At 44.5% G+C, this 121,896-nt stretch overlaps 1 protein-coding gene, 2 long non-coding RNA genes and 1 pseudogene across 11 annotated transcripts; 2 read left to right on the top strand and 2 right to left on the bottom strand.

Annotated features, from left to right (window-relative positions):
* The first annotated feature begins 4,538 nt into the window (after positions 1–4,538).
* Positions 4,539–94,766, top strand: LOC140611764 (uncharacterized). 4 transcript variants are annotated; one of them, XR_012012934.1, is made up of 5 exons: positions 4,540–4,616; positions 24,932–24,952; positions 64,433–64,509; positions 67,439–67,515; positions 77,748–78,604. It is a non-coding gene; the product is annotated as an uncharacterized lncRNA (long non-coding RNA). The 4 variants fall into 4 exon arrangements; XR_012012935.1 differs by lacking the exon at positions 4,540–4,616 and adding an exon at positions 18,029–18,385; XR_012012933.1 differs by lacking the exons at positions 24,932–24,952; positions 77,748–78,604 and adding an exon at positions 94,690–94,766 and having other exon boundaries at positions 4,539–4,616.
* Positions 6,585–10,239, top strand: LOC140611762 (integrator complex subunit 4 pseudogene; annotated as a pseudogene).
* Positions 42,695–51,670, bottom strand: LOC140611557 (uncharacterized). Its single transcript, XM_072788227.1, has 8 exons — positions 51,664–51,670; positions 51,221–51,305; positions 50,785–50,893; positions 50,276–50,392; positions 48,540–48,733; positions 47,892–47,948; positions 46,982–47,175; positions 42,695–46,749 (listed from the first exon to the last, which is right to left on the bottom strand). The coding sequence occupies exons 1-8, from the start codon at positions 51,668–51,670 to the stop codon at positions 46,382–46,384; spliced, it is 1,131 nt and encodes a 376-aa protein (XP_072644328.1). The 3' UTR covers positions 42,695–46,381.
* LOC140611763 (uncharacterized) lies at positions 75,779–116,936 on the bottom strand. 6 transcript variants are annotated; one of them, XR_012012929.1, is made up of 6 exons: positions 116,851–116,936; positions 102,518–102,690; positions 85,241–85,333; positions 80,651–80,799; positions 77,709–77,840; positions 75,779–76,291 (listed from the first exon to the last, which is right to left on the bottom strand). It is a non-coding gene; the product is annotated as an uncharacterized lncRNA (long non-coding RNA). The 6 variants fall into 6 exon arrangements; XR_012012931.1 differs by having other exon boundaries at positions 75,779–77,139; XR_012012925.1 differs by lacking the exon at positions 75,779–76,291 and having other exon boundaries at positions 77,582–77,840.
* Positions 116,937–121,896: the final 4,960 nt, after the last annotated feature.

The following is a 121,896-nucleotide window of genomic DNA, read 5'->3' on the forward strand; positions in this document are numbered from 1 at the left end:
TATTCTGCCGAACGAGAGTGTTGAGGGTGGACACCCTGTCGTGTTCCTGACCTTAAGGGAAAAGCTCCAGGTTTTTCCCAATGAAGAGCACGTTCCCTCTCTGGGTCGTTTGTACATGGGTTTTATGATAATTGAGGTTTTTTTCCCAGTATGCGTACCCAGCAGAAGGTTTTCATCATGAAAGGATGGTCTATTTGGTCAAATGCTTTTTCTGCATCTATTGAGAGAATCCTACGGTTCTCATCCTTTGTTTCATTAACGTGGAGAGGGAAGGAGAGACAGAACTGGAGGGATGGACAGACACAGGGAGGGGGACACAGACAGGGAGGGAGAGATAGGGATGGGGAGGGAGAGACAGCGAGATGGTGAGGGAGAGACCGAGACAAGGAGGAAGAATGAGGAAGGGAGGGAGAGAGCCAGACATGGAAGGAGAGTCAGAGAGACAGGGAGGGAGAGACAGAGACAGAGAGACACCGAGAGCCCGGGAGGGATACACTGAGAGACAGGGAGGAAGAGTCAGAGAGAAAGGGAGGGAGACTGAGACACAGAGAGGGGAACACAGAGACAGGATGTAGAGAACGAGACGGAGTGAGAGACTGGGAGACACGAAGGGAGACACACAGAGACTGGCAGAGAGACAGAGACGCGAAGAGAGACAGAGACACAGGAAGGGAGAGTCGGCGAGACAGGGAGCGAGAGTCAGAGAGAGGGCGGGAGAGGAGACGGGGTGGGGGGCAGGGCGGGGACAGACTGAGATGGGGCAGCGGGGAGAGACAGACACAGACACAGGGAAGGAGAGTCAGAGAGACAGGGATGGAGAGACAGAGACAGCGAGGGAGATACAGAAAGACAGGCAGGGAGAGGCAGGGAAACAGGTAGGGAGACACCGAGAGCCTGGGAGGGAGAGACCGAGACACAGAGAGAAGGAGGGTGAGATCTAGACACCGTGGTAGAGACAGAGAGGGAGGGAGACCGAGAGACAGGGAGGGACAGACCCAGAGACAGGGAGGGAGAGACCGAGAGACCGGGAGGGACAGACCGAGAGACAGGCAGGGGGAGACAGAGAGACAGGGAGTGAGAGCCAGAGCCATGGAGGGAGACCGAGATACAGTGAGGGAGAGGCCGAGAGACAGGATGAGAGAGACAGGGATGGAGACACACAGACAGGGAGGGACAGATGGAGACGGGTGGCGAGAGACAGGGATGGAGAGACCGAGGCAGGGAAGGAGAGACAGAAGTGGAGGGATGGACAGAGACAGGGAGGGAGAGATAGATATAGGTGGGCAGGGAGACGGAGAGAAAGCGAGGGGGAGACCGAGAGACAGGGAGGGAGAGAGAGATGGGAGATGGAGACAGGGAGGAGTGACTGAGACGACGGGGGTGAGAGATCGAGATGGGGGAGAGACACAGGACAGGGAAGGAAGGATCCAGAGACAGGGAGGGACAGACAGACCAAGAGACAGAGAGGGAGAGATGAGACAGAGGGGAGAGACCAAGGTGCAGGGAGGGAGACGGAGAGACAGGAGGGGAGAGTCAGAGACAGGGAGGGAGGAGACAGCGAGACAGAGACAGGATGGAGAGAATGAGACAGGGAGGGAGACAAGTGAGAGTCCGAGAGACAAGAAGGTAGGCACAGAGACAGGGAGAGAGAGACAGCGAGGGACAGGCCATGATAGGCAGTAAGAGAAGAAAGACTGGGAGGGACACAGAGACTGGGAGGGCGAGGGAGAGAGAGAGAGATGGGGGTGGGGGCAGAGGCAGAGAGACTGGGAGGGAGACAGGGCCAGACCGGGAGGGAGAGCGAGGGAGACAGTGAGGGAGAGACAGAGACCGGGACGGAGGGACAGGGATGGAGACACAGAGCCAGAGAGAGGCTCCGTGCCTCCGTGAGCAGGTGTCCCTCGGGACTGAGCCGGGGCGCAAGGCCTCGGCCCCGGCGCCCCGACTAGACTAGCGGGGGGAGGCAGAGGCGGTCTCGGGTCCCCTGTAGGCTCCGCGGAGGGCGGGCCTCTGTGTGGCAGGTCTGCGGGGGGCGTGGCGGGGGCGGGGCGGGAGCTTGCCCAGGCGCCTGAGCCCGAGCGTGACCTGAAGGGGGCCGGGGCGTGGCCGCAGGAGGAGCTGTGCGCAGATGCGGCGACCTGGGCACGGCAGGAGGTTGCGCGGCCGCGCCCCCAGTCCAGGCCCGCGGTTCCCCGCGGTTCCCCGCGGTTCCCCGCGGTTCCCCGCGCTCCGGGCTCGCGGCAGCGGCTCTGCAGGCCTCGGCCCCCGGCGCGCAGGTCAGCGTGGGCCCCGGGAGGCGTGACGGGCCCCGGGGTGGCTGTGCGAGAGGCATCTGGCCCTCGCTGGTGGCGCGGCGGGTGCCTGGGAGGGACCGGAGGGGGACAGTGAGTCTTGGGGGCCGCATGGAGGCGCCCCCGTGGCGAGCCCGGCGGACACCCTTTGGGCCGCCAGGGTGCCGGGCAGAGGGCTGCGCGGGGGAGGAGTGGTGGCACCTGTTCTCGGAGGGGGGCGGCGGCGGGGCCTCCTACGTGTCAGGTCAGGTCTCACAGGAGCGGCTCAGGGAGGGTGTGGGGCCCCTCCACCGGGGCTCGGGGAGGTGCCGCCGAACCCATCCGCGGCTGCTCAGAGGGGTTAGGATGCAGGCACCTTGCGATGTCAGGGCAGGGCCTTGGGGCGGTGGCTTGAGGGCCTGGGCTGCTGGGCCCCCCCAGGCCCCCCAAGGCCCTTGGCTGTTCCTCCTCCCCCCACCCCCTCCCCGCTCTCAGGTCCCTCCCTAAGCTCCCCAGCCTGGCCGGCAGCATGCCCCCCTCCCCCTTGGTCCCTTTCAGGTGAATATGGCTACCTCTGAAATTGTTGAATTTTGAAATCGTTCCCCTTTCTGCACATCCTGTCCAGTATTTGTGGTTTCCTGTCTGGCCAATGTTCCCCATTCTCACCGGTGTAAGGTGGGATTTCGTTGTGCTTTTGACGTGTGTTTCCCTGATGGAAATAACAGTGATGCGGCGCATTTTCTCATGGGCTTGTCGGCCACGTCGACGTCTTGCTCTGTGCCATTTCGGTTCGTGTCTTTTGCCCATTTCCGGATTGGATGGTTGGTTTCTCTGCTGTTGAGTTGAATGGGTTCTTTAGAGATCGTGGATGCTGGCCCTTTATTTGACGGGTCATTTGCACGTAGCTTCTCCCATTCTGGAGGTTGTCTGTTGGTTTTGTTGAGTGTCTCTTTGGCTGTGCGGAAGCTTCTCATCCCGATGAAGTCCCAATAGTTCATCTTTGCTTTTGTTTCTCTGGCCTTTGTGGGTGTATCTTGCATGAAGTTGCTGTGGCCAAGTTCGGGAAGGGTGTTGCCTGTGTTCTCCCCTAGGGTTTTGATGGAATCTCATCTCACATTTACATCTTTCATCCATTTTGAGTTTATCTTTGTGTCTGGTGTGAGACAGTGGTCCAGGTTCACTCCTCTGCATGTGGCTGTCCAGCATTCCCAGTGGCATTTATGGAAGAGACTTGTCTTTTTTTCCAGTGGATGGTCTCTCCTGCTTGGTCGAATATGTGGTCTTGACCACTGAGTGGAGGGTCCACTTCTGGATTCCTCTTCTGTTCCATTGATGGATGTGTCTGTTTTTGTGCCTGTACCACACTGTCTTGGTGAGCACAGCTTTGCAGTGCAACCTGAAATCCGGCATTGTACTGCCCCCCGCTGTGGTTTTCTTGGCTACTCTTCCTGTGGCCATTCGGGGTCCTTTCTGATTCCACACAAATCTTCAGATGATCTGTTCCAGCTCTCTGAAGAGAGTCCATGGTATTTTGATAGGGATTGCATTGTGTAAATTGCCCTGAGTCACGTTGACGTTTTCCGAATATTCATTCTTCGGATCCATGAGCATGGAATAGTTTGCCATCTCTTTGTGTCTTCCTCAGTCTCTTTCAGACGTGTTCTGTCATTTTTCGGATAGAGATCCTTGACCTCTTTGGTTAGGTTTATTCCTAGGTAGCGCATGCTTTCGGGTGCCATCCCAAATGGGGTTGACTCCTTAATTTCTCTTTCTTCAGTCTCATCGTTAGCGTCTAGAAAGGCCACTGGTTTCTGGGCATTGATTTCGTACCCTGCCACACTGCCGAATTTGCTGTATGAGTTCTAGCAGTCTTGGGGTCGAGTCTTTTGGGTTTTCCAGGTGTATGGTATCATGTCATCTGTGAACAGGGAGAGTTTGACTTCTTCTAGGCCGATTTGAATGCCTTTTATTTCTTTTTGTTGCCTGATTGCTGAGGCTATGACGTCTAGTGTTATGTTGAATTGCAGTGATGAGAGTGGACATCCCTGTCTCGTTCCTGATCTTCTTCGGGGAAAGGCTCCCAGCGTTTCCCCCTTGGGAATGATAATTTGCCGCGGGCTTTTCATAGATGGCTTTGAAGATGCTGAGGAATGTTCTCTCTATCCCTATACTCTGAAGCGTTTGGATCAGGAATGGATGCCGTATTTTGTCAAATGCTTTCTCTGCATCTATTGAGAGGATCATCTGGTTCTCGTTTTTTCTCTTGCAGATCTGATCAGTCACATGGAGTGTTTGACAAGTGTTGAACCAGCCTTGCATCCCGGGGATAAATGCTACCTGGTCACGGTGAGTAACTTCTCAATGTACCGTTGGATCCTATTGGCTCGTATATTGTTGAGAACGTTTGCATCCGTGTTCATCGGAGACATTGGTCTATAACTCTCCTTTTTGGTCGGGTGGGGTCTTTGTCTGCTTTTGGACTTAAGGTGATGCTGGCCTCATAGAACGAGTTTGGAAGTATTCCATCTCCAGAAGCTTCAGCTGGCCTCACTGTAGTCTCTTTGGCAGGCTCTTGATTTGGTTCAGGATGTTGCTCAGTGGCAAAAGTCATTTGCTCCACTGAGGCAGGTGGCGGCTCCGGCATGTGCGGGAACCCAATAGCATGCACCTGGGCGTGCTCTTCCTCCAGGGTGGCCACGGGTACAGGTAGCTCTTGCATGTCGGAACAGTGAGTCAGAGGTGTTACCACCACATGCATTGGTTTGGTCTGAGCAGCTGGCTTCTCGGCTCGAGCCATGACCAGCTCAATCACCTCTGGCCCTGAAGCTTTAGCAGGCCCCAAGGTAGGAGCTGGGGCCAGTTGTTGAGGTGGTTCAGGATATTGCACAGGGGTGGACACTATTTGCTCCACTGAGACGAGTGGCTGCTCCGGCATGTGGCAGACCCTGATAGCATGCGCTGGGACATGATCTACTGCGAGGGTGGCCAAGATTGCAGGTGGGTCCTCCTTTTTGGGAGAGTGAATCAGAGATTTGACCACCTCATGCATTGGCTTCAACTCAGCAGCTGGTATCTCTACTCTGGCCAAGCACTCAGCACCGACAGCCCTGCCCAGCTCGATCACCTCAGGCCCAGAAGCTTCATCAGGCCCCACCTTCAGAGCTGGGGTGGGCTGCTGACATGATGTTGCTCAGGGGCCAAAGCTGGTTGCTGCACTGAGGCAGGTGATTCCTTTGGCATGGCATGCCGGGGACATTGATAGTGGGCACCTGGGGGAGCTCTTGTTGCAGGGTGGCCAAGTGTGTAGGTGGCTCCTCCAGGTCGGGACAGTGAATCAGAGGTGTGACTGCCTTGTAAATTGACTTGGCCTCAGCAGCTAGCATCTCGGCTCGGGCCATGCACTCAGCACCAACTGCCATGCCCGGCTCAAACTGCTCAGGCCCATAAGTTTCAGCTTGCCCCAGTGTAGTAGCTCTGGCGGGCTCTTGATTTCGTTTAGGATGTTGCTCAGTGGCCGAAGTCGGTTGCTTCACTGAGGCAGGTGGCTGCTCTGTCATGTGGGGGATCCCGATAGCATGCCCCTTGGCATGCTCTTCCTCCAGGGTGGCCATGGGTATAGGTACTTTTTCACATTTGAAATACATTATTGCATATTTGCTTATGTTAAAAAAAAAAACTGTGTCCAAAACTTAAAGATTCTTATTTACTGATGCATTTAAATCTTTCTCATGATGATCTACGGCATTTAACATAGTAGTGAAATTGTTCGTATCTGTGCCTTCAGCAGCTTTTACTTCTGTACTTGTGGTCCTGTTTATATCACTCGGATATCTTTTGAAAAACAATGACATACTTTAGAACCCTGAAGATTTCCCTGGTGTTTTTTTTTTTTTAGTGTCATACATTTCCATTTATTGGACCTACTGAATACATCAGTTAAATGTTTGCTTATTTTACATAAAGGGCCCATTTTCTTTTTTTTTTGAATTTTTAATTTTTTTTTAAAATTTTTATTTATTTATGATAGTCACAGAGAGAGAGAGAGAGAGAGAGAGAGAGGCAGAGACACAGGCAGAGGGAGAAGCAGGCTCCATGCACCGGGAGCCCGATGTGGGATTCGATCCCGGGTCTCCAGGATCGCGCCCTGGGCCAAAGGCAGGCGCCAAACCGCTGCGCCACCCAGGGATCCCCAGAATTTTTAATTTTTTATTGGAGTTCAATTTGTCCACATATAGCACAACACCCAGTGCTCATCCCGCCAAGTGCCCCCCTCATTGCCCATCACCCAGTCACCCACCCCCACCCACTTCCCCTTCCACTACCCCTTGTTTGTTTCCCAGAGTTAGGTGTCTCCTGTTTTGTCACCCTCACTGATACTTTCACTCATTTTCTCTCCTTTGCCTTTATTCCCTTTCACTAATTTTTATATTTCCCAAATGAATGAGACCATATAATGTCTGTCCTTTTCCGATTGACTGTTTTCACTCAGCATAATACCCGGGACAGCTGCACCCCAATGTTTATAGCAGCAATGTCCACAATAGCCAAACTGTGGAAGGAACCTCGGTGTCCATCGAAAGATGATGGATCAAGAAGCTGTGGTCTGGCGGGAAGTCATGGCGGCTCACCTAAAGAAACGAGTGTACGACGAATTCACTAAGGAGGTCCAGCAACAACAGGAGGAAATTGCAACCAAGAAACTGCGATTGACAAAACCAAGTAAATCTGCAGCACTCCACGTAGATCTGTGTAAAGCTCCCTTCCCAGCGGATGCTTTGCAGTATCTACTCCAGTTTGCCAGAAAGCCTGTTGAAGCAGAAAGTGTGGAAGGAGTAGTTAGGATTCTCTTGGAACATTATTATGGAGAATGATCCATCTGTGAGACTGAAAATTGCATCATTGTTGGGTTTATTATCAAAGACTGCAGGATTTTCACCAGACTGCATTATGGATGATGCCATTAACATCCTGCAGAATGAAAAGTCTCATCAAGTCCTTGCTCAACTGTTGGACAGCTTGCTTGCAACTGGCACCAGACTCCCAGAGAATCAAGCTATCCAGATGGGATTAGTTGATGTAGACTGCAAGCACCTCACAGATACGTCTCATGGTGTAAGAAATAAGTGCCTGCAATTACTTGGCAATCTTGGCTCTTTGGAGAAAAGTGTCACAAAAGATGGAGAAGGCCTAGCTGTCAGAGATGTCCAGAAGATGATAGGGGATTACTTCAGTGACCAAGACCCACGTGTCAGAACAGCAGCTAGAAAAGCCATGTTGCAGCTTCATGAGAGAGGACTGAAATTACACCAAGCAATTTATAATCAGGCCTGTAAATTGTTGTCTGATGACTATGAACAAGGGCGCAGTGCTGCAGTCCAACTTATCTGGGTTGTCAGTCAGCTCTATCCTGAAAGCGTTGTCCCCATTCCTTCTTCTAATGAAGAAATTCGCTTAGTTGGTGATGCATTTGGAAAAATTTGCCCCATGGTCAATGATGGCTCCTGGGTGGTTCGAGTTCAGGCTGCAAAGCTGTTGGGCTCAATGGAACAAGTCAGTTCTCATTTCCTGGAGCAAACACTCGACAAGAAGCTCATGTCCGATCTCAGGAGAAAATGCACTGCACATGAACATGCCAAGGAACTTTACAGGTCAGGAGAGTTTTCCAGTGGCAGAAAGTGAGGAGGTGATGCTCCCAAAGAAGAAATAGATACAGGAGCTGTGAACTTGATTGAGTCAGGAGCTTGTGGAGCCTTTGTTCAGGGATTGGAAGATGAGATGTATGAGGTCCTCATTGCTGCTGTGGAGGCTCTCTGCGTGCTGGCCCAATCTTCACCTTCTTTTGCAGAGAAGTGCCGCCCTGATTTCCTGGTTGACATGTTTAATGATGAAATTGAGGAAGTACATCTGCAGCCCATACACAGCATGAGAAAAATTTCTAATAATATCACTCTCCGAGAGGATCAGCTTGACACTGTCCTGGCTGTGTTAGAGGATTCATCCAGAGATATTCGAGAGGCTCTTCATGAACTTTTATGCTGTACTAATGTTTCGACTAAAGAAGGGATTCATCTTGCACTGGCGGAACTGCTGAAAAATTTAACCAAGTACCCTACTGATAGGGACTCTATATGGAAGTGCTTGAAGTTTCTGGGAAGTCGGCATCCAACCCTGGTGCTTCCCTTGGTGCCAGAGCTCCTGAGCACCCATCCATTTTTTGACACAGCTGAACCAGACATGGATGAACCAGCTTACATTGCAGTTTTGGTTCTTATTTTTAATGCTGCTAAAACCTGTTCAACAATGCCAGCACTGTTCTCAGATCATACCTTCAGGCATTATGCCTACCTCTGAGACAGTCTTTCTCATCTTGTTCCTGCCTTAAGGTTACCAGGTAGAAAACTAGTGTCATCGGCCATTTCTCCCGGTATTGCGCCCCATGAGGACCCGTCCCATCAGTTCCTGCAGCAGAGCTCTGAAAGGGTGTACAGTCTTCAGAGCACCGGAACCCTCAGGGAACCCAGAAGCTGCTGGAGTTCACCATCCAGGATCTTCAAAAACTTGGAGAACTTCAGTCTGAACTAGCAGGAGTCGCTGCTAGGAGTTCTCGGCTACCTATCTTTGGTGTCAGCTTCTTCTCCTCAAGGCCTTGCAAGAAAAGCTCTGGAATGTGGCTGCCCCTTTATATTTGAAGCAGAGTGACTTGGCCTCCACAGCAGCAAAACAGATCATGGAAGAGACCTACCAAATGGAGTTCATGTACAGTGGTGTGGAGAATAAACAGGTGGTGATTATACATCACCTGAGGCTGCAGGCCAAAGCCTTGCAACTTATAGTAACAGCACGGACTACTCGAGGAGTTGACCCCTTATTTGGGATGTGTCAAAACTTTTTACAGGAAGTGGACTTTTTTCAGAGGTGTTTTATTGCGGATTTGCCCCACCTAAAGGACAGCTTTGTGGACAAACTTCTTGACCTTATGCCCCGACTCATGACATCCAAACCTGTGGAAGTGGTCAAAATTCTACGGACCATGCTGAGGCAGAGTACCTTCTTGCACCTCCCCCTTCCAGAGCAGATCCACACACTTCAGCCAGCATCATTGAGCCAGCAGGTGAGTCAGACAACCCCTTGCAGTTTACATCTGGATTGGTTGTGGCCCTGCATGTCGATGTGACCCTGGAAAATGTCCAGGACCCTCAGAGTGCTGTGAAGGTCCAGGTCTTCTATCCAGATGGCCAGGCTCAGATGATTCATCCTAAGCCGGCAGACTTGCAGAATCCTGGCCCAGGGCGCCACCGGCTTATCACTCAGGTGTACCCCTCCCATACTGCCTGGACAGAACCATGCCAGGTGGATGTGAGGCTGCTGCTGGCCTACAACTCCAATTCCCGCATTCCCAAATCCCCCTGGATTGACGGTGGCGAAGTGTCACCCCAGGTGGAAACCAGCATCGAGGGCACCATCCCCTTCAGCAAGTCTGTGAAAGTTTCCATAATGCCCAAACCTGCAAGGCGCTGAGTCACAAGCATTGTGTAGAGCTAAAGCTGAGAAAGACCTTCTTAGGTAGCAGAGTGAGCCCGAAGCCTAGAGCACTTCACCTGGAGCCGGCGTATGGGCATGAGCACCATCACCCTTATCGTCTCATCTGGTATCAAACACAAAATAAATTATTTTGCATTAAAAAAACAAAAACCTTCAAGTCCACACCTCTTCCTTCCCTGACTCCCCCCACCACCTCAATAAAGTTGAGAAAACAACAACAACAACAACAAGAATCTGTGGTCTATGATACAATGGAATATTACTCAGCCATTAGAAACGACAAATGCCGTGAAAGGAGAGTGATGTTTGTCTACTTGTTGGGTTCATGTTGTTGTACGTGTGTGTGCAGCCAACCAGCAGTGCTCATTATGTACCAGATCATCTACTAAGAATAGTCTTTTACCCAAAACCAGGAAAGAGGAGAGAGAAAGAACTAGTTTTGAGAGCTTTTTGATTTGGAAAAAGCATTACAAAAATCACGATTTTCATTATACAGTAAGGGAGTAGCTTCCTTCATTCTCGTGAGGATTAACGATAGAGGGAGTCCTGTGAAATGAAGACCACTTTGTATTCCAATTTAATTTCTTGAATTTCTTAATTGTTTCCTTTTCTTTTTGGTTTTTACTGACATTCAAAAACTGAAAAACTTCTAGCTCATAACTTTGTTGCATTTCTAGGTCCTTGCAGCAACAAAAGGAGATTGTCATATTAGGACTAGAACTTTAAGTGAGTCCTAAAGTATTGGAAGAAAATTCTAAAATATACATTGAGGTTCTACAAGGAAAAGATTGAGTTTAAACAAAAGAGCCTGAGCTAATTCTTCCAGAAGGTTTGTTACTTTGAATTCAGAGCCCTTTTACAAGTATATTAGAAAAATAAGTAGTCCCACAGTATCAGTCGATTCATGTATAAATGAGAAGAGGGCTAACATTAATGAAACTACCTCTAAAGTAGTTGACTGCCAAGCTGATTGTTAAATTGGTTATTATGGAAACAGGAGAACCAACTCACACACTTAGAAATGAGGTCCCAGACTGGAAGCACTGGTAAATGTAGCTGCTCATAATCTAAGTTAAATAATTCCTTGACAATCTGAGTAGATCTATATCATCATGGTGGTCTTATATGTAATTTAGGGTGTTTAGTAGGAAATTATTGAATGGACTTCATGATTCTCTAGAGCTTATTTTTGAGAGGTGCTAGTGAATCAGGAGGGAAAAAAATAAATGCTCAAAAAAGTCCTATTGCCATCTTACACATTTGGGGAAACTGTAAGAATATGTCCAAAGAATCTTGGTCTTCAATACTTTTATATACAGTAATAACTAACACCATAAAATAGCACTTATTTAGATAGAATTGATGGTAGACGTGGCAGTACTACATCCTTTTCTACAATGTCTGAGTGTTTGTAGTACTTAAGACCTTTCCATCAGGCATCAACATTAAATATTGAATACCTCTAGAAAGTGTGAAAATAATTTTGTCTTTGGAAGTAGTTAACGTGCAGTTTTTCCGTGTGTCCCATTGGACTTTTCTAGTGATGATTCTCCTAGGATGCTTTATCAGTAGGTGTCTGGATTTTATGGACTAAAAAGCTGATATTTTCTTTTATAATTGAAATCTGTAAATTATCTTTATACTTAATTTTCTATGTCCATTCATAGCAAAAAGTAAGCAAAATATCCCAAGACAAAGAATGATGGTTCCCCCCCCCCACCAAACCTTGAGCATAACCGTTGAGGAACAAGAACTGTCGGAGATCTATGTGTGTGTATCTGTACATACATCCATGCATACATGGCAAGATTTAACAGAAATCACAATTCCGACATCATCTGTGGTTTATGTCACAGCTCTTCTCTGTCGTCAGCCTCTGTTTTTCTCTTTGGGCTTTCGTTGAAAAATACTCAGCCTCATATCTTTTGCTCTGAGACTTTAACTGTAATCCTTGAATTCTTAATTTCAGTTCAGAAACCCTAGTCGTAGAACTCATGAGTCTCCAGATTTCCATGACTGTCACCAAAAATGGAAAATCCTATAGGTTTGCCTTTTTTTTTTTTAATCTAAAGACTTAAAAGCAAGAAAAGAAAAAAAAATGCTTCTTTCTGTCTTGACAAACATGAGGAAGAAACTGCAAACAGGAATACAGGTGGAAGCAACTCCTTCTGTAGCCTCCCCTTGTACTTTTAAAAGAGTTTTGTCATGGGGTTAATGATGGAGAAAGTTGACAACAGGCATTGTATATGTCTGCTGTTCGCAAACTGTATTGTGTGACCGTATTTTTTTCCCAGTCATTGAAAGGATTCTCCCAGTGTGATACCTCTTAATTTAAAGAAAAAAGTGTTTTTTTCTCCTGTAAAATAGTCATCATTTGGAACTGGAGGGTATTACGCTCAGTGAAGTAAGTCAATCGGAGAAGGGCAAACATTATAATGTCTCATTCTTTTGGGGCATATAAAAATAGTGAAAAGGAATAAAGGGGAAAGGAGAAAAAATGAGTGGGAAATATCAGAAAGGGAGACAGAACATGACAGACTCCTCACTCTGGAAAATGAACAAGGGGTGGAAGAAAAGGAGGTAGGGTGGGGGTGTGGGGTGACTGGGTGACGAACATTGAGGGGGACACTTGATGGGATGAGTGCTGGGTGTTATGCTATATGTTGGCAAACTGAACTCCAATAAAAAAATCATCATTATTTTATGACATTTATAAAATGCAGTAAAAGATAAGGAAACCATCCTGAGAGGCAGGATGCCTCTCTCATTTGGCCAGCTTTTTAACATGTTCTACTTATTTTCCTCCCTTATTATTTAAGGCTTTTTTGTATGTATGCACTGTCTTTTTTATTGGCTATATTTTTGAGGAAGAAGCTCTTCAATTTACAGGTGCTGTATATTTTATAGTCATAAATTCATTGATTTCTAGAAATACACATTTGCTTCCATGTATCCATTAGAGTGCAACAATCCTGAACTCCTAGGGATTTTTCACTGATGAAAGTTGTTTTTATACTTCCCTGTTGTATTGAAGCAGGTCTGAAGACCAGGAAGAAAGCTGACTAGTGATCTGAATTGCAAAATGTTGAGAACTAACCAGTGGGTTGTCATGGTGCCTAATGACTCTTGTGTGTGTGTGTGTGTGTGTGCCTAATGACTCTTAAGTACAAAGGAAGTTTATTAATTATTTGAAGTAAAGACAACACAGTCATTTGTAGGAGATCCTTAGCTAGAAAGTTTTAATATTCTTTGAAGAAATCAATACAACCAAACCTTAGAAAGTTTTAGAAGTTACCAAAAAATCAAAACCTGAGCTGCAAAAAAGAAAAGTCATGTATCTGAGGTGACAAACGTAAGGGAAGCAAGCAAGTGCAGGAAAGCTGGAAGCTCTCGATTGGTTGTGGCCACAGAGAGTTTGGACAAGACAGCAGGATGTGCCACTTTTGTTTTGTAGGGAAGTGTCATTTGTGACCGTCATATTTGTAAATGGGTTTTCCGTTGGTTTTGGCGGCAACAATGTTTGCCACTCCTCTGGTCTAACTGGACCGAGACATCCCTCACTTCTATTACCGCTAGTCCATGTGTGCAGTGCTGTTGGTTGGCTTTGGAAATGTGAACTTTGTGGATAAAACAGGGAAGTTTCTCTGGCATCGAGTGGCACACAAGGCTCTGTAGGGATGGTGTGTGTGCATGCGTGCGCATGAGATACTCTCATAACAGGAAATATACAGTACTCAATTTCATCAACAGTAGCTCAAATTTAGTTACTGAAACAGGTTTCAATGAACATTGTATTCTCTGCTTCAGGTTTTTGTAGAAGTGACAAAATTGGACAGTGTAATACCGTAAAGAACTACAAATTCACTAGAATATAGCTGACCTCCCCGCAACGTGGGGATTAGGGGTCCCGACAGCATCCCCCAGCACAGCTGAAAATCCACGTATAATTTTTGATTCTGCCAAAACTTGACTGTTAGTTAGTAGCCCACTGTTGATTGGAACCTTACCGATGATATAACCAGTAGATTAATATGTATCTTACAATGAAGTGAGCTAGGGAAAAGAAAATGTTATTAAAATCATAAGGAAGAGGGGCGCCTGGGTGGTGCAGCCATTGGGCTCCTGGGCGATGCCGTCAGTTAAGTGCCTGACTCTTGGATTTGGCTCAGCTCATGATCTCATGGTCTCTGGATCAAGCCCTGCATCGGGACTCATGCTCAGCAGTGAGTCTACTTGGAATTCTCTCCCTCTGCCCCTCCAACTCGTGTACACACTCTTTCTCATTCTCTCTTAAATGACTAAATCTTTAAAAAAAGAAAATCATGGGAGTAAAGACATCTATGGTGCTGTACTGTATAAAGAAGTGGACCCATACAATGCAAACACATGTTGTTCAAGTAACAACTGTACTCTTACTATATATATATCCCACTTATTAAACTGTGATCATTAGACAGTCATCAGCAGTTGTCCCTAAGGCTAATGAGCTTTTTTTTCTCTCTCTCTCCTACTCCTAGTCTGCAGAACAGGAATGCTGCCCCTCTCTACTGCATTAGCAGGAAAAGATCTCTGAGGGCAATTTAGAAGACCTGGTGTCTGTTTCCACGATTGCCCTTTCCAAGCTGGGTCACCTTTCCTCACTCCATGGGGCCTTTGTTCTGTTATGTGTGCTTGAATAGCAGACAGTCGTCAACCAGTCTCATACAGTATAATCTAGTTGGAAATCTCTGAGCGCAGGACTTACACGACAGCCACCCCGCCCCGGATCCCCTGCCCTGCGTGCCCGCTCTTCGTGGTGCTCGCCACCTTGTGACATGTTACAGATTTATTCAGTCATTGTCTCTTCCACCTGCGGAGGAAGACCAAACCCTGTGGATGGGGGCAGTCGCCTGATGTGTTTTGCCCATCTCTGTGTCATCAGCGCCTGCGTCAGAGCGTGTCGGAAACCACATGAAGCTCGTGGTGAATGTTTCTGGAATGAGTTAGTTATTAGGATCCAAACTGTATTTCTGGGTAATAATTTAGAGATCACTAAAAACTAAGTTCCTATGATAAGGGTTTTAGGTGTCTGCCAGTCGGCTTTATGACGTTCTTTGGTTTGCATGAAAAACTCTATTCCTCCTACAGGATAGAATTCGAAGAGCAATTTATATTTAGAAGATGTTTATAATAAGCCTTATGGGCCCAGTTTATCGCAGTGATCTCTTGTTATTCAAATGCTATATTTTCTCTAATGTAGATTGTACGGTTGTGCCTGGGAGGCATGTGCACTGCATGAAAGTAGGATCTGTGAGGCCCTCTAGCCATCATCACACCATATGGCTATTCCTGTAGATACTTACTTAAACCACAAAATATTTGCACATTGCTTTCTTTCTTAGCAAGTAGAAAATATACATGATAATAAAAATGTTACCTGATAGAAGAAATTTAATTTATTCATTTCACAGTTAAGAGTCTGACAATGAGAGATCTGTCCTAAATGGCTACCTACTTATGCATCATGCTTATTATATGTGTCAGATTGAAATATTTCCCATAATCCTGGTAAGTTGAGGAGTAAGGCCCACCTGAGCGCGACCCGAACGCAAGGGCACGAGGCTTTGCACGAGGCGTGGTGCATGGCAATTGGTCTTTTCTGTTTATAGTCACTCCGGGGTGGGGGCCGGGTCTGGAGTGAGATCATCTCCTGTCCTGCCTTCCGTGCTGTTTGTAGGTGGACACCTCCCACATTTGTCATTCTCCCACTGAATTGTATATCCAACTACTCATGTAACCTCTCCTCCAGTTTCTGCAAATAAACATGATCTCACCACACATACTCCTCTGTATTCTTCACCCCTGTGACTTGACTGCAAGGCTGTCTTCCCAGTTACTCAGCCTCCAGACCTCAGAGTTGTCTTTAATTCCTTGCTGTCTTTCAAACCCCCATCCAGTGCATCAGAAAAAAAAAAACCTTTTATCTTGACCTTCAATATAGATCCAGAATCCAGCTGTTTTCTATTATCTCCACTGCTAGATACTAATTCAAGTGACCATCTTCTCTTGCCTGAATTCTTCAGAAGCCTTTTGTGGGGTTTTCCTGCCTTTCCCCATGCCCCGCTGTGAGATTCTACATGGAGCAGCCATCTCGATCCACTTAAAGCAAAAGTAAGATCCTATAACTCTTCTGAAACCATTTGAAGGCTCATTCAGCTCAGTCACTGTAAAAGCCAAAGTGGGGATGGTGGTCAAAAGGCCTACGTGATCTGTCTGCCCTTCCTTGTCTCTTTTATCACAACCTCTATGTCTGCCTTCCTGACCACTCTGCATCTTCCTTTACTGTTTCTCAGAAACCCATACAAGTTCCCACTCTTGGACTCATTCTAGCTCATTCCCTTGCCTAGAAAATTCTTTGACTTGAATTTCTCTTAGAGAGCCTTCACTTGCTTCAAGTCTTTTCCCAGAGGTAAACTGTTCATGAAGGCCTACATTGATCATTTATTCTAACTGTAAATCCCATCTCGCTGGCACCCCTCATTTCCGTTGTCCTGCTCCATTTTTTCTTTGCTACATGTCTCTTTCTAAAATGCGATGTGATGTTTTGTATTCGTTGCTAATTACTGGTTTCCCACTCTAGAAGCTTCACCAGAGCAGGCACTTTTGCATCTCTTTGTCTCTGCTGTACCCAATGAGGTGAAGACCATGCTTTACACAAGATAATAGCTTATTGAATAATTGAACAAATAAACTATGAGATACAGAATTTCCACTCACTCATTGGACAGATATATTGAGTGCCAATGATTGTAGTCCCTGTACCAGGCATTGCCATACAGTAGAAAGCAAAAGACCCATGTTCCCATGGAGCTTTCTCACGGCCTACTCAGAGGACAGTCACTTTAGAAATATTCATACTGACAAGTGCCTACAAGAAACGTGGGAAAGGTGCTATGAAAGAAAATGACAATGACCATAAAATATCATAATGGAGAGAACTAGCTCTTAAATTAGAGGTTCAGGGAAGACCCCGTTAAAGAAGTAACATATGTGATGAACGTTGTAAGGCTAAGGCTAAGTTCCTACATAGGAAATCTTAATAGCCATTGAGATGTTGAAGAATGTAAAAAAAATATTGATGGGAGTCTCCAAGATTGAGAAAGATTGAAAAAATGGTCAGGGAAGGTGGAACATAATGAATAGATAGATAGGAGAGCAGCATTAGATGTGACTAAAGTCAGCATGGACTAGATCACACCAGGATTTATTGGCTCAGAGGGTTTTGATTTCATCCAAGGTACAAAGAGAAGACTTTGAAGAGAACTAATAAGCAAAGTAACAACATAATGATGTTTGGGGCTTTCACTATTAGGCTACCTGTTGTGGGTTTGGGAACGATTCAGAAAAGAACAGAGTTAGGGACACCTGGTGTGGGGGGGATCAGTCGGTTGAGCCTTTGCCTTTCGGCTCAGGTCAGGATCCCTGCCCAGTGGGGCATCTGCTTCTCCCTCTCCCTCTGCCTCTCCCCGCTCCGACTCATGCACTCTCTCTCATGGTCTCTCTCAAAGAGGTAAAAGTCATCTTTAAAAAATCGAAAAGACTTGAGTTACAAGTGGGAAGGCTAGCCAGAATGCAATGATATTAGTTCTAGTGAGAGATGACAATGGGACATATAAATGTGACCTGGGTGCTGAATATAGAGAAGAAAATAATAAGATGGATGTAAAGTATATTTTAAATTAGAACGGTCATGGGTTAGATGTAGAAACAGATATGGCTGCCTGGTTTCAGTCATCAGCAAATGGATGGATACAGGTAGATAGAAATGTTGGGGTGAGAAACAGATAATAACATAATGAATCATTGACCACCTTTGTAGGGAGATGGGGATTAGGAAGCAGATGATCGGGATCCCTGGGTGGCTAAGCGGTTTGGTGCCTGCCTTTGTCCCAGGGCACGATCCTGGAGTCCCGGGATCGAGTCCCACGTCAGGCTCCCAGCATGAAGCCTGCTTCTCCCTCCTCCTGTGTCTCTGTCTCTCTCTTTCTCTCTCTATATCTATCATGAATAAATAAATCTTTTTAAAAAAAGGAGATGATAAAAAAAATTAAGTCCATTGTTTGAGTTTAATCGGGTTCATTTTGATGATCATCCCATATTTTATACATGTTGTCCCATATTGTCCCAGAAGGCTCTGAAAGAGTGCCTGAGTCTCACAGTTTTGCGTGGAATGAACAACAGGCTAGACACTTCAGGCACGGAAAGCTTGTGAGATGGTGTGTAATATCCATCATCCTGAGTATCTCTTTTCATCCTCACACCAGTAAATGTCGAGTCCGTCTTCCTCAGTTCTCGTCTTCAGGGTCTCGGCTTGGAAAAATCTCCACCTGCTCCTCCTTTGTTTTGACTTTTGGTTGTGATTTTTTTTTTTTGAGTCTGGGTAGACCAGATGGGACCAGGTGAGGAGCAAGGATTTGGCCTACAGCAAAGCTTGGGAAGGAATGTAAATATCGTGAGCCCCGAGAGAACAAAGCCCACAGCAGAATGTCCATGTGAATGAATCACCGACACGGCAAGCCTGGACACAGGACAGGGTAGGTATTCTAGGGGTCCAAACTTGGCAGGGGACACAATGAGAAATGGGGAAAGCATGCAGCTGCAAAAGGTGTCCCCATAACAGGACAGCCACAGGCAGAGGTGGTATTCAAGAGTTCAGATAAAGGGTGGCACCTCATTGTTTTGGAGAAACACACTGAGAATGCAGTTTGGGAAGCTAGGATTGTTAAGAGGCCCATGTGATGGAACAATCAGAATATCCTTGCAGAGCAGTTTCATCACTAGTGTTCAGTGCCCTTCTTGAATTCCTGGGTGAGACCAACACGTGCACCAGATGAAGCCGAGCCAAGCCCGAGGCAGTGATGTGTACAGACTGTCGATTATGGTATAGAATGATTCCTCCGGTGAGCCTTCACTCACATCTACTCCTGGGTCGAGCAGTTTCTTGTTGCCTCTGCTGCATTGTTAAGTTTGACACCCCATGGACTGGTGGTCTCATCATCGTCTCTTAGAGTTCGAAGACTCAGCCAAATGAATAGGTAACATCCTACTTGCTCTTCTCTTACTTTTAATCATAGTAGTTGCCTAAAAGGGTGACTCATGTATTCAAGGCCTTGAGGAGTCATTAGTGAGAAATTGAAACAAATGTGAAGATCCAGAAAGACCGTACCTTTCTGCTTCAAATTCCACGTGTCTGTTTCTCATTGACCTTGCGTGCTATCAAATCACAATGACTGAGGCTCCCCGGAACCATTGAGAAAAGTATCGTGTGTCATCTAAGCTGGGATGTATTTAAAACACTGCATTATCACTTTGCTAAATAAGATATGTTTTTTTTTTCCACGTCTGAAGCTAGATGTGGTCAGATTCATCTACAAATTCCAAAGAACATTGCCTAATACCAGATACCATGAGCCTGTTTCAAAGCCAAGAGTGAATGATGTCTGGAATTTATGTCCCTGCCAGTTTCACACATATTGAAATGATATAGTTCCTAACAACATAGAGATTAGCTGTCACAGTCTTTAAGTGGCAGTTTGGTACAAAAGGACCATGGTTTTTGTCAGGTTTAATCTGATTGGTAGTGAACTGGAAGAGAGAGGCCAGGCAAAAGTTGGTGGAAACAGGCTTTTATTTTTATTTATTTATTTTGTTTGAAACAGGCTTTTAATGGGATGCGCTCCCTGGCTAGGTTCTGAGGCCCGCAGGGGAGAGAGAGCGAGGGGGGGAGTCACACCCAAGCAAACTGCAGGGGGGGTCTATAAAGAGTTTTCCTCTGGAAGATGGGGGCGGGGCGGCATTCCAATTAGGGCAAGGGTTACAGGTCTTTGGGTGCTCAGTTAGGGTAGGGCCGCAAGGCGGCCTTATTGGGAGGTTGCTGGCCTGGGGTCAGCCATTTTGAGGTCCCCAGTCTCCCCAGCCCAACATTCAGATCTTTTTGTTATGTTATAATGGGGCGATGATTCAGATCCGGCTGCTTCCTGCTGATTTAGGGGCGTCGTGGTGCCTGTCGGAGGTGGGCAGGCCAGCGTAGGGGTGTAAAACAAGTTGGTTGACTGATAACCGAGATCTTTCGCGGATTCCTTCCTTGATGATTCAGAGAGAGCAAGGGACCACCATTAATAGTATGCCAATGATTAGGAGTGGGCTTAGAGAGAGGAGGAGCCATATGGTTAGTGGGGTCTGCCACCATTGGGGTGTAGTTGGGTCGACAGGGTGATACTGTCTTTGGAGAGACTCACGAACTTTGGCGAGGACGTGGAGATTGCTTTCAACTACACCTGTTTCGTTGATGTAGTAGTAGCAATCTTCATTGAGACACATACAAGTTCCTCCTTTCTTGGCCGTGAGGAGGTCCAAGACACGTCGGTTCTGAAGAGCTACCTGGGCCACCGGGTTTATTTGGCGTTGTCGGGAAGCAAAAGACTCTGCCAAAGCCTCGATAGCCATTTGAAGCCTCTCGGATAGGTCCCTGGAGGAATCTACAGAGTAGAATAAGGGCCCCTTACCCAGTGGTCACCAGGGTTGAGGCCAGGGAGACCCTGACAACCAGTGGGAGAAAGATCACTCGTTTCTGCTTTTCCAGGGGGCTGATGAGGAGGGCTACTTCTGCCTGACTATAGATAGTTAATCGCGGAACTAGGGAGACAGTCAGGAGCGAGGCAGAGGTATTGAGAGATTGAGATAGGGTGCCATGGCACCAAAAGAATCAGGCAATAGCAGCATGATGAGAGGTGACGTTTGACCGGGTGACGTTGCACAGGGATGAGTTAGGGGCAGAATAACAGAAGGGGAATTGATGGTTGAGAGGGTCAGTAAATAGGGCAACATTAGTGAGAGAGGGATGAGGCAGGCACTGGAGGTGTGGGTGCGGGGCTGGTGCAGCTGAATGCACTTGGGGAGGGGAATGGCCACAAGGGGAGTTTTGCCTAAAGCGGCACAGATAAAACAGTGGGACAGATTGCCCATGCAGGAAAGGCTGGCGAGGGAAGTGCCTTGTTGGATAAGTTTTATCCAGGAGAAGGGGCCCTGGTCCTGAGTTGGGTTAGCCTGTAGGTGGGTGCTCCTGGAGTAGGGGTGACTGAATCCACATGGGCCCACAGGAGGGCTCTTAGAAGAGTTAGGGAAGGTAGGTAAGTAAGATAGGAGAGGAGGAGGTGATGATGGAAGATTTTAAGTGAGCAGGAAGGGCCACCCCGTAGAGAAGCTCAAAGGGACTTAGGCCCGATGGCCCTCTAGGGGTGGCTCTGAGCCTTGTTAAAGCCAGCGGGAGGAGGGTTGGCCTGGACAGGTGGAGTTTCAAGGGTAAGTTTGGTGAGATGTTCTTTGAGAAGGCCGTTGGCCCACTCTACCTTACCCGAAGACTGGGGGTGATATGGGATATGGAGTTTCCAGGTAATATTTAGGCTCTCGGAGTCTTGCCGGATGATGCTGGAGATGAAAGCCGGGCTGTTGTCAGATTGTAGGATCTCCAGGAGGCTGAATCTCAGAATGATCTGTTCGATGAGTATGGTGGTCACCACATCCGCCATCTCCCGAGCTGTGGGAAAAGCCTCTATCCAGCCTGTAAAGGTGTCCACTAAGGTTAATAGGTAGCGAAAGGATTTATGGCGCGGCATGTGGGAAAAGTCAAGCTGCCAGTCCTTGCCAGGTTGGTAGCCATGGAGCTGGTGATTGGGTCCTGGCCTGCGAATTCTCCCTTGAGCATTTACAGTGGAGCAGGTTTTGTAAGACTAACGCACCTCTCCAATTACCTTTTGGAGATGTGGATAGTGGAATCCTGGGAACTGGTGTAAGGCCTTGGGACCAATGTGTAGGGATTGACGTATGTCTGAAATGATCACAGGAGCTAAATGGTTTGGAAGAGCGAGTTTCTTTTGAATGAAGATCCAGTCTTTCTCCCTGGCTATTCTTCCCATCTTTTTTAGTGTGTGAGTTTCCTCATCTGTGTAAGAGGGGGAATGTGGTGTGTTGAGGAAGAGGAGGGGAGCTGATGAGGAGCCTAAGGCAGTGGCTTGGGCAGTTGAGTCAGCTTTGTTGTTGGCCCAGGACACCGGGTCCATGGAGGATTGATGTCCATGGCAGTGGACAATGGCTACTTCAGTGGGAAGGCTGAGGGCCTCTAGTAGTTTTGAAATGAGGGGCCCATAGATTATGGGGCTTCCCTTGGTTGTAAGAAACCTTTGCTCTTGCCAGAGGACAGAATGTGTATGTGTGATGATGGAGGCACATTTGGAGTCCATGTATATGGTAGCTCATTGCCCTTTGGACAGGCGAAGAGCCCTGGTGAGGGCTCTAAGTTCTGCCTTCCGAGAGCTTGTCCCGAGGAGGGGGGAACTGCCTCTAGGATGGCATCTAGGGTAATGATGGCCTATGCTGCGTGTCTCTGGCCACAAAGAGAATTTGGTCAGGGTTAGGGAAGGGCTGATTCTAAAGTCCTGGATGTGGAGGGGGCAGCTCTTCCAGGAGTTGAGAGCAGGAATGGGAGGGTTCTGGGTTAGTAGAGGGGGTAAGTAGGAGGGTAGCCGGACTTAGCCGAGGAGAAGCTGATAGATAGATGTCAGGATTTTCGACGAAAAGGAGCTGGGCAGGAAGGGATTCTAAGGAAGGAGTGTGAGGAGGAGAACCCATCCAGGCTGCAAGAGAGGAGTGGGGCAGTCCGTGGAATAGAGGAGGTGCCATCAGTTCCCATCACGGCTACTGGAGAGGGGAAGCTGGCCCCCGAGTAGGAAGGCACAATGGAGTCAGTCGCCCCCGTGCCCAACAGGAAAGAGATGGGCTTCCCTGCTACCTGGAGCAGGACCCTGGGCTTGGCCTGGCTTAGGGGGTGTCTGAGTCTGGGCCCCGTCAGTCATCATCCAATCCGAGTAGTTGAAAGGCTGGACTTCCCGGCTCAGGGTTTCCTCTGTGTGGAGGCGCCAAGGATCCCCCGAGACCCAGCAGGCGGATTTCCAGTGGCGCATCGTTCCACATTGAGGGAATTGCCGCGTTGGCTCCTTGGGATTGGGACATTGACGGGCCCATTGTCCCTCGGTGCCACATCTGAAGCAAGCCCCAGGTGGGATTCGGTTGGTTCCCCCTTTCTGCGGGCTCCCACCGACGCTTGGGTCTGGAGTTGGACCTTCTGCTGGAGCCTGGCCTGCCTCTTAAGTTCAGCCACTTCCTCTCGGGTGTTAAGGACTTTAAATGCCATTTTCACCAGGTCGGGAATGGGAGTTTGAGGACCCTCCTTGGTCTTCTTTAGTTTTCTATGGATATCGGAGGAGGACTGATAAACCACTGCAGTGGTAATCCATTTTAGCGCATCTGTAAGGACCAGTAGGGGGGATTGAGGTGAGACTCTGGAACAGTCTGCGTGGGGAGGGGAAAAACCTGACTCATGATGCTGGGAGTGGCACGCACACGGAGATTTTCTTACCCTTTAAGTTTCATGGCAGAAGTCTCTCTTTTTATTCAGGTCTGATTCATAAAACACAAACCAGTACATAAATTTCTCATGAGAAACTTTGCATGAAGTGGTACAAAGAAAGAGGTCTTACAGGTGTTTCTTCCACAAGTTCTGAAGTTCTGCGTTTTCAAGTGTGACCTTTGGTGGTTGATTTTTCTTCTGTTTTCCTTATGAGGAGAACATTTTTAAAGGAGACTGCATGATTCAGAGCTGTTTTATGAAAGTTCCTTAAGAACGAAAAAATGAAAAGAAGGAAACCATTTCCTGTAGCTTCACTCTGAGGGACACAACCCCTCTGTCCCTGGCTTGTGACGCTTCCACGGCACACTCCTGCAAGGATGGGAGCTTGCTGTCTTCTCGCTGGTCTGGGGCGGGATTAGGGATGACCCACGGTTGAATCTGACAGCGGGAAAGCTCTCGTAAGCCCTGGTTTTAATCTGGTTCTGAGTTCAACTGTGGAGTCGTATCGAAACCCAGGTTTTGTTCTCAGCTTTGTTCTGGGGGTTCACTAGCTCATGACAGAGGTCAGGAACTGGGTGAGCAGTAAGGAAGCCGTCTCTGTTGGAAGAAAAGCGTCTTTACGATCTCCTATCTATGGGCTCATTTTCTAACTTACGAAGCACCGTCAGGAAGTCTTGTGGGCTCTCAACCTTAATTCCGTTTTTACGTAAGAACGACTTTTGCTCTGAACTCCCAGAAGAATAACAGGACGTTTGGAATTTCTGTTTAGATTTGCATAGTGTTGCTGCTTTAAAAGCAATTTTTAGTCCTTTACTTGGCCTAATGGTTTTCTATTTTTTCTTACATATGCAAATGAATTACAATATAGGAATGCAGTTGACATCCAATCATAATGATCATTTGTTAGTTAAAGGCTATTTCAGTCTATAACACTTTGATCCCTAGGAATTTAGCTGTGGTTTTATGAGTTTTCCCGTATGATTGCCCACAAATTTTTATGTTGACTAAAATTGTAAGTGGTTTAAACTGTTCAAACAAATTACTTAGCAATTAAACCCCCAGCAAAATTGTAGTTCATTTTAAATTAAGCACAGAGATTTGGTACTCTTTCTGAGCAAAACAACGGGACATAACGGTGAAATATGGAAATTCGGTATTTTGCGTGAACTGTTTCCGACAGGACAAAAACATTCCCAGCACTGGGCATAGCAAAGCCTTCCACTAATGTGAATTAATTTTGTAGCAAAGGATCACTTGGGAGGATTCCTGCTTTTGAGTTTTATCCAGGTTTCATTCTTTGAAGCACCCTTTCCATAAACTTGTGTTTTATTCCTAATTTGTCGTACTTCACCTTTTGATATTTAAACAACTCACATGCAGCTAACCGAAGTCACGGTAGTATTCACTTCTATATCAGGTTATCACCTGCTATGTTGAGAATTGCAAAGCCAGAGCACATTACAAAGAGTCAGTTGGACTTTGATACCCAAAATTGCATTTACGAGGTTCACACTCCTTTGTGTTTCACCAGATAGAGACAGCAACAGTGTTCTCATGTAATGTGTGCTTCAGCCTCTGTGCCAGAACTTATAGTGTCTGGATTTTAATATGTGTGTTGATCTGTTAACCAAAGTTGTTTTGTTTTGTTTTGTTTTGTTTTGTTTTTTGTCCACAGAGGCATGGACACCTGCTTCTGGTGAGTCTTTATGCTGAATATACATACTCAGTTGTCGGTATGTATGTATGTCACTTTGAGGTTCTCTCTCATCAGTGTTACCATTCTTGACAAAAAAAAGTCTTTGTGTTTGATATCCTTTCTCGTTTGTTAGCCAGGGTCTACCAAAACCATTACTTTTTGGTGACACTTCAGTTTTGGCCCAGAATGTCACAGTCTGTATTGAATCTCTCATTTCATTGATCCCTCATGGTTTTTTTTTCTTTAATTTTTATTTATTTATGATAGTTACAGAGAGAGAGAGAGGCAGAGACACAGGCAGAGGGAGAAGCAGGCTCCATGCACCGGGAGCCCGATGTGGGACTCGATCCCGGGTCTCCAGGATCGCGCCCTGGGCCAAAGGCAGGCGCTAAACCGCTGCGCCACCCAGGGATCCCTCCCTCATGGTTTTTAATTAACTTTAGCAGCATTCGAAGATTTTCTTTCACTAAGGGGAGTCAGAGGAATCAGAGTCTTTCTCTACATTTTTAAAGTCATTCCATAAAAATATTCCTGTGACGTAACCTGAACTCAAAATGCATTTCATCAAAAGGGAGAATTAATCCAGTTTGATGAGCAAGTTCTGAATTCGATATGCTTTGTTTAATACTTGGTCCCGGTGCTACGCGTACCATCTTTCTGTTGTAGTTTTGTGTTCCCGTGCTAATTTTGCATATGTCCTTGCTCAGGAGTCTGGGGATTAGACTGCATTCTATCCCTGTTTATGTCAGCTGGTATTTTCATTATTTTCATCTTGCTTGCTTTCAGATTTTCCCCTCCTTCCCCAACTTTTCCAATTGTTGAGGTCTTTTATTTTTTTTCTTGCCTGCTTTCTGGGAATTTTGTTTAAGGGAAATGAACCTCTTGCTTCTTACAGTTTATGTTTTCCTAGCCATCTTATGGCCTTCCTCATTACTTAATTTTTTTAGGAAGATGAGCAGTTCAAAAAACACAACGTGAATATATGTTTTTGTTACTGTGATAGGGAAAAATCTTTATCATTTCTTGTCAAAAGCATTCTTCAACCCAGAGCATTTTACATACTAAAATGAATCTGTTGCCTATACGGAATGGAAGCCTAGTGTAGCAGTGAATGTTTCCCTCACAAATACAGTTTTTTATTGATTGCTAGCCATTTTGATTTCATTTATTAATGACTTTGTCACTGATCAGAAAACTCTGACATAGTATTTCTGTTTACTACTTTGGGAAAAGAATAATTAGGACCATTATTCATAACTCCAATATAGCTTGTTAATTTTCAAGTTCATCGTACCAGAATATGCGCATGCGTGTGTGTTTGCAATGGTATTGATGTTTCAGCGTGTCTTCCTAAAAATTCACAATGTCTGTAGATAGATAGCTATTTCAACATTTTGTGAGGTCTTAGTTTTCTTTGTTCTTTTATTAAAATAACAGCAAGTAAATAGCCCATACTTTTGGTTGTGTCCTATAAGAATTTCTGCTTGGAATACTTGGAAAGAATAATGCTAGTGTTATATGAATTTTGTCTTAATCATCAATTATCAATTATTTTTTATCTATTTTTATCTTGAGTATGATAAATGATCATGGAGTCAAAAACTGTTTAGTTTAAACATAAAATGTTCTTCGGTCGATAGTTTATGAGATTCATTTCATAGAACTGTCTTTATGTTTCCATTTTGTGCTCAGTGTCCTTTTGTAGAAATCCAGATTGACTACTTTACACTGTGCATATATTTAGAGCATCATAAATGTGGGCCATCAAAACGATAATTTCATGGTATCGGTGAAACTCTGGATAGAATTTTCTTTCCTATCATCTATCAGAGTTTTAATTTGTTAACTTTACATGTCCTAAGTGTACTCAGTTATATCCTGAACCTGAAAGGTCGTTGAATATATGACACCTATAAGTACATACCTATCAAAACTGTAATTAAGATGCATTTTGCCATTTTGACCAAAATGTCATAACAGCAGAGGCACGCCTAAGTCTCTTAGTGGGTTTGTGCTTGATGTCATTGAGAGCAGTATAGTCGAGAATAACCCACTACTGGTCCCTGAGCCTCACATGAAAACACGTTCTGTACCAGAGGGTGGAGTACCTTTCACTTCTTCTCGATACCTCTTTTATTTTTTTAAAGATTTTTATTTATTTATTTATTCATAGAGACAGAGACAGAGAGAGAGAGAGAGAGAGGCAGAGACACAGGCAGGGGGAGAAGCAGGCTCCATTCAGAGAGCCCAACGTGGGACTCGATCCAGGGTCTCCAGGATCATGCCCTGGGCTGCAGGCGGCGCTAAACCGCTGCACCACCGGGGCTGCCCTCCATACCTCTTCTATTGGTGCTACTCACTGCAGAAATGACAGAATGAGCATGGGACTACTCTGTAGGCACAGTGAACATTTCCCAAAGTCTTCAAAGTGCACAGTCCCTTCAGGGTAGTAGACTAGCACATGACCTTGCTAGAAGTTTTTCTTCTTTAAAAATAAAGCCCTTTGTTTTTTTTCTCATTTCATGTCAGAATCTCTTTTAAAAAAAAGACATTTTACTTTGGAAAGAACTTTTCAGATAAATGATCATTAAAAATGCAATCAGTATATAGAAGTGCAAAAAGTAAACGGAATTGCAGATCTCGTCACTCAGAGGCAGCTCCTGTTAGCTCTTGCTGATGTCTCTCACTGGTCACGTGTTCTCGTGCATATTTAGAAATGTACATATAAGATTTTGTATAAAGGAGAATCTGTTGATCATGATGTTTTGCAGCATGCTCTGTCTCCTCCATATATCATAGACATCATTGCATATATTTTATAGATAACAGATTTACATTATAATTTAATGACCTCACAATCTGTTGTTTATCCATATCATGATACTGCAATTTCACGCTACTTTAATTTATATTTCTAAATATTTACTGTGAAAACAATGCTATGTGTAAATCTTTCCTAACTTATTATTTTCCTTGTTTAAGCTTGAGAGCTGGTGCTAAAGCATCCATCTCTCGTTCCCTCTGACCCATCTTCCGCTTCATGTTTCCACCAAACGTGGTAGTTGCTTTACTGTGTATACGTGAGGAATGGAGAAGATTGTCATTTTTATATTAAAGTAAACCCATATTTTATGTAGCCAGTTACAAAAATGTGAGATTTCAAAGAAATGTCTAATTTTCTTTGCATCAGCTCAGTTCTAAAGTTCTGTAACTCGTTCCCTCTTTCCTTTCATTAACAATACTTTGACAGAAAACATTGAGAAATATTCTGAGTGTTTGAAATATCAAATACTGATTATCCAGTGGGGAAAAAGGAGTAATACTTAATATACTCCGATTTCACCTTTATATGTCTGTTGGCTTTGATGTAAACACATGGTGTCAGACTCTTGATGTTTTAGGAGAGCTTTAATAATTAAGTTTATAGTGAATTGTCATATCAGGATTAGTGATAAATACAGTAGCCCATGTTCTGACCTAGGGTTAGTGGTCAGCCAGCTGCTGGTAGAAGTTTTTACTTCGCAATGCGTAGGCATCCTAAAGTATCTCATGGTATCATGACATCTGTAATTCAGGCATGAAAAATAAGGAATGGATGTGAGAATCCAGTGTTTAAAAATAACGTTTGAGGCTTTCTTGGTCTTGGTGGGTGATAGCTATGTGAGCACAGCCCAGTTTTCCCACCTGCAGAAGTCTTACAAAAGTACTGTTCATGCTCCATCCTCCAAACCCCATAGTCAAATGCTTTCCCCGAATCTCGAGCTAAACTGCATGAGTGGGAGCTCTCGGTGCTCCCTTGGTCTTGTGGAGCCACTGTAAGGCTTTAATATGCACGCGGTTGTCGTGGCTTGTTCCTCCTGGCAGTTTTGCCTGTTGTGGAAATAATCCTCTTCTTCTGGCCTGTGGCTTGTAAGTGCGCTGCTGCCTGCCCACTTCTGGAAGAGGAGACTTGTACCCTTCGACTCCCTACACGAGAAGACCTGCTGACACATTCAGAATAGGGCTGTGGGGCTTCTCTTTTTATAGAACCGAATGCGACAAAATTCACTTTGTTTTGTTAAGGAAGGAAGGATGCATATAGATTCCTTTGCGGCAGAAAAATATTTCCCATATAGAGATTAACACCTTTCAAATTGATTTTCTGAAATGTCTTATGTGGTTTCTTTGACATCTTCGATTTTATCAGAGATGTTTAAAGGGCAGAGTTTATGGGTGACGGGCACTGAGGGGGGCACTTGAGGGGATGAGCACTGGGTGTTATTCTGTATGTTGGCAAAGTGAACACCAATAAAAAATACATTTATTATAAACAAAAAAAAGAAAAACTTAAAAAAATAAATAAATTCTGCTTCTGAAACTAAAAAAATAAAAAATAAAAAAAATAAAAATAAAGGGCAGAGTTTAAGCAATGGGTCAGTTTTAACCAGAAAAATGTAGGATCTTCTTCTGAAAAAAGAAAGTTCAGTATTTCAACTTTGGTCTATGTATACGTTCTAAGAACCAGGGAAGCTGTGTTGTGTTACCTTGGGCCTGTGTGTGTCAGTCGGCAGTAAATGACCGAGATCATGTGGTTTTCATCAATATTAATACTTGCTGGGGCACCGTTTCTAAAAGGTCAGGAATGACGGAGCAAAACATTTTCCCGAGAATGCTTTATAAGACGCCTTGAAAACATGAAGCAATTTAACCCACTTGATAGATAGTCCGTGGCTTCTGAGGTAAGGCTGCATGTCCAGAGCGTAGGGCATTGGCAGGAGTACGGAGCAGCAGGGCCGCAGTGTGTGCGCGCCCCTTTCGGGGCTGGGGGGCCTGGAGCCGGGGGGCCGGGGCCGGCTGAGGATGTGGCTTGGCCTGCATTGCACACCTTCCATTGTGGTCCTCCTCTCTCTTATGTGGAGAACACTTCTTTGCACACTCGAGTTATTTGTCAATCATCACACATGTGTAGACTGGTCTAGCGATTTTCTGGTAGGAGTTTGTTTTCATACTTAGGCCCTCGGTTTTTATTGAGTCACCATCAGCAGTGATTCGAAAAAATCCTCTCTGTATTTGCAGGGTTGGAGATTTGTTTGAAATCTGACCATCCAATAAGTCGTTCTCTGCATGCCGTGTGACAAATGTGTAGCGTTACCAGCAAAGATCATAGTAATTCCTTTAATTAATGCGTGACTTGAGAAGTCTCGGATTAATCAGCACATGACTCGTGGTTATTCGTACCCTTGTGGGAGTTTTTTGCCACCAAATGCAAATACCAGGCTAAAAATACTGCTTTGTTTGTAGATGGAGCGAATATTCATCGCAATAGTCCTGTACATCTAAGAAAACAGAAAGTAATTAAAATGTTGATCACTATAGTAAATCTCTGCAACGGCTGCTTGTTTGTATTTCACATGGGCTCACATTTCTGAGAAGTTAGCTCTTACACAACAACCTACCATGATTATCTGATATCCTCCAGAAGGTTAGCTGGGTTGTTTCCTATATTACTTAGGAAAAACTTTCTTTTCACAATCCAAAATGTCAGCATCAATTTAAAGTGTAACACTAAGCATGTGCTTGCTCTCTGAATATTATTCTCCAGCCACCCTGCCGAGGATCTGGCCGTGACACTTTGAGGAGCTCATCGATCCTCACTGTTCACGGCACTTTGCCTGAACACCCGGACTGCCGGGGCACCTCTGGATCCAGCTACCGTTGTTTCCGTGACCCAAGGTGCGCTGACCGTAGCAATTTACATTATGTGCGCAAATTAAAAGTTACCTTGCAACAGCAGTTTACTTTAAAAAAAGGCCTCGTTTTCCCCCATGTTAAAGTTCTGTTATGTTATAGGAGTTGCATTTTTGTATGATGCAAGGATCTTTTTGTAGGACATAGTCACCTGCCATGATGAAGATAGGTTTCTTTTTTCTTTTCATTTGGGCTTAGATCGGAATCTCCATAAGGAAAATTATCTTATCTTTCATCATCTTGTGCTATATGGGAAAAAAAAATATATATATATATGCTATTTGATTGCATGTTTTAAATTTAATTACATTTTTTACCAGATTTAAGTCTAAAATAATTGAACTTGTCATATATTGCTGAAAATCTTTCTTTTTTCTGCTCCTAAATTCTCCACTTGAACTGTCACAGTGGTCTGATTTATCCTGTCCGGTTTATAGTTGTAGTGATAGAGAGAAATACCTACTCGACATTTTCAATGCAAATTGTTTTAGTTGCAGAATGCAGCATAAACATATGTTAAATCTAGCATTATCCGAGTTTTGGATACCATAAGTAACTTTTGTTTTCCTCACAACTTTTTATTTCTGCGATGAGGGAAGGAAAATAGAAAACTTCCTATCATTAACATTGTATGATCCTCTAGGGTAGAGACCTGACTTTGGCTGTTCAACCAAAGTTTTGCTGTTCGGGTTTGAACAGTGTTAACTGGGAAACGGCCACCCCATTAAAGAGTGTTCCCCCCAGTATTGGTAGAGACAAAGTAAAGTCAGATACACGCTGTATCTGTTATTTTTGTTGGAACTTACTATTGTTCTTCAGTTTCTGATTGTTCATTATTTTAAGACATATGTGAGCCTTGTGCAAGTACATTGAAGTGTCGTGCTCTTTTGGTGAGAAAATCTTTTGTATTTATCAGAGAGCACATGGATACATACAGTGTATAAGATTTTTCTGTTTCTGACGCATTTTCTTCCCCTAGAGATGTAGAGCTTTCAGAGTCATGAACAGTTTTCATCCTGATTTGTAATGATCTGTTTGTCCATAGATAGGAAAATGTTATGAAATAATACTAAATATTCCTAAGTAAGATTATACCCTGTAGAGATCAAAGCCCAACATGCATGCAGTTAGATTTTTGTCATATTCTGGAGCAGTGAGTATGCATGGTGTACGGTGGCCATAAGCACATGTATTCCGTGTCGGCTGTCTCTTACCTCGGTCTACTTATGTTTTCAGTAGCATGGCTAATGTTCATTATAAAAATCTTGATCTTATCTCTGAAAGTCTGCAATAAATGTAAACTTTCAAGTGTTTGACAGTGGCACGATACGCCAGGCTGGAAAGCTCATTTGACTAATAGGTCGTTGGCCTACTCTTAATTCAGCCTTTTGTCCATCCAGCTGCGTGACCTTGTGTGCATTCCTTTAAATCTCTGTCTGTCGTCTGTACACGCGTGGGATTCCGGGGGAGCTGGAGCTGGGGTCGCAGCCCCTGAGTTCCCTGTGTTCCACAGCAGCTGTACTTGCTTGAACAAACCTCCTTGACTCTCCGAGCCTGGTTTCGTGGTCTGAACCCCTGATGTGATCAGATGTAGACTATCGTGAGGATCAATTGAGGCAATAAATGGAAAGCCCTGTGAGGGGCTTGTGGTGAGGAAAGCTCTGTGTAGGCTTATTAATCTCTAGTACCTGACTTTGAACAACACCATTACTTCCTGATGAAGTACTTCATCAGTACTTCCTAATGGCCAACCTGATGGCCGATGCAGCGTCGGCCAAGTTATTTAACCTCTTACGCTCCATTCACTCAACTACAAATATGGAAAATTACTCTTTCTTCCAGAATTCTCCTAAGGAGTGAACTACATGAGGTTAAGTATGTAACATGTCACAGCAGAGTGATGTCAGGTCTTCCTGTCCTGTCACTGGGTATCACCTCTGCCTCGTGCATTTTCATCTAGTGAAAGCTTCCTGAGGCCCAGCCTCATTTTAAGTCCTGGGAGAGAGTGATGAGCAAGACAAGGACTCTGTATTTCTGGAGATGACTTCCTTGTGGGGTCTCAGGAAATAGAGGAGTGAGCCAATCAGTAATTTCAGAAAGCAGTGGGTACTATGGAGGAATGATGTTGGGTGACAGGCAAGGAAGTGACGAGGGGTGGGGGGGAGTCATGGCAGAGGTTAGCATTGCAGATAGATCTGTTGCAGAAGGCAGCCCCAGAGGGTTTTGTAAAGACTTTTCTTTGAGATAGTTGTAGACTCCCATGCAGTTGTAAGAAATGACACAAAATATTACCATGCAGAGTACCGTAATACACACATAACCAAACTAAAAGTCCGAGCATTCTTTCTGAGGCATTTAGAGTAGAATCTTGAATTATGAGAGGGGTTATGTCAAAGAGCATTCCAGGTGGAGGGAATACAGAGGTGCCAATTCTGAAGTGGGAAGACATTGGGACGTTGGCTTCACTGAGCAGGGCCACTGTGGCTGTGACCCTTGCATGAGGGAACGAGGGCTTTATGAAAGGTTGAGCAGCCACTCTGTCTTGCAGGGCCATGACGGTGGTGGTGCGACACTTGTGTTCTTTGTGCAAGCAATCACACTAGTTGTGCTTCAGCAGAGTGCTCAAGATCTCCCTCCATAATTTGTCAAAACTATCACCCCCTCCCCATTTTTAAGTTGGACCTCAAACATTTTCATCTCAAGTATCAATAGTACAGGATGGGGTTTTCTACAAGTGTATGGGAAAAGTTGACCTTGTAAAAGTATTTTGTATCTCACTATTGAATATGTATCCAATAGAACGTTACTACCATGATAATTTGATGCTCACTATCATCCCTTTGAACTTTACCTGACTGAGCTCTCTCTTTTCACTGTCAGAACAATTATATTTGCTTTTCTTCTTGAACTCCTGTCTCTGTCATTTCCTCCATAGATTTTATTTTATGGGTTTTATAATGGGAAGATGTTTTAATAAGTATTCTGTCATTTTTCTGTGTGTATGTGTGTACATATACAGACTGGTATATATACACATGGAAGTAAGGTTTCTAAAGTTTTAGTGTCTTTGGCTACAGTATTCTAAGTGTGAAAATCGGTCAGAAAGAATTGTTATTATAAATAGTACTGATGCACAATTGATATAAACGGCAAAATTAATAGTATGATTGGTAATTTTTAAACATGAAATATAATGCCATTGGGATGCCTCTCTTAGCAAGATGGAGAGAGAGTTTATAAAATTTCAGTTCATGTACCCATGAATGAATACTATGACCAGGGTGATGTAAAGTCTGGTGGAAATTAATAGTAAACATAAATGATATGCTGTGGGGCTTCGAAATGACGTTTGAATGATTATTAGGTATGTTGTTTGTATATTATATATGTTTATAGTATGTCATTACAGTCGATGAATTACACTGTTTTAGAAGTTCATGTAATGTTAACAAGGGCATGCTAGGAATGAATAAGCAGGAAGGTGCTTACCTTCCTGATGAGGGGGTAGATATATGTCCTTAGTAAAAATTTATAGTACCCAATATTCTTTGTGTAAAAACTTAATGATACTGTTCCTCTAAGTTTGAATAAATGTTTAAGAAAAGATATATCTTATGTTATATAATATTGAACATATATATGTGGTTTTTATATATATGTGTGTGTGTGTGTATATATATATATATATATATCAGTTCTGAGAAATGATTCTTTTACTGACTTAAAATGGGTCTACTGGAAATTCATGTAGCATCTTTCACCTCTTCCTCCTTGAAATATCACAGAAAATACATAACTGAGACCGAGGCATGTGTGAGTGGGCGGGCTCTGGCTCCTGACTCAGCATTGTGACTTTGTAGATAGGGTGTGTGAATTATTTCCCAGGATTATTTTCTTCTTTTTTTTTAAAGCAAAACCTGAGGTAATTCCATGCTTAGAGACAGTATAGATCTTTCCCGTGAGCTTTCTGCCTCAGTGAGTTGAGTTTCCACTGTCTCCAGCCTTTCTTTCCTGTTCTCTTTGTGCGTGGCTCCCAGTCAGCTTGACGTCCTTCCCTGATGATCCTTCGGGATTGAGGAGGCAGGATCTATCAGCAGGAACCGCCACCCCTCTCACGATCCCATCGTCACTGTCCCTGAATTCAGGACAGATGAATTTAGGCTAGGTGGCGTGTGTCTGATGTCATTCTCTTTTTATGGAAATGAACGCAAAGAAGGAAAGACCGGATGTTCTGTCCCAGGCTTAGTGACGCCTTGACTTTAGAAAGGCTTTGCGGTTAACAGGGGATTCTGTGGTGTTCCAGTGCCTTTTACCACTCACTCTGGAGCACAGTACAGGAGGAGCAAGGAGGAGGCCTTCGTTCTGGTAAGTGACAGAAAAGCAGTGATGGGGTAGGATGTGGTGAAGGCGAAATGGCATCGGGTGCTACCTCAGGAGCTTCCGTCAGCTTTCAGGGACAGGAAGGACTAGCTGAGCCAGGGATCAGGAATCGACACCTATAAACCATCTGGACCTAACTGCTGTCTTTCAAAATTCTTCACGTGCCCTAAGAGTGTGTGGAGGTCATGGTCTGAGTCAGAAGGTTGTGGCAGACGGAACGCACTGGAGCAGGGAGAGCGCTGAAAAGATCTGGTTCCAGGAAGAGATGATGGTGGTGTGGAACCGGGTGCTAAGAGTGGCCAGGCAGACGGTCAACCCTGAAGGCAGAGCCCACGGCACGGCCTGAAAGATGGATTGTGGGATGGGAGAGGGGGAGGGATCAGGAAAGAAGTGGGCTGAGTGCATGCGGGTACCTTTAAGTGATGTGGAGAAGACAGCTTTCGGGAACTGAGAGATGTTGGGTTGGCAATACTCTCAGATAGATGTCCAGGTGGAGGTGTGGACGGGGAAGGAAGCACTTGCAGAAGGAAAGACAGAGGCCAGGCCTGAAGGTACTCCTTCGAGAGGTGGGGTGGCCTGTAGCTGCCGCCTGCACCTCCAGCGGGTGTGGAGACGGGGTGCGGGGTAGAGGAGCAAGCCTTTGGCGGTCCTCCTGCTGCAGGTCAGGTGAAAAGGACAGAGGCCACAGTGGCATCCCAGAGGGCAGCTTGTCAGGGCAAATGGTGGACTGCAGACGTCTTAACTCTGAGTAACAAAGGGCTTCAAGGAGGGACTTAATATTCGTGTCCAGGATTATCTGTAACATCAAGACAGATTTAGGCTGTCACATTCGTAGCGAGTCTGAATTGGAGTTTGTTGAACTGGATGGGTTTGGGAGATTCCATCGTCTCCTGAGCCCCGATGTTCTGTAATGTCAGAACCACCTGTCCAGATGGTGCCTGGGCCGTGTCCCACGAGGTTTGGTCATTGGGACTTTTCTTTTACTGGTCTGAGGAACCCGAAAGTCTCTTTCCCTGTGTCCGTCCTCTCCTCTGTCCAGTCTGTCTGCAGGTCATTCGGATGGAGCAGGTTAATCAGGACCAGCCGCATTTACGTTTCCTCACGTGAGTTACTAGGGTGCGAGTGAATCTTGAACCCCCTGCAGTGTCCTGCTCTTGTGTATTGTGACGGGTTCGGTGCCTAGGTCCGATGGTTGAGGCCGTGCTATGTGACTTCAGGACTATTTCCCTTGGGTGGTCCCGGTAAGAGCTGTTTTTCCAGTCTCTTCCTGCCAACATATTCTTACATGTTTATGGCTTGGAGGTAGGTTAAAATAATGAAGCCTTTATTCCATGATTTATCCTCTACTTTTATGTATTTAAAAAATGCTAATTTCACGGTTGGTATTTTGCGCATCATGAACTTTCATAGTTACTCATTTGGGAATTTGAGAATTTTTGTATTTCAGTATATGGTTTTGTAGTTTTTTAATCCATTGCAATGTTGATGAAATTGTCATAGTTATTCTCTTGTTGTATAATTTAGCTATTAAAAAAAGATTTATATTTTTTCTATTAGTGATTTCACCACTTGATATACTGAGTTGTCTTCTGAGAATTCATTAAGATTATGCAGTGAAACCCCATACGTGTTTTAAAATTCAATCGTATTGTATCATTATATCCATGGTTAAGCTGTTAGCAGAGTGAGAAAAAAAGTAAATAGTGTGATTTGATCAAATGCCGTGTTTCCATCGCTCTCGCTCACTGCGTCAAGCAAGCGTGGTTCACGGTTTTCCTGTTTACTTGTCACTTTAACTTTGTTACACCGCTCTATTCTCTGTCCCCTGCAACTTTGAGTTGGCCCCCACCCCCTTTATTTTCTGCTCCTTAATCTTTGCATATTATAACTCTTACATCATTCCACTAATGCTCATGCCTCCTTCTCTTTGGATGAAGCACTGTGGTAGCAAACTGCGAGCATCACCATCGTTTCAGACAGCTCTGGGCTTGTGTCTTTGTTCTGTGACGTGGGAATTGTGAGGCCTTTGGCAAGAAGCTTAGAGTTTCTATGTGTAAAAGGAAGTAATCATATTTAGTTCAGAAAGTTGTGAAATTTAAATAACATGTTGTAAATTTTTGAATACTTAGCAAACTACTCAATACGTTACCTAAAAGGTTTTTTTAAAAATCTGATTCAAATATACTCTTTTCCTCCAGTCTCCCTCCAAACCTCAAATGGCCAGAACTTGATTTTCCCCTATTGTGTTTCTACACAACCTATTGTTCTTTTGAAGGGGGTGTCTCTTCCCAACCCCCATCCCCAGCCACAGCTGCTTTTAGGATTTCCTTTTTGTTTTTGTTTTTCTGTATTGTGATGATCACGTGACCTGTGTGTGATGCGTGCCTGTGTGTATATGTGCATGCGTGTGCTGTGTGTGCCTGTAAGCGCACATGTGTTTTCATTCTGCCTCTTGAATGTGGGAATTGGTGTCTTTCTGCAGTTTGGGATCCTTGGCTGTTCTCTCTCTGGATATTGCTTCTATCTCTGTCCCTCTTTTCCTGGGACCTCAAGTTCAAGTATGATGGGCCTTTTGCTGTGGACCGTGTGTCTTCTGTTCTTTTCATTGCTTCTTCTGCTTGCTCTCCAGTTTTGGTATTGTCTGTTTGCTCTATCTCAGAACTCACCAATCTTGTCCTTTCCTATGCCATCCGAGTTTTCTGTTAAGCCATCGATGAATGCTTGGTGAAAGATAGTTTATTTTATAGGTCTAGAATATCCATGTGATTTCTTCATATGCATTACACTTTTCTCATTCAGTTCTCCATTTGTTGCATCCACTTCTGTCCATCTTGTTACCTGTTTTTCTTACCAGCATGATCTTACTTACTTCACGGTCTTTGCTTATTTTTATTCTGAATTATTGGTTGCATTTTCCTTCCCGTGTATGTTTCTGGTAATTCTTTGGATGTGTGCATAACACAGTGAATGAAAGAACATCGAGGGCCAGATGGTTTATTTAGTTGGTCGATAGTCCCTTCTTCTCTTTGGTGCATTGAGCTGGCCTTCAGTGCCCCTGTAATTTTTCCCTGTTTTTCCCCTGTGGACACTCTGTGTTTTGATTGAGACCCACTAGTCAGAAGCAGGCTCTTTGTCCTCAGCACTGGAAGGCCTCACAAGCACTACGCTAGTCCTTTCAGGGATTTGGAGTGTCATACTTGGTCTTCTTCTGCCCCATGCAGCTTAGTCATCTGGAAGCTCCCACGTGGGTGGGTCTGTGTTTGTGGGAGACCCGTTCTCGCTAGCAGAGGCTCATCCCGTAGGTACTGCGAGGCCACGATAAGCTTCGCTCGGTCCCGTCCCCTTCACCTCCCACCTTCCCAAAGCACACGTCCTGTGGGAATGTCAGCCTTGCATTTGGGCCTCCTTGAGTTTCCAGTGTGTCACTGTATGGTGATGGTGTCCTCTTATCCCAGTGGAGCTGATGTCCTGAATCGGCAAGTGGCCTGGGGACAAAATGGTGCCCCATCATCAGCCTCCCCAGTGAAGCGCTCTCTGTCCTCTGCATGGATCCTTTACCTAGCTCTGGTCATCTGACAGCTTCCTGACTATCGCCAGGAGCACATCTTTTCTGGTTGTTGGGATCGAGGCTTTGGCTTGCACCATGTATGTATGTATGTATCTTCTCAGGAAGTGGAAGTCCCTGATTTAATAAAAAGCTTAGAAATTGTGATTTGTTAATACCTGAAAGATGGTGGTGAGCAAGTTCTTGGTAACTGATGATGCACATAGCGAGTGCCCCATTACTGCTTTTTTAATTGGATGCAGAGTTCTTTCTTCACTGTACACAAGAATGTGTGATTTTTTTCATTCTTTTTTTTAGATTGTATTCAAATTCAAGTTGGTTAACATATAGTGTAGTATGAGACTGGGGTAGAATGTAGTGATTCATCAGTTGCATATAACATCTAGTGCTCATCACTTCACATGCCCTCCTTAATGCCCATCCCCCAGGTACCTGATCCACCACCCACCTCCCCTCCAGTGACTGTCACTTTGTTTCCTATGATTAAGCGTCTCTTATGGTTTGCCTCCTGCTCTGTTTTTATCTCATTGTATTTTTCCTTCTCTTCCCCATGCCCATCAGTTTCATTTCTTAAATTCCACATATGAGTGACCCAGAGGGCTGACACACCCAGCCAGAGAAACAGGGCGCCCGGGCCGCAGGGCAGCCCTGAGCCAGCAGGTATCCCCTGGACTTTACAGCAGCTGCTGTGGGAGGCTGAGGTCAGGGGTGCAGGGAGTCAGGAGGCGGGGCCGAGTGCTGGCACCTTCCCCACCAGAGGCCATCTCCCTACATGCAACAGCGGGCTTCCGCCAAACCTTACATGCAACATGTTCGCCAGATGCCCAACTGCCTGGGGGTTGAAATGGCAGGGATCCGGAGCACCCTGGGTGAAGGAGGACCCCAGAGCTGTGTGGGGCCCCACCTGGCCACTCTCCCGCAGCCCTGTGGCTGCTTCTGCAGCAGAGCTCTTCACTGGGGACCCGCCAGCCTGAGGTCTCCTGTCCCAGGCCCCCCAGACCACCGGACAGCTGACAGGTGGCCCCCGGGGCTCCTATGCCTTTGAGCTCAAGCACGAGCTCCTGTTTGGCAGCCCCTCCATGGCACCTGCCAACCCAGACCCTCTGCAGGCCAGGCACATGGTGGAGGGCTCCTAGGCCCCTGCTGCGGGCTGCCAGGAGACCCCGCCCCAGGCCACAGGATGGCCCCGACCTGGGCAGCTTCCCAACCACCTGCCCTGCAGGAGAGCCTGCCCCAGACTGCCAGCCGCCCCAGCACTATACCCACACCAGGACTCCTCCTCGGGGAGAAGCACCTGGGCTGTTGGGGATAGGATGGCAAATGACGCCAGGGGCCTACCCCCCGACCTGCAGAGCGTCTGCCAGTACCAGGCCTGTGCCACACGGATGGCAGAGGCAGGGAGGCCCCACTGGAGCAGCATGCGGGGTGGGCGGTCCAGCTCCAGCCTCAGGGTCATCCCTTCCTCTGTGGCCCTCACACCGTGTTTGCATTGAAACGTCCCCGAGTGCATCCGGCTCTGGCTACACAGCGTGGGAAGCAGCATGACAGAGAAGGCGGGAGGCCCGGCCTGGTTTCGTCCTCCATGCTAGCCAGATGGGAGACCACCCAGCCGGGACAGCCCCACCAGGCTGCTGTGCCTGCCGGGACAGGCGGGTTGACACTGACTCACCATGTGCCCCCCCAGCTTGGGCTCCAGTGTCCGTGGGCCTGGTCCCCTCAGGGCAAGGGGAACACACAAGGCCGTACCCATGTCTGGGCTCAGCGGCAGAGGGCAGGCCAGGGCAGCTGTCGGGCTGCACACAAGCTGACCTCTGGAGGCCAGCCAGCCCTCAAGAATCACATCCAGGAAAGGAACTAGGGGTGGGGGAAGTGGAGGTGGGCGGGGTTGGGGGTGACTGGGTGATGGGCACTGATGGGGGCACTTGATGGGGTGAGCACTGGGTGTTATTCTATATGTTGGCAAATTGAACACCAATAAAAAGTCAATTTACAAAGGAAAAAAAAAGGAACTGACACATGTTTCCTAACTGATGGGAAGGCTAAATCCCAATTAGATATTAGCAAAAATTAAAGACATAACATTTTTCCCATTGATGTTCCAAAATAAAAATAAAAAAGAATCACACCCAGGGAGAGCACCAGAGGCTTGAGCTGAGTGGGGAGCAGAGCCTGAAATGTCGGTGTTACCCCCCACACCCACCGAAGCTGGGACAGGTGCCAGCGGGAGGCCCACGGGAGCGCCACCCTGCCAGTGGGGCAGACCCGGGTGGCTGTGGGTCTGTCCTCAGGTGGGCAGTCCTGGGCACACTCCTCTCCACACCGCAACTGCCACCTCCCGGACACTTCCTTTCTACGTAGAACATGGAGACTGTTCTCCCTCCCACACGTTTTGGGGCAAACTGTTGAAAGATGGGGCCTTTCCTCCCTGGCAGATAATCTCTGGTCCTGGGCACTTGTGCACTAATGCCACCACGCCTCCTCCATTCACTTGAGAAGCGTCGCTAGAGCCTGACCACAAGCACGGTCCCCGGGACTAGGGTGCGGCCAACGTGCTGTGCCCTGGAGGGTGCAGGCAGATGGGTGAGCCCAGCACCGCAGGGCGAGACTCGCTCCATGGGGTGTGGGGGTGTGTCCTCTGGCTGAAGCTTCGGGATCCTGTGCTCACTTCAGCTTTTCAGAACCTGCTGGAAACCCATGTCAGCTCTGCAACCACAATTCTTTTTTCTTGAAAGCTCATCAGATTTCTGAAAACCACAGGTTAGAGCAGACACAGTTCAGAAGACACTGAGGAATCCCCTACTTTGGCATCTGCTTTGTCCGTGAGTCAGGGACCTCATGGCTGGAGTTCCGGAAAAGCACACATGCAGAGAAGAGTCTCAGAAGCAAGAGACACACACAGATGCTTAAGTGCTTAAATACAGATTTACTGCAAACCAACACTGGAGAGGGGACTTCGTGGGTGGGCACTGGTCTCCGCGGACCTCAGCTGATGGAGCTCACTGGCCAATCTGTGGCAGCCGCGTCTGGAGAGAGAAGACACACAGGCTGCACCGGCTCCAGGGCCCAGGCCAGCAGCAATGGGCAGAGGACACCCACGAGGACGGCCTGCCATCGGCCGCATGGCCCAGTGCCCCAGCCCGCCACTCTGACGCTGGTGAGCCGCTGCCACGGCAGGCGGAGTGGGCCAAAACACAACACTGAAAACGACGTCAGAGAAGATGACGGACCATGGAGTCCATGGCTCCCCAGTCTCCCGAGTAGCTGGGGTACGGTGCATGCCCCACCTCGTCACACCAGGAGACCCCGACGAGACCATCGAGACCGGTTCTCACACACGTGCATGCCATGAGAGCCCTGGGACATGGGACAGGTGTGCAAATCCTGGGGACCCTGAGGATGGGTCTCAGCAGCTCCAGCAACAGGCTCCGGCCCAACTATGGGGGCAGATCTCTGGGCCCCCTTGGCGACGCTCCTCCCAGCCATCTGGTGTCTGCACCTCCTTCGACCGCACGAGAGCTACCCAATGCTTCCCAGGGGCTGCTTCGGACATATTCGGGCATCCCCACCCATTTCTGGCCACCTCGAGCCACAAACCTGCCCCCACACGACTGACGAGTCAGCTCCCACCTACTCAAGCCATTTGAAGGGGGCCATCGCCTAGAAAGGAGTCCTCCTCAGCCTCCAGGACAGCCACCAAGGGAAGGTCCCAGGAAACCTGCCAGCTGACAGCCCCACAGAGCAGCGGGCATGCGGCCTGCGGGCCTGGGGTGGCTCAGGCCCCACAGGCAGAGGAGAGGCAGGAGGAAAGGCCGTGGTAGTGTCTCCTGAGGGCACCCGGTCAGCTCCCCAACAAGGACCAGGCCCCACAGAGGACGTGGGAGGACAGTTCCTGCTGCGTCTGTGGCCTACTCGGGAAGGTGTCCCCACATCCAGCAGCGCCGACCAAGAGCCCCAGTCTGGTCTTCCCGACAGGGCCTTGCAGCTGGCAGACGCACACACACACCAAGCGAGAGCACAAGCGCGGGTGTGCAAGAGAGATGAAGCCGAGCCCCCCCCCCCCCGCCCTCCTCAGAAGCAGCCGGCCCAGAACCCGCTCCCCGGGCCCAGCACAAGGAAAGGAAGCAGAGCCCACGCAGTAGCAGCAGGAGGAGAGCGGGTGGCCGGTGTCCCGCTCCCCCCACGCTGCTCCCAACACTGTGGAGATGCAGGGCCAGGCACTGTGGGTTCACCCTTTTTTTTTTAATTTATTTATGATAGTCACAGAGAGAGAGAGAGGCAGAGACACAAGCAGAGGGAGAAGCAGGCTCCATGCGCCAGGAGCCCGATGTGGGACTCGATCCCGGGTCTCCAGGGTTGCGCCCTGGACCAAAGGCAGGCGCCAAACTGCTGTGCCGCCCAGGGATCCCTCACCCTTTTTTTTTTAAGATTTTGTTTATTGGAGTTCAGTTTGCTGCCATGTACCATAACACCCAGTGCTCATCCCACCAAGTGCCCTCCTCAGTTCCAATCACCCAGTCACCCCAACCCCCCACCCACTTCCCCTTCCACTACCCCTTGTTCATTTCCCAGAGTTAGGTGTCTCTCATGTTTTGTCACCCTCACCGATATTTTCACTCATTTTCTCTCCTTTCTCTTTATTTCCTGTCACTAATTTTTATATTCCCCAAATGAATGAGACCATATGATGTTTGTCCTTCTCCCATTGACTTATTTCATTCAACATAATACCCTCTAGGTCCCTCCACGTCGAAGCAAATAGTGGGTATTTGTCATTTCTATTGGCTGAGTAATACTCCATTACATAGGTAGAACACATCTTCTTTATCCATTCATCTGTCGATGGGCACCGAGGCTCCTTCCACAGTGTGGCTATTGTGGACATTGCCGCTATAATGATCGGGGTGCAGGTGTCCTGGCGTTTCACTGCATCCGTATCTTTGGAGTAAATCCCCAGCAGTGGAATTGCTGGGTCGCAGGGCAGCTCTATTTTGAACTCTTTGAGGAAGCTCCACACAGTTTTCCAGAGTGGCTGCACCAGGTCACACTCCCACCCACAGTGCAGGAGGGTTCCCCTTTCTCCACATCGTCTCCAACATTTGTTGTTTCATGTCTTCTTAATGTTCACCATTCTCACTGGTGTGAGGTGGGATCTCATTGTGCTTTTGAGTTGTGTTTCCCTGATGGCCAGTGATGCGGAACATTGTCTCATGTGCGTGTTGGCCATGTCTATGTCTTCCTCTGTGACATTTCCGTTCAGGTCTTTTGCCCATTTCATGATTGGATTGTTGGTTTCTTTGCTGTAGAGTTGAATAAGTTCTTTAGAGATCTTGGACACTGGCCCTTTATCTGATGGGTCATTTACAAATATCTTCTCCCATTCTGTGGGTTGTCTTTTAGTTTTGTTGAGCGTTTCTTTTGCTGTGCAGAAGCTTCTCATCTTGATGAAGTCCCAGTGATTCATTTTGGCTCTTGTTTCCCTGGCCTTCATGGATGTATCTTGCAAGAAGTTGCTCTGGCCAAGTTCAAGAAGGGTGCTGCCTGTGTTCTCCTCTAGGATTTTGATGGCTTCCTGTCTCACATTTAGATCTTTCATCCACTTTGAGTTTCTCTTTGTGTACGGTGGTGTGAGAGAATGGTCCAGTTTCATTCCTCTGTGTGTGGCTGTCCAATGTTCCCAGCAGCATTTATTGAAGAGACTTTGTTCCAGTGGATGGTGTTTCCTGCTTTGTCGAATATTAGCTGACCATAGAGTTGAGGGTCCACTTCTGGATTCTCTGTTCTGTTCCATTGATCTCTGTGTCTGTTTTTGTGCCAGGACCACACTGTCTTGATGACCACAGCTTTGTAGTACAACTTGACATCCAGCATTGTGATGCCCCGGCTCTGGTTTTCTTTTTTAATATTCCCCTGGCTACTTGGGGTCTTTTCTGATTCCACACTAATCTTCAGATGATTTGTTCCAACTCTCTGAAGAAAGTCCATGGTATTTTGATAGGGATTGCGTTCAATGTGTAAATTGCCCTGGGTCACGTTGACATTTTCCCAATAAATGAATTCTTCAAATCCATGAGTATGGAATAGTTTTCCATCTCTTTGTGTCCTCCTCAATTTCTTTCAGACGTGTTCTGTAGTTTTTCGAGTAGGGATCCTTTACCTCTTTGGTTAGGTGTATTCCTAGGTATCTCATCCTTTTGGGTGCAATTGTCAATGGGAATGACTCCTTAATTACTCTTTCTTCAGTCTCATTGTTAGTGTATAGACATGCCACTGATTTCTGGGCATTGATTTGGTATCCTGCCACGCCGCTGAATTTCCTGTATGAGTTCTAGCAATCTTGGGGTGGAGTCTTTTGGGTTTTCTAGGTACAATATCATGTCATCTGCAATGAGGGAGAGTTTGACCTCTTCTTTGCCAATTTGAATGCCTATTATTTCTTTTTGCTGCCCAATTGATGAAGCTAGGACTTCTAGTACTATGTTGAGTAGCCATGGTGAGAGTGTACGTCCCTGTCGTATTCCTGATCTTAGTGGAAAGGCTCCCAGTGTTTCCCCATTGGGAATGATATTTGCTATGGGCTTTTCGTAGTTGGCTTTGAAGATGTTGAGGAATGTTCCGTCTATCACTACAGTCTCAAGAGTTTTGATCAGGAATGGATGCTGTATTTTGTCAAATGCTTTCTCTGCATCTATTGAGAGGATCATCTGGTTCTTGTTTCTTCTCTTGTTGATGTGATCCATCCCATTGACTGCTTTACGAGTGTTGAACCAGCCTTGCATCCTGGGGATAAATCCCACTTGGTCATGGCCAGTAATCTTCTTAATGTATTGTTGGATCCTGTTGGCTCATATCTTGTTGAGAATGTTTGCATCCATGTTCATCGGGGATATAGGTCTATAATTCTCCTTTTTGGTGGGGTCTTTGGTTTTGGAATTAAGGTGATGCTAGCCTCATAGAATGAGTTTCGAAGTATGAATGGACCTAAAGTACCACGATGTATAATTTAAAAGCAACAGAGTCAATTTTTACAAAGTTAACTTATCCTTTATTACAAATAAAATTTATGAAGCAATTATAGAGGTTTACAAAAAACACAAAATACAGAAACAGCACAATGAAAGGGGAGGGGAAGGCTTCAATTGTGCTGCAGCCATCACAAGCTGCTGCTCGGGGGCCAAGGCTGGTGGCTCCACTGAGGCAGGTGGCAGTCCAGCCCTTCGATGAACTCGAGAGCCGGCACCGGGACATGCTCCTCCTTCTGGGGTGGCCAAGAAGCAGGTGGCTCCTCCAGGTCGGGACAGTGAATCAAAGGTATGACCCCCAGGTACTTTGGCTTGACCTCAGCAGCTGGCATCTCAGCCCAGGCTTAGCTTTCAGCACCAGCAGCTGGGACCGGCTCGATCACCTCAGGCCCAGGAGCTTCAGCAGGCCCCACAGTCAGCCTCGGGGCGGGGCTCTTGCCACGATGGTTCAGGGTGTTGCTCGGGGTCCGAAGCCAGTTGCTCCCCTGAGTGAGGTGGCTGCTCCAGCACATCAATGACCTCAATAGCTGGTGGTGGGGCCCGTTCGGCTTCCAGGGCTCCCAAGGGTGCAGGTGGCTCTTCCAGGTCGGGACAGGGATTCAGAGATCTGACCACCACATACCTTGGCCTGAACACAGCAGCTGGCATCACGGTTTGGGCCAAGCCCTCAGCTCCAGCAGCTGGGACCAGCTCCATCACCTCAGACCCTGAAGGTGCAGCAGCCCCCACAGTCAGGGCTCAGGCGGGCTCTTGGGGTGGTTCAGGGTGTTGCTCGGGGTCTGAAGCCGGTTGCTCCACTGAGTGAGGCGGCTGCTCCGGCACATCGATGAGCTCGATAGCCGGTGGTGGGGCCCATTTGGCCTCCAGGTCTCCTAGGGTTGCAGGTAGCTCTTCCAGGTCAGGACAGTGATTCAGAGGTCTGACCACGTATCTTGGCTTGAACACAGCAGCTGGCATCATGGCTTGGGCCAAGCTCTCAGCTCCAGCAGCTGGGACCAGCTCCATCCCCTCAGACCCTAAAGGTGCAGCAGGCCCCACCGTCGGAGCTCGGGCGTGCTCCTGGGGTGGTTCAGGGTGTTGCTCAGGGTCCAAAGACAGAGTATCATCTCCAAGAAGACAAAGTATCATCACCAGGATGGACTTTCCACGTCCCTCTCAAATCAAGGACACTCTTCCCACCGCTCAATGTGTGTGAGTGCAAGAGCCCTGGGAGGTCTCCCCAGACTGCAGCCCGTGGGGATGGGGTGTGAGCCTACCCACTGCTCCGGCCCAGCAACACGGAGGCTTGATCTGTGTGACCCACCCTGTCCCCAACTCGGCCACCCCAGTCCTCCTCACCTCCACCCACAAACTCCGCTTGATGGAGATTTCTGAAACGCCAAAGGTAACACACGGCACGACAGTCGAGCACTGAGCCTGGCAAGTACTGCCCCGTGAAGTTCAGCAGCTTTGTCAGGGCAGGAAATTCTGGGGGATCGTGGAAGTCCTCCTCATAGTAGTCCAGCCAGATGGTCAGGAAGGAGGACATGGTGCTGGGGAGGGACAGGTGGGCAGAGGCGTCAGAAGACAGAGCTCCCTCACGCAGAGGTGTCCCGGGGAAGCCCTGCAGGAACCGGGGCCCTCGGCCTCCCATGCAGGGCTGTCGGAGGCCAGTGCTGCTCCTTGTCCACCTGTCACCTGGCGGTCCAGTCTGCCACAGCCCTGCTCGCTGAGGAGGGGCTGGCACAAAGCCTCTGTGCATGGGAGCCCATGACCAGCAGTGTGACCATCACTGTTTTTCCTGGGGAAACTTCCCTCCAGTGGGTCTGCCCTGCCTCACTCATGAGGGGCCCCCAAGGGGTGTCCTTCCACTGACTCTAATCTCCCACGGGGCGGGGGCCGTCTGGTCCGTGAGCCCTCACTGGCTCTCCTGAGCACCTGCCGTGCACCCGGGTCCAGGTGCCACCAGATTGGTGAGTGCGATGCTCCCCACACCCTCTGCTCTGGGTCCCAGGTGTGGGGCAGACAGAGGGTTGGGGGGATGGGCATGGAGGAGGTCACCCTTTGGTGTCCCAGTGCTCTCCCACAAAGCCGACACCCCACCCACGGCTCTCCTTTGCTCTTTTCCTGAAGGGGCCTTAGACCCTTACCCTGTCACAGGAATTGCAGACGTGTGGGGTGAAGGGTCGAGCAGCCCCTCCAACCCACAGCCCCCTCGCGGCCCTCCTGGAGAGGGAAGGCTCCCCTGCATGGTCCAGAGCTCACTCACATTTCCCACTGGTCCAGGATTCCTTCGTTCTTGCAGGAAGCTACGATGTATCGATATCTAGAGGAGGGCAGGGGGCATCACATGAATCGTCCTGTGGACCCGATCTCTCCTCATAGCTGCTGTCACCTCTGAACCCCAACTAGTCCAGAACCCTGGGGGGCCGTCAGCTCTGTGCCTGTGGCCACGGGCAGCTCCTGGAGAAGCACCTGCACCTGCTGGCACTTCCTGAATGCTTGAGGAATGAAAGGGCTCCGGCCAGGCCCATGGCTGATATCCGAGTGGGCCTGGGCGCCCAGGTGTCCCCAGGGACCCCTACTCCGAATGCCCCAGGATATAGACCCCAGATGGACTCAAAACTCCCTTTCAATGGCAAAACAGGCCAGCTCAAGACCCTGGTGACGGTGAGGAGGCGGCACAGGCTTTGTCATGGGGAGAGAAGACGACTGATGAGCACAAGCACAGCCCCTCTAGCCGACCTGCCACAGGCCAGGCACCGGGGGCTGCCCTACAGGACCCGACTAGGCCCTGTGTGACTCTTCTCCAGTCAGAGGAGCAGCCCAAGGGGCCGGGAAGTTAAGCAACATTCCCCAAGACTCCCAACCAGTAGGTGGCCCATCCCACTGGGCTGTGGAGGGTCAGAGTGCTCACTTTGCAAACAGCAGGTCCAGCACCTCTTCAGGGGTGCCATATTCCACCAAATAGTTAAGGAATTCAAATATGGACAGGTTATCAAAGCGCAGCAAGGCGGGCACCAGTTCTTCTACCTGCTGCTCCAGCAGCTCCCTCCGGCTGGGGGTGGTTGGGCAGATCCGATTCTTCCTCAGGGCTGAGGCCCTTTCAGCCTGAGGTGGGACAGAGGGGATGTGCAGCCTGCACTGTAGCCTCCAGGAGACCTGGGAGTTGGAGCGCAGACCACAGCCCGAGCTCTCAGTGGCTGCAGGGGGCGGGGGGGGGGGGAAGGAGTGCCCACAGCAGGGACACGGGGCTTGACGCCTGCGGCTCAGTCACTTAGCATCTGACTCTCAGTTGTGGCTCAGGTCATGGTCTCAGCATCCTGAGATCCCACCCCTGGCAGGCTCTGCGCTTGGGGCAGAGTGTGCTTGAGGAGCCTGTGTCTCCCTCTTCTGCTTCCTGCTGTCTGTCTCTTAAACTGACAGACTATCCAATAAAGAAATAGTTTTAGAGGATAAATTTTCAAAAAAATTTGGATCAATACAAGGATCTCAAATGGGAGGGGTCAGTATCCCAGGGCCGCTTGTCAGCTGAGTTTTGACAGCACCTCCCTGCATTAACGGCTTCACCCCTTGAATTTGACCACACGCCCCTCTCTCGAGGTGCCAACCCGGAGACCTTTCCTTGGGTGGGAGGGCCCAGGGTGTGAGGGCTGCAGGATGTTCAGCACCGCCCTGTGATTTGGCAACAGAAGGGAATCGCATCGAAGTCCTGCATCAGTGAAGGGCTCAGTGGCTGTGGGAACCAACTGGCCTTCTGACATGTTGTGCAGCACACGAGGCCCCTGTGCCCGACCCCGGGAGCGGGGGCAGGGATGCGCTCCTTCACAACCTAACTGCAGAGCGATAGACATAGTACAGTGAGCCCCGTGTCCCTTTGGGGAAAAGTCTCCCAACTCACCAGGACCATGCTCAAGCCTTGGAGAAGGTGGGGAAGGACGTCAGGCCAATGGGGCCTCCTGGGAGCACCAGTTAGGAGAAAGCATAGCACAGTGCAAACTACTGGAGACCGCATGCGATGAGACATGGTGTGTCTCTTCTTAAAAAGTTTTTATGGGCAGCCCGGGTGGGTCAGTGGTTTAGCACTGCCTTCAGCCCAGGGCGTGATCCTGGGGACCCAGGATCCAGTCTGACATCAGGCTCCCTGCATGGAGCCTGCTTCTCCCTCTGCTTGTGTCTCTGCCTCTCTCTCTTTGTCTCTCGTGAATAAATAAATAAAATATTTAAAAGAAAGCATTATAAAAAAAGTTTTTATTATTTATTCATGAGAGACACACACACACAGGTGGGGGGGCAGACACACAGACAGAGGTAGAAGCAGTCCGCATTCAGAGAGCCCGAGGCAGAACTCGATCCTGGGTCTCCAGGATCAGGGCCTGGGCGGAAGGCAGGCTCTAAACCACTGGGCGACCAGGCATCCCCTGAAGGCTCTATTCTGATATTCCTACAAATCTGTGCACAGGGACTCTGCATCTGGCCCAGGCAGGGGCAGGGCCATGGGGGCAAGTTTGGGGAGGAGGGGAATCCAGACTCCTGTAGCAGCAGGAGTCTAGGGGGGAGCCGAGGGGAGCAGCAGGCTGGCTTCTGGGACCTGGGGCCCTTCCTGCTGCATCGGGGCCCTGGGTGTCGGGTGGCCCCAGCCCCTGCACTCACCTTGAACCCTTGCAGGTCTCCGTTAGCTGTGCTGGGCTCCTTCCTGATCACCACCGGGGTGTGGGGGATGTCCTCTTCCTCCCGCCTCCGCCGCCACCCCTTGTCCCATGTGGAGCTCTGTAAAGACCGTGTGCGGCAGCCAGGCAGGAGGCCTCAGCGCCCGGTGTGGCCGCCTCGGCTGGGCCGCACACCCAGCTGACTCCATTGCAGACACACCACAGCACAGTTGGCACACACCTCCCCCAAGGAGAGCAAAGGGATGCGGCTGCAGGGCCTTGGGTTAACTCCGGGTCATGTAAGAGGCACCTCAGGAATCCTGTTTCCACCCTGCCCACCGTGACATCAGGGTGACCCTGAAGGGGTCACCGGGGAACCTGCTGCCCTGCAAGGTCCTCCAGCCTGGATGCGACCTGCCCACACATCCCTGGTTCCCTGAAACTGAAGAGGAGGGGATGGGGCTGCCCAGGATGGCTGGCACAGGTGGCCTGGCCTGGCCTGCTCTGTATTACCCTACAGCGCCTCCTGAAAAGCTCCCTGAGGCGTTGGGTTTGACGGTGGCACCAGCGTCTCCAGCATTCGAAGCAGCCGCATCCCTGGGGTTCCTGGTGTTGCTCAAAACTGGGAAAGCCATCAGGGAACATCTTTCAGTAGCAGAAGTCTCCTGAAAGTGAGCCTGAGGTGGGGCTGCACTAGAATGTGGGGGCCCGGGTACAGGGGTTCCAAGTTCTGTTGGCCTCTGTTGTGAAAGAAGTGACCTCACTGCCTGGGACCCCCTCCCTGAGTCCACTCCTGGAGGGAGCTTCAGGAGCAGCGCTCGGGGCTGCCAACGGCCCCCCCCCCCCCTGCAGGCAATGGCCTGTGTGCACACAGTGACACAACCGCACCCCTGTCTACAGGCCCCAGGGCAAGACTATGTGCAGCCAGGGCCCCAGCCTGGAAACACACCTGGGTTCAGACACAACTTTCCATTCTTCCCTGGTTTTCACCCCGGAGAAGCCGTTGTGCCTGTCGGGGATAGTCTGCCTCTTGCCTGTGGGATAGGGATTATCCTAGCAGGTGCTTCCTCCAGATGTCCCCACGCCACTGTGGCATCATATCTGTGACATTGGAGGTGGGTGTCACGTGCAGGCAATACCTCCCACCACATGTTCTTCCTTGGTGTGTACATGCGTCCAGGCCCACAAGGTCCCTGTGTGCACACACGTGGGCACCATTACCCTCATTCTGGAGGCCCAGAAGATGACAGTCCCACCGGGGCAGGGATGGGCAATAGCTTCCCACAATCCTAGGCTCCTGAATCCAAGGCAAACCCTACAGTAGGTGTGGGAGTCTTGGCCTAGAAGGTGTGAGGCTGTCCTTATCCTGAAACCCTGCCTGTCGTGTGTTACGGGCCATTCCGTCATTTCCACTGGGTGAGCTGTGGACAGCGGTGCACCCAGTGGGTCACCCGACCTGGGCTCTTCCTCAGACTGGAACGTGCTGGAATGCCTCCTGTCTGGGCTGTCAATGCCCACCCCCACCCCATCACATCCCCATGACTGTAGCCAGTTCCATCCACACAACCTTTTCTCAGCCCCCTGACAAAGGGGAGGGGCAGCCTTGGCCCCCAACGGAGGACACAGAGCTGGCTTCATGCCCCCTTCTGCCTCCTTCCCAGGCTGTGATCCTGGCGAGGCAGTGGGTCTTCACCTCCTCCCCTCAGTGGCCCCCTGGAGCCCCAGCTGCTGCGTTTGTCAAAGCCCCACAGTTTGTCACAGCCTCACCTCCAGAGCTCAGGACCCAGGGAAGCACCAGGCTCTCTTTCTAGGGAGCAATTTGCTCTTTCCATTCCTGATATTTTTCCGTATTTTGTCCATCTTCCCCCCTGGAGCATGAGCTCCGAGAGGGAGGATCTGGTCTGTTTATCAGCTCGGGCACTATCTGTGCTCAGGGCTCAGCAGCTGAAGGAGAAGGTGGGAGGATCCATCCCACCACGGGCCAGCTCAGCGGTGGGAGCCTTATTGACTTGGGGCATTTTAAAATACTTGTGCTTTTCTTTTCTTTTTTTTTTTAAGGAAACTCTGTGCCCGATGTGGGACTCAAACTCAGGACCCCGAGATCAATAACCACACGCCCTTCAGACTGCTCCAGGCAGGCGTCCATTGGTCATTTAAAACTAGTAGACTGATAACTATTTCAGTTAATTTGGTGATCCACATTGCTGAATTACCAAGTGACTCCCCCAATGTCAGTACTGCGTCAGCACAGATTGCCCCACCTGACAGCACTGAGTGGCTGTTCAGATTGGAGACTGAACTCGTTCACGGGGTCTTTCAGGAGCCAGGGTGGCTCCTCCATGGGCCTCCTTCCTCCCTAGGAGGTCATGCACCTCTGCAGCCAGCAGCACAAGGGGAAGACAACAAACACAGGCATGAGGGAGGGGGTCTCCAGCCAGGTCTAGCAGGCCTGCATGTCCACCTTTATGCTCACTCTGTGTGTTATTTATTAGAAGTAGTATTCATTTTTAGGATTTTATTTATTTGTTTAAGAGAGAGAGAGCAAGAGAGAGCGAGCACGCATGATCAGTGGAGACAGGCAGAGGGAGAGGGAGAAGCAGGTGTCCTGCGAGCAGGGAGGCAGAAACCCAGGAATTATGAATCATATCCCACAAAACAGAGAAAACACATCACCAGATCTGCTCCACAAAACAAACAAAAGGCATCTCCTCAAGCTGAATGAAAATTTTCTACTTGAAGTACAGACTGTATGAGTGAAATGAGAGCAAGATTTGTGTGTGTGTGTGTGTGTGTGTGTGAGAGAGAGAGTGAGTGTATATGTAAAGTAAATCCTTTTTTATATCAATGCTGTTTTGTATAAACTAAAGAAAGCAATGTCTCAGAGAATCTGCAATAACCAAATTGAAAGCTTCTTGAAAATATGTAACTGCTATTAATTAGCTTCATCTGTTTTGGATTTCAAACCATTAGCATTTGGCAAAGGAATAAAACAACATAGAAACTAGGATCTCCTATATGAGTAAAGAGTTCAGTGCAGAATTTTGAGGGTGAGTGTTTGCTGCTTCACCATTATGATCAAACGGAAACTTCATTCCTTCAGATAAAAAGGGCAGTGTTACCCCAGCAATGTTACAGACAGCAACTTTCTTCAACCCAGAGGAGGTAGGTTCTTCCTATTTTGGATGAAAGTTTAGCAAAACTTTCCAGAGTTACCCACTGAAGAAGCACAGCCTGACACATTTCTTTCATCTGGACACCGCAGAAGGCTGAAGTATTTACAGCAGATGGTATTCAGTGTAATGTTATCATACCATGGATTATCAAAATATCTCCTTTCATCACCTTTTGTTTGGAGTTCTTTTTTTTAAAAGATTTATTTGTTTATTTATTTATGAGAGGGGGGGGGGGCAGAGAAACAGGAGGAGGGAGAAGCAGGCTCCATGCCGGGAGCCTGACGTGGGACTCGATCCCAGGACTCCAGGATCACGCCCTGGGCCAAAGGCAGGCACTAAACTGCTGAGCCACCCAGGGATCCCCTTGTTTGGAGTTCTATCTGGAGTTTTATGTATTTGAAAAATCCAGGATGAATCCTCAGTTGTAGAAGAAAAATAGACTGTGCTCTAAGCTTATATGTGAAAATGCTCCGAGAAGGTTGGTTTGCTCTGACAAAATTCATAGAAGAGCAGTATAACCAGAACAATTCTGAGGTCTCAGGCTGCAGGACTTGAGAGGGGTCGTCACTGGGGAAAGGCAATGTTGATGTGCTGTGCGGTGCCAGAGGAGATAGCATGTGTGAGGGGGCTGGCAACAGGGCCTTTCTGAAAGAACACAGTGGTCATCAATTTCAGGTAAGGGCTCATATATGCCAGGCTCTGTGCTGCTTCATCTTTCTGACCTTTTCATCCTCATAACAACTCTATGAGATATGTCATGTTATCCACATTTTACAGATAAGAATATAGGGCCTTCGAGAATTGAAGTAAATGACCCAAGGTCACCAAGTGAGTGACAGGAACAGATGTCTTCTTGGGGCTATGCCCCACCATGGTCCACACTCAGTATCTACCCCATATGTCTGTTGACTGACTGGAATCTCAGAGGTCTTAACATCTCACATGTGTAAATGATTGGTTGATACGACCCCTCATCATCCACCAACCTCACAGATAAATCTAGATATTGTGTATATGTGTGTGTGTGTATTAATATTTATATTTATATTTATATATATTTCAAATTTCAGCTTTGCTGGTAGTACCTTACTGGGAACCTCTTGGAATACTAAATGGCTTGAATTATTTGTGTGAGAAAGGATCTTCCTACTATAGCAGGAGGATTCCAAAATGAAAAAAAAAAAGGCATGAAAGATCACCAAATACGTCTGATTTACAGATTCGGTCCCTATACTGTAATCTTCTCTTTGTTCCTGTTCTTTGCTTACAATAATCATCACTGCATTTTGACTGCACTTCAAGTAGGCTGCTTCTTCAGCCTCTGACTTCTCTGATTACTGGCTCTTGATCTTTTGCTTTTTTTAATTTATGTGCATTAGTCTTTATCCCTTTAAAATCCACCCCAAAATCTGCTAAGCATATACATCTGGAATTTCAAATCTCACCCTGCCCCCCTTCACACATGGACATTTCTTCCTTTCCCTCTTAACCTCATTCATCATACATTTTCTGTTTATAGCTCTGGGACACCTTGACTCTGACACACAAATCAGCTTTTTCCTGAGCTCTTACTAGAACTGTGTTTCTCATTTACTCTTGGGCAGTATCCATCCTTATCGACTGAAGTTAGGAGTTGAATTATCACCAAAATAAAAGAAAAAGAATGAAGAGATTTTTGTTATTACAGCAGAAATTATTTTTTAATCCACAACAGATGATTTATATTCATCAAAAATTTGTGCTGCTTTCAGCAAACAAGCTTACATATGAAGTCATCAGTTCTGTAAAAGGTGAGGAAGAAAACAACTAATTCAAAGAGAGCATTTTTCCCTCCTTTTTGGTATGCAGTGTCAAAAACTTGAACAATTCGTATCAAATCAATTCAGTGGTAGAATGTGGTGTATTACATGAGCATGACTTGTAGTCAGGAGACTTTGGGTCTACTCCCACGATTTATTAGAGTAGCTCTGTGACCTTGGGATAAATTGCTTAAAACTATAATCTGAGTCATTTGTCTGTAAATTTAAGATGTTATTTAACTATGTGACCTTTAAAATTATGGACCTTCTGTGGAGAGTGAAACTTCCCTTAAGCCAGAGTCTTTAAAGGGGGGGCTAGAGTGCTCCCAGATCAATTTCCTCCCGGCCCTAGATCTATAAAGAAACAAATTCAAATCCCCAGTTGAAGCCTTCAGATTTGTTAAAATTAAATACATTCAAATATAATAAGAAATTAACATGAATATTAATGAATGAAAGTCAGGGGAAAACAAGAACAACACATTGAGGTTCTTGGGAATTTATAGATATTGAAATCATCAAATAGTATAAAATAATTATGGGTCAAGTGTTTTAAGAAATTAAAGATTCTCAAAAAAAAGAAATTAAAGATGGAATAATAAATGAAAAAGGGTCAAAATGCAAATCTAATAAAAATACCAGGCACATTTGAAAAAAAAACATTTATAAATAACAGATAATTATTAAAACTAATAGCTTAGTGGATGTGTTAAACAGCGGAATATATGCAGCTGAAGATGGAGTTAAATCTGAAAGAAATACTCAGGCTGTACTACATAGAGACAAGGCAGTAAATACAGAAGAGACATTAAGCTATATGGAGGGCATAATGAGTAATATATATAATTTGAGTTCCAGAAAGGGGAGATAGAAAAAAGGCAATATTTGAACATAGAAGGGCTAAGATCTTCCCCAGACTGACAAAAGGACATGAATCCACAAATAGAGGAAACAAGAGTCCAAATAGATAAAAGGAAAGTCACACCCAGATGTATGATAGTAAAACCAAAGAATAGCAAAGACAAAGAGCAGATCTTAAAAGTAGGCAGAGGGGAAAAAAGTAAATAATAAGGAGGGCAAGTAGGTATCAGTTTCTCAGTAGCAACAATGGAAACCAGAACACAGTGGAATATCTTCAGCGTTCTGAAGAGAAAATGACGGTCAAGCTAGATTCATGGATTTAACAAAACTATTTTTCAAGGACAAAGGCAGTAAAGACACTTTCAGATAAAGATAGATTGCATTTGCAACCAAGAAACCTTATTAAAGGTATTTTTAAAGAATGTTCTTTTTGACGCCTGGGTGACACAGTCAGGTAAGTACCTGACACTTGGTTTTGGCTGGGATCATGATCTCAGGGTCTGGAGATCAGCTCCACGCTCAGCATGGGGTCTGCTTAAGGCTCTCTTTCCATATCCTTCTGCCCTTCCCCCCGCTCTCTCTCAAATAATAAATCTTTAAAAAAAAAGAATGTACCTTAAAAAGAAAAATGGTTCTAGAAACAAGTTTTCAGGATAATACCCTTGGAAGAAAAAAAAAATACCCTTGGAAGAAAACATAGGGGTAAGTTTCCATGATCGTGGATTTGGGGATGGTTTCTAAGATACAACACAAAGAGCACAAGCAACAAACAAACAAACAAACAAAAAATACTGAACTTCAAAATTGAAGATTTTTGTGCTTCAAAGGACGTGATCAAAAACTGAAAGAACCCCCCCCCAAAAAAAAGGGAAAGAACCTACAGAATGGAAGCTATTATTTGTAAATCATATAAATCTTGTGTCTAGTATTCAGAATTTAGAAATTATACAACTGAACAATGAAAAGACAACCCAGTTAAAAAATGGAGACAAAGAATTGAATAGACATTTTTTCCAAAGAAGATACACAAATGGCCAACAAACACATGAAAAGATGTTCAACATCATTAGTCATTAGAGAAATGCAGATCAAAACTGCAGTGAGATGCCCACTTCATGCTTAGTGGGATGGCTATAATTTTTTTTAATAGAAAAAAAACAAGTGTTGGGTAGAAGGTAGAGAAATTAGAACCCTTGCACGTTGCTTGTGAGAATTTTAAATGGTGCAGCTTCTATGGAAAAAATGTTGGTGGTTCCTTCAAAAGTTAAACATAGCATTGCCATATGAAACAGCAAATTCACTTCTAGTTATATCCCCCCCTAAATTGAAAACAAGTATTCAAACAGATACTTGTACACAAATGCTCATAGTGATACTATTCACAATAACCACATTATGCTGAGTGAAAGAAGCCAGGCACAGAAGGTCACATATTGTATGATTCCATTCGAAATATCCAGAATAGGCAGATCCAAAGAGACAGAAGATTACTGGTTGTCATTGGCTTGGGAGAGGAAGGAATGCAAAGTGACTGCTTAATTGGCATGGAGTTTCCTTTTGGGATAATAAAAATGTTCTGGAACCAGATAGAAGTGATGGTTGCACAACATCATGTATGTACTGTCACCAAATTATATGCATTTAAATGGCTAACATTGTGAATTTTAGGTTATGAATTTTGCCACAATACAAAAAAGTCAAAGGGAGCCTTGTGGCTCATCCATTTAAGCATCCAGCTCTGGATTTCAGATCAGGTCATGATCTCAGAGTTGTGGGATCAAGCCCTGCATCAGGCTCCACATGGGGCATGGAGCATACTTAAGATTCTCTCTCTCTTCCTCTCCCGCTGCCCCTGCCCCCTATGCTGCCTACATTCATACACAAACACACTCTCTCTCCCCCTTCTCTAAGAAAGAAAAAAAATTTTTTCACAGATGCATAGAAATTAGCAAACATGTAGGTAAATCCAGACATTGTACAATATAAGTGATAATGATAATAATGTCTCATTTGTGTGGTTCTAAAAATGAGCATTAAAGTAGTAGACAACAACAAACATGTGAGTTGAGAAAAAAGTAATCAGAGCATTAAAGTTCTCACAAGACCTTATGAGAGTCATTCACTCTCAAGTGCTTTTGACTGTGATTGACAGTAATGAATGTTTTATAGTCACCCAGTGTACACACATATGTATATGACTGAAACAAAAATTTCTCAAAATAGTCCTTCCCTAACTATATATGTTGTACACTATTTTCTAATCTAGTTAATTTCATTTTTAAAAATGCTAATTGTCTCCCCTTAAGTTGACTCCATCAACCACTAATGGATTGTAACATGCTACTTTAAAACATAACAAAACAAACTGGTATCAAGAGTATGATGGCACCCAAGTAAAGATGTGGGTGAGAAAAAAAATTAAAAAGTCTTGAGTTGTTCACTATCTACTCTGATACTGGGTCAGGAAGCATATGCAAGTGGTGAATTGGCTGTATTTTCCACAATCTTTTGAAGATGTCATCATGTTCCAATATGGTAATCTCCATGGGGCGAAAGTATATTTCTACTAATTCACTGGAAACATTTTAAACAATTCTGAGTTTGTATAACATTCTGTAAATTGTCAAGATAAAGTTCTCTGGAGTATTCAATATGGATGCAAGTAATAGAATTTTTTAAAGATTTTATTTATTCATTCATGAGAGGCAGAGAGAGAGAGAGAGAGAGGCAGAGACACAGGCAGAGGGAGAAGCAGGCTCCATGCAGGGATCCCAACGTGGGACTAGATCCCAGGTCTCCAGGATCACGCCCTGGGCCGAAGGTGGTGCTAAACTGCTGAGCCACCCGGGGCTGCCCAAGAATCTCATATTCATCTCAAATTCATATATGCAAGCAGAATGGTCCATCTCAATTTGAAAAAATCAGAAAAGCTGAATTATGGTCTTACACTTCTTATCCTCTTGTTATTTTGGATAAGTGACTTCATTTGCCCTGGTTTTCTCATCTGCAAAATTAAAGGGAACTTTTAAGTTTTTCCTAAAAGGAAATCTGTGATTCACTCTAACAAGTCTATACAAAACCTTGAGTGCTCTCTCTCTCTCTCTCTCTCTCTCTCTCTCACACACACACACACACACACACACACACACACACAACTGTATTGCATTAAGATGAAGGAAATTTGGGGCGGCCCTGGGTGGCTCAGCGGTTTAGCACCACCTTCGGCCCAGGGCCTGATCCTGGAGACACAGGAAAGAGTCCCACGTCCGGCTCCCTGCATGGAGCCTGCTTCTCCCTTTGCCTGTGTCTCTGCCTCTCTCTCTCTCATGAATAAACAAAATATTTAAAAAGAAAAGATGAAGGAAATTTAACATCGACCCTTATGAAACGTTCTCAACATTGGCATTAATCTATTTTAAAGTAGGAAGTGACTTTCATCACTGATGATTTATTGGGCATACTATATATTTTCAGACATGATTTTTTATTTATAAGACATTTGTGACTTTTTTAAAATTAGATTTTTGTTACTGCAACTTCAGAAGCTTTACCAGGTTAAGAAAGAGGATTATGCTGGTCTGAGCCTGTACCAGTAAATATGTCCATATTCCATGGTAGCTAAATGGCTCCTGTTTAAATTCTTGTTCCAACTGCTGCAAAGTACCTTAAGGAACAATGTTTGGTAAGGTATGTTTACACAAGATATACAAATGTCTGTTTTTCCACCATAGCTTTTTGTTCATGTTAGCTTATCATTGAAACTGTCCATGCTCTCAAGTGATGTGTGACTAAGAGATTTGTTATCTTTAGTCCGCTGCTGTCTGGAAGATTTGTACTAGATGAAAGAGTAGAAAAGACACTCTCCACTTCAGCCATTCTGCATTATTTTCAGGTGCCTAATAGCCTTTTGATGATCTTGCTTACTGGGTTTTTAACGTTGTGTGCATGCCTATGTGTGTGTAGAAAATTTCAAACGTAAACAGAGTAGTGTAATGAGCCCCACTTACTCATCACTCAACTTCAACTATGAATATCCTACCATTCTTGTTTTATTTATACCACCCACTCCCCAGCCCCTCTGTTTGATTATTATTATTTTTTAGAGTTTTTATGGTAAAATTTACATACACTGAAATGCACAAATAATTGAACTGTTTTGACAACTAGATACACCTGTGTAACCTGTGCCCTTACCAGAGTTCCATCTCTTGAAAGAATCTTCCTCTGTCCCCAGGTAATTCCTCAAGTCCCCCAAAAGCATCCAGTGGTTTTTCTCACCTTAGGTGAGTTTTGCTTATTCTAGAACTTCATATAAGTGGAAGCATACAGTATTTCTAAACCCTTTTGTGTCTGGCTTCTTTTCTCTTGTGAGATTCAGTCATTTCATTGCAGGGATCAGTACACTAATGCATCCTTTTTATTACTGAGTGGTAAAATAATACCACAGCTTGTTTGCCCATCCTCATGTTGATGGACATTTGGGTTGTTTACAGTTTGGGGCTATTTTGAGTAAAACTGCTATGAGCATTCTTTACATCCTTTTGTGAAGGATATATTCCCACTTATCTTGGACAGTGACCTAGATCTACAGCTGCTGGACTATAAGGTAGGTATATGTTTAACTTTATAAGAGGCTACCCCACCCTGTACCACACTTTTACACTCTCATCAGCAGTATATATGAGTTCTAATTGCTCTGACTCCTCATCAACACTTGGGATTTGTCAGTCTTAAATTTTAGCTACTCAGGCAGCCGGGTGGCTCAGTGGTTTAGCACCGCCTTCAGCCCAGGGTCGAGTCCCACTTCGGGCTCCCTGCATGGAGCCTGCTTCTCCCTCTACCTGTGTCTCTGCCTCTCTCTCTCTCTCTCTCTCTCTCTCTCTCACTCATGAATAAACAAAATCTAAAAAAGAATTTTTAGCTACTCTAGTGGATGTAAAGTAGTATCTCAATTTAGTGTTAATTTGCATTTCTGTAATGACTAAAGATATTGAGCGTGTTTTCATGAGCTTATCCCTTTGGCCTAATGTATTTTTCACACGTGGTTCCCTTGTCCACAACACTTACTATCTACCACCCTTTTCTAGTTAGCTACTTACACCTTATCTAGTCCTCACCTTATTGAAAGGAATCCTTCCTCCCAAAAAGTTAGGAGTTGAGGAAATCAGCCTGAAAGCTCTATGAGAAACAGTTTTCCAGAATCAGCATCAGCCACTGTCTTTTCGCAGTGCCCTTGAACCTTAAGGCAGGGAAAACTTTTCCTTTACCCTCCTCCAATTCCCACTTTTGGAAATACAAACAGCCCAAGTCGTAGTTGCTCATTCATTTTGATGTTACCGGGTACAGAAGCTCGTAGGGCTGGGACTCCTGTGGAGACAGGGGCATACCATAAAATCTAAAAGGGAGTACCACGTGGAAATTTTATTGAAGAACAGTAAGCACCTCAGCTTCAGTATTTCCCTTTGAAGGGATAATCCTGTGGCTTTCAAGCCTGTAGAGAAATAGGGTGATTACAGTGTACAGCATGAGAAAGAAATACTTCTGGACACCTGGGTGGCTCCGTGGTTGAGCTTCTGCCTTTGGCTCAGGTGGTGGTCCTGGGATCGAGTCCCACAGCGGGCTCTCTGAAGAGAGTCTGCTTCTCCTCTGCCTATGTTTCTATGTCTCTCATGAATAAATAAATAAAACATGAACATATAAACATAAACATAATAAAACAATAAAATGTAAACAGCCTAATAATATATAGAAGTATATAATTTCTTCGGAATATAGACTCTTAAGTTACCATTGACTAGAAAAGCATCGCATTCTCTTGCTGTGCTCTGTAAAGCTTCTTCCTTGACCTGCTCCCAATATCTGCTGAGAAGATAAGCAAAAAATGTTCTCAGGCTTCCCTTAGTCTGACCTCCAGGGATTGCCTGGGGGTCAAGGAGGATCCTGTGTGGGAAGAGAGTAGGACTGCTATCAGAAGGGTTACAATTGATGCTTCTCCTATCTTTCCACCCTCGGTTGCTGGCCTTTTGGTTTCCTCCCATTAAAAAGAAGCTTTATTAGTGTGTTTATAAACAGTTATGCCTCTGAGTAGGTGATTTTGGCACACCATGTATATCCCCTTGTCACTCAACATCCCTATGCATGCTGATAAGCTTTCTGCTGCCAATACCTGCATCCCTTAGCTCTCCCCACAGGAGCATTCTTGGTGCCCGGTGGGCTGGAAGTGCCAGGGAGCTGACATCCCTGGGAACAGCCTCAAACTCATGACAGATGGGAGCTAGTGGCTAAGCCCTCCATCTTTCTTATCCTTTGGGTGAGACAACTCTCGGGTCTGCTCTACACCACTTCCCAGAGTAGCACAGTGGAAATGAGCCCAAGTTCCCCACAGCTATAACATACTCATAAATTCATCTACTGGCTTCCTTCCCTTCCCTGGCTCACTGTCCCCTCCTCCGCCAATGTTTCCTGGGATAGTCTTCCAAATAAACTCCTAGCCTTGGTCCTAGTCTCAGGGCCTGTTCTGGAGAAACCCAATGTAGGCTAGCTTAATAATACCAAGCAAACTCACTAATAAAATATTGGTATAAACATATTGTTAGTAAATCTTCTAATACTTTAAATGGTTCAGATCCAGCGTGGCTAAAGACCTAGCATTCATTTCGTTAAATTTACCTAGCATTATCCCCAAAATGTTATTGTTTCAGAATGCTTCTGAGGTAAAGATCTAGTTTAAGGAGTAATCTCAAAACCAGGGATGTGTGTCTCACATATTTGAGTTTAGATGAAGAGTCAGCGACTTGATTTTTCAAAGCCAATTGGTATAATGTATACTATTGTTTCCCAGCATACTAAGATACTTCTGTGTATAATAAAAGATATCCTCAACATGTTTATATTTTGGTTTTACTCTCTTTAGCCCATTGTTTGGAAACAAAAATGGGAAGGAAGTGTAATTTTGCTGAAGAAAGAGCGCTGATGCTGGTGTATAGGTGTGCATGTATATGGACCCAGGAGTCCTCAGCGTCCCTTGCCCTCCACATACCCACCTAAAATATTTTGGCAAGCTTGGGTTTACGGATGTGTCATGAGTTAAGTTCAGTGAATAACTCCACGTAACATTTTATAGGTCAAGAAAACACAAGAGAAGCACAAATTTGAAACTGTGTCAGGGATTCATGGCACAAGGTATTAGATAGTTTCTGTCACCAAATATGCTTTGCTTCATTATCCATTAAATATTTCATCTTAAATACCAGTTCCAAATCCATAAATTCAGACCTGAGCTTAGTGCCATATGCCCTTCTCAAAATAATTAGCTTCCAGATGCTTTAATATTAATTTCACTGATGCCTTTAGAGAAATTCTTGATGTCTGTTTTTGTGCCAGTACCACACCGTCTTGATGGTCACAGCTTTGTGGCACACCCTGAAACCCGGCATTGTGCTGCCTCCTCCCGCCCCCCCTCCCCCGCAGTGGGTATCTTGGCTACTATTCCCGTGGCCATTCGGGGTCTTTCTGATTCCACACAAGTCTTCAGATGATTTGTTCCAGCTCTCTGAAGAGAGTCCGTGGTATTTCTGAGAGGGATTGCACTAGTTGTGTAAATTGCCCTGGATCACGTTGACATTTTCCCCAATATAAATTCTTCCAACCCAGGAGCATGGAACCTTTTTCCATCTCTTTGTGTCTTTCTCAGTTTCTTTCAGACATGTTCTGCAATGTTTCAGGTAGAGATCCTTTACCCCTTTGGTTAGGTTTCTTCCTAGGTAGCTCATGCTTTTTTTTGGGTGCTGCGGTTGTATAAATGGGATTGACCCCTTCCTCGATGTCCCTTTCCTCGGTCTCATTGTTTGCGTACAGAAAGGCCACTGGTTTCTGGGCCCCGAGTTTGTATCCCGCCACACTGCCAAACTTGCTGTAGGAGTTCCAGCCGTCTTGGGGTGGAGTCTTTTGGGTTTTCTAGGTACGGTATCATGTCATCGGCGAAGAGGGAGTTTAACTTCTTCTTTGATGATTTGAATGCCTTTTATTTCTTTTCATTGCCTGATTGCTGAGGCCATGACATCTCGTACTCTGTTGAGAATAGCAGCGGTGAGAGTGGACATCCCCATCTCGTGCCTGGTCTTCAGGGAAAGGCTCCCAGTGTTTCTCCATTGGGAATGAGAATTTGCTGCGGGCTTTTCGTAGATGGCTTTGAAGATGCTGAGGGACGTTCCCTCTATCCCGGTACTCTGAAGCGTTTGGATCTGGCATGGATGCCATATTTTGTCAAATGCTTCTTCCTCTGCGTCTCTTGAGAGGATCATCTGGTTCTTGTTTTCTCTCTTGCAGATCTGATGAAGCACCTTGAGTGCTCTCCGAGTACTGAAGCAGCCTTGCACCCCAGGGATAAAGCCTACCGGGTCATGGTGAGTAACTTGTTAATAATGTCCTGTTGGATCCCGTTGGCTCGTAGCTTGTGGAGAAGGTGTGCATCCGTGTTCATCAGGGACATCGGTCCAGAATTCTCCCTTTTGGTGGGTGGGGTCTTGGGTTTTGGAGTTAAGGTGACACTGGCCTCCAAGAACGAGTTTGGAAGTATTCCATCTCTTTCTATCTTTCGGAGCAGCTTTAGTAGCACAGGTATGCTTTCTTCTTGAAGCGTTGGATAGAATTCCCCTGGGAAGGCATCTGGCCCCAGACTTTTGTGTCTCGGGAGGTTTGTGTGTTTGTTTCTAGGTGTATTTCTTATTGGGGTTCATTTTGCCAACATAGAGCATAACCCCCCAGGGCTCATCCCATCAAATGTCCCCCTCCGTGCCCATCACCCAGTCACCCCCAGCCCCCCGCCCTCCTCCCTTTCTTGCATCCCTTGTTCGTTTCCCAGGGTTAGGACTCTCTCATGTTCGGTCTCCCTTTCTGCCATCTCCCACTCAATTTTTTCTCCTTTCCCCTCTATTCCCTTTCACTATTTTTTTCTCATCCTCCCCAGAAGAATGAGACCATATGATGTTTGTCCTTCGTTGATTGACTTCTTTCACTCAGCCGTCATACCCTCTGGTTCCATCCAGGTCGAAGCAAATGGTGGGTGTTTGTCATTTCTAATGTCTGAGTAATCTTCCATTGTGTGCAGAGACCACTCGCCCTCCTTATCCATTCATCTTTCGATGGACACCAAGGCTCCTTCCGTAGTGTGGCTGTTGTGGGTGTTACCACTCTAAACCTCGGGGTGCGGGTGTCACGGCATTTCCCTGCATCTGTACCTTTGGGTCACACCTCCACCAGTGCACCTGCTGGATCGCAGGGCAGATCGGTTGTTACCTCTCTGAAGCACCTGCACACGGTTTTCCACTGAGGCTCAGGGAGGGTGCCGAACCCTTCCGCATGCGCTCACAGGGGTTTGGATGCAGGCACCGTCCACCGTCAGGGCACGGCCTTGGGGCGGTGGCTTTAGGGCCTGGGTTGCTGTGCCCCAGGAACCCCGCGAAGGTCCTTGGCTCTTCCTTCTCCCCCTTCCGCCCCCTCCCCCTCCACCCCTACCCCCCTTACTCCCTTACTCCTTCCGCCCCTGCCCCCCTTCCCTCTTCCCCCTTCCCAATCTCCCCAGGCTTGCCGGGAGCACGCCAGCCCCCCCTTGGTCCCTATCAGGTGAGTATGGCTATTTCTGAAATTTTTGAATTTTGAAAGCATTCTCCTTTCACCACATCCTCTCCAACATTTGTTGTTTCCTGTCTGGTTTTTTGTTCCCCATTCTCACCAGTGTGAGGTGGTATCTCATTGTGCTTTCGATCTGTATTTCCGTGACCCCGGTGATGTGGAGCATTGTCTCGTGTGCTTGTTGACCATGTCTATGTCTTCCTGTGTGACATTTCTGTTCGTGTCTTTTGCCCATTTCAGGGTTGGACTCCTGGTTTCTTTGCTGTTGAGTTGAATAAGTTCTTTAGAGATCTTGGATAACTCACGCTTTATCTGACAGGTCATTTGCAAATATCTTCTTCCATTCTGGAGGTTTGTCTTTTAGTTTTGTTGAGTGTTTCTTTTGCTGTGCGGAAGATTCTCATCTTGATGAATGATTCATTTTGGTCTTGTTTCTGTGGCCTTCATGGATGTATCTTGCAAGAAGTTGCTGTGGCCAAGTTCAAACAGGGTGTTGCCTGTGTTCTCCCCTAGAAGTTTGATGGAGTCTTGTCTCACATTTACATCCTTCATCCATTTTGAGTTTTATCTTTGTGTACGGTGTGAGAGAATGGTCCAGTTTTATTCTTCTGCGTGTGGCTGTCCAACGTTCCCAGCAGCCTTTAGTGAAGAGACTGTCTTTTTTCCAGTGGATGGTCTTTCCTGCTTGGTCGAATATATGGTCTTGACAATAGAGTTGAGGGTCCACTTCTGGATTTCTCTCTTCTGTCCCATTGATCTGTGTGTCTGTTTTTGTGCCTGTACCACACTGTCTTGATGAGCACAGGTTTGTAGCACAACCTGAAATCCGGCATTGTGATGCCGCCAGCTGTGGTTTTCTTTTCTAATATTGCTCTCGCCATTTGGGGTCTTTTCTGATTCCACACTAATCTTCCGATGATTTGTTCCAACTCTCTGAAGAGAGCCCGTGATATTTCTGATGATAGGGATTGTGTTCCATGTGTAAATTGCCCTGGGTCACGTGGACATTTTCCCAGTATATGAATTCTTCCAATCCAGGAGCATGGAGTAGTTTTCCATCTCTTTGTGTCTTCCTCAATTTCTTTCAGATGTGTTCTGTAGTTTTTTGGGTAGAGATCCTTTACCTCTCTGGTTAGGTGTATTCCTAGGTACCTCATGCTTTTGGGTGCAATTGTAAATGTTACTGACTCTTTCATTTCTCTATCTTCGGTCTCATCGTTGGCATAGAGAGAGGCCACTGATTTCTGGGCATTGATTCAGTATCCTGCCACACTGCTGAACTTGCTGTAGGAGTTCCAGCAATCTTGGGGAAGAGTCTTTTGGGTTTTCCAGGTACGGTATCATGTCATCGGCGAAGAGGGAGAGTTTGACTACTTCTTTGCCGATTTGAATGCCTTTTATTTCTTTCTGTCGCTTGATTGCTGAGGCCGTGACATCTAGTAGTATGTGAGTAGCCATGGTGAGAGTGGACATCGCTGTCTCTCGTTCCCAATCTTCAGGGAAAGGCTCCCAGTGTTTCCACATTGAGGATGATAATTTGCTGAGGGCTTTACTTTCCGTAGATGACTTTGGAGATGCTGGGAACATTCCCTCTATCCCTGTACTCTGAAGCGTTTGGATCAGGAATGGATGCCGTATTTGTCAAATGCTTTCTCTGCATCTCTTGAGAGGATCGTCTGGTTCTTGTTTCTTCTCTTGCAGATCTGCTAAGTCATGTGGCGTGCTTTCCAAGTGTTGAACCAGCCTTGCATCCCTGGTATAAATTCCACCTGGTCATGGTGAGTAACTTCTTAATGTACCGTTGGATCCCATCGGCTCGTGTCTTGAGAATATTTGCATCCGTGTTCGTGAGGACTGTCGGTCTATAACTCTCCTTTTTTGGTGGGATCTTTGTCTGCTTTTGGACTTAAGGTGATGGTGGCCTCCAAGAACGAGTTTGGAAGCATTCCATCTATCTTTCGGAACCACTTTAGTAGTAATAGGTACGGTTTCTTCTTTAAACGTTTGATAGCATTCCCCAGGGAAGCCATCTGGCCCTGGACTTTTGTGTCTTGGGAGATCTTTGATGATGACTGCTTCAGTTTCCTCCCTGGATATTGGCCTGTTCAGGTTTTCTGTGTCTTCCTGTTCCGGTTTTGGTAGTTTGTGGTTTTCCGGAAATGCGTCCGTTTCTACTCGATTGCCCAATTTATTGGTGTATAGCTGCTCAGGATGAGTTTTAAAGATCGTTTGTATTTCCTTGGTGGTGGTGGTGATCTCTCCTTTCTCATTCATGATTTTATTTTATTTTTTTATTTTCATTTTTTAATAATAAATTTATTTTTTATTGTTGTTCAATTTGCCAACATACAGAATAACACCCAGTGCTCATCCCGTCAAGTGCCCCGCTCAGTGCCTGTCACCCATTCACCCCCACCCCCCACTCTCCTCCCCTTCCACCACCCCTAGTTTGTTTCCCAGAGTTAGGAGTCTTTATGTTTTGTCTCCCTTTCTGATGTTTCCCACACATTTCTTCTCCCTTCCCTTCTATTCCCTTTCACTATTATTTATATTCCCCAAATGAATGAGACCATATAATGTTTGTCCTTCTCCGATTGACTTATTTCACTCAGCATAATACCCTCCAGTTCCATCCACGTTGAAGCAAATGGTGGGTATCTGTCATTTCTAATGGCTGAGTAATATTCCATTGTATACATAAACCACATCTTCTTTATCCATTCATCTTTCGATGGACACCGAGGCTCCTTCCACAGTTTGGGTATTGTGGACATTGCTGCTAGAAACATCAGGTTGCAGGTGTCCCGGCGTTTCATTGCTTCTGTATCTTTGGGGTAATATTGTATTATAATCAATTAATTAATTTTTGTTGTGTTGTTTATATATATACATTTATATATATAGTTTGTATTTTTTATTAAGTGTTTTATATGTTTGGTTGCTCCCACATTGGGTGCATAAATATTTATAGTGGTTAGATCTTCTTGTTGGATTGTCTCCTTTATTATCATATGGTGTCATATCCTTCTTTGTCTCTTGTTAATCTTTGTTTTAACATCTAGTTTATCTGATCTGAGTATTGCTACTCCAACTTTCTTCTGACATCCGTCTGTGTGATAAATATTTCTGCGTCACCCCACTTTCAATGTGCAGGTGTCTTCACATCTCAAATAAGTATGTTGTAGGTACTATAGAGTTGGATCTAGTTTGTTTGTTTTTGTCCATTCTGACACCCTATGTATTTTGATTTGAGCATTTAGTCCATTTACATTCAAAGTAATTATTCATAAATATTTATTTAGTGCCATTTTATTACTTGTTTTGTCATTGTTTCTGGAGATTTCTCTGGTCCTTTCTTGTCTTTGTTACTTTTAGTCTTTCCTTCCCGCTCAAGGAGAGCCCTCTAATATTTATTTTTTTTAATTGAAGTTTGACTTGCCCACATATAGTATAACACCCAGTGCTTATCCTGTCATGTGCCCCCCTCAGTGCCCATCACCCAGTCACCCCATCCCCCTGCCCACCTCCTCATCTGCAACCCTTTGTTCATTTCCCAGAGTTAGAAGTCTCTCATGTTTTGCCACCCTCTCTAATTTTTCCCAGTCATTTTCTCTCCTTTCCCCTATAATTCCTTTCACTTTTTCTTTTATTCCCCGTATGAGTGAAACCATATAATGATTATCCTTCTCAAATTGACTTACTTCACTCAGCATAATACCCTCCAGTTCCATCCACATTGAAGCAAATGGTGAGCATTCTTCCTTTCTAATATTTTTTGAAGGGCTGTCTAGTAATCATGAACTCCTTTAGTTTTTGTTCTGTGTCCTTCTCAGCCTATTGATAGTGATATTATTAGCTTGGAATGCCTGAGGCACTCACCTGGGCCCCCACTACCTATGGCAAGTCCCCACAGACATTTTCCCATCGAGAGCCAATATTATGGTTGGCATGGCCCTTGTGGCTCTTATTATTATTGGAAGATGTATCTCAGCAACAACTATCAAGGGACTTTGAAAAAAGAAATTTATTACTCAGAGATCTTGGAAGGCATATGGCATGCCCAAGAGCCATCAAGCAAGGTGTCAGGTAGAGATTACAGACCTGGGTACTCTCCTTACTGAGATTGAGGGTAGGCTACCTAGGATTTCTTGGCTTTACTCTTTACTCATAAATTTAAAACAGAGCAGGAATTAGGGCACAAGAGGTGATAGCAGAGTTCCTTAAGTGGTCAATAATCTAGATTGCCAAGGACTTTCTAAAAAGGAAACTCAGATGGGACACCCTGGTTCCTTTTCTTATCTAGTTGTTTTAGCAGTAGTTGTATCATATAGCTGGCAATATGTTTATTCAAAATAGATGTCTTGGAAATGTATGCCTCAGCAATCAAAAGCTGATTTTCAGGCACTTACACTACAAAAACCTTGTTGAATCTTCTTTCAGAATGTATCTAGAATATTACCATTTTTACCATCCCCATAGCCTTGATCCAAGCCTACCCCATTTCTCACCTGTAGAACCACAGTGGCCCTAACCAGTCTGGGTTCCCTGGAGGCTCCTCTAACTGAGTAGCCAGAGTTAACATGTCCTATCTCATCCCTCCCAGGTTCAGAATCCTCCATTACCTCACTCAGCACCAAAACCAAAGCCTGTATGACCAGACCAAACCTGGTCTTCTTCCTTGTGCTGCCTCCTTCCTTCCTCACCTCCTTGTTCTTCTCTTGGTTCTTCTAGAAGTTCACCTAGTCACTCACCTCCCTGCTCACCACACTACAGCCCCAGATGGTTTTTTCACCCTTCTTGAGCACCAGCCTTAGCCTTCCACTCAAAGCCTTTGCACTGACTGTTCCCTCTTCCTGGATGTTCCCTCCCCACACAACTGGGGCGTCCCTCTTTCCCTCTCCTCAGGCCCTTCTCCCACCTCACTGAGGACTTACTGAAAGTCACCCTGATCAAAATCCTGACTGCCTCCCCCAACAGCTTCTGATATACCCGCCCCTGTTTTTCTGATGTAACATACCACACATTATAGTTGTTTAATTAATGTAAACTCTAACCAGAATGGAAGTTACAGAAAGGCAGGGAATTTTGTTCACTACTCTAGCCCTAACACTCAGAACAGTGCCTGCCACAACTGGAAAGTACCAGTTAGGTTGGTGAATAAATGCACAGAAAGATGGATGGATGAATAAATGGAAATAAAACTTGACTTAATTAGTGGTTACACCATAATGACCACAAGATGGAGACATTCTTTAATATAAATTCATCCCTACTTTTCCCTTCTGTTTGTTTCCCCATCCTGATAGTACTTCACTGCCTCTTTTACCTACACACATGCCTGGGTTTTACTCTCCGTGTGTGTGTGTGTGTGTGTGTGTGTGTGTGTGTGTGTGTGTGTTCTCTCTTTTGAATTTTGTGTCCCCTCTTGGCCACTTGTGTACTCCTCTGTCTACAGAGGCTCTGTTTGCAGGATGGAAGAAACAGGTTAGAACTGAAACAGATACCTCATTTATTTTTGTTTAGCCTACTGAATTTTAAAAATTTCTTTAATAGATTTTTTGCGTGTGTTTTAAATGGAAAAATAGCATGTTTGCATTTTGTATTCACGTATTTTTATGAAGCTAAATTGATTTACTTTTGGCTTCTGTGCCCTGTATAAAGTGCTGAGGTAGTGGGTCTGAATGAAATAACAGTACAAATCCAAAGATGTGCTTTTTCTTTTGGACCAAACTAGTTCCTTCTCATGTGGTTTCATCTTCAGAGGTGGCCAAGTCTTTCTTGGAGGAAAATGCTTCACTTCCCCGCTCAGGTAGCGCCTGGGGAGCTCAAGTCTCATTGACTTTTCCTCCTTAACACTGACTCAATGTCACATAGGCAATGGGTCTGCTATCATTTATGCAGAAACCTGTTTGACATTTCCTTACCTGGGATGAAACCCTATAAATTATAACTCACTTCTTCTTCTTCCTCCTCCTCTTCCTCCTCCTTTTTTTATAGTCTTCGTTTCTATTTCAATTCCAGTTAGTTAATATACAGTGTAATACGTGTTTCAGGAGTAGAATTTAGTGGTTCATCACTTACACACAATACCCCATGCTCTTAATAACAAATGCCCCCTTTAATACCCATCACCTATTTAACCCATCCCCACCTACCCACCTCCTTCCAGCAACCCTCAGTTTGTTCTTCATAGTTAACATTCATTTTTATGGTTTCCCTCTCTTTCCCCCCATGTTCATGTGTATTCTTTCTTAAGTTCCACATATAAGTGAAATCATAGTATTTGTCTTTATCTGACTTATTTCACTTAGCATAATAGGTTCTAGCTCCACCCATGCTGCTGCAGATAGCAAGATTTCACTCTATTTGATAGCTGAGTAATATTTTATATATATAATTATATATATATTGCTGCTTCTTTATCCATTCATCTGTCAATGGACATTAAGGCTCTTTCCATAGTTTGGCTATTGTGGATGTTGCTGCTATAAACATTAGGGTGCATGTATCCCTTTGAATCAGTATTTTGTACACTTTCAGTAAATACCTGCTAGTGTAACTGGTGGGTCATAGGGTAGTTCTATTTTTAACTTCTTGAGGAACCTTTATACTGTTTTACAGAGTGGCTGCACCAGTTTGTATTCCCACCAACATTGTAAAAGGGTTTCCCTTTCCCCACACCTGTTGTTTCCTGTCTTGTTAATTTAAGCCATTCTGACATGTGAGGTACTATCTCATCATGGTTTTGATTTGTATTTCCCTGATGACGAGTGATGGTGAGGATCTTCTCATGTGTCTATTAATCATCTATATTTATTCTTTGGAAAAGTGTCTATTCGTGCCCTCTGCCCGTTTCTTAACTGGATTATTTATTTTTTGGGTGTTGAATTTGATAAATCATTTGCAGATTTGATACGAACCCTTTGTCAGATACGTCATTTACAAACATCTTCCCCCATTCTATAGGGTGCCTTTTAGTTTTGTTGACTGGTTCCTTCACTGTGCAGACACTTTTTATCCTGATGAAGTGTCAATTGTTCAGTTTTGATTTTGTTTCCCTTGCCTCCAGAGACCTGTCCACTAAGAAGTTGCTAAGACCAAGGTCAATGAGTTTTCTGTCTGTGTTCTTCTCTAGGATTTTAATGGTTTCCTGTCTCACATTTATTTTTTTATAAATTTATTTTTTTATTGGTGTTCAATTTGCCAGCATATCGAATAACACCCAGTGCTCATCCCGTCAAGTGCCCACCTCAGTGCCTGTCACCTGTCTCACATTTAGATCTTTCATCCATTTGAACTTATTTTTGTGTATGGTGTAAGAAAGTGGTTCAGTTCCATTCTTTTGCATGCAGCTGTCCAGTTCCCTCAACACCATTTGTTGAAGAGACCGTCTTTCTCCCATTGGATATTCTTTCCTGCTTTGTTGAAGATAAGTTGACTATCAAGTTGTGGGTCAATTTCGGAGTTCTCTATTCTGGTCCACTGTCTGTTTTTGTGCCAGTACCATACTGTCTTGATGATCACAGCTTTGTAATACAGCTTGAATTCTGGAATCTCAATGCCTCCAGCTTTGCTTTTCTTTTTCAAGATCGTTTTGTCTATTCAGGGTCCTTTGTGGTTCCATAGGAATTTTAGGGTTATTTGTTCCAGCTCTGTGAAACATGCTGGTGATATTTTGATAGGGATTGCACTAAATGTGTAAATTACTGTGGATAGCATAAACATTTTAACAATGTTTGTTTTTACACTCCTTGAGCATGGAATGTTTTTCCATTTCTTTGTGTCCTCTTCAATTTCTTTCATAAGTGTTCTGTAGTTTTCAGAATGCTGATGATCCCTAGGAATCTTATGTTCTTTCGGAGGCCCCTGACCTCATGGAATCTCTCTCCTGAGATGCAGATGCTGCTCTCTAGCCCCATATTCTTACCCACAGAATATAGTGATCAATTGGCTGCCACACCCATGAATGACTGCCGTGCTCTCTTGGAGGTATGACTGTTGCTTATTCCAGAAGAGAATGAAGTTCAGGGAAAGAGTAGCAAAACAGGGAAATAATCAGTAGAAAAATGAAAGGAAAATTGGGGAAAAGAAATGGGAAGGTAATGGGCATAGATGAGAAGGATGCAGAGAAGAAAAAGAATAATGGGTTATACCTATTAAGTATACACTGTGTATTGACACTGTGCCAACCACTTCGTACGGGAGCAATAGTTGAAAAGTTTTTCTCAATGCCTAAAGTCATTTACTCTATAACCCTTTGCTATGGGTTGAATTGTGTTCTGCCAAAATTAATATGTTGGAGTTCTAGTCTTCAATACCTCAGAACTTTACTGTATTTGGAGACATAGCCTTTTAGGATGAGGTCACTATAGTGGGCCCTAATCCAATCAGACTGATATCCTTATAATAGATGATTGGGACACAGACACTGCCTTAGTCCATCTGAACTGTTACAACCAGATAACACACAACCGATGGCTTATAAACAATGGAAATTTATTTCTCACAGTTCTGGAGCCTGGAAGACCAAGACCAAGCTCCAGACTTGGACCAGCAGACTCAATGTCTGTTAAGGATTCTCTTCCAGGTTCATAGACAGCCATCTCATTGTGTCCTCACACAGTGGAAGGGGCAAGGGAGCTCTGTGGAGCCTCTTCTATAAGGGCACTGATGCTATTCATGAGGGTGGCAAGCTTTGAAAGTCCCCACTATCCAATACCATTGCTTGGGAGTAGGGTGCACAAACATCCAATATATAGCAGACACATGTAGAGGAAGGATCATGTGAAGACACAGGGAGAAGACAGCCCAAGAGAGAGACCTCAGAAGACAACAGTGTTGAGGGCACCCTGGTCTCAAACTTCCAGCTTCCAAAACTGAGAAAAGTAATTTTTTATTGCTTAAGCCACCTTGTTCATGTTACTTTGTTGTGGTAGTCCAAGCTGACTGATGTGTCCAGGACTTGGTTATTGGTTGAGAGGCAGGATGGCACAGAGAATAAAGTCCCAGATTGTAAATTGACAATTTGGGTTAGAGTCTCCATCCTGTTGCCACTTTTTCTTTGTAAAACGTATGTGGTGGTAACAGCAACACCAGCCCACTTGAGCTGATGTGACCTCCTTGGAGTTGAATCAGCACAGGATTTCCCATTATTACCCTAAGGGTTTCCTTATCAAAGGTCTCCTGTGTAGGCTCTATTTTGATTTACTGCCTTTCTGGGGACTTTGCTGTTTAACCATTTTTTAGCCTACCATTTCCCCAGTGGGAACTTCACTTTCATACACACTCCTTCCTCAAGCCCTGTCTCAGTTTACCACCTTTGTGTACCAGTTTTGACTCTACCTCCTTTTTCCTCCCTGAATTTTCCTGCCCCTCTGATTATTTGTGCTTAGAATTCCGTGCAGTTACATGCAATCCTTTCATCATTCTCTGTGTATTAGCTCCTTATCCCTGAGGGAGAACCCTGTGTCTTTTACAGTTTCCATCACTGTGCTGAGCACACAGTGAGAATATGCATAAAACGAGTCCTGGACATATAAACTCTGCACGCTGCCTGCTCAAAAGCCCAGGGAAGAGAAAATGGAGACATAGTCCCAAGGAGAAAGCCACAGTCTATGTAGATTTCAGGCTCAGATAAGCTTATAGAGTGCGAGGGCCCCAGCACGATACAGACAACAGATTGCTTCCCAGAAGGTCATCATTACGTGTGAGGTATTCTTTTCTTTTATGCAACTTACTGCACCCTGTAGGAAACTGAATTTGGAGAATCAAGAGATCCATATGAGCAGGTATCACGGTGTCCATTGTGTTCAGCACCATGAGGACATCATAGTTTGGATCCTGTAAGGGTTATTCCTGACCCCTCTGCTTCCTCATGGCATCACATGAAGAATGGTTGTGACTGCCCCTGACTTGTGGGACACAGCCTGAGATGCTATCTAATATTTCCTTACTTATTACTTGGGTTGAAGAAAGAATCCATTAGATGAATGAATAAGATTTTTTTAAAATATATTTAATTTATTTTTTTATTCATGAGAGACACAGAAAGAGAGAGAGAGAGAGGCAGAGACACAGGCAGAGGTAAAAGCAGGCTCCATGCAGGGATCCTGATGTAGGACTAGATCCCAGGATTCCAGGATCACTCCCTGCGCCAAACGCAGGTGCCAACCACTGAGCCACCCAGAGACCCCCCTTCAATAAGATTTTTTTTAACCTGAGTTACTAATAAAGATTACAAACATACTTAAGGAAATATCAGCAACTTAATTCTGCAATGTCTGGAGAATGTTGGGGAGGGGAGACATCAGAGGACTCCAACTTTTTCAGGTTTGTAGAATTATGAGCTTGGAAGTGTGCAAACTTCAAAGCAAGACTTTGAGCAAGAAGGGACCAGTCAAGATTGATGAGGTGATGAACATCAGTGGGGATCTCCATTGCTTTGTTCTGTACAGTTGGTACGGATTTTTATGTTATTCAATATACTTATATTCCTCAAGTTGAGGACAGTTTCAGTAGCACAACCCATGGCAAAAATCATAAATATTGGACTATCTGCCAAAAGAAAAATCCAAGAGTTAGTCTTCTCTCTTATCTTGTCTCCCCTCTTCACCCACGTCCTATCCTATCTGCCTCCCTTGGGGAAGAAAAGGGTACACAGAATGCCCCAGAATTCCCCTCTGCCTTCTGTGAAAGAAGCAAGAACCACAGCTCCATCTCTGTCCAGGGACCAAGCCTTAGTTCCCTTTGGGCCCGACATCTCAGTTTAGGATGAATCCCAAAGGGCCCCTGCTGTGTCAGATGCATAGCTGAGATTGGAGTCTGTACCTTCTGACGAGGCGAGAGATAGTTGGAAGAGAGGAAAAAGCCTGAGGTCAGAACTCATGTATTCACCTAAACAGCCCCTTGGTACCTGTTGTTTTCTATCTGAATGGCATCTGTGCATCTTATTACAAGTCCATACTTTTCTCCTCCTCAGGAAAATGGCAAGTCCTTCTGCAGATTTCAGAATCATATCATGCTTATTCATGGGGTTTGGGTAATAGCAATAATGGTAGTGATGAAAAAAAACAGAACTGAGGTATCACCCTCTTTGTTGAAGAGGGTGATGGCCAATGACCCAAGTTCCCATTCGAGGAGATCATGATATGACATGTTCCCAAGTGTCAGACTTTCCTGTGGAAAGCAGTTGTGTTCTCTTCATCTTCCCTCTCCTCTCCTCGTCCTCTCCTCTCCCCCTTCTCTCTTCTGACAGATGGCTCCCTCCAAACTTTGGAGAGTGAACTAGGACTTGGCCCTGTATCAGCCTTTGCTGTACATAGTAGTTAGTCTCTAGGATGGCCTGCGATCTCTTAGTATTCATGTCCTTGTATACTCTTCTCCCATGTTGTATCAGAGTTGATCTGTGCAACCAACAGGATACAACAGAAGTGAAGAAATGTTCCTTCTGATATTTGATTACTTTGAAACTGTAGTATCTCCTTCCTCCCTCCCTCTTCTCCTCCTCTTCTCCCTCTGTCATCATTTGCCCTGAGAAATGCCAGTTAGTGCTCTTCCTCCCTCCCTCCATCTCTCTTATCTCTCTTCTCTCTTCTCTTCTCTTCTCTCTATCTCTCTCTCTCTCTCTCTCATCACTTGCTGTGGGGGAATACATTATAAGGACATCCAGGCAGCCCACACAGAGACCCATGTAGAGAAGAACCAAGCCTGACAACTACATGGGTGATCTTGGAAGCAGGTCTTCCTGGTGACAGGCCCTGCTGACAGCTAGATTACAACTTCATGAGAAACTCAGCCAGAAGCACTTAGCTAGGCCACTTCCAAACTCCTGACCCTCAGATGCCATGAAATAATAAATGCTCATTGTTTTAAACTGCCAAGTTTTGGAGTAATGATTACACAGCAAAGATAACTAGCACAGATATATCCTTTGAGAAAATGAACACCAAGAATCCTGTGGAAATAGTTGTACCTATGCCAATAACTTCCACACGCTTTGTCTCTGTACCAGTGCAGGCAAGAAGAACTGGGTCGCAGGAAACATCATACACGTTGTAGCAGGCAGGACACTTAATGCCATTGGGTACTGAGGATTCCTGAGGCACTGAATGAAGAAAGAAAATTTTCATCTCAAAGAGTAAGCCATAAAAGGAGCTCAGAGAATTTATTATCCCCCAACCAAGATCATGCTTATTCCATGATTCCTCCACCCAAAATCAAAATTATTTAAAACTAGGATGGCATGGAGGGTGTGTGTGTGTGTGTGTGTGTGTGTGTGTGTGTGTGTGTGTGGAGGGGAGTAGGTATTAAGTGGAAAGATAGAGGATCTTATAGGAATTTGGTTTATTTGCTTCTTTCATGAATTGATCCTTTGCCCTGGCTGGAGAAAAATGCTTAGATGCCAGAAGGTAACTTGTGGTCTTAAAAAATACTGGTAAGAAATTTTATCATTTCAAGTTTCACATCTAAGTCTTTAATACATTTTTAGCTTATTTCTGTGAATGGCATAAAAAAGTGGTCTGGTTTCATGCTTTTGTATACATGTAGCTGCCCAGTTTTCCCAGCACATTTTTGGGAGAGACTGCCTTTTCCCCCATGTATATTCTTCTCTCCTTTGCCATAGATAAATTGACCATACAAGCATGGGTTTATTTCTGCATTCTCTCTTCTGTTCCATTGATCTATGTGTCTGTTTTTGTGCCAGTACCATACTGTTTTGATCACTACAGCTCTATAGTGTATCTTGAAATCTGGGATTGTGATACTTTGAGCTTTATTCCCTCAGGATTGCTTTGGCTACTCAGTCTTTTGTGGTACAAATTTTACTTTTATTTTCTCTAGTTCTGTAAAAAATACTGTTGTATTTTGATAGGAATTGCATATCTGTAGATTGCTTGGGAAGTATGGACATTTTAACAATACTCGTTCTTCCAGTCCATAACCAAACATTGGAAGTAATTTCACATCATCTGTAGACACATTTTTCTTTATATATCTCCTTTAGCAAAGGAAATAAAACAAAAATAAACTACTGAGACTACACCAAAATAAAAAGCTTTTGCATAGCAAAGAAAATCACCAACAAAATAAAAAGGCAACCTACTGAATGAAGAAAGATATTTGCAAATTATATATATCTTTTAAATATATAATTAAATATATAAATAACATATAACTTATAAAAAATAAAATATATAAATAATATAAACAATAATAAAAATTATATATAAATAATATTCTAAATATATAAAGAGCTTATACAACTCAATACCAAAAAAGCCCCACGAATAATCCAATTAAAAAATGGGCATGGGACCTGAATAGACATTTTTCCAAGAAAGATATATAGATGGCCAACGGACACATAAAAAAAGATGCTCAACATCACTAATCATCAGGAAAATGCAAGTTCAGACTATAATGAGATATCACTTTATGCCTGTCAGAATGGCTAAAATAAAAAACATAGGAAATAACAATTATTTGTGAGGGTGCAGAGAAAATGGAATCTTTGTGTGCTGTTGGTAGGAATGCAAATTGGGGATAGCCACTGTGGAAAACAGTATGGAGGTTCCTCAAAAAAATAAAAATGGAAATTCCATATGATCCCATAATTTCATTACTGGGGTATTTACCCAAAGAAAATGAAAAACACTAATTTGAAAAGATATATGCACCCCTATGTTTATTGTAGAATTATTTGCAATAGCTGATATATGAAAAAACAACCCGGGTGTCCATGGACTGAAGAATGGATAAAGAACACGTGATATGTATGTGTGTGTGTGTGTGTATGAATAAATAAATTTATTTATTCATTAGAGACACAGAGAAAGAGAGGCAGAGATATAGGCAGAGGGAGAAGCAGGCTCCCTTCAGGGAGCCCAGTATGGGACTCAATCCTGGGACCCCAGGATCACAACCTGAGCCAAAATCAGATGCTTAAGCACTGAGCCACCCAGGCGTGTCTATACAAGAGGATATTACACAACCATAAAAACGGATGAGATCTTTCCATTTCAAATAACATGGATGGATTTAGAGCATAAATGCTAAGTGAAATAAGGCAGTCAAGGAAAAATAAATATCTATCATGTGATTTCACTCATATATAGAATTTTAAAAATGAAACAAATTAGCAAACAAAGGTTTTTAAAAAGGCAAACAAAAACCACACTTAAATAGCATAAACTGATGGTTGCTAGCAGGTAGGTGGGTGGAAGATGGATTATATAGGTGAAAGAGATTAAGAGTACATTTATCTTGATGAGCCCCGAGCAATATATAGAATTGTTGAATCGCTGTATTGTACACCTGAAACTAATATAATACTGTATGTTAATTATACTTCAATAAAAAAATACTGTTGAGAGAGTTAAGAAATAAATAGGCAAGGACAAACACTTTTCAACTGGAATGGAAAAGCAAACAATTTAAACCTACAAACTCATACTTAGTGTAAATCCTGAGGACCCATCCCAGCCGCCCAGCTGCCATTCAGTCTTCCTTAAAAGAAGGGCTTGTGCCTATCCCTTCACAGGAAGGAAAGACAGTCAGTGAGGAAAATCAATAGGCAGCTCAGAAGCAGAGAGACAGGTCGTAGGAAGGTACTTAGAAGACAGACATAAGGGATCCCTGGGTGGCGCAGCGGTTTGGCGCCTGCCTTTGGCCCAGGGCGCAATCCTGGAGACCTGGGATCGAGTTCCACGTCGGGCTCCCGGTGCATGGAGCCTGCTTCTCCCTCTGCCTGAGCCTCTGCCTCTCTCTCTCTCTCTCTCTCTCTCTCTCTCTCTCTCTGTATGACTATCATAAATAAATAAATTTAAAAAAAATTTAAAAAAAAGACAGACATAAGACAATGGATTGGGATAAAGGATGGGAAGGGAGGGAGAGCAGAGATGTGTTGGCACTCACCTTGGAAGTCCCCTTGGTTATAGAGCTCATCTTGGCAGCACTGGTAGTTTTACCTGAATGTTTTATTATCTCCTAGTGTTGCTGAGAAGGTCCTTGGGACACACTTGCTTGAAGAACAACCTTCTCCTCAACATATTGTAAGAGCTTCCCTGTACAGAAGCAAACCCCAGAAGGAATTTCCCCTTTGAACCATAGAGAGAGCGATGCCCAAATGGGCTACCATTATTAAAGGATTCTGTGCTTCAAATCCTTTTGTCTTTAGTCTTTCCACTTCTCAAGGAGCCCTTCTGCATTGGTCCATGGAATAAACCAGTGGAGGGATGGTTTGTTAGCACTTGTTAGAATGGGAGTGTCATACTTCAATGAGGTGATGCAGAACAAGGATTGTCCAGTCTTTTTACCAGTGTCTCCCACCCTGCCTCCTCCCACCACCCCACACCCCCAGTCCTATCTGGGTAGAATTCAACATAAGAAAGTAGGGTAAAATAGAAGATGCACAGGAAAGCTCCAGCTGGCACCAACATCAGCACTTGTCTGATCTAATCTCTGATTCCTCAGATGAAGAATCTGAGGCTCAGAGAAATGCAAAACTTGGCTAAAGTTGACTGAGAGGTGATGTGGGTCTCCTAATTTTGTCTCGTGCCTGTTGCCTCCACCACCAACTGCTCTCAACATCAGGAGAACCACAGAAAGCTAGCTCTATCTGTTGCTGCCCTACCTCCCCAGTTCTTAGAGGAATAGCCAAGGGCTTGCTCGTGAAAAGAAACAGGGTCTGAGAGAATGTATTAGTATCTTCAGAGATTCACTGACACTCTGTTAGGGTAGAGTATACTTCCTTGTCTCACTGACAATAGACATGGTCATATGATTTGCTCTGAATACTAAAATGTGAGCAGAAATGTGTATTCTATGTTCCAGCAGAAGCTAGGGTATACTTGGAGTATGGTTCTCTCTATCTCTCTTCATTTTTTTATTGTGGTACAATGCATATAAGGTAAAAAAATACTATCTTAAAAATTTTTAAAGATTTTACTTATTTATTCATGAGACACACACACACACACACACACACACAGAGACAGGCAGAGATACAGGCAGAGGGAGAAGCAGGCTCCATGCAGGGAGTCCAATGTGGGGCTTGATACTGGGACTTCAGGATTATGCCCTGAGCCAAAGGCAGATGCTCAACAGCTGAGCCACCCAGGCGTCCCTATATTAAACATTTTTAATTGCACAGTTCAGTGGTGTTAATCTCCATGCTCTTTCTTCCCTCCACCATGACACCCAGCAATTCTTTAGAAAGCATCTTCTCCATCAACTTGAGTCCCAGGTTAATATGATTTAGAGTAGACATGCGGCTGACCCAGATGGTGTGAGCAAGAAATAAATCTTTAATTTTGTAGCTTCTGACACCTTGGAGTCACTTGGTATAGCAGCGGTACTTAGCCTCTTAGTACTTAGCAGTACTTAGCCTGGCTGATACCAGGATAACACATGGCTGTCATCTCTAACTTGCTGTCCACCCTGCTGGCTAAAGACCATGAAGTTTCCATGCAATAGCATCTGACTTACAACTAAGTAGAAGAAAGTGTTTCTAGCTTCTAAAATCTCAAGGTGAAGGATGCAGACCGAGAATAAAAACATCTGAAAGCAAGGGCAAATGTATACAACTGAACATGTGCTTTCATTGGCACAGGGCATGCTCAAATGGCCTGATCTTCTGCCTTGTTGAGAATGGATTTTCCTCGGATGTGAGTCTTTGAAACAGGGTGTCACAGCCAACTTTCTCATTCTAAAGAGAAAGATAGAAATGAAGAGAAGCCAGGGCAGAGGGAAACATTAGTTCTTCAGTCACTGACTATCATTTCAGGCAGGGAATTTTTATTACTGTCTACCCCTAAAAACACGTAGGAAGACACAGACCAAAGAGATGTGATGGTGTCAAGTTGTCCACCCCCAGCCTGGGGCCACCCAATGCTTGCACAATCCCTGGTAGCCTGCCACCCAAGAGTACAGGTTCTTTGAGTGACCAAGCCCTCTGGTCACTGGGCCTGACAAGGGACAGATGGTGTTTGTACTTCTTCCAAGGATAGACTATGTCATGCTTAGGCGGAGGAGGAAATAAAAGCTTCATAAACACACTCAAGCCCTCTTTATGGTATTCACTTATATACCTGGCAGATGTCCAACTCATCAAAATTCCACCCTTTTCTGAACATGTCAAATGGCCAAAGTTAGGTCGAAGTTTGAGAAGGCAGAGAAGGGTCTGGAAGTGATAGAATTGGGTTGAGCACAGGCAGTGTTCATGGTGGAACCCACCCTGGAGAAAGACAACCAGTTACTCATTTCCCCCTCAATTTCTGGCCCTTGATGTACTCACCAATATCTATCATATCCCTTCTAAGAACCTGGGCCTAAGGGAAGTATAAAAGCTTACAGTTTTTTTTTTTACCTGGATTCTGGAGCCAGAGTGCCTAGGCTCAAAGCACCTAGAACAATGCTAGCATGACTAGATTTGAATAAAGTTTAGCTATAGCTGCTGCTATAATGCTCTCACTCGTCACTTTTCATAGAGCTCGTAATTCAAGAGCACAGATAGGCAGCATTTTTCTGAACCTGAGGCTTGGAAGATAAATGGGATTCAGGTAAGATTCATGTAAGCCTGTGAAAATCCCACTCCCTGAGGCCTAGAGGGAAAATGAAAAGGCAGTTGTCATGTGGAGAAACCACCAATACCAAGAATGAGGGTCCCAACCCTGAATCCCAGATTTTTGGTTATTTCAAGAGGTGGGGATGGAACTCCTCAAAAGCCAGTCTGGAGAGCTAAGAGTAAGGTGTCATCCTGAGGCCCACCACTGTTCATCAGAGACGTGGGCAAGTCAGAGTAAGGATGTACCGGCAGGTGGCCTGATAACAAGAAGTAGGGCTGCAGGTCCTGATGTGCAGGGCATTGTGCACAACATTGTGATGCTCAGACAATCTTGCCAGTAAACCAGGGGAGGTAAAGGTTATGTGCAGGTCTGGGTGGGATTCTTGGCCCAGCATAGGGATGCTTCCCTGAGACCACTGCTCAGTGAGAATCAAGACTCTACATCCAGCTGCCATGGGATCATGAAAGGAAATGACTATAAGAGAGAAAATGTCACCCTAACTACTTCTTACTACCAGCTTAAAGCACTCTTCCCCACTCACTAATTCACAGGACCAGAAGGTATTTTCTAACCCCATACGAACATGTAATGGGCAGAACATATAAGGGTGAATGAAAAAGAGTTAGGATGAAGATATGGAAGTTTTCCAGTTAACAAAATAAGCCTAGAAGTCAAAAACTAGAAAGTTTCATGTGAGGGCTATGAATGAAAGTTTGGACAGGGTGGTGTGTGTGTGAAGGTGTGCAGCAGGGAGGCATCTTGGGTTCAAATTATGAAGGTAACTGTCTTGGTTTCTTAGGACTACCATAACAGAGTGCCACCAACCAGGTAGCTTAAACAACAAAAATGTGTACTCTCACAGTTGTGGCATCTAAAAGTCTGAACATGGAGCCAGCAGGGTTGGCTCCTTCAGGAGGCTGTGGAGAAGATACTGTCCCATGTCTTTGTCCTGGCTTCTGGTGGCTGCAACAATCTTTGTCACCCCTTGGCTTATAGACACATCACTCTGATCTCTGCCTCCATCTTCACATGGAGTTCCCTTGTGTGTCTCCCTCCTCTTTTTATAGGGATAGGGACACTAGCCGTATTAGGTTGGGGCCCACATTATTTCAGTATGACCTCATTTAACTGATAACATCAGCAATGACCCTATTTCCAAATAAGATCATATTCTCAGGTATCCAGGGCTTAGGCTTCAATATATCTCTTTTGGAGGTGCAATCAAAGTCATAACAGGAACAGAAGCCCTTGGATTCCCCCCTCTCAATGCCCCATTCCTTCTACCTGGGTCCCTCTAACTTTGTCCTTTCATGTGTCCATCCAAGTGGCTAGCACTGCTCTCCTCAGGGACACTCTTTACTGTCTGAAAGCGGTCCATCTGAGAGTGGAAATTGGGACAGCCACTATGGAAAACAGTAGGAAGGGTCCTCAAGAAACTATAAATAGATGCACTTCTGGATATATAACTTAATGAAACAAAATCACCACCCTGAATATGTCTACACCCCATATTCATCACAGCATTATTCACCATAGCTAACCAATGGTAACAACCTAAGTATCTATCAACGAATGGATGAAGGAATACTATTTGGCCATAAAGAAAATCTTGCCATTTATGACAACATGGATAGACATTGGAGGAATTATGCTAGGTGAAATAAGTCAGAGAATGACGAACACTTATAATCTCACTTACATAATAGTTGATAGAAACGGAATAGATTGGTGCTTACCAGAGATAGAGGGAGAGTGTGGGGGCATACCCCTTAGTTTTGTGATCTTGGGGCTAAATTTATCTTTTTCTTTGAAAAATTTGTCATGCCCTGTCTTCCATTTTAAGTACCATCTTTATGGATAATGGTCATTACAAAGAATACATGTTTGTTGCAAAAAAACCCTCAGAATGTAGAAGTATAGAATAAAAAGTGGAAGTTACCTGCCTTCTGGTGGCTTCTACATCCTGTGATTGTTTTCTGAGTGAGGATGTTCCAGGGTGTAGTCTTCCTGAGGCAACAACTGTTCCTGTAAACTGTAGTGAGGTAGTTTAAGGAAGTGGGTTTATGGATGAACATAAGATTCATCCCTAACTGGGTTCAAATTCCTACCCCTTCTGTTACTAGCTCTTCCAAAGTGGATGTTATTTCAGCTTTCCATGCCCCTCTTTATCTTTAAGCTACAAGATGATCATGGTAGTAGTCCCTATATCATGGAGTTGCTGTGAGAATTAAGTGATTTCACAAACATGGTAATTCTTGGCTACTTTTATTATTGTTTTGTATCTTCCTGCCTACTGGAGGTCTTTGAGCCAAGGAATAATGAGATGGTACAAGTTCAAGAATGTAAATTAACCAACAAAAAGCCCAATAAGGATAATAGCACTGTCTCTGAGGTGTGGATGGAAAACGTAAAAACAATTTTAAAAATTAATTTTTCCAGCTTTATTGACATATAAATGACATGTAATATTGCATAAATGTAAAGAATATAACAGTTTAAAAATATTTTTATTTAAATTCCAGTAAACAGTGTACTGCATATTAATTTGAAATATATATATATATACTGTGAAATTACTACAATAAATTTAATTAACATCCACACCTCACATGGTTACAAATTCTTTTTCTTGTGATGTGAACTTTTAAGATTTACATTCTTATCAACTTTCAAATATATAATATTGTTAACTATAGTCACCGTGCTGTGCACTATATCCCCAGACCATTTCATAGGTTGCCTTTTAGTTTTGTTGATGATTCCTACACTGTGCAGAAGCATTTTGTTTTGATACAGTCCGAATAGTTTTACTAGTTTCAGAGGCAGAGCTTAGTGATTCATCAGTTGCATATAACATCCAGTGCTCATTACATCATGTGCCTGCCTTAATGTCCATCACCCATTTACCTCATCCCCTCACTCCCCTCCCCTCCAGCAACCCTGTTTGTTTCCTAGTGTTAAGAGTCTCCCATGGTTTGCCTCCCTCTCAATTTTCATCTTATTTTTCCTTCCTTTCCCCTATGTTCATCTGTCTTATTTCTTAAATTTTACGTATGTGTGAAATATTATGGTATCTGTCTTTCTCTGACTGACTTACTTCACTTAGCATCATACCCTCTAGTTCTAGTCACATCACTGCAAATGGCAAGATTTCATTCTTTTTGATGGTTGGGTAATATTCCATATTATATCCATATATATTGCTTCTCCATTCACCTCTCAATGGGCATCTTGGCTCTTTCCATATTTTGGCTGTTGTACGCACTGCTGCTATAAACATTGGACTGCTTGAGCTACTTTGAATAACTATATTTGTATCCTTTAGATAAATACCTAATAGTACAATTACTGCGTGGTAGGATGGTTTTATTTTTCAGTTTTTGAGGAACTTCCATTCTGTTTTCCACAGAGGCTGCAAAAGTCTGCATTCTCACCAACAGTGTAAAAGGGTTCCCTTTCTCCACATCCTTGCTAACATCAGTTGTTTCCTGTCTTGTTAATTTTAGCCATTCTGACTGGTGTGAGGTGGCATCTCATTTTGGCTTTGATCTGTATTTCCCTGATGACAAGTCACGTGGAACATTTTCTCATGTGTCTGTTGGCCATGTGTATGTCTTATTTGGACAAACGTCTGTTCATGTCTTCTGTCCATTTCTCAACTGAATTTTTTGCTTGAGTTTGATAAGTTCTTTATCGATTTTGGATACTAGCCCTTGACCTGATAAGATCATTGCAAATATCTTCTCCCATTCCATAGTTGCCTTTTAGTTTTGTTGGTTTTTTCCTTTACTGTGCAAAAATTTTTATCCTGATGAGGTTTCAATAGTTCACTTTTGCTTTTGTTTCCCTTGTCTCCAGAGACATGTCTAGAAAGAAGTTGCTGCGGCTGAGTTCAACAGATTGCTGCCTGTATTCTCCACTAGGATTTTGATGGATTCCTGTCTCACATTTAGGTGTTTCGCCCATTTTGAGCTTATCTTTGTGTATGGTGTAAGAAAGTGGTCCAGTTTCATTCTTCTGCATGTGGCTGTATAATTTTCCTAACACCATTTGTTGAAAAAATGTCTTTTTCCACTGGATGTTCTTTCCTGCTTTGTCAAAGATTAGTTGACCGTAGAGTTGAGGGTCCATTTCTGGGTTCTCTATTCTGTCTCATCGATATATGTGTCTGTTTTGTATCAGAACCATACTGTCTTGATGATCAGAGCTTTGTAATACAGCTTGAAGTCCAGAATTTTGCTGCCTCCAGCTTTGGTTTTCTTTTTCAACATTACTTTGGTGATTTGAGGTCTTTTCTGGTTTCATACAAATTTTAGGGTTGTTTCATAGATCAATGGAACAGAATAGAGAATCCAGAAGTGGAACCTCAACTTTATAGCCAAATAGTATTCGACAAAGGAGGAAAGACTATCTATCCACTGGAAAAAAGACAGTCTCTTCAATAAATGGTGCTGGGAAAATTGGACATCCACGTGCAGAAGAATGAAACTAGACCACTCTCTTGCACCATCCACAAAGATAAACTCAAAATGGATGAAAGATCTTAATGTAAGACAAGATTCCATCAAAATCCTAGAGGAGAACACAGGCAACACCCTTTCTGAACTTGGCCACAGTAACTTCTTGCAAGATTAATCCATGAAGGCAAGAGAAACAAAAGCAAAAATGAATTATTGGGACTTCATCAAGATAAGAAGCTTTTGCACAGCAAAAGATACCATCAACAAAACTCAAAGACAACCTACAGAATGGGAGAGGATATTTGCAAATGACATATCAGATAAAGGGCTAGTTTCCAAGATCTATAAAGAACTTCTTAAACTCAACAGCAAAGAAACAATCCAATCATGAAATGGGCAAAAGACATGAAGAGAAATCTCACAGAGGAAGACATAGACGTGGCCAACAAGCACATGAGAAAATGCTCCGCTCACTTGCCATCAGGGAAATACAAATCAAAACCACCATGAGATCCCACCTCACACCAGTGAGAATGGGGAAAATTAACAAAGCAGGAAACCACAAATGTTGGAGAGGATGTGGAGAAAGGGGGACCCTCCTGCACTGTTGGTGGGAATGTGAACTGGTGCAGCAACTCTGGAAAACTGTGTGGAGGTTCCTCAAAGAGTTAAAAATAGATCTGCCCTATGGACCCAGCAATTGCACTGTTGGGGATTTACCCCAAAGATACAGATGCAATGAAATGCCGGGACACCTGCACCCCGATGTTTGTAGCAGCAATGTCCACAATACCCGCACTGTGGAAGGAGCCTCGGTGTCCATAGAAAGATGAATGGATAAAGAAGATGTGGTTTATGTACACAATGGAATATTACTCAGCCATTAGAAATGACAAATACCCACCATTGGCTTCGACGTGGATGGAACTGGAGAGTATTATGGCTGAGTGAAATAAGTCAATTGGAGAAGGACAAACATTATATGATCTCATTCATTTGGGGACGATAAAAAATAGTGAAAGGGAATAAAGGAGAAAGGAGAAAAAATGAGTGGGAAATATCAGAAAGGGAGACAGAACATGAAAGACTCCTAACTCTGGGAAATGAACTAGGGGTGGTGGAAGCAGAGGAGGGTGGGGGGTGGGGGTGATGGGCACTGAGGTGGGCACTTGACGGGATGAGCACCGGGTGTTATTCTATATGTTGGCAAATTGAACACCAATAAAAGATAAATTTATTAAAAAAAATTTTAGATTTGTTGGTTCCAGCTCTGTAAAAAATGCTAATGCGGGCAGCCCAGGTGGCTCAGCGGTTTAGCGCCACCTTCAGCCCAGGGCCGGATCCTGGAGATTCGCGATCCAGTCCCACGTTGGGCTCCCTGCATGGAGCCTGCTTCTCCCTCAGCCTGTGTCTCTGCCTCTCTCTCTCCCTCTCTGTGTATCTGTCATGAATAAATAAATAAAACCTTTAAAACCTTTTAAAAATTGGTATTTTGATAGAGATTGCACTGAATGTGTAGGTTGCTCTGGGTAGCAATAGACGACTTTTGGGGTAGCATTAACAATATTTGTTCTTCCAATGCATGAGAATGGAATGTTTTTCCTTTTCTTTATGTCTTCCTCAATTTCTTTCATAAGCATTCCATAGTATCCAGAGTACAGATCCTTTACCTCTTTGGTTTATTCCAAGGTGTCTCATGGTTTGGGGGACAATTGTAAGTGGGATCCATTCCTTCATTTCTTTCATCCGTTCATGTTTAGTGTATAGAAATGCAACTGACTTCTGTGCATTGATTTTATATTCTGCGATTTTGCTGAATTCCTACATCAGTTCAAGCAATTTTGGGATGGAATCTTTTGGGTTTTCTATATAAAGTATCATGTTGTCTACAAATAGTGAAAGTTTGACTTCTTTGCCAATTTGGATGCTTTTTATTTGTCTGATTTCTGAGGCTAGGACTTCTAGCACTATGTTGAACAGCAGTGAGAGTGGACATCCCTGTCTTATTCCTGACCCTGGAAGAAAATCTCTGTTTTTCCCTGTTAAGGATGATATTCACTGTGGATTTTTTGTATGGCTTTTAGGATACTGAGGTAAGTTCCTTCTGTCTTTATACTGCAGTGAGTTTCAATCAAGAAAGAATGCTGTATTTTGTCTTTTATTAATGTTGTGTATCACGTTGATTTGCAACTGTTGAACCACCCTTGCATCTCAGGAATAAATTCCTTTTGGTCATGGTAAATAATCCTTTTAATGAACTTTTGGATCCAATTTGCTACTATCTTGGTGACAATTTTTGCATCCATATTCATCAGGGATCTTTGATCTGTACTTCTTTTGGGTGGGGTCTTTATTTGGTGTTGGGATTGATGCTGGCCTCATAGAATGAGTTTGGAAGTTATTCTTCCATTTCTAGTTTTTGGAACAGTTTCAGAATAGGTACTAATTATTTAAATGTTTGGTGGAATTCCCCTGGGAAGCCGTCTGGCCCTGGACTCTTGTTTGTTAGGAGATCTTTGAGATCTGATTCAATTTCTTTGCTGGTTATGGCTCTGTTCAGATTTTCTGTTTCTTCCTGTTTCCGTTTTAGTAGTTTATATATTTCTAGGAATGCATCCAAATTGCCTAATTTGTTGGGATATAATTGCTCACAATATTCTCTTATAATTGTATGTCTTCAGTGTTGCTTGTGATCTCTTTTTCATTCATGATTTTATTTCTTTGAGTCCTTTCTCTTTTCTCTTTTTGATAAGTCTGGCTAGGTATTTATCGATTTTATTAATTCTTTCGAAGAATCAGCTATTAATTTCATTGATCTTTTCTGTTTTTTTCCCCCATATCATTGCTTTATGGTCCACTCTATTATTTTTCTTCTCCTGCTAGATTTAGGCTTTATCTGTTGTTCTTTTATCAGCTCCTTTAGATTTCAGGTTATGTTGTGTCTTTGCAACTTGTTTCTTGAGAAAGGCCTGTGTTGCTATATACTTTCCTCTTAGGACCACCTTTGCTGCATCCTCATAGTTTAGGGGACATGTCTAGAAAAATGTCGCTACAGGAATACCAGAGAAATTGCTCTCTTCTAGAATTTTTATACTTTCAGATCTCACAATTAGGTCTTTGATACATTTTGAGTATATTTTGTGTATGGTGTAAGAAAATGGCCTACTTTCATTGTTTTTGCAAGTAGCTATCCAGTTTCCCAACAGCACTTGTTGAAGAGACTTTTTCCCATTATTTTTTCCTGCTTTGTCAGAGAGTAAATGATCATATAATTATAGATTTTTTAGTGTTGTTTTATTAATCTGTGTGTCCATTTTGTACTAACAGTATACTTTCTGAATTACTACAGCTTTGTAATAGAACTGGAAGTCTGGAATGTGTTACCTCCTGTTTTGTTTTTCCAAGATTGCTTCGGCTGCTTGGGGTATTCTGTGGTTCCATATAAATTTTAGGATTGTTTTAGCTCTGTGAAGAATGCCGGTGATATTTTGATAGGAATTGCATCCAAAGTGTAGATTTCTTTGGTTGGCATAGACCTTTTAACAGTATCTGGCCTTTTTTTTTTTAATTTTTTTTTTAATTTTTATTTATTTGTGATAGTCACAGAGAGAGAGAGAGAATGAGGCAGAGACACAGGCAGAGGGAGAAGCAGGCTCCATGCACCGGGAGCCCGACGTGGGATTCGATCCAGGTCTCCAGGATTGCGCCCTGAGCCAAAGGCAGGCGCCAAACCGCTGCACCACCCAGGGATCCCAGTATTTGGCCTTCTAATCCATAAGCATGGAATGTCTTTCCAATTGTGTCATCTTCAACTCTTTAATCATTGTTTTATAGTTTTCAGAGTATAGGTCTTTTACCTCTTTGGTTAAGCTTATTCCTAGGTATTTTAATATTTCTGGTTCAATTGTAAATGGGATTATTTTATTAATTTGTCCTTCTGCTGTTTCATTATTAGTGTATAGAAATGATACAGATTTCTGTGTGTTGTTTTTGTATCCTGTGACTTTACAAATTTATTTCTCAGCTATAGAATGTTTTTGAAGGAGTGTTTAAGGTTTTCTGTGTGTACTATTATGTCAACTGCAAATAGTGAAAGTTTTACTTCATCCTTGCAATTCCGGATGCACTTTATTTCTCTTTGATGTCTGATTGCTGTGGCTAAGATTGAGAGATAGGGAGGGAGACAGGGCCAGACCAGGAGGGACAGAGAGTGAGACCGGGAGGGAGAGACAGAGACCCGGACGGAAGGACAGGGAGGGAGACACAGAGCCAGAGAGAGGCTTCGTGCCTCCATGAGCAGGAGTCCCTTGGGACTGAGCGGGGGGCTCAAGGCCTCAAACCCAGCGCCTGACCAGACTACCCGGCAGAGGCATAGGCATTCTCCACTCCGCTCTGAACTCCGCGAAGGGCGGGCCTCTGTGCGGGGGGCGGGCCCAGGGACGGGAGCGGGGGTGAGGCCACAGGGTTCCAGGAGCTTGCCCCTGCGCCTGACCCCGAGCGTGACCTGAAGGGGGCCGCGGCTGGCCGCAGGAGGAGCTGTGTGCAGATGCGGCGACCCGGCGGTGGCAGGAGGTAGCTCGGCCGCGCCGCCCCTCCAGGCCCGCGGTTCCTGGCGCTCCGGGCTCCCGGCAGCGGCTCTGCAGGCCTCGGCCCCCTGCGCGCAGGTCAGCGTGGGCCCCGGGAGGCGTGACGGGCCCCGGGGTGGCTGTGCGAGGGGCATCTGACCCTCGCGTGTGGCGCAGCAGGTGACTGGCAGGGACCGGGAGGGGGACAGCGGGCCTTGGGGCTGCATGGAGGTGGCCCCGTGGCGAGCCGGACCCACACCCTTTGGGCCGCCAGGGTGCCGGGCAGAGGGCTGCGGGGGAGGAGTGGTGGGACCTGTTGGCGGAGGGGTCGGCGGTGGGGCCTCCTACAGGTCAGGCCAGGTCTCCTTTGGGCGGCTCAGGGAGGGTGCGGGGCCCCTCCCCCGGGCTCAGGGAGGTACCGCGGAACCCATGTGCGTGCGCTCAGAGGGGTTAGGGTGCAGGCACTTTGCAATGTCAGGGCACGGCCTTGGGACGGTGGCTTGAGGGCCTGGGCTGCTGGGCCCCAGGAGCCTCCCCAAGCCCTTGGCTCTTACTCCGCCTGCCTCCCCCTCCCAGCTCTCAGGTCCCTCCCCAAGCACCCCAGCCTGGCCAGGAGCCCGCCCCTCCCGCTTGGTCCCTGTCAGGTGAGTATGGCTACCTCTGAAATTTTTGCATTTTGAAAACGTTCTCCTTTCTCCACAGCCTCCCCAAAATTTGGTGTTTCCTGTCTTTTTAATGTTCTCACCGGTGTGAGGTGGCATCTCATTGTGGTTTTGACCTTTATTACTCTGATGGCCAGTGACCCAGAGCATTGTCTGGCCTGCTTGTTGGCCATGTACATATAGGTCTTCTTCTGTGACTTTTCTGTTCGTGACTTTTCCCGTTTTCTGGATGGGATGGTTGGTCTCTTTGCTGTGGAGTTGCAGAGGTTCTTCAGAGATCTTGGATGCTGGCCCTTTATCTGACGGGGTCATTTGCACATACCTTCTTCTCCCATTCTGTGGGCCGCCTTTGAGTTCTGTTGAGTGTTTCTTTTGCTGTGCGGAAAGTGCTCATCTTGATGAAGTACCAGCGATCCATTTTCGCTCTTGTTTCTCTGGACTTCGTGGCTGATGTAATTTGCAAGAAGTTGCTGTGGCCCAGTTCAAGAAGGGTGTTGTTTCCCGTGTTCTCCCGGGGGGTTTTGATGGAATCTTGTCTCACATTTAGATGCTTCATCCATTTTGAGTTTATCCTTGTGTTTGGTGTGAGAGGAATGGTCCAGGTTCATTCCTCTGCATGTGGCTGTCCAGTGTTCCCAGCAGCCTTGATCGAAGAGACTGTCTTTTTTTTCCCATCTTTCCTGCCTGGCCAAATATTAGTTGCCCGTAGAGTTGAGGGTACACATCTGGATGCTCTCCTCTGTTCCATTGATCCATGTGTCCGTTTCTGTGACAGTACCACACTGTCCTGATGCTCACAGCTTTGAGGCGCGCCCTGAAATCTGGCATTGTGCTGCCCCACCCCCACCCCCTGCATTGGATTTCTTGGCTACTATTCCTGTGGCCGTTCGGGGTCTTTTCTGATTCCACACAAGTCTTCAGATGATTTTTTCCAGCTCTCTGAAGATAGTCCATGGTATTTCTGAGAGGGATTACACTATTTCTGTAAATTGCCCTGAGTCACGTTGACATTTTCCCCAATATTAATTCTTCCAAACCAGGAGCATGGAACCTTTTTCCATCGCTTTGTGTCTTCCTCAGTTTCTTTCAGACATGTTCTGCAGTGTTTTGGGTAGCAATCCTTTACCCCTTTGGTTAGGTTTATTCCTAGGTAGCTCATGGTTTTTTTGGGTGCTGCGGTTGTATAAATGGGGTTGACCCCTTCCTCGATGTCCCTTTCCTCGGTCTCATTCTTCGCTTACAGAAAGGCCACTGGTTTCTGGGTCCCGAGTTTGTATCCCGCCACACTGCCGAACTTGCTGTAGGAGTTCCAGCCATCTTGGGTTTTCTAGGTACGGTATCATGTCATCGGTGAAGAGGGAGAGTTTGACTTCTTCTTTGCCAATTTGAATGCCTTTTATTTCTTTTCATTGCCTGATTGCTGAGGCCATGACGTCTCGTACTATGTTGAGAATAGCAGCAGTGAGAGTGGACATCCCCGCCTCGTGCCTGGTCATCGGGGAAAGGCTCCCAGTGTTTCCCCATTGGGAATGAGAATTTGCCACGGGCTTTTCGTAGATGGCTTTGAAGATGCTGAGGGACGTTCCCTCTATCCCGGTACTCTGAAGCGTTTGGATCAGGAATGGATGCTGTGTTTTGTCAAATGCTTCTTCCTCTGCGTCTCTTGAGAGGATCATCTGGTTCTTGTTTTCTCTCTTGCAGATCTGAAGAAGCACCTTGAGTGCTTTCTGAGTGCTGAAGAAGCCTTGCACCCCGGGGATAAAGCCCACCGGGTCATCGTGAGTAACTTGTTAATAATGTCCTGTTGGATCCCGTTGGCTCATAGCTTGTGGAGGTGTGCATCCGTGTTCATCAGGGACATCGGTCCAGAATTCTCCCTTTGGGTGGGGGGGGGTCTTGGGTTTTGGAGTTAAGGTGACGCTGGCCTCCAAGAACGAGTTTGGAAGTATTCCATTTCTTTCTATCTTTCGGAGCAGCTTTGGTAGCACAGGTATGATTTCTTCTTGAAGCGTTTGATAGAATTCCCCTAGGAAGCCATCTGGCCCCGGACTTTTGTGTCTCGGGAGGTTTGTGTGTTTCTTTATAGGTGTGTTTCTTATTTCCTATTGGGGTTCATTTTGCCAACATAGAGCATAATCCCCCAGGGCTCATCCCATCAAGTGCCCCCCTCCGTGCCCGTCGCCCAGTCACCCGCACCCCCCACCCTCCTCCCTTTCTTCCACCCCTTGTTCGTTTCCCAGGGTTAGGAGTCTCTCCTGTTCGGTCTACCTTTCTGCTATCTGCCACTCATTTTTTTCTCCTTTCCCCTCTCTCCCCTTTCACTATTTTTTTCATCCTCCCCAGAAGAATGAGACCATATGATGTTTGTCCTTCGCGATTGTCTTCTTTCCCTCAGCCTTAATACCCTCCGGTTCCATCCAGGTCAAAGCAAATGGTAGGTGTTCGTCGTTTCTAACGGCTGAGTAATCTTCCATTGTGTGCAGAGACCACTCACCCTCCTTATCCATTCATCTTTCGATGGACACCGAGGCTCCTTCCGCAGAGTGACTATCATGGATGTTGCCGCTTGAAACCTCGGGGTGCAGGTGTCCCAGCATTTACCTGCATCTGTATCATTGGGGTACTCTCCACCAGTGCACCCCCATGCTGTATCACAGTGCAGATCCGTTGTTACCTCTCTGAGGCACCTGCACACGGTTTTCCAGGCGTGGCTGCACCAGGTCACATTCCCACCAGCAGTGCAAGAGGGTTCCCCTTTCGCCACATCATCACTGACATTCGCTGCTTCCTGTCTTGTTAACATTCACCGTGGTCACTGGTGTGTCAGGTGGGATCTCGTTGTGCTTATGACCTGTATTTCCCTGACGGCCAGTGATGCGGTGCATTGTCTCATGTGCTTCTCTGCCACGCCTACGTCTTCCTCTGTGACATTTCCGTTCACGTCTCTTGCCCGTCTACCAGATTGGATCCTTGGTCTCTTTGCTGTGGAGTTGCAGAAGTTCTTCAGAGATCTTGGATACTGGCCCTTTACCTGACAGGGTCATTTGCACATATCTTCTCCCATTCTATGCGTTGGCTTTAAGTTTTTTGAGTGTTTCTTTTGCTGTGCGGAAGCTGCTCATCTTGGTGAAGTCCCAGCGATCAATTTTTGCTCTTGTTTCTCTGGCCTTTGTGGCTGATGTAATTTGCACGAAGTTGCTGTGGACCAGATCAAGAATGGTGTTGTTGCCTGTGTTGTCCCCTAGGATTTTGATGGAATCTTGTCTTGCATTTAGATCCTTCATCCATTTTGAGTTTATCCTTGTGTATGGTGTGAGAGGAATGGTCCAGTTTCATTCTTCTGCGTGTGGCTGTCCAGTGTTCCCAGCAGCATTTACTGAAGAGACTGTCTTTTTTGTTCCCCCTGCAAGGTCTTTGCTGCCTGGCCGAATATTAGTTACCCATAGAGTTGAGGGTCCACCTCTGGATGCTCTCTTCTGTTCCATTGATCGGTATGCCTGTCTTTGTGCCAGTATCACACTGTCTTGCCGGTAACAGCTTCGTGGCACAACGTGAAATCCAGCATTGTGCTGCCCCCGCAGTGGTTTTCTTGGCTACTCTTCCTGTGGCCGTTCGGGGTCTTTTCGGATTCCACACAAGTCTTCAGATGACTTGCTCCAGCTCTCTGAAGAGAGTCCATGGTATTTCTGACAGGGATTGCATTAGTTGTGTCGATTGCCCTGGGTCACATTGACATTTTCCCGAATATTAATTCTTCCAATCCAGCATCATGGAACCTTTTCCATCTCTTTGTTTCTTCCTCAGTTTCCTTCAGACTTGTTCTGCAGTGTTTCGGGTAGAGACCCTTTACACCTTTGGTTAGGGTTCTTCCTAGGTAGCTCATGCTTTTTTGGGGGTGCTGCAGTTGTATAATTGGGGTTGACCCTTTCCTCGATGTCCCTTTCCTCCGTCTCCTTGTTCGCATGTAGAAAGGCCACTAGTTTCTGGGCCCCACGTTTGTATCCTGCCGCACTGCCGAACTTGCTGTAGGGAGTTTGAGCAATCATGTGGTGGAGTCTTTTGGGTTTTCTAGGTACAATATAATGTCATCGGCGAAGAGGGAGTTGTTGACTTCTTCTTTGCCAGTTTGAATGCCTTTTGTTTCGTTTTGTTGCCTGACTGCTGAGGCCATGACGTCTCGTACTGTGCTGAGAATAGCAGTGGTGAGAGTGACATCCCAGTCTCGTGCCTGTTCTTCAGGGCAAGGCTCCCGGTGTTTCCCCATTGCGAATGATAATTTGCCACGGGCTTTTCGGAGATGGCTTGGAAGATGCTGAGAGACGTTTCCTGTATCCCTGTACTCTGATGCGTTTGGATCGGGCATGGATTCCGTATTTTGTCAAATGCTTCCTCTGCGTCTCTTGAGAGGATCATCTGGTTCTTGTTTTCTCTCTTGCAGATCTGATGAATGAAGCCCATCGAGTGTTCTCCGAGTGCTGAAGCAGCCTTGCACCCTGGCGATTAACCCCACTGGGTCGTGGTGAGTAACTTCTTAATAATGTCCCGTTGCATCCTGTTGGGTCGTATCTTGTGGAGAAGGTGTGCATCTGCGTTCATCAGGGACATCGGTCCAGGATTCTTCTTTTTGGTGGGTTCTTGGGTTCTGGAGTTAAGGTGACCCTGGCCTCCAAGAACGGGGTTGAAAGTGTTCCATCTCTTTCTATCTTTCGGAGCAGCTTTAGTAGCATAGGTATGCTTTCATCTTGAAGCATTGGATAGAATTCCCCTGGGAAGCCTACTGGCCCTGGACTTTTGTGTCTCGGGAAGTTTGTGAGTTTATCGGTTTATTTATTATTGGAGTTCGTTTTACCAACATAGAGAGTAACCCCCCAGTGCTAATCCCATCAAGTTCCCCCCTCGGTGCCCGTCGCCCAGTCACCGCCACCCCCCGCCCTCCTCTCTTTCTTCCACCCCTTGTTCGTTTCCCAGGGTTAGGAGTCTCTCCTGTTCTGCCCTCTCTGCCATCTCCCACTCATTTTTTTCTCCTTTCGCCTCTATTCCCTTTCACTATTTTTGTCATACTCCCCAAAAGAATGACACCATATAATGTTTGTCCTTCACCTATTGCCTTCTTCCCTCAGCCGTAACACCCTCTGGTTCCATCCACGTCGAAGCAAATGGTGGGTGTTTGTCATTCCTAACGGCTGAGTAATCTTGCATTTTGTACAGAGACCACACACCCTCCATATCCATTCATCTTTGATGGACACCGAGGCCCCTTCGCAGTGTGGCTATCATGGGCATTGCGGCTCTGAACCTCAGGGTGCGGGTGTCCCAGCGTTTCATTGCATCTGCGTCTTTGAGGTAAATCCCCAGCAGTGCAATTGTTGGGTCGTACGGAGGTCTATTTTTAACTCTGAGGATTCTCCATACAGTTTTCCAGAGTGGCTGCACCAGTTCACATTCCCACCAACAGTGTAAGAGGGTTCCCTTTTCTCTGCATCCTCTCCAACATTTGTAGTTTCCTGCCTTGTTAATTTTGCCCATTCTCACTGGTGTGAGGTGATATCTCATTGTGGTTTTGATTTGTGTTTCCCTGATGGCAAGTGATGTAGAGCATTTTCTCATGTGGGTGTTGGCCATGTCTATGTCTTCCTCTGTGAGATTTCTGTTCTTTTGCCCATTTCATGATTGGATTGTTTGTTTCTTTGGTGTTGAGATTAATAAGTTCTTTATAGATCTTGGAAACTAGCCCTTTATCTGATATGTCACTTGCAAAATCACATTGATAGTTTTATGAGTGTTGAACCAGCCTTGTGTCCTGGGAATAAATCCTACTCAGTCACGGTGAATAATTTTCTTATGTACTGTTGAATCCTATTGGCTAGTATCTTGTTGAGAATTTTTGCATCCATGTTCATCAGGGATATTAGTCTATAATTCTCCTTTTTGGTGGGCTCTTTGTCTGGTTTTGGAATTAAGGTGATGCTGGCCTCAAGAACAAATTTGGAAGTACTCCATCTCTTTCTATCTTTCCAAACAGCTTTAGTAGGATAGGTATGGTTTCTTCTTTAAACGTTTCATAGAATTCCCCTGGGAAGCCATCATGCCCTGGACTTTTGTGTCTTGGGAGGTTTTTGATGACTGCTTCAATTTCCTCCCTGGTTATTGGCCTGTTTAGGTTTTCTATTTCTTCCTGATACAGTTTTGGTAATTTGTGGCTTTCCAGAAATGCGTCCATTTCTTCTAGATTGCCTAATTTATTGGCGTATAGCTGTTGATAATATGTTTTTAAAATCGTTTGTATTTCCTTGGTGTTGGTAGTGATCTCTCCTTTCTCATTCATGATTTTATTAATTTGAGTCTTCTCTCTCTTCTTTTTAATAAGGCTGGCTAATGGTTTATGTATCTTATTAATTCAAAGAACCAACTCCTGGTTTTGTTGATCTCTTCGACAGTTCTTCTAATCTCGATTTCATTGAGTTCTGCTCGAATCTTTCTTAACTCTCTTCTTCTGCTGGGTGTAGGATCTATTTGCTGTTTTTTCTCTAGCTCCTTTATGTGTAAGGTTAGCGTTTGTATTTGAGATCTTTCTAGTTTTTGAATGGATGCTTGTATTGCAATGCATTAACCCCTTAGGACTACTTTTGCTGCATCCCAAAGATTTTGAAAGGTTACATCTTCATTCTCATTAGTTTCCATGAATCTTTTTAATTCTTCCTTAATTTCCTGGTTGACCCTTTCATCTTTATTCAGGATGGTCCTTAACCTCCACGTGTTTGAGGTCCTTCCAAACTTCTTGTTGTGATTTAGTTCTAATATCAAGGCATTATGGTCTGAGAATATGCAGGGGACGATCCCAATCTTTTGGTATTGGTTCAGACCCGCTTTGTGACCCAGTATGTGGTCTATTCTGGAGAAAGTTCCATGTGCACTTGAGAAGGATGTGTGTTCAGTTGAGTTTGGATGTAAAGTTCTGTAGATATCTGTGAAATCCATCTGGTCCAATGTATCATTTAAAGCTCTTGTTTCTTTGGAGACGTTGTGTTTAGAAGACCTATCGAGAGTAGAAAGAGCTACATTGAAGTCACCAAGTATAAGTGTATTATTATCTAAGTATGTCTTAACTTTGGTTATTAATTGGTTGATATATTTGGCAGCTCCCACATTCTGGGCATATATATTGAGGATTGTGACGTCCTCTTGTTGGATAGATCCTTTAAGTATAATATAGTGTCCCTCTTCATCTCTCACTACAGTCTTCGGGGTAAAGTTTAGTTTATCTGATATAAAGATGGCTACCCCTGCTTTCTTTCGAGGACCATTTGAATGGTATATGGTTCCCCAACCTTTTATTTTCAGGCTGTAGGTGTCCTTCTGTCTGAAATGAGTCTCTTATAGACAGCAAATTGATGGGTCCTGCTTTTTTATCCGTCTGAAACCCTGCACCTTTTGATGGGGTCATTAAGCCCATTCACATTCAGAGTTACTATTGAAAGCTAGGAGTTTAGTGTCATCATGATATCTATTCAGTCCTTGTTTTTGTGGACTGTTCCACTGAACTTCTTCTTAAAGGGGAATTTTAAGAGTCCCCCTTAAAATTTCTTGCAGAGCTGGTTTGGAGGTCACATATTCTGTCAGTTCCTGCATGTCTTGGAAGCTCTTTATCTCTCCTTCCAAGTTGAATGAGAGCCTTGCTGGATAAAGTATTCTTGGTTGCATGTTTTTCTCATTTAGGACCCTGAATATATCCTGCCACCCTTTGTGTCCTGCCAGGTCTCTGTGGAGAGGTCTGCTGTCACCCTAATACTCCTCCCCATAAAATCAGGGATTTCTTATCTCCTGATGCTTTAAGGATCTTCTCTTTATCTTTGGAATTTGCAAGCTTCACCATTAAATGTCGAGGATTTGAACATTTTTTATTGATTTTAGGGGGTGCGGATCACTCTATCTCCTGGATCTGAATGCCTGTTTCCCTTCCCAGATTAAGAAAGCTTTCAGCTAGGATTTGTTCAAATATATATTCTGGCCCTCTGTCCTTTTCGGCGCCCTCGGGAACCCCAATTAAAGGTAGGTTTTTCTTCCTCAGGCTGTCATTTATTTCCCGTAATCTATCCTCATGGTCTTTTAATTGTTTGTCTCCTTCTTCCTCAGTTTCCCTCTTTGCCATCATCTTGTCTTCTATGTCACCCACTCGTTCTTCCACCTCGTGAACCCTCGTTGTGAGGACTTGTAGTTTGGATTGCATCTCATTCAATTGATTTTTAATTTCTGCCTGATTAGATCTAAATTCTGCAGTCACAAAGTCTCTTGAGTCCTTCATGCTTTTTTCTAGAGCCACCAGTAGCTGTATAATAGTGCTTCTGAATTGGCTTTCTGAGATTGAATCGTAATCCATATTTGTACCTTTGTGGGAGAGAGGACTGTTTCTGATTCTTTCTTTTGAGGTGAGGTTTTCCTTCTAGTCATTTTGCTCAGTGCAGAGTGGCCAAAAACAAGTTGTATTGGGAAAAGGAGAAAAAGAGAGGATAGAAAGAAGGAAAGAAATGAGAAAAAGAAAAAAGGAAGGAAAAAAAGAGAAGAAAGAAAGAAAGGAAAATAAAGGATGGGGAAAGCAAACAGAAATCAAAAAGCAAAAAAAAAAAACACACACGGGGGAGTATCTTCTGATTCTGTATACTTTAAGTCCCTTGACTTCCCCTGGAACTTGTGTGTCTAGCTAGTCTTCTGGGGGAGGGGCCTGTTGTGCTGATTTTCAGTTAGCACTTGGGGGATCTGCTCTCCCCCTTCCTGGTTCAGGGCTCAGTGGGGGTTGTTTACCCCGTGAGGCCCCAGGAGGAACAACCACAGTGGCAGTGGCTGGCTCTGGAGCCCTGGATTCAGCTTCCGCAGTAACTCGGGAGCTCTCGGACTGCAGGGGCCTGGATGCTCCGGGGGCGGGGCCGCTGATCTCCTCAGCTCGGGGCAGAAGCATCCTTGCTGTCCTGGGCCCTCCTGGCCTCTGCCTGTCCTGGGGGGAGGTTGGATCCTAGGCTGTGTCCCCAGAGCCCTGTGTTCCCGGGCCTGTGCTGTTGGATTCGCACTCCGGCCGCGAAGACCCTCTCTGCGGAACCGCCACCTGAGACCCACAGAGCTGCTCCCGGGCCACACGGCCCCCTCCACGTGGAGCCTCTACCTCTGCTAGAGCCGCCTCTGAGCTGCTCTCGGGTCCCTGCAGCCCCCTCTCTCCGGAGCCTCTGCTGGAGCCCCTCCGAGCTGCTCTGGGGTCCCGCCATGCACACGCTGCAGCCCTTAGGGAGCTGGGTGCACTTTCCTGGGGGCGCAGGTGTCTGTTAGTGTCCCAGGGAGCCTGAGGGCATCCCCGCCTTCCTGGGGTCCTGCTCTAACTCCCTGCGAGCATCTTTCTGCTTGGGAAGATTGGTTAAGCTCCTGCTTCTCCAGGACGGGGCTTTCCTCTTCTGGGGGCACTAGCCTTTGCTGGACTTCTCGTGAGGCCCCTCCCCCTTGGATGCCTTTTGTTTCTCTATTTCATTTCCCCCCATCATCCTACCTTGATAGAAGCGTGAACTCTTCTCACTGTAGCATTCCAGCTGTTCTCTCTTTAAATCTCAGGCCGGATTCATAAATTTTCAGGATGATTTGAAGGTTATCTAGGTAATTTGGAGGGGACAGGTGACTTGGGGACCTTACTCTTCCACCATCTTCCCCATCCTTATTTTCGATCTAAAAAGAAAGACAGTATGTATGAAGCCATAATGACACACGAGGTAGACACAATGTCAATGAGACTAATAAATTTTTCATCCAAGGAAATCTACCAAGAATTTGTCTAGAAAGCAATTCCAAATATAGTCAAATGAAACCATACTTTCTGGGGTGGGTGGGTGTGCTCAGTTGGTTAAGTGTCTGAGTCTTGATTTCTGTGCAGGTCATGATCTCAGGATGATGAGATTGAGCCTCACTTCAGGCTCCATACTCAATAGGGAGTCTGCTTGAGATTCTCTCTCTCTCTCCTTTTACCCCTCCTCTCACTCATGTGCATGTGCACACATTCTCTCTCTCTCTCTCTCTCCCCCTCGCAAAAAAAAATATAAACTTAAAAAAAAACATGTTTTTTAAGCAAGTACTATGTGCACAGCTATATAGGAGCTTAGGTGAATATGATACAAGGCAAAACTAAATACCTTCCCCAATGAGTATATTTCAGAGCAAAGCTAAAATGTAGAGGAGAGTTGTTCAAGTGACATTGTGATAAATTCATGTAATTCAATGTCTGTCCCATAGTCCTTCAGAGTTTATAAATAAAACAACTTTCTTCTTCTTCTTCTTCTTCTTCTTCTTCTTCTTCTTCTTCTTCTTCTTCTTCTTCTTCTTCCTCTTCCTCTTCCTCTTCCTCTTCCTCTTCCTCTTCCTCTTCCTCTTCTTCGGAAATAAAACTTTTAAAGCATCTCAAGAATAGTATTGGTTCTCAGGGGCAAAGTGTTTAAGACCTGAAAACATACATAGAGCATCTCTGATTCTATAGGAAAACTTCTCTAAAACGTTAAATACATTTGTGCGACTAGACCACCAAGACCAAATTCTTGAGTCTCAATTTCATAGAAATGACCACTGAACTTGAGAGAAAGAAAGCAGGTGGAGTTTATTGGAGATACCTTACATATAGGGGACTGGATAGAAAGAAAAATGTTGGGATGCCTGCATGGCTCAGGTCATGATCCCAGGGTCCTGGGATGGAGCCAACTTGAGCTCCACACTCAGTGGGAGGAGTCTGATTCTTCCTCTACCCTTCACACTCCCCCTGCTCGTGCTCTCTCTCTCAAATAAGTAAATAAAATCTAGAAAGAAAGAAAGAAAAAGAGAAAGAAAGGAAAGAAAAAGAGAGAAGAAAGGAAGGAGGGAGGGAGGGAGGGAGGGAGGGAAGGAAGGAAGGAAGGAAGGAAGGAAGGAAGGAAGGAAGGAAGGAAGGAAGGAAGGAAAAGAAAAGAAAAAAAAGAAAAGAAAAGAAAAGAAAAGAAAAGAGCAATGCCCTCCTCTGAAGGGGTGGTGTGCCAGACATAAAAGCAGTTTTCCAAAGGATAAGAGGCTGGGCTTGCGTAGGCATCCTTCAGTCCCATGATCATTATTTTGTAGTCATTACTGTTTAGCAGACATAAGACAATCACAGGATTCCTTTCTTTCTGGTCAAAATTCTTCTAGGGCTCCTGGAAATTAGAAATACAGCAGGGTTTAAATTGTTACTTCTAATTTTGCCAGACAACCATCCCTCCCTGTCAGCTGTTATCTCTGGTTTGTTCTCTTTCCCATAAAAGGTATTTGTCTCTGAGCATATGGAAACTCTTGACCCTTGCCTGAGACCAGACGCTTTACAGGAGTTAAGTCGCTCTTGTTTTCCCTATACGGTCTCATTTGTACCAAATGGTTACTTACCCATAGAAGAAAAGTAAGGGAGAGAGAATTCTAGTGTTATAAATTTTATATTATCCTCCAGCAATGACCACTCTTTATTGGCAAGAAGTTATTTCAAGCTTTACCAAAGAGATGGATAACTACATAGAATGCTTATATTTTTGCCTGTGTTTATATTTTGTATACTAGGAGATTTTAAGAAAACATTCTCTTGTGATGAGGGAGGTCTGGCATAAGTAAATAAATGAACCTTGCTTGTGTTTCCATCTCAGACACTGAAGAACTTGGAGCAATTCCAAGGTGTGCTGACTCGGGATCTAAAGTGTCCTTACCTTCACAGGAGAGACCACGTACCCAGACTAGCCCCCTTTCAGGATAGTTGGGAGATCTGTTATGAATTCCCTTTAGAAACTCAGGAATATATAATATATAATACCTAATTATATAGATAATATATAATATATAATACCTAAATAATTATTATTAAGATAATGCCTGTCCTGGGGGGACAAGAGTGCCAAGAATACAAAATGGGGAGAAAAATCATCTCTTCAAACACTGGTTTCAGGAAAACTGGATATTCACATGCAAAAGAATGAAATGAGAACCTTATATGTCACCATACCAAACAACAACAACAACTCATAAATGTAAAACCGAAAATTATAAATCTTTAGCAGAAAGCCAGGGGGAAAAATTTTCATGACATTGATCGCGGCAATAATTTTTTGGATAAAATACTAAAGGCACAAACAGCAAAAACAAAAATAGATAAATGAGAGTACAGGAGATGTAGTTATTTCTACACATTAAAGGAAACAATCAACAGAGTAAAAAGGCAGCCTATGGAATAGGAAAAATATTTGTTAGCCATTTATATAATAAGGGGTTAATATTCAAAATATATAAAGAAACCTGACAAATCAATATCAAAAACCAAATAACCTGATTTTTAAAATAAGCAAAGAGGGGATCCCTAGGTGGCACAGCGGTTTGGCGCCTGCCTTTGGCCCGGGGTGCGATCCTGGAGACCTGGGATCGAATCCCACATCAGGCTCCCTGCATGGAGTCTGCTTCTCCCTCTGCCTGTGTCTCTGCCTCTCTGTCTCTCTCTGTGTGACTATCATGAATAAATACATAAAATCTTAAAAAAAAAGAACAAACATAGGAAGAAAATTATAAAAATAAAAATAAATAAATAAAATAGGCAAAGAATGTAATAGATGTATTTCCAAGGAATATATACAACTGGTGAACAGATACATGACATAAGAACATGCTTAATATTACTAACCGTCAGGGAAATGCAAATAAAAAACACAATGAGATATCAACTCATGCAGTGAATTATCACCCAACACACTGGCCATTATCAAACACAGATACACATTTTGTACATAGAGAAAAAAATTGTTTAAAGATTTTATTCATTTATTTATAGAGACACAGAGAGAGAGAGAGAGAGAGGCAGAGACACAGGCAGAGGGAAGAGAAACAGGCTCCATGCAGGGACCTCAATGTGGGACTCGATCCTGGGTCTCCAGGATCACACCCTGGGCCGAAGGCGGTGCTAAACCACTGAGCCACCTGGGATGCCCAAAATTTTTTAAAGTATTAGTAAGAATGTGGAGAAATTGGAACACTTGTGCACTCTAAGTGGGAATGTAAAGTGGTGTAGCTGCCATGGAAAACAGCAGAGAGCTTCTCCCTCCCCAAAATTTCTTTTTAATTAGAATTATCTTATGATCCAGCAATCCCACTTGTGAATATTTATCCAAAATAATTGGAAGCAGAATCTAGAAATGATACGTGCACTCATATGTATTGCAGCATTATTCACAACAGCCAAGAAGTAGAAATCATTCAGTGACCATTAGAGAATAATGGATAAGGAAGTGTGGTACAGACAGGCAGTGGAATATTAGTCAGCCTTGAAGAAGAAGGGAATCCCGTCATGCTGCATGTGAATGAACTGTGAGGACATTATGATAAATAAAATAAACTGGTAACAGAAAGAAAAATACTCCATGATTCTACTTATTTGAGATATATAAAATGGTTAAACATCACAGCACAAAGTTAGAATGGTGGTTGCCAGGCAAAGAGAATGAAAGGTGGAAATGCACCTCTTGTTCCATCGGAATAGTTTCAGTCACGAGATGAAAACATCCTTGAGACCGGCTGTTCAACCAGCATATTTAAACATTTAAGAGGGTAGATTTCATGTTTATTTCTACTAAAATTAAAAAAAAAGGCTTACCCAGAGTTCTTTTTCACATTTCAGCTTTCTCAACATTAAGAAATAACTGCACATTGAAAGATCCAAAATAAGAGAATATAAAAGGATATTCAAAATATAAGAGATATCCAAACTAACATAAGCCATCCTTGGTGGAAAAGTAAAGCTTAATCCTGAGTCTCTAACACATATTAGAGCTTTTGCCTCTCATAATATTTACTTGAGATTCTCAAATACGTATTAGGTTAACGTACTTTCCTTCTCATTTTCTAGGAAGGTCTTGCCTTCCTCTTCAATCCCCCTCTTCAGCTTGAGCAACTTAGCTCTTACCATTTTATGAGATTTGTGCTCTAAGTAAGGTTTCCTTTGAGTAAGAAAAAAATCCCTATTTAAAAAAATGATTGAAAGTCAGTAGATTCTAGTACTTTCTCTTACAGGTGAGGCATACAAAGTCTAGACAGGCTTGCAACTCATTCAAAGTCTCGTAACCAGGGCGAAAAGGTTGGTCTGCAACTCAGAATCTCCATTCTCGCCAATATTCACTATGCCTCTGATTTTACTTCTATACATCAAAGATGGACACAATAACTGGAAAATCATTATTTTATGCCTAACATGTACAGCAGATTATGACCGGTAGTAAGAATGAAAGGGAAGACCTGTGTCCTTTCTCAAGGAGCTCCCATCAACATGATCTAATGGAGTTTGTTTAATGTTTTAAATGAGGGTATGATATGCATAATTTCTTAAAAAGCAAAATGAAATGTTTATAGTATATTTTCTGAAGTGGTCTAAGAATACAGTACACTGTGATGTATACAGTGTGTGTATATATGCAATTTAAGTTTCAGTAATAGAGAAAGAATGTGCAGGATCTAGGAGGCAGCATTTACTCAACTCTGCATTGATCACTGGAATACTGCTTTTTAAATCGAGAGACCACACCTTGATTCCAAATTATCACGACGTAGTTCGTATAGAGCATCCAACGTGGCTGGAGAAATAACTACTTTGTGAGCACTGACGAAAGGGATTAGAAAAGAGTAAGGAAATAGAGCAAGCAACAAGTTTAAGTATCTGAAATTCTATCCTGACAGAGAAATAAACCTTATCATGATTGGCCCTTGAAGAATATGGACTATTTTGATGCATAGGATAGATAAGCAGAATTTTGTCTTCACGTGAGGAAGATTTTCATAATCACTGGAATTATCCAACACTGAAACGGGCACCTGAGGTATTGATTACCCAGGAAATGAAGATATTGGATCTGGATCAGCATTCGGAACAGATACTGTCAAGCAGGGTTTCTTAGACTAATATGCATGTGCATATTAAATGCACCTGGGGGTCTTGTTTAAATGAAGATACTGGAAGTGTATGTAAGGGTACGAGTGTGATCCTACAGTCCTAGGAAGCATCTAGGTGATGCCCATGCTCACGGTTTGAGGAGCAAGCTTGTAGAACAATTAAGCACATTTAATTTGTACCTTGAAATAAGTGATTTAAATTTTTTTCGAGGCCTTAGGCTTTATTAGACTTTATTACCGAACACGTCATAAAAACAGCTGCTCTTTGGTTATGAGTTATCTCCTTCATCCTGACAAAAAAGGAAAATAAATCTCTTGAAGAGTCAGCCAGGGAAAGTGAATTGCCTTTTCTAAAGAGCAGGAAATCACACATGCACTTTCAGCTGCAGCGTCCTCGTGGTTCCTTCGTTCCCTGTTAGCTGTCTGTTGTCTTCCTTAACGTTGTTGGAAGTGAAACCTTTGGCTGAGATACTTGCCTTAGAGGCTGACTTGTCAGATGGATTTCTGCAAATTGCATGTGGTAGCGGAAATGCTCATTTTTGACACCCAAAATCTTCACATAGGATTTTTACAGCCCACCTATGATAAAGACCAATTAAAAGTTTGGCCACTTGGCCATGGAGCAGCTGACTCATTTATCTCTTCTAAGTGAGACCGTCTGAGCACAGCATCTTCCTTTAAACATGAAAAATTTTGAACACTATCTTGTTTGACCATAATTAAATCTTTCAGTCCCTCAAGGAAGTGTTTGGTTTTTCTCTCCATGGTTGATTTTGGTTATTTTACCTTCATATAAGAAACATTAAAGAATACAAGAGTAAACACTTCAAAACTAGTTTTCAAAATCTGTCACAGACTAGACATAACAACCAATTATCCTTCCTTTCCCCATTCTAAGGCTTCAAATAATAGTGGGGAAAACAGTTATTATTTTATACTACAATTTTCGACTATGAGTACTAGTATCCAAGGCAAGAATTCCAGTTTTCTTCAAAGAAAAGAGCCTGCACCATCATTTCCAGAAAGCTCAAAGGAGAATTAAAAAAAACATCTATGAAATGTTCTGACATTTCTGACAGAAGTTTCCACAATGTCTACTAATTAATAGGAAAAATATAAAACACATTAATTAGTTTCCTCACAATTATATACAAATCATGACAAATTGGCGTAAGGAACGAAGTTTCAAGCTTTGTGTTCAGGCTAATGGAAACCATTCTCTTGTTTTGGGGATGATAAAAAGAATTCTTGACTTGAGAGAATTTAGGTGACATTTAATCTCGATTCACCCGGCTGGTGGAAAATGAAACCATATTTCCTCTGGGTTCAGATGTCAATCAATGAAAATACAATCCTCATAAATAAATAGGGTTGCATTATCTCACTTATTTCTTTGCCTGCTTCAGAAAGGAGCCTGTCACAAAACCATTGTAGGAGATCAATTATGGAGGAGGCCTGTGAATCAGAAGTATAAAATGGTCTCTCACAAACAGATTCTGAATCAAAAAGGATTTAAGCATTTATGGCTGGGAAAGTATTTCTCACAGAAACAAGGGGGGAAATGTAGATGTTTTGAAAAATAAATAGGACAACATTTCCTCATCAATTATGTAGCTATATATTAATCTATAACTTAAAATGTCTACTTATACATTATATATGTGTATTTATACGCAAACATGTCCATGCACACGTACGTGTACCTACATAGAAACACACATATGTGTGGGTGTTTATCTGCATATGTATACAGGTACACATATTTGCTTGTGTATACATATCACCCCGTGAGTGCATACATATTCACGTCTATATACGTGTGTGCATATATGGGTATATATGATGATAGCAGGAATTTTAATTTGAAAATTTTAACTAAAAAATTTGAAACGCAGAAGGTGGAAATCAGGCAAACCAGATGCCACCAGAATTAGTCAGGAGTAGCGCAACTCATGTTTTTAAATTATTTGTGCCGGGATCAAAGACAGCAATGACACACCTAAACATCCCTTTTGTTTTAAAGAGTCTCCACTTTCCAAAAATAAAAGAACACTATATGGAAATGTTTCAGATTTGGCTTGACTCATAACAGGTGCACCCTAATGAGGATGGCATCCACTGCGCCTTGGACCGAGTCTATGCTTCTACTGTGTAAGGCCAGGAACAAAGAGAGGTGGTCACTGAAAGGGCTTGCCTGGGACTATCCCCAATCCTCCATGCTTACAGCAAATCTTCCCCTTGCCAGGCCTTTGAGGACGGCTACATGGTACTTGGTTTGGCATCACTGCAAACATGAGTTGGAGATCGATACTGAAGATCCTCAGAAATATGAATTTTAGAAATTTCTATAGGATCGAATGAGCTGATTCTGATTTCAAGGGATTTTTTTTTCTGCTACTCTTTATTCTCCTCTTAGAAAACACAGATTGTCATAAAGGGCTCTAATGAGATCAGAGTACATGGTTTGTTGGCTGTATAAGCTTTTGCAGTTTTTGTGCTGTCAAGTCCATCTAGTTTTTTCTTTTCTGAGGCTTAGGTCTCTTTTTGGAATACCCTCTTTGCCTCAAGACTACATTCATATATATTATATATATTATTTTCTAACGATGTTTTAATTTGGGGTAATTGATTAATGCCTTATGTGTTAACATTTCTGTAAAAAGAAGATAGTTTATTCCAAGTAATTTTAAAAGAATTATAATTTTATTCCATTTAATTCTTACTTATTACTCCCAATCCCAGGGTTTAAGGTCCTTTATGTGTCATTTCTCATTTTTAATTCTTCTGATCTTCTATATGTTTGGATTTAGTATTTATATTCTCATCATGTTTTTAAGAGCTGTATATTTTGGGATCTCTAGCTTTGAGTAGTGAAGTTTTGTTTCTTTTCCTGTCCAGGGTCCATTTCATCTCTCTCTAGTAAAAGCATCATCAGCACACTGATTTTCTTCTACACATCTATCTTCCCCTCCCTAACTTCTGGCCTCCACAACTATGAGAAAAACAGGTTTTACTGTTTAAGCCACCCAGTCAGTGGTATTTGGTTAGGACAGCCTAACCACACTAATACAGAAGGGGTGCATCCTTCTTTGTGACTTTTCATTCCTGTTTGGTAAAATGTGGAATCAATGGCTGGAGCTCGTGCAGCCTTATTGAACCAAACGATAGTAGCTGCGTATTACGGGATGCACTAAGAAGAAGAATGATGGCAAGTCCACCATAACAACCCTGTTTATCTGTAACCTTTTTTTTTTTTTTTTTTGCTTTTCCCATAGATGCTATATTTTATTGTAAGCACACCTGTAAGCCACTGCCAGTATTTTTAAACAAGGGAGTGGTGATATTATCAAAATTCAGTTCAGACATTAATTTTTACATCAAGAAGTAATGGCTTCCCAAGATACATTATTCCTTTCTAATAGAGAAGGACAAACAGTGTATGTTCTCATTCATTTGGGGAATATAAATAATAGTGAAAGGGAATATAAGGGAAGGGAGAAGAAATGTGTGGGAAATATCAGAAAAGGAGACAGAACATAAAGACTCCTAACTCTGGGAAATGATCTAGGGATGGTGGAAGGGGAGGAGGGCGGGGGGTGGGAGTGAATGGGTGACGGGCACTGAGGGGGGCACTTGACGGGATGAGCACTGGGTGTTTTTCTGTATGTTGCTAAATTGAACACCAATAAAAAATTAATTTATTAAAAAAAGGAGTCCTCTGTGTGTCTCTCGTGAATGAATAAAAAATACTTTTTAAAAAGATGTTCACTTATTTAGAGTGAAAGAAAAAGATAGAGTGCAGTGGGGAGGGGCAGAGGTGGAGGGAGGAAAAATTCTTAAGCAGACTCTGCAATGAGTGCAGAGCCCTTTGTGCCACTCCACCTCACAAGCCTGAGATCACCACCTGAGCTGAAAGCAAGAGTCCAACACTTAACCAACTGCACATCCCAGGCATCTCAGCTTTTGCTTTTTTATCAGTCATTACAAGGTTGATGAAAGTGTCCTGGAAAATGAAAAAAAAGTGATAAAAGCTAGAAAATAGAGAACTTAGGGTCAAAAGAGGAAGATGGATGGGATAGAAGGCCTCCCCAAAATCAGATGTAGCCAAGAGTTTAAAAGATGTGTAATTGACCCTGATTCTTTTTTTAAGGTTTTATTCATTTATTCATGAGAGACACGGAGAGAGAGAGAGAGGCAGAGGGAGGAGCTGGCTCCATGCAAGGAGCCCAACGTGGGACTCGATCCCAGGTCTCCAGGATCGCACGCTGGGCCGAAGGCAGGTGCCAAAGTGCTGAGCCACCCAGGGATCCCCAACCCTGATTCTTAATACAAAACCCTCATGATATAATATAGACTTGGCCTTGTACAGATCTGGGTCAAAGTTATCATATATATGTATGTATATATATATTCAGGTACTTCACTATCTTAGACATTTAACAATTCTTTAAAAAATTATTTTATGTGATAAAATGCACATAATATAAACCTAAAAGCCCTTTTAACTAATTTTTCTCACTTGTGAAATGAGAACAAAATTACCTACCTTGCTTAATTAAAATGTATGGTAAATTCAGTGATTTCAATAAGTGATCATTTTCCTTTTCTAATTTTCAGGAAAGATACAATTGAAATCACTCTATAAACAAATCTAATTAGAAAGCTACTTCAGCATGAATTTACATTTTCATTAACACTCAAAGAAGAGCTAATGCATGTAGGCTTCAAGAGGGAAAGACATAAAGAAGCACAAATCTTTCTAAATTTCACTGCTGTAAAGTATAGGGATTGGTAGCTGAGGAACTTTTTACTTGAATATCAATTTGGACTTCAAAGAAGCAGAGGTAATAATCACTTTGATTCAGGCAGTCATAGGAAGTCATTGACTCAAACCCTCAATTTATACAAATGAGGCCACTGAGGCCCAACAAGCTTGAAAGAATTGCCTAGTGTCTCACAGCTAGTTAGTGATAGAGGGAAGATTTGAATAGCAATCTCTAGGATGTATGTGATGTGGGGTTTTTTTTCCCTTAAATGCTAAGAGTATACACCAGACGATAGCCTCTTTGAAATAAAAGCTATAACAAAATAAGTATAGGGCTAGCAAATAAATACATTGCACACATCAAAAAGGAACAAAACAAAAGCCAAACATCTTCACAATGTGAAAATATTCTGAGTGGGGAATTAGCTACATAATCTCCATGGATACTCATTTGCTCCATGATGCCATATAATTAAGGTCATTTTTATTCACAAATGTCCTTTTTGTGACTCAGTCTTTGTACAGATACGTAACAATAACAATAACAGTTATTCCCAAGAATATTAACCAAATAGGCAGATAAGCAAAGACAATCTGCTTTCACACATTTACTGAGAGAGAGAGAGAGAGAGAGAGAGAGAGAATGAATTTTGAATTTTACTGAACTACTTACAATTCCAAAAAGGTGTCATGTGTTTCTTACCTGAGTCCTTGGTACTATTGTTTCCATTGCTGCTTGCCTTTGTTGGAATGAGTGGTCAACAATGCCCTTGATCCACCACAGATATTTAAAAGTTCCTGCCTTTATATAGTTTTCCTCACTTCTAACACCTAAATACACCTGTAGTTCAGAAGCCTTATCAGTTCATCTCCCTTCTCTCTCCCAGTGACTCCTAGCTAGAGCAGTGTCTAGAACCTAGTACACGCAAAAATCTTTTCTAATTGAATAGTACTTTATATAAGCTGAGCAACAGGCTATCCATAAAATAATTTTTAGGGTAAAATCGGATATGGTGTTTTTTTCATTGGTAGGTAATTTGGTTGTGGTTTAACTGATACAAAAATCTATCATGAACTATAAACTAATATTAATCATGAACTATAAACTAATAATAAGGAATGAGACTAAGAATATACATGTGATTAGATTCAAATAGAAATGCCAAAAGAGGGATGCCTGGTTGGCTCAGTCGGTGGAGTGTGTGACCCTTCATCTCAGGATTGTGAGTTCGAGCCCCAGGTTGGACGTAGAGATTACTTAAAAAAAATCTTAAAACAACTCAAAAGAACTGATGCACTAATTTGTGTAAATGTGCAGTTTGTTACATACACATATACAAATGTATACAATACATATGAATATGTATGTGCAAGAAGTGTATATATTTCTAATTACATGAAAATGAAATTTCAACTTTTTTCTTCGTAATGCACGTGTATGTTTCATACACAATGCTTCATATATCTAGAAAATATTTGTAGCTATGTAAGTTATCTGCAACTGACCAAATCTAGAAGGAAGGAAAAATCTCTTTTGAGGAAGTAAAATAGACATTACGAGGCCTATACACTAAAGTCATGCACTTCACTGAAGGAAGAGTTTTATATTAAGAGTCTTCATCCCGTCGAGTGCCCCCCTCAGTGCCCATCACCCATTCACGGGATGAGCACTGGGTGTTATTCTGTATGTTGGCAAATTGAACACCAATAAAAAATAAATTTATTATTAAAAAAAGAGTCTTCAGGTGAATCCTGCTCGACCTGCTTTTAGAAATAACTCTAAAACATATGGGCATTTATTTTCTCTTCCCATGGAAGATTAGAGAGGAGGTGATTACACTCTTAACAGCAAGAAGTGAGAGGAACTATGGCAGATGAAATAGAAGCTTAATGTGAGAGAAAGAAACGCAGAGGCAGAGACAGAGGAGGGGAAAGAGAACTGAGGAATAGAAAGAAGAAAATGGAAAAGGAAGGTGGAAAGGAAGGAAAACAGAAACATTTAAGGGATTAACAGAGTAAGACCTTAAATTAAATGAGTAAAGCAGTTTGGGCCACATAGACAGCGGCCAGAAATGCTGCTCAGGGGAGGACAAACTTGCTCCTGACCCTCTCAGTTCAGTACCTGGGGGTGTGTGAACAAAACTGACAACAGACAAAATAACAGGAGTAAAGGCATCCACGTTTATAAATTTTTAATTTTACATGTAAAAGGACCTCACGACAAGAACTAAATACCCAGAGCTGTGGTGAGATTTGAGAGCAGATAGAGCATTTTAAAAAGGGAAAGGAGCAGGGAGAAAGGCCACTGAAGGGAGAGTAAATGAATTTTTGGAAAGACAAGCGAGTCCTTAGGAGAACAGATGGAAGATATGATGGGTTGTGCCCATGTCTGTCTGAGTGTAGTGCCTACCTTTCTGAGGCTCTGTGATGAATCGGTCTTCCCTGGGGGATGAGACTTTTGGGGAGAGGATTTAAGACAATTGAGGTTTTCTAGGGGGAGGATATATCTTTAGATGGATAAGGGGACTTCAAAGAAAGCTCTCCCTGTACTGTGGATTCACAGCTATCTTCAGCCCAGAAGAGTCCTTACTTCACCGTGGCACGTTTTGGAGCCCTTCACGTGGCAGCTCAATGATTCCTGTGAACGTCACCATTTGGTGTAGTATATATAATAAAGTGCATGATGATGAGCTTATGTCAAGGAGTCAAGAAAGACCTTTTATTAACGTGTTCTGCTCAGGAAGGTGAGGTATATTGTTATAAATTTAAAAAAGTAAATTTTGAACCCAAAACCAAATTAGCAGTGATTAGCAAACCAAATTAGCAGTGGTTAGCAAATGCGCATGTGTGTACTACCCTAACATGGTACTTACTGCTTATTTGTATATGAGTGAAAGTTGAGTATTTAGTATAGTTGCAGTCCTATCATGACAGGCTTTCTATGACCCATAAAAGCTCTCGAACATTGCATACTTAACTATAGATCCATCTACAATAGAAGAAAAAAAAGGCCATGTATAATTCATAACAGTAGAGGAGTCCATAAACCCAAACGTTCCCTGGGTAACTGAATAAAGCAAGCTAATTTCCATGAGTGACAGGTCAGACTCGCAAGCCATCAATCCTTCTTGGCGGTGAAATGGAAACCGAAGCCAGATGAAATAGCTTGTTTTCTTGCTTACAAGGGTTTTCCAGACTTCTGAGCTGATTAAAAACCAGAAGCATCTTTGAGAACAAGCAGGTGCTTACTTCTTCTACTTGAAATCGACTGCTTTTCTTGTTTTTACACCCATCTTTCCTTTCCCTTTTAACTAGTCGATGCACTGAAATATTAGCGCAGACCCAGAGACTATAAAACCATGCAGAGTAGCAAGTAAGAATGAAAAAATGGATTGATAGAATTCTAATAGGTGTATTATTTAGAATACACACCCCCCCGCTGGCGTGACCCCGACGCCCCCACCCCGCACCCAGCCCCGCGCCCCCAAGGGAAGTGGGAAGGGGGGGATGCTCGGGAACTACCTTGTTCGGTCTCCAAAGGGCACCCGCCCTCCGCCGCCGCCGCCCGGGCGCTGGGCTCCGACCGGGAGGAGCCGGCCTCGGGCTTGGCCAGGCCCGGACCCGCCAGCCCCCCGCTGGCCGCCGCCGCCGCCCTCCCCAGCGCCTCCGTGCGCGCCGCGGAGCCCTGGGCGCAGCCTAGAGTGGAAGGAAGCGCGCGAGCCCGGGAGGGACTGCGGGGGGCGACAGGCGACCGCACTCACCCCGGGAGGACGCCGCCTGCTGCTGCCTCGGGCTCCTCCGCTCTCCCCCGCCGGCTTCCCCGCCCCGCGAGGGCCGGCGAGGGGGGCCGGGCGGAGCGGAGCCGCTGCGACCAGGCTGGACATGGTGCTCCCGGAGGAGCTGCAGGGGAGGGTTTGGGGGGCGCTAAGATTTAGGGGGCCCCGGAGGCTAGAGGGGGCCCGGGGAAGGCCTCTGAAGGCGGGTGTCTGGGAACAGTCGCCCTCGGGCATCGCCAGGGCAGCCGGGGGTGTGGGGCGGGGAGGGAGGGGTCCGGCCTGTACACTGTTGCATCTAAGTGTGAGCAAGTGGGATGGACCCCACGCTTGGGCGTCTCGACTGTACCGGCCACGGAGTCGCGTCCTCCGGAGTCCCCTCCTTACCTGGTGGCTTTCCTAACAAAGTAAGAGAAGGCGAAGTCCCGGTGATCACCAGCCACGCTTCCACGGAGGCCTGATCCCGCTGCAGCTGTCCCCCCCCACCCCCACCCCGGCGCCGGGGCTGCCCCGCTCCAGGACCCCCCGCGCGTCTGGGCAGCTGGCTGGTGCTGCTGTGCACCCGGCTGGGGTCCCCCCCGAGGAGGAGAGCTCTGCCCCCGGCCGCTCCCCCTCCCCTGCGCTCCAGACCCCGGGCTGTGGGCGGCGCTGCTCCTGCCCCAGGCCAGCCGCTGGCCGCCCCCGCCTCTCCGGGCCTCCCCGCTCGCAGGGGTGGCGGGTGGGGCAGGCACAGCGGCCGCGCGCCCTCGCCGGGTCCCAGGGAGACCGGGGCTCGCAGTCGCTGGGGGCCCCAGATTCCCAGGCGGCGACGGAGGCAACTGGTGAACTTGCCCGAAGCTCAGTGGCCGCCGCTGGGGTGCCCTGGGCGCTGCAAGGGCTGCAGGGGGGCGCGCAGAGGTGACGGGGGGTGGGGGGCGCGCGGAGTGCCCCACTTAAGAGAGGGACAGTCGCGATGAGTGCGCACACCCCCAGGTCCTGAGAGCAGGAGCGAGGGGCAGTTTCCACCAAAAATAAGAAGTGCTGCTACCCTGGGCACTTTGCCCCCACCCTGGGTGAAGCATCACCATCCAGCGCCCTGGGCTTGGGTCTGGAAGGAGCGGCGATCCACCTGCCTCTGAGCCCAGCCAGCCCACGGGAGAGCAAAGAAGTTAAAAAAAAAAAAAAGACAAATGGCAGAATTTTTATTTTATTTTAAATTTGTATTTTAAGGACAATTGTCAGTCTGTATCAGACAAAAACAAACATGAAGCCAGATGATATAAGGCAAATTAATATTTTTTAAGTAATCAAATATGTTAAATTTTCACCTGAATGGAAATAGTTCCAAATATTGCTCTTAAGTTGAACCATGAATAAACATTTCAAGTTAAAAAGAAAATTGCAGATAGCATTTTGACGTTGAAATGCAGAAAAATACTCTCATAAATCATTGTAAACATTCCCAATTTGTTGGATATTTTACAATACTAATAAATATTAGATATAAAAGCATGGAATTAAACTTAGAAAAATACCTCATATGAACAAAAGAATTATGCATACTATTGTGTCTTTTAAAGCATTTTAAATTAGGAATTGTTTAATAGATTAGCGTGGAGGCTGTGCAGGCGGAGAAAATTAAGGCCATTCCACTTTAAGTTCAGCATTAGCACAGGTACAGCCATCCCAGGCCCCTGTGAATAAGAGCTGAAATTTACATTATTTCAGTTATAGGGAAAAAAAACACAGCTTACAGCTTAATGTCTTAGGAAACCCCATATTAGGATGAGAACAGAGCCCAAGCCAAGGGCATGAAGCCCCATATTAGAATAAGAACAGAGCTCAATGCCCATGGCAGAAAGTCCCATATCAGAATGAGAATGGAGCTCAATGCCCTTGAAAGCCCCATATCAGAATGTAAACAGAACTTGAGAAATTCCTCCCCCCTTCTGAAGTTCCCCTAGACCAGCCCTTAAAACTCAGCTGAAACCCACCTCGGGGTCCAAGTCCCTGCTCCGCTGTGTCCGGTATGCTTAGACCCAAGCTCCAGCTTGTAAATAAACCCTCTTGTGTTTGCCTGGGTGTCTGCTCCTTGGTGGTTTCTCGGATTCGCAATCTTGGGCACAACAGAGGCTGCCTGAAATTCTCTCTCTGCTCCTCCTTGGCACCACCTCCTCCCACTTGTGTGTGCACATGTGCACACTCAGTCTCTCTTTGTCTCAAAAAAAATGCCAGAAAATATTTATTTTAATACTACTTGCTCTGCAATCTTATGCAGAGTATTAATTTGTTTAGCCTACCTTTTTTAACTACTCTTGTCGTAATGGGGAAAATGTCAACCTACACCTTGTCCAAATTATTGTAATTCCAGTTACTATTATTCCTTTTTTTGGTTATTTCTTTCTATATTGTTTGGTGGGTTTCTCCCTTATCATCAAACAATTTAGTATACCTCAAAAGTGAAAGTCTATAGAGGATTATACAGAATGATAATCCCTTTTGCTTATTTGAATTTATGTAGGGCTCTCCAAATTCTTGAGGAGTTATTTTATAGTTTCAAACTACAAACAGCTTGACTTTGTCAAGTCACTTCATTAGCAAATCCGTCTGTTAGTGCAAGAATAAACATGAGGAGGTTTTGAGGACATATATTGTTTTGTTACATCTCCATCAGACCATAAAGGATCTGAAGCATCTAAGCCATTACTGAGGAAAAGACAGCCTTTGTTTTCAGGAACTTGGCACCTGATACGACTGTGTCTAGCAGTGTTGATGTGAATGAAATATACAATGAGGAGTCAAGTGAATAATTCACTGATGTGGTCTTTATAATTTGTTAAATCCTTTGTGCATCTGGGAAACTCCAGGAACTAAAATAATTGAAAAGGTTGGGAGGGTTGACATTAAAGTGTCTCCAGGTGGAATCACACCTCTCAAGAAAAATACATGTTAGTTTTATTACTTGGCCATACTTTATCAAGCCTTTTTCATTTCATCTCTTTCTTGATCCTTTGCTCTGATTCTCTCTCTTCCAAATAAAATCTTGTTTCTGAGCACACAGTATATATTAACCTTCGCTCTCTGTGATATTCTATCACAAATCAAAGTTATTAAAGGTATTTTGCATTGTTTTGACCATAAAACATAAGTTAAAAGGACATTCTTGGGATCCCTGGGTGGCGCAGCAGTTTAGCTCCTGCCTTTGGCCCAGGGCATGATCCTGGAGACCCGGGATCGAATCCCACGTCGGGCTCCCGGTGCATGGTGCCTGCTTCTCCCTCTGCCTCTCTCTCTCTCTCTCTCTGTGTGTGTGTGTGACTATCATAAATTAAAAAAAAATTTAAAAGGACATTCTTTTTCATGTATTGAAAATGGAGCATGTGGCTATACTTTTAGCTAAGCGAGTGGCCTTTTTACAATGGTACATCTTCCCATTTCTGTTAATGGAAAGTGTAACTTAAACAGGCTGTAAAGGAGGTATTGCCTCATCTGCCCTTGTTCACTCTGGACTGACATTTCTGTATTCTCTTGAAAATAGGCAATAACGTCCTATGGCTGCAAATGTTGTCTTTTGTTGAAAGGAGTAAAAGCTCAGGGCCTCTATATGGCTTGGTTTCTTTGGGTCATGACTATTTTCATAACTGTTTTATCACTATGACACTGCACTCATTGCATTCCTATATTCCACAGATTTTGAAGAGCCTGCTCAGAATATAGAAGATCTCTTCAGAGTCTTTGTTGCTCTTTAGTTTATTAAGTGAAGCTTATGGTTCATCTAGTTCCGTAGTTCATAACCCAGGGGAGCAAGAAGAGAATCACCTATGGGGCTTTTAGAAAATATACATGATGATTTTTGAGTGGGGCCCAGACTTCAGAATGTTTTTAACCTCCCACATTTTCTTCCCAAGATGATGTTACTGAGCCTTTAGAATTGGTAATCACAGAGCTATTCACACAACCGTTTTCTTCTGTCTCAAGAACTAATGCTACATAATGGTATAATACACCCAAAGCTAGCCTGCCTGGCTTCAAATCCTGGCTGCCACTTTTTAACAGGGTGCCTTTAGGCAAGGTGCTTAGTGACTCTGATCCTTAGTTTCCTCATTTGGAAAGTGGGGATGGTGGTAATAAGAGAACATACATCATACATACAAAACAACCAACCTAGAGTCTGGTACCTAGAATGAAGTATAAAAGTATGTTAATAAATATTTAATTCTACTTAGAGCATTTTTATATTTCAAAATTTCTCCCAAACATTAGGGCAAGCCTTGTTTATCTGTATATAATTTATGCTTTTAAAAAATATTTATTTGTTTATTTTAGAGAAAAAGAGTCTGCATGTGAGGGGCGAGGGGCAGAGGGGAAAAAGAATCTTGAGCAGACTCCCTGCTGAGTGCAAAGCCCAGGGGGGCAGGGTGGGGGGCTCCAGCCCAGGAGGTGGGATCATGACCTGAGCCTAAATCAAGAGCCAGATGCTTAATGGGCTAAGCCACTCAGGCGCCCCATGATTTATGCATTTTAAGTGGTTAACAAGTTGGTGTTCTAAGCAATGACTTAGGACTTTTTTTATTGTTCGTTTCATCACCCCCATAAATACCCAGTGTATGCTCAAGAAAATCCAGTGGATTGTACAGTTTCATTAAATTTGATTATTTATACCCTCATTTTTTTCCAAAAGAGTTCTGGGCAGGTATCTTACAAAATAAATATATAATATAACGAGTTAAAAGACTACATATTAAAATCAGAGCAAAGGGTAAACAAGAGTAGGAAGATAAATTAGGCTTTTAAGTTTAGCTACCAAGAAGGTACCCTATAAGGTCCTGTACTCTTCTAGCACAGGCCCACATCACTCTTTCAGGGCTAAATTCATGCCAAAGTGATATTTTATGTTATCTGTGCAATAGCTTTCCTGTTAACACAGGAATAGAAAGATGACTTTTATTATCGTTGTTTTCACAAGCAGGAAAATTTAAGTTCTAAAAATGAAGTAAGTTATTCTCTATGATTTTATGGGTTAGTGACAATGAAATACCAATGTTCAGATGTTGTTTGCTTTACCTAAAAATAGCTTAAATTATATAATATTATAAGATATAATATAAGCCCTTTAAAAATACCTGTTAGACATTATCACCTCATAAAAGACAACTCTTTACATTCAACTATCCAAAGGAATGAGTCTACAATGTGTGCCAGATATGGCATTTATTTCCGTTTCTATGATCCACTTTTACCAAAGCATGCAACTGCTTGTGGTTAGCTCTCAAGTCTAAAAAGGAGATTAATAAGAAGTTGAGCAGTTTGGCCTATCATTCACCCACAGTCTCCTCTGGACATCCTTCCCCTGTGTTGTTGAGCAGCTGCCACAAGTATATCCTACAATCCAAGCTGTAAGGCATGCATCCCAGACTGTAAGAAGATAGGTTCTCAGCTTCCAAAGAATATGCC

This window comes from Canis lupus, chromosome 20 (assembly GCF_048164855.1).
Source record: "Canis lupus baileyi chromosome 20, mCanLup2.hap1, whole genome shotgun sequence".
NCBI lineage: Eukaryota > Metazoa > Chordata > Mammalia > Carnivora > Canidae > Canis > Canis lupus.

What these genes read in the sequence shown, in the direction of transcription:
- LOC140611557 (XM_072788227.1), bottom strand. An exon ending in AAAGTTGTGTCTGAACCCAG is followed by an intron (nt 50,894 to 51,220) that starts GTGTGTTTCCAG and finishes TGGCTTTCCCAG; the next exon opens with TTTTGAGCAACACCAGGAAC. An exon ending in CTGGACCTGCTGTTTGCAAA is followed by an intron (nt 47,949 to 48,539) that starts GTGAGCACTCTG and finishes GCCCTCCTCTAG; the next exon opens with ATATCGATACATCGTAGCTT.